General features: G+C 62.0%; 9 protein-coding genes across 20 annotated transcripts; 6 read left to right on the forward strand and 3 right to left on the reverse strand.

Moving 5' to 3' along the window:
- The first annotated feature begins 851 nt into the window (after window positions 1–851).
- S1PR2 (sphingosine-1-phosphate receptor 2) lies at window positions 852–7,485 on the forward strand. 2 transcript variants are annotated; one of them, XM_049811102.1, is made up of 2 exons: window positions 852–947; window positions 6,341–7,485. In XM_049811102.1, the coding sequence occupies exons 1-2, from the start codon at window positions 860–862 to the stop codon at window positions 7,483–7,485; spliced, it is 1,233 nt and encodes a 410-aa protein (XP_049667059.1). In that variant the 5' UTR covers window positions 852–859. The 2 variants fall into 2 exon arrangements, with proteins under 2 accessions (XP_049667059.1, XP_049667060.1); XM_049811103.1 differs by lacking the exon at window positions 852–947 and adding an exon at window positions 5,188–5,296.
- A 2,729-nt stretch (window positions 7,486–10,214) lies between these two features.
- DNMT1 (DNA methyltransferase 1) lies at window positions 10,215–26,746 on the forward strand. 6 transcript variants are annotated; one of them, XM_049811196.1, is made up of 34 exons: window positions 10,215–10,309; window positions 13,411–13,453; window positions 14,048–14,155; window positions 14,260–14,530; window positions 14,823–14,895; window positions 15,158–15,248; window positions 15,390–15,430; window positions 15,574–15,625; window positions 15,969–16,052; window positions 16,145–16,254; window positions 16,347–16,465; window positions 16,639–16,731; window positions 17,756–17,907; window positions 17,987–18,174; window positions 18,666–18,855; window positions 19,047–19,144; window positions 19,256–19,403; window positions 19,527–19,642; window positions 19,841–20,042; window positions 20,131–20,267; window positions 20,407–20,580; window positions 21,198–21,419; window positions 22,075–22,267; window positions 22,742–22,832; window positions 23,404–23,538; window positions 23,722–24,004; window positions 24,108–24,249; window positions 24,465–24,631; window positions 24,706–24,883; window positions 25,162–25,357; window positions 25,431–25,594; window positions 25,690–25,806; window positions 25,910–26,000; window positions 26,171–26,746. In XM_049811196.1, the coding sequence occupies exons 1-34, from the start codon at window positions 10,251–10,253 to the stop codon at window positions 26,215–26,217; spliced, it is 4,575 nt and encodes a 1,524-aa protein (XP_049667153.1). In that variant the 5' UTR covers window positions 10,215–10,250; the 3' UTR covers window positions 26,218–26,746. The 6 variants fall into 6 exon arrangements, with proteins under 6 accessions (XP_049667153.1, XP_049667154.1, XP_049667152.1 ...); XM_049811197.1 differs by having other exon boundaries at window positions 20,134–20,267; XM_049811195.1 differs by lacking the exon at window positions 10,215–10,309 and adding an exon at window positions 12,052–12,592 and having other exon boundaries at window positions 25,938–26,000.
- A 65-nt stretch (window positions 26,747–26,811) lies between these two features.
- Window positions 26,812–29,929, forward strand: EIF3G (eukaryotic translation initiation factor 3 subunit G). The gene is made up of 11 exons (XM_049811203.1): window positions 26,812–26,921; window positions 27,308–27,357; window positions 27,805–27,897; window positions 27,987–28,075; window positions 28,340–28,399; window positions 28,618–28,722; window positions 28,831–29,020; window positions 29,116–29,223; window positions 29,368–29,504; window positions 29,628–29,734; window positions 29,845–29,929. The coding sequence occupies exons 1-11, from the start codon at window positions 26,902–26,904 to the stop codon at window positions 29,858–29,860; spliced, it is 975 nt and encodes a 324-aa protein (XP_049667160.1). The 5' UTR covers window positions 26,812–26,901; the 3' UTR covers window positions 29,861–29,929.
- A 3-nt stretch (window positions 29,930–29,932) lies between these two features.
- On the reverse strand, window positions 29,933–31,296 carry P2RY11 (purinergic receptor P2Y11). The gene has a single exon (XM_049811204.1). The coding sequence runs from the start codon at window positions 31,285–31,287 to the stop codon at window positions 30,316–30,318; it is 972 nt and encodes a 323-aa protein (XP_049667161.1). The 5' UTR covers window positions 31,288–31,296; the 3' UTR covers window positions 29,933–30,315.
- A 771-nt stretch (window positions 31,297–32,067) lies between these two features.
- Window positions 32,068–36,484, reverse strand: PPAN (peter pan homolog). Of its 2 annotated transcripts, XM_049811200.1 has the most exons (12): window positions 36,343–36,484; window positions 35,576–35,746; window positions 35,356–35,457; window positions 35,021–35,071; window positions 34,753–34,923; window positions 33,692–33,768; window positions 33,501–33,608; window positions 33,292–33,415; window positions 33,123–33,201; window positions 32,894–33,023; window positions 32,665–32,822; window positions 32,068–32,469 (listed from the first exon to the last, which is right to left on the reverse strand). In XM_049811200.1, exons 1-12 carry the CDS (start codon window positions 36,358–36,360, stop codon window positions 32,117–32,119), a joined length of 1,542 nt encoding a protein of 513 aa, XP_049667157.1. In that variant the 5' UTR covers window positions 36,361–36,484; the 3' UTR covers window positions 32,068–32,116. The 2 variants fall into 2 exon arrangements, with proteins under 2 accessions (XP_049667157.1, XP_049667156.1); XM_049811199.1 differs by lacking the exons at window positions 34,753–34,923; window positions 35,021–35,071; window positions 35,356–35,457; window positions 35,576–35,746; window positions 36,343–36,484 and adding an exon at window positions 33,962–34,721.
- An 895-nt stretch (window positions 36,485–37,379) lies between these two features.
- On the reverse strand, window positions 37,380–39,569 carry RDH8 (retinol dehydrogenase 8). Its single transcript, XM_049811205.1, has 6 exons — window positions 39,192–39,569; window positions 38,401–38,562; window positions 38,146–38,325; window positions 37,971–38,064; window positions 37,700–37,883; window positions 37,380–37,604 (listed from the first exon to the last, which is right to left on the reverse strand). Exons 1-6 carry the CDS (start codon window positions 39,295–39,297, stop codon window positions 37,380–37,382), a joined length of 951 nt encoding a protein of 316 aa, XP_049667162.1. The 5' UTR covers window positions 39,298–39,569.
- On the forward strand, window positions 38,544–59,820 carry COL5A3 (collagen type V alpha 3 chain). 4 transcript variants are annotated; one of them, XM_049811189.1, is made up of 68 exons: window positions 38,565–38,653; window positions 40,716–40,868; window positions 42,738–42,905; window positions 43,063–43,276; window positions 43,347–43,509; window positions 44,057–44,179; window positions 44,350–44,496; window positions 45,635–45,745; window positions 45,822–45,983; window positions 46,137–46,184; window positions 46,296–46,337; window positions 46,412–46,474; window positions 46,666–46,740; window positions 46,897–46,980; window positions 47,058–47,114; window positions 47,239–47,292; window positions 47,410–47,463; window positions 47,604–47,657; window positions 47,770–47,823; window positions 47,894–47,947; window positions 48,031–48,075; window positions 48,282–48,335; window positions 48,496–48,540; window positions 48,769–48,822; window positions 48,924–48,968; window positions 49,091–49,144; window positions 49,246–49,290; window positions 49,385–49,438; window positions 49,548–49,592; window positions 49,842–49,895; window positions 50,123–50,230; window positions 50,312–50,365; window positions 50,450–50,503; window positions 50,773–50,817; window positions 51,367–51,420; window positions 51,585–51,629; window positions 51,806–51,859; window positions 52,044–52,097; window positions 52,176–52,229; window positions 52,321–52,428; window positions 52,585–52,674; window positions 52,767–52,820; window positions 53,008–53,115; window positions 53,234–53,341; window positions 53,717–53,770; window positions 53,912–53,965; window positions 54,104–54,211; window positions 54,366–54,419; window positions 54,576–54,629; window positions 54,718–54,771; window positions 54,894–54,947; window positions 55,122–55,229; window positions 55,401–55,454; window positions 55,739–55,792; window positions 55,996–56,049; window positions 56,168–56,221; window positions 56,377–56,484; window positions 56,677–56,730; window positions 56,817–56,870; window positions 56,980–57,087; window positions 57,171–57,224; window positions 57,429–57,464; window positions 57,589–57,642; window positions 57,781–58,024; window positions 58,195–58,307; window positions 58,483–58,551; window positions 58,682–58,918; window positions 59,023–59,820. In XM_049811189.1, exons 2-68 carry the CDS (start codon window positions 40,790–40,792, stop codon window positions 59,167–59,169), a joined length of 5,325 nt encoding a protein of 1,774 aa, XP_049667146.1. In that variant the 5' UTR covers window positions 38,565–38,653; window positions 40,716–40,789; the 3' UTR covers window positions 59,170–59,820. The 4 variants fall into 4 exon arrangements, with proteins under 4 accessions (XP_049667147.1, XP_049667146.1, XP_049667148.1 ...); XM_049811190.1 differs by lacking the exon at window positions 40,716–40,868 and having other exon boundaries at window positions 38,544–38,653; XM_049811191.1 differs by lacking the exon at window positions 44,350–44,496.
- Window positions 59,821–60,715: 895 nt separating this feature from the next.
- On the forward strand, window positions 60,716–76,144 carry OLFM2 (olfactomedin 2). Of its 2 annotated transcripts, none has more exons than XM_049811202.1 (6): window positions 60,716–60,825; window positions 69,998–70,147; window positions 71,396–71,551; window positions 73,578–73,797; window positions 74,349–74,455; window positions 75,238–76,144. In XM_049811202.1, the coding sequence occupies exons 1-6, from the start codon at window positions 60,769–60,771 to the stop codon at window positions 75,913–75,915; spliced, it is 1,368 nt and encodes a 455-aa protein (XP_049667159.1). In that variant the 5' UTR covers window positions 60,716–60,768; the 3' UTR covers window positions 75,916–76,144. The 2 variants fall into 2 exon arrangements, with proteins under 2 accessions (XP_049667159.1, XP_049667158.1); XM_049811201.1 differs by lacking the exon at window positions 60,716–60,825 and adding an exon at window positions 64,775–64,936.
- Window positions 76,145–77,776: 1,632 nt separating this feature from the next.
- On the forward strand, window positions 77,777–84,793 carry LOC126043187 (microtubule-associated proteins 1A/1B light chain 3C-like). Its single transcript, XM_049811209.1, has 6 exons — window positions 77,777–77,866; window positions 78,022–78,141; window positions 83,409–83,463; window positions 83,553–83,608; window positions 83,813–83,919; window positions 84,604–84,793. Exons 1-6 carry the CDS (start codon window positions 77,777–77,779, stop codon window positions 84,791–84,793), a joined length of 618 nt encoding a protein of 205 aa, XP_049667166.1.
- Window positions 84,794–101,421: the final 16,628 nt, after the last annotated feature.

Here is a 101,421-nt window from a genome sequence, read left to right on the forward strand (position 1 = left end):
CCCACCGTCTGGTTCTAATTAAATCCCTTCCCCGGCCCCTCGCCGGCGGCCTCTCGATGCTGGGGCAGGGGGGGCTGGTGGGACCCCCCACCCCTCTCCCAGCGCCAGCGGGCTGTTTGGGGGCACAAATTGCTCAATATTTGGGGGGGTGCTCCCCTTCCCAGCCCCCCCTTTCTCCTTGGTCAGTTCCTCTCCCCCCTCCCCAGTTCCTCGCTGGCCCCCGGCCGAGCCGTGGAAAGTCCTGGAAGCTTTTCCAGGCGCGAAAATCCGTTTGCCGAAGCATCAGCATCGGGGTGGGGGGGGACGGGACACGGGATGTGACACCCCCAAAACGCTTCCCAAAAGTGGGGTGAAGGATCTGGCACCATCCTCTGGTCGGGATTTGGGGCCCAATCCTGCACCCCAAGCCCCCTCTCCCTACTCCGGTGTTTTTGGTTCTGGGGCTGGCACTGGTGGGAACCCACAGCACGGGGGGGGGGGGGGGGGTGTCCCTGTTTTCTTTTTTGGGGGGGAAGAAGGAGTGGGTGGCTGGGAATCCCCCCCCGACGTGTCTCCGTCACTGATGTCACACGACTCTGTGACAAAAAGCCACCGACCCACTTCCCCGTGGGGCGGTGTGTGTGGGGAACCAGGAGCCCCCCGCCCTAATTTTGGGGTCTGCCCCCCCCTCAGGACACAGAGGACCCAGACATGCCCCCCCTCCAAAAAAACCGAGGGACACAGGCGTCCGGGTGGGTCGCGGGGGCGGGGGACACGAGTGGCCTCGGCCCTCCAGGGAGGGCGGGGAAACGGTCCGGGACCGCCCCCCGTGCCCCCCCCTCCGTCCCCGTCCCCCCCGCCCGCCCCCGCTCCCCCGCACATGTTGCAGCCGGTCGGCGGGCAGGAGCTCTGCGCTGCCGGTACCGGCAGCCGCACCGGCACCGGCACCGGGACCGGGAAAACAACCGGTAAGAGGCTGATTCCCCCCCCCCGGCACCCTGCCCCGACCCCCCTCCCCCCGCCTCCCCGGGGCTTTCCTTCCACGCGTGTCCCCTTCCCACCGTCCCCTCCCCATCCCAGCCCCAGGGGAAGGGGCGGGGGGCACCCACAGAGGGACCCCACTCGGGGGGGGGGGGGCGACACCCCACTCGGAGAGGGGACACCCCCCCCCCACCCCGGTGTGTCCCCAAGGGTGGCGGTGCTCGCACCCTCACCCGCCCCACGGTGACGAAGCGGGGTGGGTGTCCCACGGATGACACCCTCGGGGGGACTCAGGGGACCGGACCCTCCGTGACCCGGGGTCTTGGGTGACGATCCCACCACGGGTGACGGTGACCGTCCCTCGGCCGCCGGCCATTGTCCCGCTCGCCGGCGGCCAGGCCGCCCCGCTGCGCCGGCAGCGGAAAGCGGGTGCTCGGATCCGGCCCAGCTGTTTCAGCCTCGCCAACATCTGGCCCGCAGCTGGCGGGGCCCCCGGGGGAGCCGCACCGTTGGCACCCCTCGGCTCGCCCCCCCCACACACCTTGTGCAACACCTAACGGCTGCGGTGAGCACCCGCCAGCCCGTGGGTGGCATCGCCGGTGCTGCCCTGGGGACCGTCGCTGGGTGCCGCGGGCTGCTGGAGAGGCTGTGCCCTCGGGTGAGCACCCATGTGCCCTCGCCGGCACGCACACCGGTGTGCAACGGGGTGCCGGCACCCGTGTGCCCTCGCTGGCACCTACACGGGTGTGCAAGGGGGTGCCAACACCCGTGTGCCCTCGCTGGCACACACGTGGGTGTGCAACGGGGTGCCGGCACCCGTGTGCCCTCGCTGGCACACATGTGGGTGTGCAAGGGGGTGCCAACACCCGTGTGCCCTCGCTGGCACACACGTGGGTGTGCAATGGGGTGCCAGCACCCATGTGTCCTCACCAGCGCCCATCCGGGTGTGCAACAGGGTCCTGGCACCCGTGCGCCCTCGCTGGCACCTACACGGGTGTGCAAGGGGGTGCCAACACCCATGTGCACTCGCTGGCATCCACATGGGTGTGCAATGGGGTGCTGGCACTCATGTGTCCTCACCAGCACCCATCTGGGTGTGCAACAGGGTGCTGGCACCCGTGCGCCCTTGCTGGCACCTACACAGGTGTGCAACGGGGTGCCGGCACCCGTGTGCTCTCGCTGGCACACACACCGGTGTGCAATGGGGTGCCAGCACCCGTGTGCCCTCGCTGGCACACACGTGGGTGTGCAAGGGGGTGCTGGCACTCGTGTGCCCTCGCTGGCACACACGTGGGTGTGCAATGGGGTGCCGGCACCCGTGTGTCCTCACCAGCACCCATCTGGGTGTGCAACGGGGTGCTGGCACCCGTGCACCCTTGCTGGCACCTACACGGGTGTGCAAGGGGGTGCCAACACCCGTGTGCCCTCACCGGCACCCACCCGGGAGCACAACCAGGGTGCCAGCAACCAAGTCCCCTTGCCGGCACCGACCCAGGTGTCCCGGTGTGCTGGTGCCCTCGGCCGCGCGCCACGGCACTGCCGTGCCCTCGCTGGTGCCCCACTGAATCCCGGTTCATGCTCGCGGTGCCCTCTTGGTGTTGGGGTGCTGCCGGCTGCACCCCGTCTCCTGCCCCCACCGAGCCGCGACCCCCAGCTACGGAGGAATTTGGAGCATTCGGCGCTGCCAGGGGTCCAGTGGCGGCTGCCGCCGGCCACGGCTCGGTAAACACTCCATGCCCGTCGTGGCGCCGAGCGGCCGCCTCAGCCGGGACGAGGCTGGCACCGCGTGGCTCGGGGGGGTCCCTGAAGTCTCGGGGGTCCTGTGCCGGGGCGGTTCGGTGGCGGTGGTCGGCCAGGAGGCCACGCCGTGCCACGCCACGCCACGCATCTTCTCCCCCGCTCGTGAGCGCCCACCCGCACACGCGTGTCCCCACGTGCGTGTGCCGGAGCGGGGGGGGGCACGGCGGGTCCCGCACCCCGCGAGGCCGGATCCTGCCCGGCACCATCTGGCCGCCGCCTCCGCGGCTATTTAAACCCGGCGCTAAGCACCGGCTGCCCGGGCCTGATCCAATTTGCTCCGCGGTGGCCGAGTGGCCCCCGGGGTCGGAGCCGGGGATATTTTGGGAACAAGGGACCCTGTGTGTCGCTAAGGGACCCTGTGTGTCGCTCCGCGACCCCTCCCCCTGCATCTATGGCCGGGGGGCTCCCAGCCCCCCCAAACGCCCCCTGCCCGGGATGTTGACGCCTGCCTGGTGGGCGAGGGGACGGATCCGGTCTGGGACACCCCCCCCAGACCCTGATCCTGCCCGGGATCCCTCCCAGACACCCTGAGCCTGGGCCCCCCCCCCGGCCCCGGCTACTCTGGGCGTGGGACCCCCCAGACCCTGGTCCTGCCTGGGACCCCCCACCCTGGATCCTGGGGTCGCGAGGGGGGTCCTGGGGGAGGATCCCGGTGCGGGGTCCCAGGGTGGTCCCAGAAGGGTCCAGGGGCAGGATCCCAGTACAGGACCCCAGTGCAGGATCCTAAGGCAGAGTCCTGGGGCAGGATCTTAGTGCAAGATCCCAGGGTGGGATTCTGGAGCAGGGTCCCGGGGCAGGATCCCAGGGCGGTTCCCAGTACAGGATCCTAGCGTGGGGTCCTGGTACAGGATTGCAGTGCAGGATCCCCTGCAGGATCCCGGGGCAGGATCCCAGTTTGGGATCCTGGTGCGGTTCCTGGGGCAGGATCCCCGTGTAGGATCCTGGGGCAGGATCCCGGGGCAGGATGTCCAGGCAGGATCCCAGTGTGGGGTACTGAGGCAGGATCCTGGTTTGGGATCCCAGTGTGGGGTCCTGATATAGGATCCCAGGAGAGGATCCCAGTGCAGGCTCCCAGAGCAGGATCCTGGTTCAGGATCCCTGTGTGGGGTCCCAGTACAGAATCCCAGTTCAGGATCCCGTTGTGGGATCCCAGTGTGGGGTCCTGGTGCAGGATCCCAGTTCAGGGTCTCGGTAGAGGATCCCAGTGCAGGATCCCAGTTTGGGATCCCAGTGTGGGGTCCCAGTACAGAATCCCAGTTCAGGATCCCAGTACAGAATCCCAGTTCAGGATCCCGTTGTGGGATCCCAGTGTGGTGTCCTGGTACAGAATCCTGGTTCAGAATCCCAGTTCAGGATCCTGGTAGAGGATTCCAGTGTGGGGCCGTGGTACAGAATCCCAGTGCAGGATCCTGGTTTGGGATTCCAGTGGGGGGTCCTGGTGAAGGATCCCAGTGCAGGATCCCAGTTCGGGATCCCAGTGTGAGGTCCCAGTACAGAATCCCAGTTCAGGATCCCAGTAGAGGATCCCAGTGTGGCGTCCCAGTATAGAATCCCAGTTCAGGATCCTGGTAGAGGATTCCAGTGCAGAATCCCGGTTCAGGATCCCAGTACAGAATCCCAGTGCAGGATCCCGGTTTGGGATCCCAGTGTGGGGTCCCAGTGCAGAATCCCGGTTCAGGATCCCAGTACAGAATCCCAGTGCAGGATCCCGGTTCGGGATCCCAGTGTGGCGTCCCAGTATAGAATCCCAGTTCAGGATCTTGGCAGAGGATTCCAGGGCAGGATCCCGGTTTGGGATCCCAGTGTGGGGTCCCAGTGCAGAATCCCGGTTCAGGATCCCAGTACAGAATACCGGTTGAGGATCCCGGTTCGGGATCCCGTTTCGGGCTCCCAGCGTGGGCTCCCGGTGCAGAACCCCGGTTCAGGATCCCGGTAGAGGATCCCAGCGTGGGGTCCCGGTTGAGGGTCCCGGTTCGGGATCCCGGTTCGGGCTCCCAGCGTGGGCTCCTGGTGCAGAACCCCGGTTCAGGATCCCGGTAGAGGATCCCAGCGTGGGGTCCCGGTTGAGGGTCCCGGTTCGGGATCCCGGTTCGGGCTCCCAGCGTGGGCTCCCGGTGCAGAACCCCGGTTGAGGACCCCCGCGCGGTTCCCGCCCCAGGATCCCGGGGGTCCCCGGTGCCCCCTTCCCCTCGCCCCCCCCGCCCCCGTCCCCTCCTCTCCCCTCCCCGGTCCCTGGCCCCGCCCGGCGGCGGCAGCGGGGGCCGGGGGCGGCGGGGCGGGCGCCGGGAAGGGGAAGGGGAAGCGGCGGATGCTCCGCGCCGGCTCTGCCGGCTCCTCCCGGGACCGGGGACCGGGGAGAAGAGGAGGGTAGAAGCCGGGGGGGGGGGAGGGGGGGGGGGTCCCGGGACGGCGGGAGCGAGGGGCGGTGCCCCGGCACCGGGCGCGGCTGCGCAAGAGCCCGGGCGGCGGCGGGAGGCAGCGCTCGGCGGCACCGGCACCGGCACCGGCACCGGGACGGAGCGGGCAGCGGCTGGAGGTGCGGGGGGGGGGGGGGGCGCGGGGGTCCCTCCCCATCACCCCTTCTTTCCCTTTCCTACCCCCCCCCAGGACCTCGGTCCCGGACCCACCGGATCCCCACGGGGGTCCCGGCACCGGGAGATTGCGGGGGGGGGGGGGGGGGGGTGTCTAACCGTGACCCCCGTCCCTGACTTTGGAGGGGGACGCGGTACTGGGGGTCCCGTCCCTAACTGGGGAAAGGGCGAACGGTACTGGGAGTCCTGGCTCTAACTTGGGGGGGGGGGCGGACACCGACGTACCGGGTGTCCCTTCCCTAAATGGGGAGGGGGGGACACGGTACCGGGTGCCCCATCCTAACTGGGCAGATGCAGGGACCCCCTCCCTAATCAAGGGGGGACAGTACCAGGCGTCCCCCCACCCTGAGGCGGGGGACAGTACCAGGTCCCCCCCACCAACGAGGGGAAGGGGGACATTACCGTGTCCCCTATCCCTAACTGGGAGGGGGCACGGTCCCCCGCACCCTAACTGGGGGGTGAGGCAGTACCAGCCCCCTCACCCCAACCAAGGGGGGTCAGTACCGGGTCCCCATCCCTCGCCAGGGCGGGCGCGGGGGTGTCCTGCCCCCCTCGTCCGCGGCTCTTCTGTGCCCCTGGGGAAAGACACCTGGGGCTTCACCCCACAGCAGCCCCCATCCCCATCCCCAGGGAGGGTTCCCGTGGCCGTCCCACTCCCACCCCGGCCTCTTTGCACCGGGATTGTGCTCACCCCGGGGTGTCACCTCCGGCCACCCCTGTGTCTCCGTGGCGGCGGCAGGATGGTCCCGCTAGCTGCACTTTGCACCCCGGGTAGCTCAAAGGTGCATCTCTTATCCCCCGTCATCAGGATTTCCTTTTTGAGTCATTTCTGCCGTGCCGGCGCAGACGCTGCGTGGCAGGATCTCACACCTCTCTCCTCGCCAAACCTGATGTGGGCCCAGATGTGCCCCCCCCCCCCCACCCCGCTCCGGCTCGCCGCGGTTGGGGGACCTCGGCGCCATTCCCACCCCGTTTCTTCTGCCCCGCAGGTCTCCGCAGCCCCGGATCGCCGGCACCATGTCCCGGCAGCGCTGAGGTCGGCGGGACGGGCGGCGAGCGGCGCCGCGGCCGGCGAGGAACCATGGGGAGCATCTACAAGGAATACTTCAACACGGAGAAGATCCGGGAGCACTATAACTACACCAAGGAGGGCTCGGAAAGCTCCCCCACCACCTCCCGTTGGGTGGTCTCCATCCTCATCGTCGTGTTGTGCTGCTTCATCGTGCTGGAGAACCTGCTGGTCCTCATCTCCGTTTGCCGCAACAAGAAGTTTCACTCGGCCATGTACATCTTCATCGGGAACTTGGCTTTCTCCGATCTCTTGGCCGGGTTGGCCTTCATGGCCAACATCTTGCTCTCCGGAGCCACCACCTTCAACCTGACGCCGGTGCAGTGGTTTGTACGGGAAGGCACGGCCTTCGCCACGTTGGCCGCCTCTGTCTTCAGCTTGTTGGCCATCGCTATCGAGCGCCACGTGGCCATCACCAAGGTCAAGGTCTACAGCAGCGACAAGAACTGTCGGATGGTGCTGCTCATCGGGGCTTGTTGGGTGATCGCCGCCGCCATCGGCAGCCTCCCCATCATGGGTTGGAACTGCATGAGTGACCTGCGGGATTGCTCCACCGTCCTGCCCCTCTACTCCAAACGTTATGTCCTCTTCGTCATCACCATCTTCACCCTCATCCTCCTCACCATCGTGGGGCTCTACAGCCGCATCTACTGCATCGTGCGCTCCAGCCACGCCGAGATCGCCAGCGCCCAGACCCTGGCCTTGCTCAAGACGGTCACCATCGTCCTGGGGGCCTTCATTGTCTGCTGGCTACCGGCCTTCATCATCCTCCTCATGGACGCCTCCTGCCCCGTCCGGGCGTGCCGGATCCTCTATAAGGCGAACTATTTTTTTGCCTTCGCCACGCTCAACTCGGCCGCCAACCCCATCATCTACACGCTACGGAGCAGGGACATGCGCCGGGAGTTCCTGCGGGTGCTCTGCTGCTGCGGGGCCGGGCGCCGGGACCAGCCCGCCGGCCGTTGCGGGCTCCCGCTCCGCACCTCCAGCTCGCTGGACCGCTGCACCCCAAAATACGAGTTACCCACCTCGCCTATTACCCGTGACTGTACCACCTCCGTCTAGGGGGTCCCGGCCGCCCCACGGCCGGGGCAATGGTACGAAGGGAGGAGCGGGCTCGGGGTGGGCGTTTTTCCAGGTACGGATGGACAACTGCACCTTCATCCCGGGCATCCCCCTCCCACCCTGGGCAACCCGCCGGGCATCCCCCGCCCCGACCCCCCGAGCATCCCTCCCGGCATCCCCGGTTGCCGACGGGCGGCGGCGATGCCCGACTCTCCGGCCGGGATTGCCGGTGACCGGCGTGTGCGCGCGCCGGCCGTGTGCGCGGGCACGGGCACGCGTGTTGCTCTTCCCACGCCCTGCCCGAGCCCCGGGGCCCCCGCGGGACCTGTCGGACGGGTCCCGGGGCCCCTCCCCGGCACCCGGCTCCCTGCGGCACCCCTGGCGCCAGTGGCAAATCCTCTGCCCCCGGCTGCTCCCCGGCACCGTGGGTGGCTCTGACCGCTGCTCCAGCCGGGGGCAGGAGTTGGCGGTGGCGGCGGCGGGGTGGGGTGGGGGGGCTTTGCCAGGAAAGCCGGGTCTGGGGCGCTCGCCGTGGGGGGACGACGACGCGTACGGGGACCCCCGCGTCCTCCCACCCCGCTCCGCGGTCCTGCCGCGTGCTGGCGCGCGGAGAAGGGAGGGGCTCCGTTGCGGCCGGTTCCGCCGGGACCCCACCCCGTCCCTGTGACACCCCCTCCCCCAGGAGCCCCCCCCATCCCCAGTGACACCCCCCCACCCTCCCAGGGGCGACGGTTGTATTAAAACGGCGCTTCTCCACCTGCTTCTGCCTCCTTCCTGGCCTGGGATGGGGACCACCGAGCCCCCCCCCCCCCCCAGCTCTCTGGTGTGCCTTTGGGGAGGGACAGAGGGGACGGGGCTGGGGGGACACACACACACGGGGACGTTCAACGCTCGGCGGCTTTTATCACCGGGAACCTCGGAGACCCCGGCTGAGCATCCCCCTCCCCGCTCCGGGAACGGAGTCGGGTGCTTTGCCCCACGCCCCGGGTTGCCAGCACCCTGGGGGGGTGTTGGGGGCCGCGGATCTTCGCCCTCGCCCCGGCTTTCGCCGCCTCCTTCCACGCTGAGGACGGGCGATGCCGCGGCGTCGGGCCAGGCGGGTGCTTCCTCGTCTCCGTCTCGCTCGGCTCTGGCCTCGACCGCAGCGGCTTCTCCGCCGCGGTGGCGGCGGCATTTTGGGGAAGCCCTGGGCCGTGCAGGGGGAAGTGAGGGGACACGTGTTCCCCCCCCTCCCCGCCACGGCCCTGCAGACCCCCTCCCTGCGTTTGCGGCCACCTCGACCCGGTGCTTTGCGCTCCCCGGTGCCGGCCGGGGCTCGGCACGAAGGCGCCAGCGCCGAAACCTTTGATGCCCCAATTTGGGCTCGTTTCCTCCTTCGGAGGGTGCAGAGGAAATGAGGGGGGGGTTTTTTTGTTTCCTTTCCCCCACCGCCGTCGGGACGGGTCCCCGTCACGGCACCCTGTGGGCGCCCCGGCAGTGACCCGTGGCGTTTTGGCCGCCCCCGCAGCTCCAGGGCCCCGCTCTTGATCCCAGACCGCCTCCGTGGGAGATGGGGAAATTCCACCGTTTCCCCATCGCCCCGGCTTCCTGCCACCGGGCACGGGGACCCCCACCCGGTCGGCGGAGCCCCCCTGCCCGCACCGGGGATGCCGAGGGCAGCTCCCGGCGGCGGGGATGGAGATGGATGGGGGAATCCCGGGGGAACGGGAAGGGCCGCGGCTGCCGTGATTCATTACCAGCAGGCGGGAGATGGGGACGGGGGGGAGGGCCGTTGGCTGTTTTGGGGCCAGAAAAAGGAGTTTGGGGGTCGAGCTGCCCGGCGAGGGGCTGGTCTGGCCCCCGTGGTCTTTGAGGCGCCTCGCCGAGGCGCGGGGGGAACACGGGGCTGTGCGAGGGGCCGTGGGTCCCGCGTGGTCCCCGCTGGGTTCTGCTGCCCCGTGGCCGGGGCCCACCCGGGGGGGGTCACTGGGTGGCGTAGAGCAGCCCTGGGGCTGCGCCTGGCTGGGCAACCCGTCCTCCCCACCATCCCTGCCGTGGTACAGCCTGTGTCGTGTGTGTCCCCCCCCATCCCCACTGTGCTATTGCATGTGTCCCTCCCCCCGTGGTACAGCCCGTTGCCCCCCTTCCCCACAGTGGTACAGCCCATACCGGCTGGGATAGCGCCCCATCCCCGCAGTGCTATGGCCCGTGTCACCCCCCCTCCCCCAGTGGTACCTCCCGTCTCCCTCCCCCCTTCCCCTCAGTGGTACGGTCCCGGAAACCTCCCCATCCCCCCCACCCCCCCGAAACCCCGCAGTGGTACGGTCCCCCCCGAGGCGGCCCCTCCCGCCCGGCCCGGCCCGGCCCGGCCCCTCCGGGCCGCGTCTCCCCGGGCCGCCCCGCTCCGGCCTCCCCCGGACAGGTACCGCCCCGCCGGCCCGGGCCCGCAACCCCCGCCTCGGCCCGGTGCGAGGTGTGCGTGTGTGGGGGGGTGGAGGCGCTGGTGTCCCCCCCCCCCCCCCCCCCACTCCCCGCTCTGCCCGACCCCCTCTCCCCCCACCCCACCCCCCCGTCCCTCCGGAATGGTCTGTCCCCCGCCTTCCTCCTCCTCCTCCTCCTCCCCCCCCTCCTTCAACCACGCGGAATGGTCTCTCCCGCCCTCCCCTTCTCCCCCCCCTCCTCCCCGCCGCCGTCATGGTCTCGCCCGGCGCCGCCCCGCCCCCGCCGTTGGTTTCCGCGCGAATCCGCCGCCCGGTCCCGCCGCTCCCGCCGCCGCCGCCGCCCCGATGCCGGCCCGGGCCGCCCCGCTGCCCCCGGCCCCGCTGCCCGCCGAGCTGCGCCGACGGTGAGTCCCTGGCCCCGGCAGCCATCCACGCACCACCTCTCCGCCCCCCCCCCCCCCGCCATCCCCCCCTTACTCCGCCGGTGCCCAGCCCTGACCCCCGGCACCGCACCGTAAACCCCCCCCGGTGCCCCCCTGACAGCCCCCCGGCATTGCGGGGCCCTGATCTGACACCACCACCACCCCACCCCCCCCGGGTCCGCCGTGACAGCCCCCCCCGGTGCTGCCCTGACCCCCCCCCGGTACTGCCCTGACAGCCCCCCGGCACTGCGGGGCCCTGAGCTGACACCCGCACCCCCCCGGGACACCCCCCCGCCCAGCACAGCCTTGACACCCTCCCGGGACCTCCCTGACCCCCCCGGTATTGCCGTGACAGTTACCCGGCGCTGCAGTGCCCTGATCTGACACCCCCCCCTCCGGGACCACCTTGACAACCCGCCACCACCACCCGGGACCACCCTGACACCCCCCCGGGACTGCCCTGACCCTCCCCGGTGTTGCCCTGTGACAGTTTGGCGGCACTGCAGTGCCCTGATCTGACACCCCCCCTCCGGGACCACCCTGACACCCCCCCGGGACTGCCCTGACCCCCCCCCCCCCCCCCCAGCATTGCCCTGACAGTTGCCTGACACTGCCGTGCCCTGATCTGCCGCCCCCCGGGACCACCTTGACACCCCCCAGCATTGCACTGTATTGCCCTGCATTGACCCCCCCCCACCTCGGCACTGAACTGACAGCCCCCCAACATTGCACTGCATTACACTGCGCTGCCCTGACACCCCCAGGGCTGCGCTGACACCTCCCCCCCCCCCCCCCCCGGCATTGCACTTCATTGCCCTGGACCCCCCCCAGCACTACACTGCACTGACACCCCCCCCCGGGACTGCCCTGATACCCCCCCCCTCAGCGTTACACTGCGCTGGCACTCCCCAATATTGCAATGCTTGACACCCCCCCCCCCAGCATTGCATTGCACTGGCACCCCCCAATATTGCACTGCCCTGACCCCCCCCCTGCAGACTGGGGAGCGCAGTGCTGCCCTGACAGCCCCCAGCACAGCATTGCCCTGACCCCCCCCCCCCCAGTTTTACACCCCCTGCGGTGTGGGGAGCCCAACGTGGCACTGCACCCCCCCCCCCCAACTCTTTGCAATGCCATGCGCAGCCCCCCCGTGCGTTGCGCTGCACGCCCCCCCACCGCGTCGATGCCCAGCTGTGCGCTGTGACCCACCGCACAGCCCTGACACCCCCGTGTGCTGCGCTGACCCTCGGCACCGCGCTGATGCCCCCCCCCCCCCTGCAGTGCACTGACCCCCTCAGCCCTCCGCTGCACAGCCCCCCACTTCCCCATGCCTTGTGCTGACCCCCCAACACTGCACCAACCCCTCTGTGCAGTGTCATGGACCCCCCTGACCCCCCCCCACCAGCGCTGCCCTGACACCCCCAGTACAGTGCACTGGTTCTCCATGCATCGCATGGACCACCCCAGCGCCACCCTGACGCCCCCCCCCATGCTCCCACCCACTCCAGCAGTGTGCTCTGTGGTCCCCCCGACCTCCCCAGCACCCACCAAGCCCCACCACAGCTCAGCCATGCACCACACTGGGGTCGTCCCCCCCCCCGCTGTCCTTTGCCCCACAGGACAGCCCTGACACCCAGCTGTGGGGGGGGTGTTTCGCCAGGGGGGGCCATCAGGGTGCTCCTGCCCCACAAGGCGGGCCCCACGTGGCAGTGGGGACGCCCAGCCTTGCCCCCGCACGGCTTTGTCCCCGCGTTGCCGCTCGGGACAGGGAGCGAAGGTGCACCCGGCCGGGGTGGGGGGACACGCTGGGTGGCCCCCCACCTTTCTCTGGGGTGGGGGGCACAGAAATCCCTTCCTGGGGGAGCGGAAGCGGGGTGCAGCGGGGGGACCTTTCCTTCCCTCAGCGTGGGGGGGTTTCAAGCCAATCCCCGCTCCTTACTCCGGAGGGATCCAGCACCATCCCCGCGTCCCCCCCTGACGGCTCTCGCCCCGCCGCCGGCAGCGGGGAGGGCACATGGAGGGGTTGGCGTTTCCTGCGCCGTATTCCCCGCCGGCTATTGTCCCTTCCGCTCGCCTCCCGGCATCCCCTGGCCGGCGGGAAGGGGGGGGCCCGCGCTCGCCGGCTGCCGCCGAGCCGTTCTCCGGTTCGGCTACCCCTCTTCCGGTGCGGCGGCCGCGCGGCACAGCCTTGGCGCGCCCCGACCTTTCCCCGTCCGCCGTTGGTCTTTGCCGGAGCTCCGGTTGCATGGCCGTCTTCAAACCCAGGTGCCGATGACGGGACGGGATTTATCGCCCTCCTGGTTTTTGGGGGGGGTGGCGGTGGGGACCCCTCGCCCTCCCCGCTGGCCCCGGCTCGAAGGAATTGGCGGCAGTGTGGGGGCAGGAAGCCAAAAAAGCGGGCGGCCGGAGGTGAGATGAGAGCGAACGGAGCTGGTGCCGGACATGCCGGTGGCACCGGAGAGGTCCTGTCCCGTGTCCTGGCAAACGGAAGCTTTCCTGGGGGGCGGCTGCGTGGCCCCAGTTCGGCAGACGGGCTCCCCATTTTTGGCGGGAGAGCCGTGGTGAACCGGGGGGGGGAGTGTTGGGGTCGTGCCGAGCCCCCGGCGGGGACGGGGTTTCCTCCTCGCCATCTCTTCGCTGCGGGGCTGGGGGCTGTCCCCGCCGCGCAGGGGCAGCGCCAGCCGCTTCCCCCCACCCTCTGTCGCCGCTTTGTGCCGCCAGCGCCGTGGGAAGACGACACGTGGCTTCTGCCCCATGTTTTTTTGCCATCTCCATGCCAGGGTAGGGCACGGGTGGGCAACGAGGTCCCGCTGCTACCTCGGGGGGGTCCCTTGGGCACCCGCATCCCTTTGCCGGCCCCCCTTTATTCCCCGCCTGGGAGCCGAGCATCCCTCTTGCTCCAAGGGAGTTTGGCCCTGCTTTGCGGTTGCAGCCGGTGCCGCTCCTTTGCCGGGTGCCGTTTTTAGAGCTGTCGAGATGATTCTGGGGTCTGTCCCGGTTGCCCCTGCCCATCAGTGTCTCCCCCGTAACCTCGTCGCCTGTCGGCAGAGTGTGGTCTGACCCCCAACACTCTTCTCTTGCAGGCTGCAGGACTTGGAGAGGGATGAAGATAGCCTGAGCGAGAAGGTGAGTATCCCTGGATCACCAGGAACCGCACTTCCACCTGCCCTCGGCTCTGATTTGGGTGCCCGCCATCCCGCGCTGTCACCACCGGTCCCGCATCGGGTGCTGCCATCAGGCTCGGGATGCTCCGGCATAACAGCGGTGGGAGTCGGCAGGGCTCCAGAGCTGGCTCCTGGATGCTCAGTGGGGATGTGACTCTGGTGCTGAGCAGGAGACTGCAATTCATCGGTGCTCCTGAGCCTCTTGTTTCTGTGCTGTTGCGGCATTGCCAGGACGGGGGGTTTCCGGAGCCCCACGGGGTAGGGTTGGGGGGGACGGTGTGGCAGGCTGGCCGAGTGAGACCCCCTTGTCTCCCTTGCTGGCCCAGTTCCCTGGACCTGATGAGGTCGTAGTCCTGGTGTTGGCACTGTCTGTTGTCATATGGAAACCGCCGTCACCTCATATCAGGAGGGTCCTGGTGAGCTGGGTGAGCGGCGCCCAGATTCGGAGTGACCAGCGGTTCGGCTCAGCCCAACCGCCTACGGAGATGCCGCTCTGCTGAGCCCCGAGGGGAGCGTCACCGCTGCCCGCCCCATGCCATCCCCTCCGTCCCCACAGGAGTGCGTCAAGGAGAAGCTGAGCCTCATCCACGGCTTCCTCCAAGCCGATGTCCAGAACCAGTTGAGCGAGCTGGAAGCCAAACTCCGCTGCGAGGAGCTGTCGGAGGTGAGACCCTGGGTTTCGGTGAGCCGGCGGGTTGGGTTGTGCCAGCTCCTTAGTGGCACGGCTCACCAGAGCCAGGCAGTTTAACTGACGCTCTTCACTCCCAGGAGAGGTACCTGGCCAAGGTGAAAGCCCTGCTGCACCAAGAGCTCTCGGCGGAGAATGGGGACCTGGCACCGCTGTTGCAGGCATCGAACGGGTGCTCCAAAAACGGTGCCTACGGGAGCGACGAGGACTCGGAGCGAGCAGGACCTGATGGGGAAGAAGACAGCGCGATGGAGATGGAGGAAGCAGCTGCCTCTTCTTCCTCCTCTTCGTTGGTCCCCACACCGCGGGCACGCAAGGCCAGGAGGAGCCGATCCAACGGGGAGAGCAAAAGTAATGGCGACAGCGGGCGCAACTTGGTTTTCTGTCTTCTTTTCCAACGTGCTTAAAGTAAATAATTCATTACCGTTAAATACTAAGCGGGAATATGATGATTCCTGGAGGGATTGTGAGCAGAGATCCCCCCAGGAAAGGTCTTGGGGTCTCCTTGCCTTGCTCCGGGATGATGGGGTGCGGGGAGAGGGGTGCTGTCACCTGCGGTGGTTCCAGCCCCGTGGGCTGTTGCAGGAGGGGAAGGGCAGCGGGTCCCCGTCGTTAACGCAATCCTTCGTCATCTTCCTAACAGAGTCTCCTGCTAGTTCCCGGGTCACTCGGAGCTCCGGCCGGCAGCCGACCATCCTGAGCATGTTCTCCAAAGGGTCAGTACGGTGGCAGGGCTGGGACCTGCACCTCCTTTACCGTGTCCCGCAGGAGCCTTCACCCTCTTCTTCCTCTCACTGCCATCTGGGGCTGATGGGTTCAATCCCAAAACTTGTGGTTCCCAATAAGACTGGCCTTGGGGACCTGCCGGGCACTTCCACGGGGAGCCCTGCTCCTGCCAGTGCTGGGAGAGCCCCTCGTTCCCCTCCAAACCCTGGCGTTGGAGCGCCAGATTGATCCGTTGCATTTAAAAACCGTCAGGTCCAACAAACGGAAATCAGAGGAGGTGAACGGGGAAGTGAAGCAGGAGGCGATGAACGTAGAGAAGGAGGAAGAGGAGCTGGAGGAGAAGGTGTGTGCCGGCACCATTGGCAGCCAAGGTCTTTGCCAGTTGCTTTGCTGGGCAGCCACTGTGCTGGGGTTGAGCATGTGTTGTCCTGGAGGGCGTCGTGCTCTCCAGCCTCCCCTTACACTCCTTCGTTTCTCCCTCAAGGAACAAGACGAGAAAAGGATTAAAATCGAAACCAAAGAAGGGTAAGGAGGAAGGAGAGTGTTCCCTGCTTTGGGCCGGTGCCTGTCAGTGCCCATTTCCCTCTGCCGTGGCCTCGTTAGTGTGGGGCGGATGTCGACATTACACTTCTCTTTGTTTTCATCCCTTTGTATTTTTTTACACCCAGGTTGGAGATAAAAGATGAAATTACTCAGGTTAAAACTACAACACCTGCTAAAGTAAGTTCCTTTTCTTCCATCTCAGCGTTTTGGTTTTGTTTTTTTCTTTATTATTGTTTTAACTCTTCCAAAGAGCGGCTGGACTTCCCTAAGGGAAAGATAAAGCCATTTCCAGCCCATGCAGCTTCCAAAAACCAACCCCCCCAGCAAGGTGGGGAGCAATGCAGCCTTTATGAGCTTGGGCTGCTTTTGAAGCAAGGGCAGCAGCCACTGTTTTGCTGCCTGGATGCTTTAAAAATGAGCTAACGAACGGGACCATTTGGGGAAGGAGCTTTGAGCCTGATCATAGGCTGAAGCTTACGGGGGGCAGAGAAAAGCTGACACCGTCTCCCCTGTTTTGCAGACCACTCCTCCCAAGTGCGTCGACTGCAGACAGTACCTCGATGATCCCGACCTCAAATTCTTCCAAGGAGATCCTGATGATGCCGTAAGGGATTTAATGCTCCTTCTCTGGGTCTGGGGAGAGCTGTCGTGCTAATGGGAATGCTTGTTAAATGTCCTCCTCTCTCCCTCGTTCAGCTGGAGGAGCCAGAAATGCTGACGGATGAGCGTTTGTCCCTCTTTGACGCTAACGAAGATGGCTTTGAGAGCTACGAGGACCTGCCGCAGCACAAAGTCACCTCTTTCAGGTGAGATGTGGGGAAAGCAGGCTATAAAAACCTGCTGAATTTGCAAACCCTGTGGGACAACGCATCAACCTACAACCTCTGTCCCTTGCCAGTGTCTATGACAAGCGAGGTCACTTGTGCCCCTTTGACACCGGCCTGATCGAGAGGAACATCGAGCTGTATTTCAGCGGTGCTGTGAAGCCCATCTACGACGATAACCCTTGTTTGGATGGTGAGTTTGATCTGGAGGAGCCTCGAGGGGTGTGGGGACGTTGGTTTGTCACCTTAAATTTCAGCTCAACACAGCGTGCAAAATGAAGTCGGATCCGGGTGGCAATTTGTCATCCGCAGCTGCTTGGGTTTTTTAGGCACTGAGGACTGAAATTTGTGTTTTCTCGCTTTCAGGTGGGGTGAGAGCCAAGAAGTTGGGACCCATAAACGCTTGGTGGATCACAGGGTTCGATGGAGGGGAGAAGGCTTTGATCGGCTTCACCACAGGTGGGTGAGCGAGGACGGGGGAGTTTGGATTCGGGGAGCATGCCTGGCTTGGGATTTAAGTCTCTGCTGTCTGTCTGGCTGGTGAAGGAGCTTTATCGGGGTTCATGGACTTTGCTGCCGCCGGGAACTTGCACCAACAAGCACGTGGCAAGGTGGAGGACCATGCCGAAGCTTGGGTCTGGGTTTATTTAGCTCAGCAGCACCCAGACTTGCATGTAAAACCTCCTGCTGAGCTTGCAGCTGCCAGCAGCACCCTGCATGAGGCTATCGGCGCTGGGATGAGCAAGGTGGCTGGAGGGGTGTATCTCCCCGGCAGCCCTTCCCAGGCAGGATCTGTCCTCTGGTCCCTCCTCTGTGGGAAGCCACCGATGCAATGCAGGAGTGGCTCAGGGTTGCTCTTGGAGGGAGTTTTCTCTTTGCTCTTGACCTCTTGGCCCCTGTCGCAGGGCTCTGTTCCTTTCTTACTCTACACTCTGGGCTTTTTGGACAGGTTTGTGTTGAGAAAGGTCTTGAAGGAACGCCCAGTCCTGGCCAGCCCTTGGCTCTGTGTCACAGCTGGCTTTTTCACTCTCTAGCCGCATTGGGGGAAGAAGCTGATATTTGGGGGTTTAAAAGCTTTTTCCATTCACCGTTTCTGCAAGGAACCCTTCCAATATCCTGGTGATATCAGAGGAGGACTTAACTCTCCTGTGCATCAGCAAATGGAGTTTGTAGTGACAGAAAAAAACCCTGGATTGTCTTTGCTTTCTATAATTAGGTAACAGCAAAAATAAAAGGCTAGTGCGTGGATAGTGTGCCCCACCTCAAGTCCCCACTCCCCCCTTGCTTTGGTGGCGATAGCTGAGTGACCGTGGGTCCTGGCTCGTGGTAGAGTTTCCCCGCACGCTTAGGTCTTGGTGCTGTAGCAGCGTGGATGGGCTGGTCTTCCCCCTCCCCAGGACCTGCTTGCCGCAGTCCTAGCTCATCCTTAAATACTGCTAAATTCCCTGGTATTTAATCGCCCGCCGTGATCTCTCTACTGCAGCCTTCGCTGATTACATCCTGATGGAGCCCAGCGAGGAGTATGCTCCCATCTTTGCCCTCATGCAAGAGAAGATCTACATGAGTAAAATCGTCGTTGAGTTCCTGCAGAACAACCGTGACGTCAGCTACGAGGATCTGCTCAACAAAATCGAGGTGAAAATCCGAGGGTGGCGGCAGTGGCGGCGTGCGGGGGTGGGTGTTGCTCCTTGCCCTAACCAACCCCTCCTTGCAGACCACTGTACCTCCCGCGGGGCTGAACTTCAACCGCTTCACAGAGGACTCGCTCCTGCGACATGCCCAGTTCGTGGTGGAGCAGGTGGAAAGCTACGATGAAGCCGGGGACAGTGATGAACCCCCCGTCCTCATCACGCCCTGCATGAGGGACTTGATCAAGTTGGCTGGAGTCACCCTGGGGAAGAGGTGAGCCCCGTGTAGACGCTGTCTTTGGGGGGCATTTGGCTTTCCAATATCCCAGGAGGAGCCCGTTGGGTTGGTTCCGCATTGACTTTGCACAGGGGATCCTTCCAGGAAGACCCTTCTGCTTGTTTCCAGCTGGGATGATGCGAGGATTTAGGCTCAGTGGCATGAGCAGCACTGGAAGATTGGAGTAGAAGTCCTCCCAAAACTGGGAAAACACTCTGCCTAGTGCTGCCCCAAGGGAGGAAAGGCTCTGGCTTGGGTCCCCAGAGCCTGGTTTTGCTCTTTGTCCTGCTGTAGCATCCCTTCAGGACCCCATGACAGCCACAGCACATACCTGAGTGCCTGTTAGGGGATCCTGCCATGGTCCTGGGCTGCTGGGAGAGCTGTGTTCCCTGGGGACCCTCCTTGGATGCCGGGCTGTTTGTTGTGGCTGTAGCTGTCAGCGGAACAAAGCACAGAGTTTCCTCTCACCGCTCCCACCTTGGTTGCAGGCGAGCTGTCAGGCGGCAGGCCATCCGGCACCCCACCAAAATAGACAAGGACAAGGGTCCCACCAAAGCCACCACCACCAAGCTGGTGTACCTCATCTTCGACACCTTCTTCTCGGAGCAGATCGAGAAGGATGAGAAGGAAGATGACAAGGAGAATGCCATGAAGCGCCGGCGCTGCGGTGTCTGTGAGGTAACGGGGGTCTGGCGTGGAGCTGAAGTGACCCGATCCCCTCCCATCCCCTCCATCCTGTCTGAATGGCCCCATCTGGGGTTGCTCCCTTGGGGCAGGGGACCTATTTCCAGAGGCCACCGAGCTCCCCTTGGTCCTTGTCCCTCCACTGCTTCTGCCGGTGCTCAGCCTGTCGCCTCTCCCTGCTCTAGGTTTGCCAGCAGCCTGAGTGTGGGAAGTGCAAAGCTTGCCAGAACATGGTAAAGTTTGGGGGCAGCGGACGGAGTAAGCAGGCTTGTTTGCAGAGGAGGTGCGTCTCCCACGGGCAGCCATGCCTCCTCTAAGTCCTCTCCGCCTCTGGAGAGAGGGGATGTGGTCCCTGCACCATGCCCTGCTGCAGTGACGGTCCCTGTGTCCCCAGGTGTCCCAACCTGGCCGTCCGGGAAGCTGATGAGGATGAGGAGGTAGATGACAACATCCCTGAGATGCCATCACCTAAGAAGATGCTGCAGGGCAGGAAGAAGAAGCAGAACAAGAGCCGTATCTCCTGGGTGGGGGAGCCCATCAAGGTGAGGCTGGGCAGGACCCTGCTCCCCTCCCGCTGGAATGGGTGCTCAGGCTGCGAAGGGGTCTGTGTCGCTTGCTGGTGTGGGGATTTAACAGTGCTCTCCATTTCCTCCCTGCTTTTGCAGAGCGATGGGAAGAAGGACTACTACCAGAGGGTCTGCATTGACTCGGAGACCCTGGAGGTGGGAGATTGTGTCTCCGTCAGCCCTGATGATCCCACCAAGCCCCTCTACCTCGCCAGGTTGGTGCCATGGTGCTGAAGGGGACGAGTCTCTGCTCCTGCTGGGGTGGACGTGTGTGGGGACAGCTGATGTTCCCAATTAGAGAACCCTAATTGCTTGGCTATGCTGCTGTTTGAGGACTCTTCAGCTCTGGCAAGGCTTGGAGCAGCTCAGCCCTTTCTTATGGTGCCCCATAACCCTGGCTCCTTCCCCCTCAGGGTGACAGCCATGTGGGAGGACAGCAGTGGCCAGATGTTCCATGCACACTGGTTCTGCCCTGGCTCGGACACTGTCCTGGGGGCCACCTCTGACCCCCTGGAGCTTTTCTTGGTGGATGAGTGTGAGGATATGCAGCTCTCTTACATCCATGGCAAAGTCAAAGTGATCTACAAGGCGCCCTCGGAGAACTGGTCCATGGAGGTGGGTGGCAGCCCTGCAAACCCCGGCTGGCCTGGACCAGGCGCAGTGTGGGCAGCAGCACCGATTCCTGTGAACACCTCTCTCCTAGCAGGGCGGGCTGGACATGGAGATCAAGATGGTGGAAGACGACGGGAGAACTTACTTTTATCAGATGTGGTACGACCAGGAGTATGCTCGATTCGAGTCCCCACCGAAAACTCAGCCCACGGAAGACAACAAATACAAGTGAGCGTGCGCAGGGCAGCGGCTCTCAGGATCTGCTCTGCCCAAAATGGACAGCAGGAGCCTCTCAGCTCCTGGCAGCACTGCAGCCGGCCTTGGCAGGTTCCCCATCACCGCACTCTGCCATCCCGCTTTCCCGCAGGTTCTGCATGAGCTGCACACGCCTGGACGAGGTGAGGCACAAGGAGATACCCAAAGTGGCTGAGCCCCTGGAGGAAGGGGATGGGAAGATGTTCTACGCCATGGCCACCAAGAACGGAGTGCAGTACAGGGTGGGAGATGGCGTCTACCTCCTGCCGGAAGCCTTTTCCTTCAGGTTGGTGCTTGCAGGGGGCTGTAAGCACTTCTCGGGATGCTCTTTGGTCAAACTTTTGGTAGCAGAGGACGTAGTCTCCAGATAGTGAATTCCACCTGTAAACAAAGCACTTAACACTCTAATTTCCAAAAGCTTGGTTTAAAAATAAAGGTGCTTCTAACCCCAATTTCACCTCCTGTGATTAAACAGAGCACCTTTTCTCCGCTCAGACAATCCTGATCGCTGAGCTGCCGTGTTTTGGCAGCTGAATCGGAATCCTTTTGTGCATCGCTTTTTCTTCAAAAGACCGAGCCTGGGTAGATGAAAGATGAAACAAGACCCTGCCTGCTGCCTGTAATTATGGGAGGAGAAATGGCAAACCTCTTTGGGGCAGCAACGTGTAGGCACCTTGGTTTGCAGCTGTGCACGGTTATGTGATGGTCTGGCTGTAAAATGCCTGTGCTGCAGAGCAGGAGGTTCGGTGCCGGTGCTGCCGCAGTGGCTTGGTGCCCACATTGCCACCCTACACCAGAGACCAGGCAGGCTAGGCAGCGATGTGGGAGGAGGATGCTCTGTGTTGCTACACTTTTTTTGGGGGAAAGGCATAGCCTAACCTCCTTCCCTCCCCTTCTCCCCAGCATGAAACCCGCCAGCCCAGCCAAGCGCCCCAAAAAGGAGGCGGTGGATGAGGAGCTGCACCCAGAGCACTACCGCAAGTACTCCGAGTACATCAAGGGCAGCAACCTGGACGCCCCTGACCCTTACCGCGTGGGCCGCATCAAAGAGATCTTCTGCAACATCCGCAGCAACGGCAAACCGAACGAGGCTGACATCAAGCTGCGCATCTGCAAGTTTTACAGGTGAACAGCGCTGCTGGGGTCTGCGTTGCAGGGGTGCAGGCCCCCCACCCCCGAGTGGGCTGCAGGGCTCGCCTGAGATCTTGGGTGCTGGGAAAAGCTCCACACCATCAGCTCAAGGTCACACCGGAGCCAGGTGTCTCGAGCACCGTGGCGTGGTTGGTTGGTGCAGTCGAAGGGGCTTACCGCCACAGCGGTCTGGGCTCAGACCCACTGCTGAGCTGCACCGCCAGTGCCGTCCCAGGGTGTGGGTGTTTACCCAAACATTTGCAGGCTCTTAGTCATCTCCCCCACACCACAGAGGGATGTGTGCGAAGAGCCTTGGCAGTGGGAAAAGAACGTGCTGACGCTCAGACTCTGTGTGTTTCGAGCCTAACAGCTCTCCTTGCACTAGATCTCTTTGCCTTTAATTTCACTTATCAGCTCTTGTGCCAACTCCCCCCTCCCTCCTCTAAGAAACCCCCCCAAAAACTCCCTTTGGTATGACACAAATCATCCCTTTGGTACTGTGCCCAGCCCATGCCAGCAAATATGCGCAGCCGGAGGAAACAAACCCTCCTCTCTCTGGGGAGATGGAGCGGTGTGAGTGCCAGAGGCTGGACCGGGATGAGGATCTTACCGAAAACATTTCCCTGATCCAAGTGTTTTTTCTCCGCAGACCCGAAAACACGCACAAGTCCATGAAAGCCAGCTACCATGCAGACATCAACCTCCTGTACTGGAGTGACGAGGAGACGACGGTCGACTTCCGTGCCGTGCAGGGCCGTTGCACGGTGGTGTATGGGGAAGACCTGACGGAGAGTATCCAGGACTACTCTGCTGGTGGGCTCGACCGCTTCTACTTTTTGGAGGTGAGGGAGCTGGGGTTTGAGGGGTCTGGCCGTGTCCCTGGGTGTGTTAAGTCCCTGGGGACTGAGCAGAGCAGACGCATTGACCTCTGCCTCTCGGTGCAGGCTGTCCTGCCTGTCTGGGTGTGTTTTGCCCAGAGGAGCCATCGTGCAGAGTGAGGATTTGTAGCTTATTGCAACCTCCTGGGGACTAAGTCTCGGATACAAAGGAAGCTTTAATCTGAGTGTCACCAGGAGCTGGCTGGAGCAGTTGCTCCCTGTGGAACTAAGGGGCCAAATTCGGACCCTCTGGTGGCCTCCCCAGCTCCCTGAGGCAATGGAGAGGGAGGTGATGGACCCTTTGCTGGGGCCCAGCGCTGCGCCTGTGTCCTGCCCTTTGGTTTTGCAGCTCCAGTTGGGTGTTGGCAATCCCTCAGCTCTTCCTGAGCTAGAAAAACTCTTTGTGTTCAAGTGTCCTGAACCCTTTCTCTTCCCCAGGCTTACAATGCAAAAACCAAGAGCTTTGAAGATCCTCCCAACCATGCTCGGAGCTCTGGCAATAAAGGGAAGGGGAAGGGGAAAGGGAAAGGTAAGTCTGCTTGAGGGGAGAGGTCTTGGGTGGGTGAACCAGTTCACGTCTGCCGTTATGTGCTGCCGAGCAGAGATAAGACGTGCCGCCGACCAGATGTTTCTGTGCCCTCCTCCTTGCTCCGATGCTCTGGCAGGATGCAGTGATGTGGTTTTAAGGCACCTCGTCTCTTTGAAATAAACCTTGCGGTAACAGGACACGGTCCTTCAGAGATCTCGAAGCCTTTCACTTGCCAACCCTCTGCCAGGGGCTCCTGCTCTGTAGCGTTGGGCTTTTGTACCCTGCTCCCAAGATGGGGAGCTTCCCTGGGAGTTATCGCTGCGCCCGTCTGACCCTCAGAAACTCTCTGCCTGCGCCCAGAGGCTGTTGGATGGAAAGGGAAAAGATGAGAGGCTTGCCTTCCAAAAGCAAGGGCGTATTCTGGCAGTGGCGGTGAAACAATTAAGGGGCAGAAAGGTGCTTGAAGCTGACGTTTTAACTGCTGCGGAGGAGGGGGAGAAGAATTTGCCTTGTAAGCAGTAAGAGGAGGAAATGACTTTGCCTTTTGATGTGAGTGGGGCTCTGTTCACAGGCAAAGGCAAAGGGAAGTCGTCGGTGAGCTGCGAGCAGAGCGAGCAGGAGCCGGCTGAGCTGAAGCTCCCCAAGCTGCGGACGCTAGATGTCTTCTCTGGCTGCGGAGGGCTGTCCGAGGGCTTCCATCAGGCAGGTGAGCGGCAGAGCGGGGACAGCAGTGGGGTGACAAGCAGAGCCCGCGGGGAGACGGGCATTGGCGCTGGCTGCTCAGTTCCTCCAAGCTGGCGGTTGTGTTCAGCATGTGCCGGATCAGGGAGTGCGAGCCAGCGCTCTGCTCCTCCGCACAGGCTCAAGATCCTCCGCTTTGTCTCCCCAGGCGTGTCGGAGACGCTCTGGGCCATCGAGATGTGGGAACCGGCCGCCCAGGCTTTCCGGCTGAACAATCCTGGCACTACCGTCTTCACGGAGGATTGCAACGTCCTGTTGAAGCTGGTCATGTCTGGTGAGAAGACCAACTCACTGGGGCAGAAGCTGCCGCAGAAGGGGGATGTGGAGATGCTGTGCGGTGGTCCTCCGTGCCAGGGCTTCAGCGGCATGAACCGCTTCAACTCCCGCACCTACTCCAAGTTCAAGAACTCCCTGGTGGTCTCCTTCCTCAGGTGAGCAGGGGAGGTGGCGAGGACCTGTGCCAGGATGTGGGTGCGGACCCTCACCTCAAACGTTGCTCTGTCCTTGCTCCCTTGTCCCTCTCCCTCCTCGCAGCTACTGCGACTACTACAGACCGCGGTTCTTCCTTCTGGAGAATGTCAGGAACTTTGTGTCCTTCAAGCGTTCCATGGTGCTCAAGCTCACCTTGCGCTGCCTCGTCCGCATGGGTTACCAGTGCACCTTCGGGGTCCTACAGGTAGGGTGTTGGGTGACCCGGAGAGAGTTAACTGGGGCGAAAGCCCTTCTCCTCTCAGCTGGCTCTGCCACGGACTGTCCCGCTCCGAAGGAGCAGTTGTCTGCGTTGCTCCTTGGCTTCCCTCGGTGGCTTGGGGGGCTGTTCCCAGCTCTTCGAGGGGCACTGACTGGATGGGGATGCTCCAGCCCCTTCAGTAGTTGTCCTTTCCTTGCCAGGCTGGCCAGTATGGCGTGGCCCAGACGCGGCGGAGAGCCATCGTCCTTGCTGCAGCTCCCGGCGAGAAGCTGCCCATGTTCCCCGAGCCCTTGCACGTGTTCGCGCCCCGTGCCTGTCAGCTGAGTGTCGTGGTGGACGACAAGAAGTTCGTTAGCAATATCACCCGGTGAGCCTTCGGCGGCGCGCTGGGGCTGGCGAGGGTAAGGTTTTGTCCGCTCACGGCTCCCTCCTTCCTCCCAGGACGTATTCTGGCCCCTTCCGCACCATCACCGTGCGGGACACCATGTCCGACCTGCCGGAGATCAGGAATGGTGCCTCCGCCTTGGAGATCTCCTACAATGGCGAGCCCCAGTCCTGGTTCCAGCGGCAAATCCGGGGCTCCCAGTATCAGCCCATCCTCAGGGACCATATCTGCAAGGTGTGGATGCCAGGGTCTCAATGAAGGGCCGGGCTGCACTCGGATCCCCCAGACCCAAACCGAAATGGGGGTCAAGGGCAGGTTGGATGCGAGGTGGGGTGAGAGGGACGATCCCCAAGCTCTCCCCAGTTAACTTTCCCAAAGATGAGGCTGGCGGAGCTGCTGGGACCTGTCCTCCCCCAGCCTTCTCTGGAGAGAGGACCAGGCCTCCTGGGGTAGCCGGTGTCCCTTTGCGTCCCCTGCCCCATCGATGGCGACGGCGGGCTTGTCGTTGGCAGGACATGAGTGCCCTGGTCGCAGCCCGGATGAGACACATCCCCTTGGCCCCCGGTTCTGATTGGCGCGACCTGCCCAACATCGAGGTGCGGCTGTCAGATGGCACGACCACGCGCAAGCTGCGGTACACGCACCACGAGAAGAAAAACGGCCGCAGCAGCTCCGGGGCGCTGCGGGGGGTCTGCTCCTGTGCTGAAGGTAGGTGCTGGCTCCCCAAAACTGACCGTGACTGCTCGTCTGCTCCCCCACCTCACCCCCTCCATCTTCCCAGGCAAGCCTTGTGACCCCGCGGACCGGCAATTCAACACCCTCATCCCCTGGTGCCTGCCCCATACCGGCAACCGGCACAACCACTGGGCCGGGCTCTATGGGCGCCTGGAGTGGGATGGCTTCTTCAGCACCACCGTCACCAACCCCGAGCCCATGGGCAAGCAGGTGAGCGCCGCCGGATCCATCCCCTCTGCCGGCAAGGGCAGGTGTTGCCCGATGGCTGCCGCGGTTCCAACCCTTGGTTTTATTTGCTGCTGTAGGGTCGGGTGCTGCACCCGGAGCAGCACCGAGTGGTGAGCGTGAGGGAGTGTGCCCGCTCCCAGGGCTTCCCCGATACTTACCGCCTCTTCGGGAACATCCTCGACAAGCACAGACAGGTGAGTGCCGGCTGCTCATCGCCGGCAAACCCCTCGCCGGCGGCATCCCCTTACCGGTGACGTGGCAGAGCCGGCATCCAGCGTAACCCTCCCTCTGTCGCAGGTCGGTAACGCAGTGCCTCCTCCTCTAGCCAAAGCCATCGGGCTGGAGATCAAGTCGTGTGTGTTGGCGAAGCTGAGAGAAGACACGGCGGGTGAGTGCCGCGCTGGCAGCTGCTGCCGTCCACCCATGTGCTGTGGGCGGAGGGATCCGGAAAGATGGTCCCCGACCTCAGTCCTTCTTTGGGGTTGGGGGGTGTCCCAGTTTAGGGCTGGGTGCCGCAGGTTGAGGTATGGCATCGTCACCCCCTCCTCTCTTCCCCAGAGACCAGCGCTCCGGAGAAGATGGAGACCACAGAAACCGCCGACTGACGCGCGGCCTCTCCTCCGGCACCAGGACACCCAAACATGCACTGATTTATTTTAAACCCCTTTTATTTCTTTGTTTGTTTGTTTGCTTTTTTTGTTGGTTTTTTTTTTTGTTTGTTTTGGTTTGGTTTTTTTGTTTTTGTTTTTTTTTTTAATTCCTGGCCTGTGGGGACCTGCCATGGCCTGTCCCCCTCTGGCCCTGCTCGTGTCTGTCTCCCGGCTGCCCTCCGCCGCTGTCTGTGATGGTTGAACTCCACTACCACCCCGGGACCCCCCTCCTTTCCCCTTACCCGGCCCCGGCAGAGCCCTGTGGGACCCCCGGTCCTGGCCCTACGCTGGGGCCCCGCTCCCTGTTTTTACGCCGCATTGTATTGAAAATAATCGGCCGCTTTGTACAAGTGGGAATTGATACTTTATGTAGTTTTTATATGTTGTAATATTTCTTCAAATAAATCTCTCCTATAAATTATAAACCCCTCGTCCTCTCCCCGTTTCCTTTCTCCGGGCCTAGCCTAGGCCTCGGTCCCGTGGCGCCCACCGACCTGTAGCTTAGCAACCACCTCCCGGCGTGCAGCGCGGCTCGCCCCGCCCCTTCCACCTCTCCTACGCCGGAAGTGGCGCAGCCCCGCCGGAAGCGTAGCGCCGCCTTCCGGTGGTTGGGCGTGAGGACGGACGGGCGGCAGCGCGATGCCGACGGGCGACTACGAGTGAGGAGACGGGGACGGCGACGGGACTGGGGTGGTGGGGGTCCCGGGAACCGGGCGTTGGGCCGGGGCTTGGCCCAGGGAGCGGGGCCGCGGGGGGAGGAGGACCTCGGGGGGGAGCCGGCTATGGGGCCTGGTAGGCCCTGAGGGGGCCTTCGGGCGGGACTGGGCCCTGGCGTGTGAGGGGAAGGGAAGAAGGCCGGGACGGCGGCGGTGCTGGGGCCCGAGTGGGGCGGGAGCGGAGAGGGGGCCTGTCCGGGGTTGAGGAAATAGTAGGGACCCGGGGCTGAGGGGACAGGAGGGTGCCCTAGTGAAGGGACAGGGGTCCTGCCGGGGGAGGCGGGGCGGGGGGGGGGAGCAGCGGGTTTAAGGTTCTCCTCTTTCCACAGCTCGAAGCCCAGCTGGGCCGACCAGGTGGAAGAGGAGGGTGGAGAGGACGGTGAGTGTCTCTTGCCGCAGGCCGGTTCCCTCCCTCTTTTTCTCCGGCTGCTCCACCTGCTGGTAACCGGTGATTTTTTTCTGGAGAAAAAGAGCAGCTGCTGTTCCTAAAACAGCCCAGAGCTGCTCCTGCTCCTTGTCCAGGGCTCAAAACAGGCTCCCGGGCTCTTCTCCGAGGCCAATCCTTGTGAGCAGAGCTGGGCCTGACCTGGGACAAGGAGCAGGACCCCTCTCACCATCCTTGCTCCACCCCTTTCATGGTCTGAGGAAGCTCAGGGGCTTGGAGTGGCTGAGATTTCTTAGTTTTTTGGCCTTTTTCTGTGCTGGGGGGAAAAAACAGTGCACCTCCTCCCTGTGGGGAGAGGCTGTGCCGGGGTGTGGAGCTCCTGCCCCCTCTGCCAGGCTTGCCCCAAGCAAGGGGGTGACACTCCCCCTTATCTTCCCACAGACAAATGCATCACCAGCGAGCTGCTGAAGGACATCCCCCTGCCAGGGGTGCTGGGGGGCAGCCTGAGCGCTGAGGCCGAGCTGCTGAAGGGAGGTGAGAGCTGGGCGAGAGGCTGGGGGGGGTCTGTTTTCTTGTCACCTCCCCCACAACGGACACTGTCCCACTGTCCCCCCTCCCCACAGGCCCGCTTCCTTCACCAAAGGAACTTATCAATGGGAACATCAAAACTATCACAGAGTATCGGGAAGAGGAGGATGGGCGCAAGGTGAAGGTGAGTAGCGTGTCCCAGGCTGCCTTTCTGGCTTCTGCCTGCTGCCGAGCTCCCCTTCTCCCCTCCCAGAGCCGTTGGCTCTGCCCCAGCGCAGAGGCTGATCCCTGCCTGTGTGGTCGAGCAGCCGCACATCAGCGGGGACATCCCGTTGGAGCCCTGTTTTGACTCTGTGGCTTCAGGCAGTCCCAAACTTAGCACGTGTGGGACGGAGGCGTGTCTGCTGTCCCTCCTCCTGCATTGATCGGTTCTTTTGCACCTTTACAGATCATCCGCACCTTCCGCATCGAAACCAGGAAGGCCTCCAAGGCGGTGGCCCGTCGGAAGGTGAGCATCTGTGGGAATGGAGATGGAAGAAGGGAGGGAAGTCTGCGCTCCAGCAGGAATCGCTTCGTTTCCCAGCCCTCCGCTTCTGTCCGTCCTTTCTCAATCTCCCAATAATACCTCAGTGGGGAGCGTTTCCCTTTCCGCTGGCTGCTCCTGTCCTGTGTTCAGTGATTGCTCAGGGATGTGCTGTGCAAGTGGGCCCCCCTTTTCCTCCCTAGAACTGGAAGAAATTTGGCAACTCGGAGTTCGATGCCCCCGGTCCGAATGTGGCCACCACCACCGTGAGCGATGACGTCTTCATGACCTTCATCACCAGCAAGGAGGTGGGTCGAGCACAATGGGAGCTTGCAGGCCAGTGGGGAGCTGCCGGTGGGGCCGTGTCTGGGTGCGTAGTGGGTCCCACAGGACTCAGGAGTCTCCCTGTCCCCCAGGACCTGAACTGCCAGGAGGAGGAGGATCCCATGAACAAGCTGAAGGGGCAGAAGATCGTCTCGTGCCGTATTTGCAAGGGCGACCACTGGACTACCCGTTGTCCCTACAAGGACACCTTGGGGCCGATGCAGAAGGAGTTGGCCGAGCAGTTGGGGCTGTCCACAGGCGAGAAGGAGAAGCTGCCTGGAGGTACAGCACCCCTTTATCCTGAGAAGGGGGGGGCTGCCATCTGGCTGCAGCTGCGGGCAGCCTCATCTCCTGCCTTTCACCTTTCCTGCCCTCAGAGCCAGAGCCGGTGCAGGCTCAGCAGAGCAAGACGGGCAAGTATGTTCCCCCCAGCCTGAGAGACGGAGCCAGCCGCCGTGGGGAGTCCATGCAGCCCAACCGCAGGGGTAAGTCAAGGCTTGTCCTCGTGGTGGGAGCAATCTCCCCGCTCCCTCCATGACACCGGGCCTCTACGGTGCCGTGTATGGCACGTGCTGGCTCTGGCCGTGGTACCACCAGAGACCTTGACCTTCCTTATCCTTCCCCCGCAGCTGACGACAACGCCACTATCCGTGTCACCAACCTGTCCGAGGACACGCGTGAGACTGATCTCCAGGAGCTGTTCCGGCCCTTCGGCTCCATCTCTAGGATCTATTTAGCCAAGGACAAGACCACTGGGCAGTCCAAGGTGGGTATGGAGGGATTTCCCCCTTTAGGGGGGGGTGACAAGGAGACACCCCCCACCCCACCCCCCCCACCCCCCCCCACCCCCCCGGCTTCGTCTCACCCTCTCGCTTTCCTCCCACCCCAGGGTTTTGCCTTCATCAGCTTCCACCGCCGGGAGGATGCAGCCCGAGCTATTGCCGGGGTCTCCGGATTCGGCTATGACCACCTGATCCTCAACGTGGAATGGGCCAAGTAAGTGCCGGGGGGGTGGCTCAGATGATTGGGGGGGTAGCGCATGCTGGGTGCCGGAGGTCTGCATGCAGCCGCCCCTCACCTTACTGCGCTCTCTTTCTCCTCCACAGACCCTCCACCAACTGAATCTGGTGCTGCGCTGGCTCCCGGCGAGAGCGATCGGCGCTTCTAAATAAAGATGCACGGTCTGGTATGCACCAAGGTGTCGACCTGAGCTGCAGGGGGGGTGGTTCACCAGGCAGGGAGCAGCCCCATCCCTGTCCCCGTCACCCACAGAGGTTGTTCCCGACTCGCTCCCGCCCCAGGCACATGGTGGGGCTGGCAGTGCCCTAGCCAGCGATGTGGGGAAGGGCACGGCGCTGCTGTTCCTCATTTTAGGCTCATCCCCAGCTTTTCAGCTGGAAAAAAGGGGGATTTCTGCCAAAGAAAGGTGCGACACAAGGCCACGCGTGTGGTTTCGGCTTTTAATCCCGCTTCTCCCACATTACTGCCGCCCTTTCTGGGAGGGAAACGCGTGCCCAAGGGCCTCGCCGAGCTCTGTACCAGCTGTGCCAGCCTCCTTGGGCCACCCCAGGGGTCTCCTAGGCTGCTGGCCACAGCTCCAAGTGCTCAGCCCGCTCCTTGGCGGTGGTGCCAGTGCTGGTGCTGCAGCTAGCACCGCAGCAGCTCTGCATGCTGTCGGCCAGGGCAGCGTAGAGCAGCGGCTGCAGGCAGATGTTGAGGTTAACAAGGATCTTGCAGACCTGAGCGGTGGCGTGGATGGCTTTGGAGACGGCACAGTCCTCCATGCCTGGTCGCAGCAGGCGACGCCATAGGTTGAGGTTACGGAAAATGTGGTAGGGCAGGTAGGAAAAAGCGTAGAGAGCCACTCCCGCCCCCACCAGCATTCCCACCTTCCTTTTTTCCGGCTGGCTGAGGTGAGGGTTACGGAAAACGGTGCGGATAATGGCGGCGTAGCAGGAGGCGGTGAGGAGGAAGGGCAGCCCACAGCCCAGCCCGGCCAGCAGCAGGCTGTAGGGATAAAACCTCTGCAGCTGCTGCGGGGCCGCACTCCCCAAACACTCGGTCACACTCTCCACTTTTTGTAGCTCCGTAAAAAAAAAGGTGGGTGCCGAGAGCACCCCGGCCAGCACCCAAACAACTGCACTCAGCACCTTGGCGTGGTGTGGCTGCAGCCGCCCGTGGACCCGTAGGGGGTGAACAATGCCAAGGTAGCGGTTAAGGCTGATGCAGGTGACGAAGAAGATGCCGCCATAGAGGTTGTAGTTGAAAAAGAAACGTTCCAGCTTGCACAGCACCGATCCGTAGCGCCAGTCCTTGGGCGGGTAGTAATATGCTGCCAAAAATGGCAGCGAGAGGGAGTAGAGCATCCCGCTGACGGCCAGGTGGAAAGAGTAGACGATGCCGCTGTGCCAGGAGCGCTCACGGGTGGCGAAACGGTAGATGGCTATGCCGTTACCCACCAACGCCGGCGGGAACTGCACCGCCAGCACGGGCCACAGCGACTCCTGGAAGCTGCTGAAGTTACCGCAGTGACTGAGATGGGTGGCCATCTCGGTGTGTGTGTGGGAGTTCCTCCTGTCGTCCTCCTTTTTTTGGTGGCTGCAGGTAGGGGTAAAGGTTTAGGTTACAGGCAGCCAAAAGGTACGAGTGTGGCCGTGAGGTGTAGCTTTCGGCAAATGGCCGCACAAGGAAGTGGTGAAGGTTGGCGAGATGCGGCTACCTCGCGCCGGGACCAAGGAAGCCTTGTGGTCCCACGCTGGGGACAGAATGTGTCCCCCCGCGTCCGCCCCCCCCCCATTGTCTGCCTCCCAGAGTGCAGGCAGGAGTTTGTACATCTGCCTGCAGCCTCACTGCTTGCCCCACTCACCCTCTCCTCCTCAGGGTCCGCGCTCGCCTCCCTCCTCTCCTGTCCCTCCCTTCTTGGCAGTGGTCACGGGGATGCCACAGGGTCACGTCCTGCCCCGTTTTGGGGATGGTGGGGGCAAGAGGCTGGCAGTGGGGGGTTGCAGGCAGGGAAAAATACTTCCTCTTCTGAAGGGCTGTGCCCAGACAGAGCCTGGCAGCTACCCTTGCTTTGGTCAGAAAGGGGGAAGGAGCTGTGCCTGCGTGCCTCCTCCTTACTGGGGCAGGCAGGGGGGCTTCCTGCTCTGCCTGACCACATCGAGGTGGCACAAAAACGGGCACCTAGGGTTGGGGGACGCCGTTAACAGCCCAGGAGACCCCACCTTTGCCCCCACCCAAACCCAGCACAGCCACAGGCAGTCGTTCCAACCAGTGTATTGCACAGGAGCAAGAATGGGGCTGGGTGTGTGTGGGTGTGTGTGTGTTTCCTGTTTTCTCTTCTCCCTCAGTTTTGGCGCGTGGCTGGCGGCTGGTGCCTCAGCGCTTCCCCTTCTTGGCACGTCCAGGCCGCCGGAAAATCATCTTTCCCTTTGTCAGCAGATTCCCTCGCCCCTTTGGCCTTGAGGCAGCATGGCCAGAGCCGGGACCGGCCCCCTCCCTGGCTGGGCGCTCAGTTCTTCGGTGCGGCTTTCGGCCGGCCGCCCCCTGCCTGGCCCTGCCGCGGTGCCGTGAGTCCCTCGGTGCCAGGTTTCCCTGCCGCTGCTTCCCTGGTGCTGTGGGGTGAGCGCTGGGGGTGTCGGGATGCTCTGGCCGGCTGTGCCGTCGTCGTTTCCGTAGCGGGGCAGCACGCAAGGAGCTTCGTTTCCTCTTGGTACGGTCAGGAAATAGATCTTGAGGGGGCGATAGACAAAAAAAAAAGGGGGGGTTAGCGAAAAAGAGGTGATGGGGACGCAGCATTGGGGCTGACGGATGTGTCAGTGCGTTTACTTTGAACTGAGATCACGGAGAGCTCAAGGTTTTTGCGTCATCAGCCACTACCGGCAGGAGAGGACGGAAGGGCTCAGTCCCAGCCTCTCCAGACTCACCTTTGTCTGGCTCCTCGCCCACCTCCTGCCGGTAATACTCGGCATCGCTCTCCTCTGACTGCTCGGCCGCATCCTGGTGCTCCGGCGCACCGGGATCCTCGGCGTCGCTGTCGCCATCCTGCTGCCGTTTCCTCCGGATCCCTGCCAGGCTCCTCTCCCTGTGGTACCAGCATAGTGTCAGCCTCTGTCCGGCCGCTGCCAGACCCCGCCGCTGCCACACTGCCCTCACCTGTGAGCCTCACGCTGTTGCCGCTTGCGCTCCACGTTTGCCTCCTGCTTCTGCCGCCGCTCCGCCTTCAGCTGCAGCTTCACCTCCTTCCGCGCCAGGATTTCCTTCACCTCCGCCTCCATCTTGTGGACTTAAAACACACAGCAAGAGGGTGGTGAGATGTCCCAGCCCCAGCCCCTGTGCCGGTGGCTTACTGAGGATGGCCAGCACGGCGTTTTGCGGCACTCACTGAAGCTGTGGTAGAGCACGTTGCCCTGCGCCAGGCCCTCCTCCACCTTGATGAGCTGCAGAGTCATGCGGGGTCCGATCTACAGGAAGCAGGGGATGCAGAGAGCCCCGGTCAGGCTCGATCGCATCCCTGGGGCGATGGTAACCACGGCATCACCACCGACACGGACCTCGGTGAGGCGCACGGCACTCTGCTGCGCTTTCATGTTGCCTCGGCCGGCATATGCCTGCGGCAGCTCCAAGACATTGTGGGTCCCATCCTGCTCGGCCTCGCTCTCCGACAGGTTTATGTCCCTGCCAAGGGACAGGAATGCGTTTGGGGATGGGATGGAAAGCACCTCTGGGACCCTTGTTCCCCTCGTTCCCCCCCTCCACGCACTTCACCAGCAGCTCGCTGATGTCTTCCAGGCGGCTCATGTTGGGGAACTTCTCCTGCAGCAGCTTCTTCAGGCTTTTGCTCACGCCCACAGGTACGACCTTCACGCTACTGCGAGGATGAGGAGGAAGACGTCAGTGCTGGGACATGGGGTGCAGGGACCCCCCCCCCAAAATCAGGGGAGTGATACTCACTAATGCCTGAAATCGAGGAGCTGTGTCTCCGTGTTGTAGCTAATAAGTAAACACCTCTTGATGCTGTTGAGGTTGACCTGTGGAAGGACGAGAGAAGAGAAAAGGACGAGAGAAGAGAAAAGGACGAGAGAAGAGAAAAGGACGAGAGTTCAGTTGGAAGGAACCTACACTGACCATTTAGTCCAACTGCCTGACCAAAAGTTAAAGCATGGTATTAAGGGCATTGTCCAAATGCCTCTCAAACACTGCCAGGCTTGGGGCATCGCCCACCTCTCCAGGAAGCCTGTTCCAGGGTGTGACCGCCCTCTCGGTAAAGTAACGCTTCCTTATGTCCAGTCTGAACCTCCCCGGGTACAGCTTTGAGCCATTCCCAGGTGTCCTTTCCCTGGATCCCTGGGAGAAGAGCTCAACACCTCCCTCTCCCCGTCCCCTCCTCAGAAAGCTGCAGAGAGCCACGAGGTTGCCTCTCAGTCTCCTTTTCTCCAAACTAGACAAGCCCAGAGTCCTCAGCTGCTCCTCACAGGACATGCCTTCCAGCCCTGTCACCAGTTGTTCTCCTCCTCTGGATGCATACACATCCTTCTGAAATGGTGGGGCCCACCGTACTCGAGGTGTGACCGCACCAACGCTGAACACAGCGGGACAATCCCCTCTCTCAACGGGCTGATCATGCTGGGTTTGATGCCCCCCAGCATGCGGTTTGTCCTCACCACTGGCTCCTGTGGAGCCTGCTGCTGACCAGCACCCCCAGATCCCTTTCTCCAGCAACTCCTCTCCCAATTTAGACTCGTGCCTGGCGTTACTTCGTCCCAGGTGCAGAATCCGGCCTTTGGACTTGTTAAATTTCATCCCATTGGTCCTTGCCTGATGCTCCAATCTATCTAGATCCCCCCGCAAGGCCTCCTGGCCCTCAAGAGAGTCAGCAGCACCTCCCTGTTTGGTATTCAACACCAACATCCAGATAGCTGATAAAAATATTGAAGAGAACAGGTCCTAGAATTGAACCTTGAGGAAGTAGGATGAGTCTCAAGCCCCCCCCCCCCCCCCCCCCTGTTGCTTACCCTGTGGACGTTGATGGAGGGAAACATGTTCTGGAACATGCTGGCCATCAACTTGACCTGGATCTGCTGAAGACCGAAATTGCTGAGGACCAGCAGCGGGTGATGCGTGAACTGCTGCTCGTGCATGCGGTGCCGCTTGAGGGACGAGACCACATCCTTGATCAGTGAGTACTGGAGAGCAGGGGGGAGACACATACGAGGATGAGGAGGGGGTGAGACACTGCCCTTCATGCCGGCGAGGAAGGGGAGGGCTCCCGCCAGCACCCACCTGCATCACCTTGAATGTCAGCGTTGGGCCACCGGGCAGCCGGAAAAGTTTCTGTGTGGGGGGAGAGAAATGGTGCTCAGCACCAGGGGAAGCCACCGGTGGCACCGACCGCGCCCCCCACCCCTCGGTGCAGATGCATCAGTGCGTTTACTTTGGATAGAATCACAGCGTGAGCTCAACAGCATTTTATCATCACCTGCATCTGCGAGGGGGGTGAAACCCCCCTAAAAGGTGCCGGCAACCGGTGTGGGGAGGAGAGGGGGAGCACAGCCGCTGCGGAGGGCCCCCCCCGCCCCGGAGCCTAGAAGGAGGGGAGAGGGGATCACGCTACTCACAAAATTGATGCTGGAGGACGATTTACTGAAGACCAAGAAATGCGTCACACCCAGGGGCCCGGCCACAGCCACGAAATCCTTCAGGGAGTTGTTCTTGCGCACCTGCGGCATGGAATGGCTGAAACCTTCAGATCCCCCTGTGCCAAATTGCCTCCTAGCTTGCGAGGTCTCCGCTTTAACCTGGGGACGGGCAGGATCCTTTCCCCCCCTCCCAGCTCACCTTGAGGGCTCTGGCAGTGTAGGGCTCCATCACCTTCCGCATGTCGGCGATGAGCTGCCGCACGTTCTTGCCGACGCGGCCGCGGTGGAAGACGAAGGAGTGGGGGACGGTGCCGAATTCCTGCTGGGCGTGTTGCACAGCTGCCGCCCGCTCCTTCTTCTGGTTCTTGCTCTGGTGGTGGGGGGGAACAGTCAGGGCTGGGGGCTGCAGGGATGGGGAGAGGGGGGAGCATCCGCTCCCGATCCCCTTCTGCCCCCCCGCCCCGGGAAGGCCTGATCCCCCAGACCGCCGGGCTCCATGTGTCTCCCCCCCGGCACAACCCAACCCCCCCCATTCCCTCCTGCGCTCCCAGGAGGGCTCAATCTCCCGGACAGCCGGGTCTCCCCCTTCCATTCCCCCCCCCCCCCCCCCCCCGGGACAACCGACAACCAACCCCCCTCCCCGTGCTCTCCTCCCTCCGCCCCCCCCCCCCCCCCCCCCCCCCGCAAGGCCCGATCCCCGGGACAGCCGCCGTCCCCTCCTGTCCCCCCCGCGGACAACCAAAGCCCCCCTAACCCCTTCTGATCCCCCCCGGGAAGGCCCGATCCCACGGACAGCCGCCCCCCGCCCCGGGAGGACCAGGCCGCTGCCGCGCTCCAGGGCCGCCCCGAATCCCGCTCCACCCCCCACCCACCCCCCCCCCGACCGATGCCCGGCTCCCGTCCCGTGTCCTCGGCCGTGTCCCGGCCCACCCCGCCATGTCCCGGTCCCCCAACCCCGTCCCGTACTTTGCTCGGCCGCCCCATCTTGCCGCCGCCGCCGCCGCCACGACCACCATGCGGCCACCGGCACTTCCGGCGCGCACCCTCCGGCTACTTCCTGTGCGTCACTTCCGCTCCGCGCCACTGCCTCGCCTTCCGCCCGCTGTTGCCGTGGTTACGCGGCCTCTCCCCCCCCCCCCCCCCCCCCCCCCCCGGTCCCGCCGGCCCTGCCCGGCGAACCCCCGGTCCCGCCGTCCCGTATCGCTGCCGGCGCGAAGGTCAGTGCGAGGGGACGGCTGGGGGGAGGCGAAGTCACACACTTTACTGGAGACCCCCAGAGTTTCCCCCCCCCAGAGCCCCCTCCCGGGCTCCCCAGGTCCTCCAGAGCCCCCCCAGGTCCCCCACACCCTCCTCCCAGCCTCCCCAATCCCCCCAGAGCTCCTCCCCAGGCTTCCCAGTCCCCCAGAGCCCCCCCCCAGGTCTCCCAGAGTCCCCCTCCAACACCCCCAGGTCCCCCAGACCCTCCCCCCAGGCTCCCTAACACCCCCAGAGCCCTCCCCTGGGCTTCCCAGGTTCCCCAGAGCCCCCCCCAGAGACCACCTCAATAGCTCCAGGTCCCCCAGAGCCCTGCTCTGGGCTCCCCTGTTCCTCAGACAACCCCCCCTAGGGGTCCCCAACACTTCCAGGTCCCCTAGAGCCCCCCAGGTTCCCCAAAGCCCCTCAGGCTGCCCAGCCCTTAAGGTTCCCCAAGGCTCTCCCTACCCCAGCTCCTCACCCCACAGATTCCCCCAACTGCCCCCAAGGCTCCCCAGCACCACCCCCCCAGGCTCCCCTAAAGCTCCCCACCCTCCTCTCCATCCAATGGAGGACTCAGCCCCACCGGGACCCCATCCTGCCAGTTGAGCCCCCCCACCCCCGGCTCTGACACCCCAGGGTACGCGTTCAGCCGCCGGTGCTGTCCATCTGTCCTGCTGTGAGCGATGCTGGGGAGGGGTGCGGGACCGTGGCCGTAGCCCCCTCCCCATCATCAAGGGACCGAGCTTCCCCTCCCTGGGGTGCCCCGCTCAGAGCGGGGTGACCCTCCGTCGGAAGCAGCCACAGGTGAGGCACCGCAGGGCGGCCATGCTGAGGTGAAAGAGGGTGCCGTAGTTGAAGAGCAGGCGGTAGTAGGTCCTCACGGACAGGTCCCCCGAGGGATCTGCATACTTGAGGGCCACCAACGGCGTGTAGAGGCTGTTGGTTTGCGTGCGGAAAGCCGGACGCCTGGCTCTGATCACGTTCACGATCGCCTGTGAGTGGAGAGGAGGGGCTCAGGGCTAGCGTAGGGCTGGGAACGGCGCCCAGAGCACACCCCCCCCCCCCCAAAATCCTCTCAGCCCCACACCTCAGCCACGGCGGCAGGGCTCTGCCCCAGCGTGGCAAAGATTTCGTGGGAAGCCGGCAGGTATACATCCTTGAAGTACCGCACGGTAGCCGGGTCGGTGCCGGGAAACTCGGAGCGTGAAACCTCTTCCATCAGCTTCAACTCAAAATCTGTGTTCACGGGGCCCGGTTCCACCATGGAGACGCTGTGGGACCACGGCGGGTGCTCAGGGTGGGGGTCCAGAGCCACCCTTGGGCTCTCTGGGGTGCTCCCCGCGCCCCATCACACTCACAACACATTGAACTGCAGCAGCTGCACGGCCAGGCTCTCGCAGAACCCCTCCACGGCGAACTTGGAGGCAGCGTAGACGTCATTGAAGACGATCCCTGTGAGCAGAGAGGGGCCGAGCTCATCGAGACAACCCCTGGAGCGAGACCCCCGCACAGCGGGACCCCCCCACACCTCACCCTGCAGCCCCATGACGCTACTGATGACCACGATGTGACCGCTCTGTCGCCGCTTCATGTCGGGGAGGACAGCTTTGATCATCCTCACGACCCCAAAGAAGTTGGTCTCGAAGATGCGCTTCATCTCCTCCATGCTGATACTCTCCACCGGACCGACATGCCCCACGCCGGCGTTATTCACTGTGGCACAGTGTGGGGGGCTCAGAGACCCCCTCCGGCCGCCCCTTGTGGCCCACCACCCACCAGCCCGCTCACCCAGCACATCCACCCGTCCCCCGGGGATGTTCTCCATGCACTCTGCCACCGAGCTGTCGCTGCAGACATCCAGGCGTTGGATGCTCAACGTCTTTCCCAGCGCTGGTCCGGCCGCCTCCTCCAATTTCTCCTTCTTCCGTAGGTCCCGCATGGTGGCGATGACTGCGGGGAGCCCCAGCCCCGGTCAGGGGGACCCCAGATGCCAGCCGGGGTTGGAGGGTCAAGCCGGGATGATGTTCCCTAAGCTGCTTTGGTAACACAGCCTTTAATCTCCCCCCGGGACTAATCCCCAGCCCTGGTGCAGGGTTGGTGGTGGGGCAGCGGAGTTGTGGGGACACATATGCGTGTATATGACAATGGGTGGCACAGGAACGAGGATGGAGTGAGGGGACCACACGCGTGTGCGTCCACCGGGGTGGGAGCGTGCCGCCAGACCCGGTTACACGCATGTGCGCTCACAGCTGTGCGCTGCTCGTGCCATCTATGTCCCCATGGGGCTGCCCCACGTCCCCAACTCCCCTCCGCCTGGCAGGGCAGTGGGTGGGGGGCACAGGGACACCTTGGCTCACTGAGGCAGGGGGGGCTGCGAGCTTGGAGCCATGGGACTTCAAGTCCTGGGGGCTGTGGGGAGAAAGGCTCTGGGGCTGGGTGGACGGGGACCCCAAACGCTGCACCCTCCCCAGCCTGCGGCCCCATCCCAAAGGGCTCCCGTCCCCGCCTTGCTGTGGCAGACATGGGACCGTGGGTCCCCTCCCGGGACAACATGGAAGGATCCCTTCCCCGCTCCTTACCATGGAAGCGTTGCTGGGGGTCCTGCGCCAACCTCACGGCGACAGCGAGGCCAATGCCGGAGGAGCAACCGGTGATGAGGACGGTGCGGGGCACGAGGGTGGCCATGGCTGCACTAGCCTGCGGTCCAAAGTCTCTTATGAGATCAGGACCCAGTGTCACGTGGGAGCAGGATCAACCTCCCCAGGGCAGCCCTGGGGAGGGCACGGGGGTCCGCTGGGCCACGGCCCCCTCCCCTGCCCGCCGATACAGCGCGCGGCAGCCCTCGGGCATGTGGATGGGGACAGGCGATGGCACGCATGGCTGCGGCCCCGTAGCCAGGTGCCCACCCTGGGCCCGTCGAGGACCCCACAGCCCCCCAAACTGTCATGGAGGTCCGTGGGGGAGCTGGGACAAGGCGGTTGAGGGTTGAGGAGGGGGCTGTGTTGCCACCAGAGCCCCGTGTGGGAGTGGGCAGAGGCTCGGTTCGGGGGGCTGGGGGCGTCCGCGGGGGCTTGTTACTGCAGAGACGACGGTAAATATTTGCCGGGAAATGGAAAACCGGGGGAGCGGAGCCGAGCGACCGTGACTCAGGCGATGAGGCAATGGGGCGACTCCAGCCAGCCGGGCCCCGGGGACCAGCCCGGCCGAGCGGCAGCTGTGCCGTGGGGTGGGGGGGGTCCCCCGAACCCCCCAGTCTTGCTGTGGGGATGGGTGCTCCAAAATCCCCAGCCTTGGTGTAGGGATGGGAGTGAGGTGGGGGGCTTTGCACCCCAGAATGCGCTGTCCTTGCTGTAGGGCTAGGAGTGGGGTTTGGGGCCATGCACCCCAAAACCTGCCATCTGTGCTGGGGAGCTTGGGGAGGGCCTCTGCACCCCTAAACCTCGCTGTGGGACTGGGAGCAGGGTGGAGGGCTGTGCACCCCAAAACCTGCTGTCCTTGCTGTGGGGCTAGGAGTGGGATATGGGGCTGTGTACCCCCAAACCTGCCATTCTTGCTGTGGGGCTGTGAGTGGGGCGGGGGGGACTCTGCACTATTAAACCTCACTGTGGGGCTGGGAGCAGGGTGGGGAGCTCTGCACCCCAAAACCCCCCGTCCTTGCTGTGGGGCTGGGAGCAGGGTGGGGAGCTCTGCACCCCAAAACCCCCCGTCCTTGCTGTGGGGCTGGGAGCAGGGTGGGGAGCTCTGCACCCCAAAACCCCCCGTCCTTGCTGTGGGGCTGGGAGCAGGGTGGGAGGCTGTGGACCCCTAAACCTCGCAGTGGGGCTAGGAGCAGGGTGTGGGGGTTGTTCTGCACCCCTAAACCTTGCTGTGGGGCTGGGAGCAGTTTGGGGGGCCCTGTCCCCCTAAACCTCGCAGCGGGGCTGAAGTCTCTCTCTCCCGTGGGCCCCGTTTAGGGTGGTGGGATCTCGCAGCCGGGACCACCCGGGGCCGGTGTCGGTCCCGGGACCCGCCCGTGGGCCGGACGGGAGGCGGGGGCTCCCGGTGAGCCGGTCCTCCTCCGGTCCTCCCCTCCTCTCCCCTCCCCTCCCTTCCCCTCCCCGCAGCCCCGACGAGTCTGGAGCGGACAGGGCGGGCTACGAGCTCCGGTACCGGGTACCGGGCACCCACCGGGCCGGGCATGGAGGGTCTCCCGGTCCCCGCCGCGCTCCTCGCCGCTCTCCTCACCCTGCTGCAGGGGCTGCCCCCGGCCAGGGCAGGTAACGCGTACCGGGTGGGGTGGGGGGGACACACCCCACGCCCACGCGTGTCTCTTCTCTCCACCACCCCCCCCCCGCCTCAGTTCCGCGGGGAGGTGGGGGACACCGGCGGGTTGAGCCCCGAGACCCCCGGTGCTGGGACCGGGGGGGGGGGTCGCGGATGTCCCCGTGGGATCCCCGCTGCTGTCACGCGTGGGGGCCCCCGGGGCCCCCGCCGCCGCCTTCAGCACCACGGACAGGGGCGGGGGGGGGGGGGGGCCACGGCGTCCCGGGGGGGGGCTCGGGGCACCCCTTGGGACTCTGGGGGTCCCCCGTGGCTCCAGCCGTGGGGTGGCACAGTTGGCGACAGGGACAGCCCCCCCCCCCACCCCGGGGCGTGGGGTGTTTCCCGTGGGTCCCTTGGGGGTGCTCCCCCCAGGGCAGGGGTGCTCCTCCTGGGGAGAGGGTGCTCCCCCGGGTCCCTTGGTGGGGGTGCTCCCCGTGGGACAGGGGTTCTTCCCCCCCCCCCCCCCCCCCCAGGGCGAAGGTGCTCCCTGTGGGTCCCCTGGTAGGGGTGCACCCCATGGGGCCGTGGGTGGGGGTGCTCTCCCAGCGGCAGGGGTGCTCCCCCCGGGTCCCTCGGTGGGGGTGCTCCCTGTAGCGAGGGGGTGCACCCCCCGGGGCAGGGGTGCAATCCCCCGGGTCACTTGGTGGGGTTGCTGCCCCTGGAACGGGGGAGCAGGCGGGGTGGGGAGCCCTGGATGCTTGGATCCCCTGGCTGGCCTGGGAGGGCAACAGACGGGGGGGGGTCTGGGGAAGCACCTGAAGCGTAAATAATGGGGATAAGCACTGGCACGGGCTCCCGGAGGCCATGGGGGGCTGTGGGGGGGCCCCTCGTCCCGCTCCTGCCAGCTTCGCCGCACCCTACCCTACCCCTTGGCTTTACCAGAAGCAATGCCGAGCCACCGGCACCCCTGTCGTCCCCCCCCCAGCTCCCTGAGCCACCCATGCCGCACACGCCCGGGTCTGGCGTCTGGAGGGGCTTGGCCGGTACAGCCACTCCAGGGCCACCCACCAACCCTGTACCGGGGGTTCCCAGATCGTGGGGGGGGTCCCTATCCACCCCGGCACGCCATGGCCGGGTGATGGCTCTCCCGGGGGAGCGCCGGCAGGAAGCCGGACCCATGTGCTGGGGTCAGAAGGGCCTGAGAGACAGCTTGATCGGAGCGGGGTCAGCCGGTTCCCAGCCTGGTCCTGTCCTACCATGTCCCCGCTTATGCTTGGGGTGCCCCAACCAGGCTGGGGAGCCCCGGGAGGAATTGCTGCCCCCCTGGATCCCCCTGCCTGGCCTGCCCGGACAGGCCTTTCTGGCAGGGAGGGTGGGTGCAGCCCCGGGCTGGGGGGGCCCTGGTGCTCTCTGATGTGGCTGCAGTCATAGCCCCCAGCCCGCACCCCCCCCATACACACCTGGCTGTGCCGGATTAACCCTCCAAGCACCCAGGCGCAGGCGACGATTGGGGTCTGGTTCCCTGCGGAGAGAGGGCAGCACCCCCAACCCTCTCCCCAAGCCCCCAGTTGGGTGCAGCCGAGCTGTGCTTAGGGGTGACGGGGATCTCCCATGGGTGACGGAGCCCTCCCGCCCCATGGGGTGCAGCCATGCTGTGGGGTGCAGAGCAGGGCCGGGGGCGGAGGAATGCGGTGAAGGAATCTGGCGGCTGCGGGACTGGACCTTGGGCCCACACAGCTGCCTGGCACCGGGCCGGCCCGGCTTGGCAGGAGGCAGGCAGGGGGATGGGGATGCGGCCGCTGTCCCCGGCTGGAAGCACAGACAACGGCTGGGGTGTCTCCGGTGGGTCCCCAGCCCCTGAAGGGTCCCTTCTTGCCCCGCAGCGGTGCCCGTGGACGTACTGCAGATGCTGGGCATGCAGGATGGCCAGGATGGTGTCTCCGTCACTGCTGGGATCTGCCCACAGCGCCCGGGGACCGAAGACCCCGATTTCGCTTTCCGTGTGGACAACCGCACCCAGCTTAGCGCACCCACCCGGCAGCTTTTCCCCGGTACGGCACCGGGTGGCCATGGGGCCGCCGAGCCCATTGTGGGGTGCAAACCGAGCCGCTCCAAGGGCGAGCATCCCCTTTCGTGGTGCAGAGCCACCTCTCGGGGTGCATCGGGGGGGCTTAGCTTGATGGTTGCTCCTCTTCCTCCCTGCTGCAGGTGGCTCCTTCCCTGAGGACTTCTCCATCCTGGCCACGGTGCGTGCCCGGCGTGGAGGACAAGCCTTCCTGCTCTCCATCTACGATGAGCGAGGCGTGCAGCAGCTGGGCATGGAGATCGGACTCTCGCCCGTCTTCCTCTATGAGGACCAGGAGGGCCGGCCGGCCCCTGAGCAGTACCCCGTCTTCCGCAGGGTCAACCTGGCTGATGGCAGGTGAGTGCCGGAGGGGGGGACAGGGGGTCTCTCTGGCCCCTCTCACTGTGACCGAGTCCCAACTCCGCAGGTGGCACCGCGTGGCATTGGCCGTGAAGGGCACCAACGTCTCCTTGCTGGTGGATTGTCACCTCCTCGCCACGCTGCCGCTGGAGCGGGGACCTCAGCCCCTTGTTAGCACTGAGGGGGTGACGATTTTTGGGGCCCGCCTCCTGGATGAGGAGGTGTTCGAGGTGGGTCCCTCCACAAATCCATGTGCCAGAGGCCCTGGCTGTCCCACGGCATCCTTGCCCTGGTAGTGAGGGGTCCGGGGAAGGCGGGGGGACCCGGTTGCCATGATTGGTAGAGGCCCCAGTTGCACTGGGGGCTGCTTTCTCTCCCTGTGGGGTGTCCCTGTCCCCATGGGGTGCCCTGGTTTCTCTCCCTACATTCCTGCCTGCTGCAAATGTCAGGGGCCACGGGCAAAGAGGCAGCATTGAGGCAGCGAGGCGAGTGGGGCTGTGTCCCCCCCCCCCCATTTTGTCCCCAGCAGGCAGACAAGGGTGCCTTTGTTCACTCGCCACCCTGTGCACCCTCCATCCAGCCAAGGGGGTGTCCACACTGGCTGCCCCGAGCCGCCCACGGACCGGCTGGCTACTGCAGGAACAGGGCTGGCCACGAGCACCGGCTCTTGCATGCATGTCTGGGGTGTCTGTGGGCACCTGACTGGCTCGGGGTGCAGATATGGGGGGGGAGGGCAAAAAAACCACTTCCTCGTGCTCCCCTCCTTCTTTGCCACAGGGTGATGTCCAGCAGCTGCTGATTGTGGCTGACCCCGAGGCTGCCCACTCCTACTGCCAGCTCTACATGCCAGGCTGTGACCAGCCCCCGCTCTATCCCCTCCTAGCCCCCTTCCCGGAGGAGGTAAGCACCCAAGCTGGGAAGGGGAAAGGCTGGGGGGACCCTTGGGAGCCCCCACCCTGCCAGGCAGCCCACAGGGATACTGCCAGGCTTGGTGTCACCATGGGGGGAGCTGCCAGGGCCCCTGATGCCCGCGTTTCTCTCCTCGCCGGTGTCTGCGCTGCCCCTTGCAGAGCAGCCCGGAGCCCACCGCTGCCCCACGTAGGAAGGGCAAGAAGGGAAAGGGGAAAGGCAAGCGGAAGGGCAAGGGCAAGAAGAGGAGGAACAAGGAGCTGCTGGAGCAGCACGAGACCTCTGTGCCCTCCGTCATGGCCAGCCAGGTAGAGAGCGTGACTAACCCGCCTCTGCGGCTGCTTAACCCACCCTGGTTAACCCAGCTCTGCTAACCTGCTGCTTGCGCTTGGCTGTGGCGTGCCCGCTCCGCAGCTCCCCAGTGCCTGTCAGCCAGCGCCGTGGTGCAGCTTGGCTCCTCGTGCTGAGGTGGGACAGCCGGGACCCAAATCCGGCTTAAATGCAGAGTGGCTCCAGGTGTGCATGGCCCGAGGCAGACCCAGATGCATCTCAGAGCTGGCAGTGCCTGTACACAAAGCTCGTGCCATGCCACACGCGGCCTGTTGCATCCGAAGCAACTCTCAGCCTCATCTTTGCACAGTCCAGGGCTTTGCAGGCCGGCTCCAGCCTCTCTGGCCTCCATGGAGCTGGACCTTTGGGTCTGTTGGATGTGACTGCAGGGCTCTGGCCAGAACGGCTCCCCCTCGGGATTCGAGGGAGCCTGGGCAGCCAGCGCATCCCCACAAGGTTGCTGATCCCACTGGCACTTGGGGCTGAGCCATCCCCATGGCTCCTGGCCTTACGGAGTGTGTCCTGGGAGCCGGTGGGGATCCCCTGGGTGGAGACGCTGGGGCAGGGCAGGAGGCAGCCCCCCGCACCTCTGCCTTCGGCCCCTTTGGCTCTGGAAATGGGTCACGGCTGCAGCTGGGGACGGCGATGCCGGCCAAGGGCGGCCCGGCGACGGTGGCCCCTCCTGCCGATGAGTCAGCCTTGGCTGAGCCGGGCCGTAGAGACCCGGCGAGGGGTGGCCATGCTCCAGGTGCTGCTTGGAGCCAGGGACCGTGCGGCCCTGGTGTGTGGGGGAACGGCCGCCCCCACGCCTGGGAGCAGCAGCTGCCGAATGCTGGCTTGCCTTCCCCTCTGCCCCAGCATCGCTGCGAGCCAGCGGTCCCCGAGGAGCGGGAGTCCCGGTGCCTTGTCCCAAAAGGGGAACGTCTCCCGTGTCCCAAAGCCAGGCAGGGGCTGTGGTGGGGTGGGGACATCGTGAATCCAACCGTGGCCCCCCCCCAAAAGCAGGGCATCCCCTGGCCCTGCCAGCCTGCAGGACCCCACAAGGGTCATGGGCCAGCACCTCCCTCTGCTGCAGCACTCCCTTCCTCACCCTGCGCCCTTTCCGCATCGTCCAAGGCCAGTGCACCCACACCGACGCCGTCCATGGAGGAGAGCTCCCTGCCGCCGGTCCCCTCCAGCCTTGCCACCACTGTGAGCGTCACCCTGAACGGCACCGACCCCTTCAAGGTAGCACCAGGGCTGGGGGCTGGGGCAGGCAGGGGGGGTCCCTCCTTCACAACCCCAGCGTCTCCCCATCTCTTAGGACACTGGCGAGGAGCTTATGCTTGAACTTGAAGATGATGGAGTCGCTGGGGCTGGTAGCACGGAGCTGCCGGGCTACGAGGACTACTACGATGGGGACCCTGCAAGCCGGGAGCGGTTTGGCCCTGCTGAGCGGGAGGAGACGGTGATCCAGGCTTCCCAGGTAATGCTGGGGACAAGAACTGGGACCCCCCCCCCCAGCTACCGGTGGCTGAGCTGGGGCCACAGTACGGGGTCCAGCAGCCATGTAAGTGGTTTGGAGCCCTTCACTCCAGCCCAGCTCTCGGCCGATTCTCCTCACACTGATGTTTTGCAGGAGCCTAACTTGAAGGGGGAGAAGGGTGAGCCAGCCATCGTGGAACCGGTGAGTGGGGCACAGCCCCGCTGGGGACATGTGACCCCAGCCCTCTGTGGCACCCCAGGGCCACCCATCTGAGACGGTTCGCAGGACGTGGCTTGCTCTCTTCTCCTTTAGGGTTGGCGATTCGAGGGGCCGCCGGGACCCCCAGGCCCTGCGGTGAGGAGCGAGGGGCTGCGGTGGGGAGGGATTGGAGGTGCCAAAGCATTAACATGCTTCTGTGTTCTCCACAGGGGGAAACAGGTCCCCTGGGACCACCGGGTCTCCCAGGGCTGCCCGGGGACCCTGGAGATCAGGTACGGAGCAGACGGGGAGGGCTGCGACGGGGCCAGAGCTGCCCTGTGGCAGGGCTGGGGCCGCAGGCATCCCGGCAGTCCTGCCGGTGCATGCCGGCATGCATGCGGGGCGATGGAGCTGCAAGCCCTGACCTGACAGCCTGGCTTCTACCGGCGTGATGACGGCTTATCCCCCACTTCCCCTCTGCTAGGGTCCCGCAGGACGGCCGGGGCTGCCAGGAGCTGATGGAATCCGCGGCCCGGCGGGGACCATGATCATGTTGCCGGTAAGTGCTGGGGCAGGACGGGATCCTTGGGGACCCTGCTGCCTGCTGCCTGTGGAGTCTGGCAGGTGACAGCTCTCTAGGTGACAGAGAGCTGGCTGTCCCCAGGGCTGGGGTCCGGTGGCTCCCCTTGTCCCTCACCCTGCTCCTTCCTCCCAGTTCCAGTTCGGTGGAGACTCCCTCAAGGGTCCCACTGTCTCTTTCCAAGAAGCCCAAGCCCAAGCAATCCTGCAGCAGGCGAAGGTAAGGACGCCTCGCGACCAGTCCCCCTGCCCAGCCTCCCCACTCCCCCTCACCTCTCTCCTCCCTTCTCTCCCCAGCTTGCCATGAAGGGTCCCCCAGGTCCCATGGGGCTGACTGGCCGCCCAGGACCGCTGGTGAGTATGGCTGGTGTGAGGGCCTCTGCAGGGTGCCCACCCCACGAAGATGCACCTTGTCGGGCCAATCTCCACATCGAGCAAACCTTCATGGTGGGGTCTCCATGCTCTCCTGTTTTTGTAGGGTCTACCTGGACACCCAGGACTGAAAGGAGATGCGGGGGACATGGGGCCACGGGTGAGACTCACTCGGCTGGCCTGTGCGAGGAGAGGGTGTGCAGGCTTATGCCCCAGGCAGGGGTCTGGCAGGCTGCAGGCAAGCCCAGCCCTGACACCTTCCCCTCTTCTCCATCAGGGTCCCCGGGGAATGCAGGGACCACCGGGGCCACCAGGGAAGCTGGGCAGACGGGTAAGCACTGGAGATTCAGGTTTTGCCTCCGCCAAATGTCCTGGTCCACTGTCACGTGCCAGAGTGTGCCCCTTTCCCGTCCCTGTCCCGAGGGGCTCTGAGCTTCGGGCCCCTTCCCACTCCCTGGACTTGTCTTGCAGGGTCGTGCTGGAGCGGATGGTGCCAGGGGTCTCCCAGGGGAAACCGGACCCAAGGTCTCGTGCGTGGGGTTGTATCACTGGCAGCAGGGTGGGGGGCCAGGACACCCAGGTCCTTCTGTGGCGGGGGGTGACATGGACTCAGCCTGATGCCTGTCCTACCCCACAGGGTGACAGGGGCTTCGATGGGCTGCCGGGGCTGCCAGGCGAGAAGGGCCACAGGGTAAGTAGGACCGCACGTGTCCCCTCTGCCACCACCGTCCCCACGCCGCCTCACCCTCTTTCTTGCGCAGGGTGATGTGGGGAAACCAGGACCAGCAGGCCCCCCTGGGGAGAAAGGCGCCAAGGTGAGGAGCGTGGAGAGGGATGGGGAAGGATCAGGCCCTGCTGGTGTTGGTGGATGTGCTCAGCTCCACTCTGTTCTCTCTAGGGCTCGGACGGCCTCCCGGGACCTCGGGGGCAGCCTGGGGAACCTGTAAGTACCTGCTGCCGGCACTGGGTACCTGCCCTGGCTTCTCCCCCAGCCCCAGGAGCGGTGGGGGGCAAGCTTGGTCCCTAGCTTTCTCCCTGCACCTTTTTGGAGAGATTTGGGCACTGGATTCCCCCACCCTAAGGAATACGGTGTGCTGGGGTCAGTGCTGCCATCTGAGCCCCCACTGACCCCTCTGTCCTTGGCCCTAGGGTATGCGAGGCCTGATCGGTTCACGTGGCTCCCCCGGGCCCCCTGGACCACCGGTATGAGACACCGCTCCTGCCTGTTTGTCTGTCCATCTGTCCTCACCTTGGACCAAGGGGATTTTTCTCTGTCACCCGTCAGCCTGGGCATGGCATCGTCCTTGGTGCGGCGTCACCTTGGGGCGCAGCATCACCCTGATCCTCCCTCCTTCCTCTGCAGGGTGCCAGCGGCATCGACGGAGCGCCGGGGCCCAAAGGCAATGTGGTGGGTGTCAGTGGGCCCCCCCCTGGGAGCACCCAGCCCAAATTAGCCAGTGAGAGACCGGGATGATCCAGGGAGGGGGAGGCAGGGCTGGGGCAAGAGCTCCCACATGCCCTCGTGGAGTGCATGGGCTGGGAGGGTCCACGGGGGTACAGTGAGGGTCACAGTGGCACATCGTGGGGCCTGAGGGGGCTTTTTGCTGCACTAATGGACTTTCTCTGCCCCACCAAGGGAATCCACGGGGAGCCGGGACCCCCGGGACAGCAAGGGAACCCCGGTCCGCAGGTATGTGAAGGTGATAGGGAGCCAGTGGGGTGTTCCCACGGGGCTGGGGGCTCAGGTGCTCCCTCAGTCCCTTCTCAGCACCCCGGTCTGTTCTCTGGCAGGGTCTGCCTGGCCCCCAGGGCCCCGTCGGGCTGCCAGGGGAGAAGGTGAGTCAGGATCCAGCATGGATGGGGGGGGTCCGGAGCTGCCCCAGCTCTGAGCAGGTGGTAGGGAGCTGCAGGGGTGACCCCAGTCCCTCTGCATCCCCACATGTCCTCCTCTTGCCCAGGGCCTGCCAGGGAAGCTGGGAATACAGGGTGTGGCTGGGGCCGACGGGCCCCCGGTGAGTACCGGCGAGGGGCTGTGCAGTCTCTCCGGTCCCCGGGGACCGAAGGGCAGCATCACTGTCCCGGCTTGGGACTCACATCTTGCGCATCCCTGCAGGGTCACCCTGGCCGAGAAGGGCCAGCCGGAGAGAAGGGCCTTCAGGTAAGGGACTGATTCCCACCTCGTGCCCTGGGCGAGGGGATTGGGTCCTCTTTCCAAGGGGAGGCTCCCGTTTTTGCTGATTCTCTGTCCCCAGGGCCCTGTGGGTGCCCCTGGTCCCGTCGGTTATCCAGGACCCCGTGGGGTGAAGGTAAGCACAGCCTCCCCCTCCACCAGGCTCTGCCAAGGCACGATGTGGGCGGGTCAGGCAGTGTCCCCTGGGCTGGGGTCTCCCCTCCAACCCCTCTGTGTCTCTGCAGGGAGCTTTTGGCTTGCGGGGCCTGAAGGGCAGCAAAGGGGAGAAGGTAAGAGGTGTCGGGGAGAGGGGACAGCAGGGGACAGGGGTCCTTGTCCTGTGGTATCTGTGGGTCCCTGGTGTTGGGGGGCACTCGTCCTTGCCCTCAGGTAGCTCCGGGTGGGGGCATGCCTGGGCTGCAGCTGGGGCTAGCCCCTCCATTTTGGGATTTGTTGCTCAGCCCCACACTATGACCCCATCTGGGGCTTCTGCAAGAGCTAGTGCAGTCTCAGCACCCCAAAATGTGCCTCTTGTTCAGGGAGAAGATGGATTCCCCGGCTTTAAGGGGGACATGGGCCCCAAGGGCGACAGGGTAAGTGGGGTCCCGACGTGGGGGTCTTCCTCATCAGGGCTGTGTGGGGTGGCTGCGGGTGCTGTGAAACCTCGTGAGGTTTTGCTGGCTGGCTGCAGGATGCAGGGTGGTGGTATGGAACCAGGGGGGACACACACAGCTCTGTCTGTGGGGACAGCTGGGACCCGAGGGAGCAGCCCTGTCCCCCCCATCAGCGTGCACCCTGCACCTCTGCATTACCATTCCAGGGTGACCAGGGTCCGCTGGGCCCCCGCGGTGAGGACGGCCCCGAGGGGCTGAAGGGGCAGACGGGTCCCGTGGGGGAACCGGGTGCTCCTGGCCCCGCAGGCGAGAAGGTGAGGGGAGCCCTGTGTCCCTGTGTCCCTGTCCCCGCATCCTTCGTAGCCTGTGGCTCAGCTCTGCTCTCTCCCTTGCAGGGCAAGCTGGGAGTGCCCGGTCTCCCGGGCTATCCTGGGCGCCAGGGCCCCAAGGTGAGCACAGGGGAGACTTTGGGGTGTCCCTGGGACCCCAGGTGCCTCATCGGCCCTGGGTTATCACTTGTCCTCTCTCCTTAGGGCTCCACTGGCTTCCAGGGTCCCATGGGGCTGGCAGGAGAGAAAGGCAAGAGGGTGAGTCAGCCCTGTCCCTCTGTATCATGCTGTCCCATCCCTCCGGGCCGTTCTCTGTCCCCCACATCCTGCTCTGCCACCCCCTCTGGGAGCCAGAGTGGGGCTGGGCTGAGCTGAAAGCCGGGGAAGGGACCCAGCCGCACGGCCCTCTCCGTTCCCGTGTTACGTGTCCTCTCGCAAATGCGCTTGGGCATGCTCTGTCCCCTCGGGGGGCATGTGGGGGTCTGCCCTGTGCTCTGCTCTCCCCACCTCCTCTTCTTTCCCCACAGGGCAAGGCTGGCCAGGCTGGGCAGACGGGACAGCGAGGGCCCCCGGTGAGTAAACGCAGCCCCGGCCCAAAGCTCGGGGTGAGAGGAATCGCCCCGTGTGCTTTGGCTGGTGACTAACAGAGGGCTGGCTGTATCCCACCGTGACCATCCCAGGGTCCGTCTGCATCCCACCACAACCATTCCTGGGTGGATTGTATCCCATGGCAGCAATCCTAGGGCCGGCTGTAACCCACAGCAACCGAGCTTGGGGGTCTGTTGTATCCCACAGCAACAGGCTCCACAGCCTGCCAATATCAGTTAGGCTGGAGCCGGTTGTTTCCCATGACAGCCGGACCATGGGGACCACTGTAACCCGTGGTGACCAGATTCCAAACTTTTGCCTGTATCCCATGGGAACCACCCTGGGGCCAGCCATGTTCCTCCCGCGTCCCTGCCCCACTCCCATCCTGGTCCCCCAGCTTCCCACCCTGCTCCCAGCCCCTCTCCCTGCCCTGTACCCCCACTTCCAGCCCTGTCTCACCTTTCCTTAACCCACTCCCAGCCCTGCTCCCTGCCCCACACCTCACCCCCACTCTTTGCCTCCCGCCTGTGCAGGGCCTCCCAGGGGAGCGAGGTCTGCCTGGTCCCACGGGGAAACCCGGCCCAAAGGTAGGTGGGAGCCTGGCCATGGGGTTCCCGCTGTCCCCCACGACCCCATCTCTCCACCGTGTTCAGGGCCCCTTGGCCGTGGGTGCTGGCAGCGAGTCTGATGTGGGGTGGTGGGAAGGGTGGGGGTCTTTGCTGCTGCCCTCAGCCTGTTTCTGTCTCCCCAGGGAGATCCTGGCCATGATGGGGCCCCTGGTGCAGTGGGAGAGAAGGTAAGTGAGGGGTGGTCGATGCACAGCAGAGGGGTGTCCTCCTGCAAAAGCACCCTGGGAAGGGACCAAGCACTGGGGAAAATAGGATGCTGGGCGTGGGGAGAGGATCTGGGCGCTGTGGGGCTGTGGGGAAAGTCCCTCTGCCACTGACCGTGGGTTTTCTCTCCCACTCACAGGGTCCCCAAGGTCCACAAGGACCCAACGGCTTCCCAGGCACGAAAGGTCCCCCTGTAAGTGGTGATGGCTGCGCATGGTCCTGCCCTGGTCCTGCCTGTGCTTGAGATGGTGCGGGGGACAGAATCGGGCTGGCACGTCCTTGTCCTCCCGCTGTGCCCTGCGGGGTGCAGGCAGCGGAGGGGGGAGCCCAGCTACACAGCCTGTATCCCCCACCCTGTTACCTCTGCTCCTGCTCAGGGTCCCGCCGGGAAGGACGGCTTGCCAGGACACCCGGGACAGCGTGGCGAGCCAGTAGGTCCTCTGCCTCCCTTGCCTCAGGGAGGGGACTCCTGGCAATACCCAGCATTAACCTCTCTCTCAACTCTGCAGGGGTTTCATGGCAAAACTGGCCCCCCCGGCCCCACAGGGGTGGTGGGACCCCAGGTGAGCGCTGGGGATGGAGGCAGGAGGTGTTTGTGTTGAAGTGAGCCTGGCGGAGGGACCCCCAGATGCTCACCCTGCTCTCTCCCTGCAGGGTAAATCGGGTGAGACAGGGCCCATGGGAGAGAGGGGGCACCCAGGCCCCCCCGGCCCCCCTGGAGAACAGGGCCTGCCTGGAGCTGCTGGCCGAGAAGGAGCCAAGGTAGGAGCTGTGCTGGGGGTCCAACCTCTCACCCGGACCACCACAAGCCTGAGCCAAGTGGGGCTGGGTCCCCTCTGAGCTCTGCAGGGAATGAGGGCTCCCCCCGACTTGGTGGGGACAGAGCAAAGCTCTCTGCTACTCCTCTCCACCTTGCAGGGGGACCCTGGCCCTGCTGGCATCCCTGGTAAGAGCGGCCCCCCAGGCATCCACGGCTTTCCTGGCACACGGGGGGCACCTGGAGAGACGGTGAGTGCTGTCCCAGGCTTGGACGTAGCCTTTTATGGTCCTCGGGAGAAGGAATAGGGTCCCTTCTAACCATCTTCCCTGCCCTTCTACAGGGTCCACCTGGCTTGAAGGGTGGGGAAGGTCCCCCTGGTCCCCCTGGACCCACAGTGAGTACAAAGCATCGTGACATTTGAGGGGTTATCTGGAGTTTTGGGGTTTCCGTTGGAATACAAATACTCCTTGGGGAGCAATTTTGCCACTCTGCTTAAAATTCTAGTTGATAAATGTTTCTTTGGAAAGGAGGAAGACTGCCGGGGCCTTCTTCCCTCCACCCCACCTGTCTCTTCTCCCCAGGGTTCCCCCGGAGAGCGAGGCCCCACAGGGGCTGCTGGAGGCATTGGACTGCCGGGCCGGGGGGGTGCACAGGGTCCCCCCGGTCCCATTGGCGAGAAGGGCTCCCCGGTAGGTGCGAGAGGGTGTGTGGGGTGAGGCAGGAGGTATGAGACAGCGCTGGGACAAGCTGTGTCTCCCATGGGTGCCGGCCAGCCCTGCTCTCAGCCCTTCCCCTTCCTGCCTGCAGGGTGAGCGAGGTCCCATGGGTCCGGCCGGGCATGATGGGATCCAGGGTCCCGTGGGGCTGCCGGGCCCAGGCGGACCCCCAGGCCCCGCCGGAGAAGATGGGGACAAGGTAAGTCAGGGGGGCACAAGTCAGCACCTCCAGCAATAGCTCCTTGTTGTTTCACTACTGACAGCACAGGGATGCCTGGGACGGGCTTTGGGGACAAGTCCCCTCACCTGGGGGATGTTCCAGGGCTGAGGAACCTCTGGGATGGGGCAGGTTTCCCCCATGGCTTCCCAGGAGCGGGGATTCCCTGGGCGGCAATGGGCTGTTGGTCCTGGCAGGCTTCCTTGGCACTGCTTCCCAGGTGGTGGCAGGTTTCCCTGGTGCTGGGATTTCCTTGGCTGTGGCTCCCCAGCCATGGCAGCTTTCCCTGGCTGCCAGCACTCCCTTCTTGCCGTCTCTCACCGGCCGCGGACTCTCACCATCTTCCCTTTGCGGCAGGGCGAGATGGGGCTTCCCGGACAGAAGGGCAGCAAAGGCGACAAGGGCGAGGTGGTGAGTGCTGAGGGGCTGCTCTGCCCGGGGATGGTTCTCCGAGGGGCAGAGCAGCTCTGGGAGCAGGGGGGAGACCGCAGCAGTGAGGCGGGAGATGTTTGGGGGCTGCCCTAACCCTATGTGGGTGCTCCTGTCCCACAGGGCCCCCCCGGACCAACAGGAATCCAGGGACCCATTGGGCACCCTGGCCCCGCGGTAAGCACCCTTCCCACCCCATTTATTCCCTTGACTGAACCCCACCTTTCCCTCTTGGCTTCCTTCCCTGCCCTCTCACCCCACACATTGGGGTTTCTGTGGGGTAGGCAGCACTGACCCCTACCTCTCTCTTTGCAGGGAGCGGATGGGGAGCCAGGGCGCCGCGGGCAGCAGGGGATGTTTGGGCAGAAAGGAGATGAGGGATCGCGGGGTCACCTTGGCCTAAGCGGCCCCCCTGGCCTGCAGGTAGGGAGCAGAGAGGGGTGGGATCGGGTCTGCTGGGCTGGAGGGGATGAGGGACATGTGGCTGCGGGTTCTGTGCAGCCCACCTGGGCCAGGGCACCCTCTGCCTTGTCCAAGGGGCTTCTAGATCCCCTGAGCTAACCGGTGATCCCCGCAGGGCATGCCAGGCCCACCGGGCGAGAAGGGCGAGAACGGAGACGTCGGCCCCATGGTAAGGAAACCCCATAGCCGTCCCATTCTGCACACCCACCACTCCCCCTCCACCTCCTTCTGCCTCGTCTCCAGCTTCCCACATCTCCCTCTCCCATGGGAGCTGCACGATTCAGCTGCCCTTTGCAGTCTGACCCCCCATCTGTGCTCCCCACAGGGCCCTCCTGGCGCACCGGGACCCCGTGGGCCGCAGGGACCCAGCGGTGCCGAGGTGAGTACAGCCCTAGGGGGGCTCAGCAGGGACTAATGATGGCAGGGGCTGCCCCCAACGTGGGTACCCCCCATCCTCTTGCCTTTAGGGTCCCCAGGGAATGCCGGGTGGCGTGGGACAGCCGGGTGCCGTGGGAGAAAAGGTAAGCCCACATTTGGGAGGGCAGAGGACAGTGTGGGTCTCAGTCTGGGTGCTGGGGCTGGGCAGAGCTGCCCGCACAACCCAGCACCTGGCAGCATCTGCCCTGTTGCTTTTCTCACCCAGGGTGAGCCAGGCGAAGCGGGAGATCCCGGAGCCGCAGGGGAGCCCGGACCACCCGTGAGTATTGCAGAGGGGAACAGGGTGTCTTTTAGAGGCAAGACAAGGAGAGCGGGGGCCAGATCCTGCTCTAGCTGGCCACAGAAAGCACAGGCAGAGCTCCTGGTGAACATTTTACTGCCCAAACTGCCCTTCCCTGCTCTAATGTGACCCTCCCACCCTGTCCCTCCGCAGGGCGTGAAAGGAGATGTGGGGGAGAAGGGAGACGCAGGGCAGTCGGGAGCAGCTGGACCTCCTGGCAAGAAGGGTCCACCAGGAGAGGATGGAGCCAAAGGCAACCTGGTAAGGAGAAGGAGCAAGCATGGAGAGGCAGGGGGATGCTCTCCTGAGCCCCTGCATCTCCCCTAGTAGCCCTGCAAGGCACTAATCCCTGTCCCTGCCTCTGCTTTCCCAGCATGCAGAAGATCTGGGGCTCCCTCCCAGTCCCACGCTCACGTCCCCTTCTCTATGCAGGGTCCCATCGGCTTCCCTGGTGATCCCGGTCCCCCCGGAGACCCCGGCGTGCCGGTGAGTAGCCCCTGCTCACCCCTTAGAGGGGCTGCAGAGCAGAAGCAGCCCCACTCCTGGGGCTTTCCCAGGGCTGGAGCCAGCCCCCACGTTCCCCCACGGTGCTCGGGTGTCACCCACTGCCTCGCTGCCATCACCCTGGGGTGATGATGGAGTTGGGAGCTGCCAGGACACCGTGGTTCTCTGTCCGTTCCGCCTCGTCGGTGCTGCCCGGTGTCCCAACAGCTCAGGGGTGAGCTGGGGGGGCTTGGCTAGGTGAGTGCTCATGCTCCCCTGTGTTGCAGGGTCTGGATGGAGCTGCTGGAGAGAAAGGTGACAGCGGGGACCCCGGTCTGCCGGTGAGTGGGGCAGCTGCGGATATCGCAGCTGCAAAAGGGGGGTCACATTCCCAGTGGGACCACCCTAGGCTGGGGGGCTCCAGGGGCTCTAGCTGAGCTGTGCTGCTTCCCAGGGCTCTTACACATCCTTCACCCTCCACGCTTCCCCCAGTCCTGGCTGTGAACTCCCCCCTCACCCCAAACTCCCACTGGGTTCATTTCAGGGTCCGCCGGGCGCTTCAGGGGAGCCAGGTCCCCCGGGTCCCCCTGGACGGAGGGTAAGTAGGGGAACGGCAAGGGTGAGATGGGGAGGGACAGTGTGGGATGAAGTGGGATGGCGAGTGGGGCTGGCCAGGGCCAACGTGCAGCTCCTGGTGTCTCTGTCCCCTCGTCCAGGGACCCATGGGACCGATGGGGCGCGAGGGCCGTCAGGGCGAGAAGGGTGCCAAGGTGAGCAGTGCCTGGTACACCCCAGGGGTCCCCAAACCCCCTCCCCTCCAGAAGCCTCTACCAGCCTGGGACAGGGCCAGACCCCCCACCCCAGAGAGGTGAGGCTGGGTCCTGAGGGGTGCTGGCCTCAGCTCTGTCTGTCCTTCTGTCCCCAGGGACAACCCGGCACAGAGGGGCCACCCGGGAAGACGGGGCCCGTGGGGGCACAGGGGCCGCCGGGACAGCCGGGCTCTGAAGGACTGCGCGGGATCCCCGGCCCTGCCGTGAGTTGGGGGCTGCAGGGAGGATTTTGCCGTGCCCATGTGGGGCTGCCTGTGTCCCTGAAGCCCTGGCCAGCTGCAACTGGGGGACGTCCCCTTGGGCACGATGGGTGCAGCTTGCGGGGATCGCAGCTTGGAGGGGTGTTTTGGAGGGAGTCAGCCTCAGGCCTCTCGCCCACACCGAGTCTCTTCCAGGGTGAACAAGGTCTGCTGGGGGCTCCGGGACAAGCGGGACCACCCGGCCCTCTGGTAAGTCAGGATGAGCGAGCCCTGGGTACGGGTGATCTGAGCTGAGCGCAGTCCAGGATGTGTGACACCCTCTTGGCCTCTTGCAGGGTCCTGTGGGTTTGCCTGGCCTCAAGGGAGACCCCGGCCACAAGGGAGATAAGGTGAGACGAGGTGACGGTCGTGCAGGAGCTGGGGTCCCTTACCCGGACTTGTCCCTGAGCCCCCCTGGTCCTGGGGAAGGCGCTGTCTGACGCTGCCCTTTGCCCCCAGGGCCACGCTGGACTGATTGGGCTCATTGGACCACCAGGAGAGATGGGGGAGAAAGGAGACCAGGGGCTGCCGGGCATTCAGGGTCCCCCAGGACCCAAAGGAGACCCTGTGAGTATTTGGGGTCTCCCCTGAGCTCAGGGGCTGGGTGAACGTGGGGGGAGGCAAGGGGCTGATGCTCTCTCTACCCACAGGGTTTGGCTGGACCCACCGGCCCCACTGGGCCCCCTGGCCCCCCTGGGCTCTCAGTGAGTATCTGCCTGCGCTATGTGGGTTCACCAAGGGTCTCCTGCCTGCCCTTAACTCCCCCGCAGACCCCTGGGGGCTTCATCCCCCAGTAGGGTGAGATGGGTAGGGGGGAGCCCAAGCCTCAGGGAGGGGGTCAGGGGCAGCTGCCATGGGATCACTGTGTACCTGGCCAGTGCCCCTCTCCTCTCTTCTCTTCCCCGCAGGGACCCTTGGGCCAGAAGGGCTCCAAAGGCTCGCCGGTGAGTGCTGGCGAGGGATGGGGATGGGGGGGGGGGGGGCAGCTCCTAATGTGCTCCCAGGGCAGAACCCGGGGCCCGTCGCAGGGAGCCAAGTGCCGCGGTGCTGAGTCCACTTCTTTTTCAGGGTGCTCTGGGTCCCCGAGGTGACACAGGCCCCCCTGGTCCCCCGGGACCACCGGTGAGTAAGGAATGCTCTGGACAGGCACCACTTCATGTCCGTCCCCTCCCGGGAGGGCTCTGATGTCCCCAGACCCCCCCTCATCCTACCACCTGGCCCCCCCATCTGCTCTCATCCCTTCATCCCTCTCTGTCCCAGGGCCGCCCAGCCGAGCTGCTCGAGCCGCTGCCCTCGAGCCGGAGCAGGAGGCACCGGCGGGCAACCAAAGGGGTTCCAGGGGAGCAGGGACCCCCCCCAGATTACGAGGGGCTGGAGGAGGTGTACGCATCGCTCAGCTCCTTGCGCACCGAGGTGGAGCAGCTGAGACGGCCCCTGGGCACCCCCGAGAGCCCCGCACGGGTCTGCAGGGAGCTGCAGCTTTGCCACCCGCACCTCCAGGATGGTGAGGTCTTGGGGGGCCAGTTTGAGGGAGAGGGAACACCAAAACCCCCTCCGATGGAGGCGGGGACTTTACATCATGCCAGGCGGTGCCCGCACGGTGTGTCCCTGGCCAAGGCTCGGTCAGAGCCAGCAGGCAACCAGACCATCTATCCGTCTGTCTGTCCTTCCCAGGCGAATACTGGATTGACCCCAACCAGGGCTGCTCCCGTGACGCCTTCCGCGTTTTCTGTAACTTCACAGCCGGCGGTGAGACCTGTCTTTTCCCCGATAAGAAGTTTGAGGCTGTGAGTTTGGGCGAGGGCAGAGAGGATCTGGGTGTCCAAAAACACCACCCACCCCCCCCAGCAGCCCTCCCAGCGGGGACATGATGGGAGCAGTTTGGGGCTCGCTTTTCCCCATGCTCTGGGGGGCTGGGGGTTGGAGAGGCTTCACCCCTGACACTGTCTCTGTCACCCCCAGGTCCGACTGGCCGCCTGGAACAGGGAGAAGCCGGGGACGTGGTACAGCACCTTCAAAAGGGGCAAGAAGGTGGGAGCTCCTCTTGCTATCTGGCCTGGGGGTGGGGGGAAAGGTGGACCCCCTGCGTGGCATCACCCCGTCCGCTGGGCAGGCGGGTGTCTGTGTCTCAGCCCCTGTCCTGTCTTCCCCCCCACTCTAGTTCTCCTACGTGGACACGGACGGGAACGCTGTGCCCGTGACCCAACTCACCTTCCTGCGTCTCCTGAGCGCCAGCGCCCGCCAAAACTTCACACTGAACTGCCAGCACGCTGCCGCCTGGTACGATGCCCATGCCGGCACCTTTGCCCGTGCCCTGCGCTTCCGCGGGGCCAACGAGGAGGAGCTGGGGCACAACCACCCGGCTGCCCCCATCCGTGCCCTCCACGACGGCTGCCAGGTGAGTCCCCGAGCCATGAGGACCCTGAGTCTCCTTCCCATAGCTCGTCCCGCATGCCGTGTCCCTGGCTGACCCGGTACGCCACATTTGCCGCCTTCCCGCAGGGACGTCGCGGCCAGGAGCGGACGGTGCTGGAGGTGACCTCGTCCCACGTCGAGTGGTTGCCCCTGATGGACGTGGCCGTCGTTGACTTCGGAGACGCCAATCAGAAATTCGGCTTCGAGCTGGGACCCGTCTGCTTCATGGGCTGAGCGCGGCCCCGGACAGCGCACGGGGAGGGACGGCTTGGGAGGGGGGGGCTCTCCGCTCCCTCCGCCGCCCCCCGTGCCAGGGACAGTGACCCAGGGCCTGCTCTGGCATACTCAGGACTCGGAGCCGCCACAGTGCCATCCCCTCCTGCCTGCACAGCCCCCCTTTATTTATACTAACGGCTCCCTGCAGTGGTGGGGGGGGGGGGGGAGGAAAGCTGGGGCAGGGTGCCCCAGGCTGTAGGGAGGGGGTTCGAGCCAGCCCCCCTCCCCGTGGTGCTACAACGCTCCCCGAGAGCCCCCTTAGTGAAGCACTGGACGTGCCCTCGGCACGGCGACGCCACGAGCCCCATCCCGATGCCCGCGGGGACCGCCCAGCCGTCGCGGAGCCGGTGTCCCCAGGCCAGGACACGACCCGGGTTGGGGGGGTGTTAAACCTCCTCCTTCACCCCCCCCCCAATTCTCTGCCTCCTCCTTAGGGGGAGTGGGTGGCAGGGGGGGGAGCCCCCCCCCCGGCCCTTGGCCGGGGATTGCCCCAGCTCACGGCAGAGCCCGTCCGGCGCAGCAGAGGGGACGTGGGGAGGTCGGGACAGGGTTGGGGCCGTACGTTGAGGCTCAGCCCCCGGTTCTGGTGCCGTTGCAGTTACTGTACGATAAACCGACTGTATCGAAGCCGTCTCCCATCCCAAATCCTTGCTGATTTCCATGGAAACGGGGGGAAGGGAGGGGCTGCGCGCCCCAAATCGGGGCTCGTGACGCCCTGAGGCTGCCGGCCTCGTGTCTCCACTTGCACGAGGGCGTGCGAGGCCGTCGCACGTGGGGATTTGGCTTGGGCACGTGCCCGCTGCTGGCCCCTCCTGCCACCCACCCCCCCAACCCCCCCCCGAGTCCCAGAGAGTGCCCCCACCCTGGGGACCCATCGCCGTGTCCCCAAGGGATGGCTTCGAGGGGGACACCTGAGGGATGGGGGGCTGCGAGGGCAGGTGGAAGCCAGACCCGAGCCCAGCGGGACCCGGGTACCCCGACTGCTGCCCCCCCCCCCCCCCAAGTCTCCATCCCCGGAGGGGCGATGGAGCCAGAAAAGGGGACCCGGGGCGTCCCCGGTGAGGGGACCGGGGGTCCCTCCGTGCACCCCGAGCATCCCCGCGGCCGGGATGCGGGTACCACGGCGGGCGGGGGGGGGATGCTCGGTCGCCTCCCCCCTCCCTCCCTCCTTTCCCGGCTCGGCTCGGTCCAGCCCGGTTCGGTTCCGCCCAGCCCGACCCGGTTCCCACCGGGCGAACGGCAACCCCCCCCCCCCCCCCCCCCCGCCCCATACACCGGGCCGGTAACAGCCGCTGCTGCATCCCCCGGCGGCGGGTCCCGCTCGGTAGCGACGGGGGCCCCGGTCGGGGCGGGGGCGCGGTGCGGACAAAGACAACGGCAACGGCGGTAACGGGGCCCGCTCGGGGGATGCGGCTGCGGCGAAGCTGAACGGTTGCGGTTCCGGGACCGGCTCCGGTAGCGGTGGAAAGGGGGCTGGGGGGGGGTGGGGGGTGGGGAAGAACCGGCCCGGTGGGTCTCCGGTACCGGTAGTTGTTGGGCGGGGTCCGTGCCTGCAGGATGCGCTTCATCCCCGGCCTCCTCCTCCTCCTCTCCGCCGGTTCCCCCGCGATGCAGGTAAGGGCGGGCGGGGGCGCCGCGGAGCGGGGAGGGGGGGGGGGGGGTCGGGGTTTTTTTTTGGTTTTGTTTTTTTTTTTTTGGGGGGGGGGGGGGTGTCGGCCGTGCCTTCAGCTTCCCCCGGGGCTGCCGGTTCGGGGCCGGTGGGGACGCTGGGACCTGCCCTGGGTGTTTCCCAAGGATGGGACCCCCCCGGCACCCCAAGGTGCCCACCGAGGGATGCGTTCCGGGGTGGGGGGGGGTGTTTGTAGGTAGTACTTTGGGTGCTGGGGTCCTTCCCAAGCTAAGGGTGGGTGCTGGGTTTCGTCCCGCTGTCCCACCACCCTCCCCGGCCTCAGGGGTCTCATGGCCACCTGGGTGCGGGGACGGTGGCGTGCGCCCCTTCCCGGACACCCACCCGGGGGTGTCTGGAATGAGCTGGGGGATGCTGGGGCCCTCGCCCTGTGCCAGCGCGGTGGCGGGGACGCGTGGGTGACAGACGGCTCTGGCGGGACCGGGAGCGCCTTCACACGTGGCAGCCGAGGACGAGGGAAGGCGACGGCCTGGATCCATTCCGCCTCACCCGGGCCGTGCCACGTGCCGTGGTTGTCCCCCGACGCCGGCGTGGATGTGGGGTGCCGGATCTCCCCACCCTGGGGGACACCGTGGCGTTGGGGATGGGTCCGGGCCAGCCTGGGGGGCGAAGCAGGCACCCATGGGTGCACCACGGCGGGGCTCGGGGTCGGCGCCGGCTCGGTGCCGGGATGAGCCGCCCGTGCGGGGACAGACGGGCGACGCGGGTCCTCTCAGAGCAGCCACCACGGTAGCTCCGGGAAGGACCAGAGCCGCCCCAGAGCCAGCTGTGCTCCAGCTGTGCCCGGCACCACCGGCGCGGTGGCAGCCGCACGGGCACCCGCCGAGGCGGGTGTCACGGGGTCGTGCGCCGTGTCCCAGCGGGGCCGTGCGCTGTCCCGGTAGGGTTCCGCCGCCTGCCTCCCTCCCTCCACCTGGTGCCGCCGAGGATGACGCCATCCCGGCACCGGCGTGCCGGCGGCATCCTTGTGCCGGGGCGGAGGTGGCGAGGCGGGAAGGTCCCAAGGGGTGAGACCGTGAGGACGTAGCTCTGTGTCCCCCTCGTACCCCGGGGCTGCCTCTGCCCCCCAAACCGCCTCGGCCCACCCCTGGGTGCCAGGTCTGGGGCGGCGGGAGGTCAACCCATGGGGACAGGGACAGTTTGGTGGCCCCGTCCCTTCCCCACGCACCGGCCTTGGCACCACCCGGGGCCCTAGTGGGGCAGTGGCCAGAGCCCCTTTGCCGGGCCTGGTGTTATTTGCAATTAAGCGGTTTGTTATTAGCAGCTGGCCCTGCTGAATATTCAGTGGTGGTTGTGCAGCCTGTTGAATATGCATGAGCTGGGGTTGCCAGGCTGGGGGCTGCGCCGGCCTGGCTGGGACTTCCCTGCACCTGCTTCCCAGGGGGTGCTTTTTGGGGTGCCGGCGTGATGCTGGGGCTGAACCGGGGCCAATTTTGGGCAGGAATGATGTCCCCGGCCTGTCCAGAGTGTGGCCCTGCCACCGCCCTGCTCGTGTCCCCGAGCTGCAGGTGATGGGGCTGGTGTGGGACCCCAAACCGGCCTCCTCTTGCGGGCGTGCTACCCAGCCAGGGGGGTGACGGGGCAGGAGCGGGATGCGGGGACCCGCCTGCGGATGGCTGGGGTGCAGAGAGATCCGGGGGGGCCTCGGTGTTCACGGCTGCATCCGGATCTCCCCCTTCCCCCCCTAAATGGCTTCTCTGCCCCCACCACCCCGGTGGGGTTGGGTTTTGGGGTGGGGTCGCGGCCCCACTGATGTCCCGCTGCATCCGCACCTCGTTGCTCAGCCCCACCTGACGCGCCGGAGTTAAGGAGCTGTTTGCAGGCAGATTTCTGGGCTGGGCTGGAAGGGAATGCTGCAATGGAGTAATGAAGAGGTGGGGAGGAGGTTTGGGGGTCTCCCCTGTCCCCCTGCACTGCCCTGGCTGTGCGAAGCCCCTCAGGTGAAGCTGCCCACCCGGTGTGCCCCGGTGCGCGGGTGACACGCTCGCCCCGTGAGTGTCCCCACGGGAGCGTGTGGCACACGGGGCTCGTGGCGGGTAGGAGATGGGGGGGGTTTGGGGGTTTGGAAGCCCTGCCCCGTGACTGTGCCGTCAACACCCCCCCCCCCAAAAAATGGGTCCTCAATGTGGCAGCTGCGTCGCCGGGGGTCAGAGCGTGGGGACACCCACGTCACGGGTGACAGTCGCACCCAGCATGGATCCCCCGTGGGGCCAGATCCCCACTTCGGGGATCCCTGGGCACTTGAGGGGGGGGTGTCTCAGAGGTGAGCACCCACCCTTCAGTCCCTGCCGGGGTCTTTCCCACCTGCCAGGGCCTCGTCCCTGGGGACACGGGGACATTTGTCCCTGTGGGTTCTGCCCTGTCCCCTCCGCGGTGGCAGCCAAGCCGGTATCTGCGACGTAGAGCCCAAGAGCACCCCAAAACCCACAGCGTGGGGGGGCGTGTGCGTGTGTTTGGGCGGTGGTGGTGGGTGTGGGTGGGCTTTCCCCGTGGTTGCCGGCGTGGGAGCCTGTGCTGTGCGTGTCCGTCCCCACGCGGTGGCACTGCGTGACTGTGACACGGGAGATGGAGGCAAAACCAGGGCGAGGGGTCCCGCTGCCCCCAGTGGGTCGGGTCCCTTGGCGGGTGGGGCGGGTGTTCAGGGTGGGCACCCACCGGCAGAGCTGCTGAGAGGGTTTGGGGTGTCCAGGGGGACCCCAGGGAGGTCGCTGCTGTGGGATGGGGTGCGCTGGGGGAGGTGGGAGACCGTTGCGGGGGGGGGGGGGGGGGATCGCATCCTTCCCGGTCCCTGCAGCCGTAGGTCACGGTGAGGATGGAGATGAAGATTTGGGGGGGCTGGGGGGACCTTGCGGGGCCTCAAAGGGGGCTGGGGGGGGGTGCGGGCCTGTGGTGATGGGTGCTCGGGGGTGCTGCAGCCTCTAAACCAGGCTGGGGGTGTGGAGGTCCCTGGTACCGGCACCAGAATAAGGGAGACTGGGGTGATGGGGGTCCTGGTCCCCTAAACCGGGGATCTTCGGGGGACCCGGTCCCCTAAACCGGGGGTCTCTGGGGGTCCTGGTCCCCTAAACAGGGGATCTTTGGGGGACCTGGTCCCCTAAACCGGGGGTCTCTGGGGGTCCTGGTCCCCTAAACCAGGGGTCTTCGGGGGACCCGGTCCCCTAAACCGGGGGTCTCTGGGGGTCCTGGTCCCCTAAACCGGGGGTCTTCGGGGGACCCGGTCCCCTAAACCGGGGGTCTCTGGGGGTCCTGGTCCCCTAAACCGGGGGTCTCTGGGGGTCTCCAAGGGTCCTGGTGTCCCAAACCGGGTGTGTCCGGGGATCCTGGTCCCCTAAACTGGGGGTCCCCGGGGGTCCTGCTCCCCCAAACCAGCGGGTCCCCGGGGGTCCTGCTCCCCTAAACCGTGGCTCTCCGGGGGGGTCCTTCTCCCCCAAACCAAACCACGCCGGGCTGCTCCAAAGGGAGCTGGACTGGACCGTGCCGTACCGGATTGGGACCATCCCAAACCGGGACCGTACCGGCCATAAACCCACCCTAAACCGGGACCTCCCCGAACCGTACCGACCAGACCCGCCCCAAAACCGGGGGCCGTACCGGGCTGGCCCGGGGCCAACGGTGCCGACGTCACTCCGGAGCGGCGCCGGCCCCCCCCCCCCCCCCCCTCCCCATCTCCTCCTTTTTCTCTCCCCCCCCCCCCCCCCCCCCGTTATAAGGACGAAGGAGACGCGGGGGCTCCGCAGGCGGCGGGGGCGGCTCAGCCGGTGCGCGGTTCGCCCCGGCGGGCACCGGTACCGGGTGGTGGAGGAAGAAGAAGAAGAAGAGGAGGAGGAGGTGGTGGGGAAGGTTGGGGGGGGGTCGGGGGGGGGGGGGGTTGTGTGATGGGCATGCGGCGGCGACGGCGACATGACGGTGCCGCTGCTGAAGATCGGGGCCGTGCTGAGCACCATGGCCATGGTCACCAACTGGATGTCCCAGACTTTACCCTCCCTGGTGGGGCTCAACGGTACCGCCGTGTCCCGGGCCGGCACCTCCGAGAAGATCGTGAGTCGGCCCGGTACCGGGGAGTTGGGGGGGGGGGGGGGGGGTACAGCGGGAGACAGGGTGTGGGGGGGGTGTATTTTGGGGCGGGGATGCCCGGGCTGCGGCGCGGAGCTGCGCCACCGGTACCCGGGATGCGGTGCACTGGGAGCCCCCCCTCCCCCAGGCATGGGGACCCCCCCTCTGCCTTCCCCTGGGCACCCCCCCCGTTGATGGGTACCCCCCCATCCTCCCGTTCTCCCCGGCGGGGTGCACCGGGACCACCCCCCCCCCCCCCGACACGGTTATCCCCCCCCCCCCCCGCTTTCCCTCTGGGTACAGGACCCCCCCCCCCCCCCCCCCCCCCGTCTCCACCGGGGATTCCCTGAGCATGGGGACCCCCTGCCCGGGCAGGGCACACGGGATGCCCCCCCCCGCCCCTCCCCGGGGGCATGGGGATCCCCCTCCCTGCCTTCCCCCCACCCCAGGCAGGGTGCACCGGGGACCCCCCCATGGGACCCCCCCAAGGAGCCTGGGGCTGGGGGGGTGTCTTTTGGGGGGCTCCTGACCCCCTTCTGGGCAGTTCCTGGGGGCTGGGGCAGGGCTGGGGGAGGGGGGAGTTGGACCCCCATAGGGCCCTGCTGCTCCCCCCGGCCAGGAGGAGTCCTGGGGGGCTCTTGACCAGGGGAGGTGGGTGAACCCCCCCAGTTTGCAGGACCCTGGGGAGCTGGTGACTGTCCCCAGGCTGGGCGCTTCCCCCCAGTGCCCCCCCCCCCCCCAGGCAGGGACACCCCAAATTTCCCCAGGGGTTCTCCGGGCTCTGGCTGGCGTCAGCCTTTCGGTGCAAAGCCCTGTGAGAGCGGGGCTGGGCGTGCGATGAAGTTGGGAGCAGGTGGGGGGGAACATGTTTGGAGTGGGGGGGACACACATGTTTTGGGGGGGCTGCAATGACAGGGCTGGGCTGGGCTCCGGGGGATGCCGCAGGCAGGAGCGAGCCCCCGGAGAGGGCTGGGCTGCGCAGTTGGTGCTGCGGGGCCTGGCTGGTGCCCAGTAATGTCGGGGCGGAGGGGGGGCATAATGGGGGGGACACGTCCTTTGTGATGAGAAAACCCCTCCTGTAGCCTGAGCCTTCTTGCGCAGGACCGGGCTCCCCATTTTTTTTTGGGGGGGCTGTGGTAGGCAATCCCGCCAAGGCGGGTGCTTCGTGTCATTGCCGGCGCCGACCTCGGTTGTGGGGTGGGGGGGGTGATCCGGTTTGGGGGTGTTCAAGGAAGAAGCTGGCAGAGCCCATCTGGAGCCTGCCGTCAGCTGGGCTGCCAGACTTGCCACCCGCCGGCAGTAGCCGACCGGCTTGGTGAGCCCCCCGCTCCCGGCAGCCAGCACCCCGGCCCCACTGGAACCAGCGGCAGAGCTGCTGGGGGTTCACCGGGCTGCTCCCCCACCTTGGCTCTGCCCTGGGCCGACGCCAGTCGCAGCTGCGAGGGTTTTTCCCCGCAGCCCTCGACCCATTCCATAGGGATCCCTAGGGATCTTTTTTGGGGTACCGTTCCTGGCCGGGCTTCTGCAGAGGATGAGCGCGGTGGCCTTCGTCGCTGCAGCCCCACGCGTGGCGGTGGGGTCTCACCGGGCACCGCCAAATAGGCAATCATGTTGCAGGGCAATTAGCGGCGCTCGGGGTAAAGCAGGCGCTGCTCTACAATAATTGGCTAATCATTAGTCACTCTTGGTGTTCGTTGTAAAATCATTAATCATTGGGAAGGAGCGCTGCTAATGCGGCTGTAATGGGCTGGCGCAACCGCCCACGGGAGCCGCCGGGACGGCGTGACGGACCGTGGGGTGCGAGGGGCCGCCGGCACAGCCGTGGCGGAGAGCTGGCGCGCTGGTTGCGGAGCTGATCTCCCACCTGGGTTCAGCGAGGCAGCGCTTTTTCCCTGGATGCTGAAATGAGCCGGGCTCACCCAAAAGCCGGTGCTCGCCTCTCCGGCTTTGGCTCCGGGCACGGTGATGCCCGGCACAGCCTTTCACTGTAGTTTGGGGACTCGCAAAGCCCCTTTCTAGAAAACAGCGGTTCCTTTTCTGCTCTGAGGTCCAGGGCCGGATTCACCCAGTCCAGGCCTGGGTGCTCCCATCAGCTCGGCCCCGTGGGACGCCGGCTCCGGGGGACACCGGCACTGCGGACCCCGGTACCGGAGCAGGCAACAACTCTCAAATTCCCATGGAGTAGCAGCACTGTGTGCCGGCTGGTGATGGGGAGGGACCGGAGCATCCTCTGCAGCAGCTCCATCGCTTGCCCTGGAGCGGTACCCCCCCTAGAAAGAGCGGGCAGAGACACGGAGCGGCTCTCACCCTTACTGCCCGTGCCAATTCGGGGCCTCCTGGCTTCGAAGGGCGCTTGGTTGGACCCCCACGTCCCTGGCCATGGCTGCTCTGCTGAGCCAAGGGGCTGAGCGGGGATTCCTGGATGCTTGGGGACCCTTATGTCCCACACGAGAGGGGTCAGGATGCTCTGTCAGCCCCCCCCCCCCCCCCGCCATGCCAGGCTCCGGTTCTCTGGCAGCTCTCTGCACCGCGGCCGAGGGTGTCAGCAATTTCTCCTCTCCCGAGCTGCGAGCAGGCAGCTTTCCCGGGGAGCTCTAATTAATAACCCAGTGACAGATTGCACAGGCTGCATTTAACCTAATAATACCGCCGGCAGCAGCAGCCGCCGCCGTCGCCAGGCCCCCGAGCCGCAGTGGGCAGGCGCGGGCAGGGCTGCCCTCCACCTCCATCCATCCCTGGGTGTTATCTGCAGGGCGGGAGCTGGATGCGGCCACCGAGCCGCAGCGGGAAAGCATCTTCCCAGGATCTGGCTCTCGCCCACGGATGCTCGCCTGCATCCCGGGGGCCGTTCGGGATGGACCCCAGGGTTTCCGCGCTGCGCGAAACCCAATCTGGCAGGCAGGGGAGCTCTGCCAGCCTCCAAATCGGTGGCTCTGAGCGCTGCCTGCACGCATCCTGCCTGCCACAGGCTGCTGCCTGGCATTAATTATGCATTAGCCCTCTATAAAGTATTTATGCCTGCCTGCTGCTCAGCCATGGCCAGAAGGGTCCCGGGTAAAGGGAAATGGTTCCTCGGTGACTGCGGATGCTCCACCCGGGATGCTCCGGGTTTGCTTTGGGCTCTTTCATTTCAGTAGCTCTTTGCGGGGGGGGGAAGAAATGAAGTTTTTCGGTGCACAGGATCCTCCCAGGGTCCTGAGGGCGGGAGATCGGGTGGTGCCTGCCCCAGGCCTGGGTGCTTGCGCGGTGGGTGCCAGCCCTGTGCAGTGCCCAGAGGAGCTGGGGGGATCCCTCCTGCCATGGGGACCCCAATTTTGGGGGGGGCGGGGGGGGGAGGGCAACTTCACAGCACGGCGCATTAAGTCTTTCCCGACATGTATATCTGACAATCGTGCATCCTATTAATTCACCTGCCGTAGCAGGGATCGACCGTCACGATACCATCCACCGGCACGATGCCGTCTGCCGGCGCCTTCCTAAGGGCTCGTTATCCCGCGATGTGGCTCGTCACCAGCCGGGGCTGCCGAGGACTCCCGGCCCCAGCGCCGGCCAGGATCCATCTCCACTGCGTTGGAGTTGGGCTGAATAAATCCTCTATTTACCTCCCCCTGTGATAACTCAGGAATTTACTCGGTTAAGGACGAGTTTTACACCGCCATCAGTTAATTTATTCTCATTGCGCTGGAGGTTGGAGAACGGTGTTTAGCCACCGCCATGTCCAATAAATCCCTTCCGATGTGAAACATGAAGTTAAAACCGCTGCGTGTAAAGTAAAGTATCGTCCCTGGCTTGTTACAGGGAACGGGTCATTTATCTTTGCCTGGCTCGGTGCAGAAGGCGCTTGGAGAGCGATGAGTTTGCTCTTGATTTTCATAATTAATAATTATGAATTACCCATGAAATGCTAAATGGCCCAGCGCAAAAACACCGGCTTATGGCATGAATAAATCAGGCAAAGGGGAGGAGGGGGTGGGTGTGTGTGGATGTTTCTCTGCTTGGTTTTCGGGGTGGGTGTGGTGGGGGGCAGCCAGAGCCTGCAGTGGTCACCCTCACCCTCAGCTGTGTTGGGAGATGGAAAGCAAAACCCCGAGCCTGGATCCACCTGGAAAAGCCGCAGCTGGATGCAAAAATCAGCTTTCTGAGGGCGGCGGGACTGGTGGGATGCTCGGCCGGCCGGGGATGCCCAGGTACCCACCCTGGTGCCCACCTGGGTCAGGGGGGGATGCGCTCGTATTTCCCCACCGCTCCGTGGTATTTCACTGACCGCTTGGGTCGAAGGGACCCAGAATTCAAGGGGAAGGAATTAGCAATTGCTCTGCTCCCCTCCAGAGGCGAGACGGCCACAGGGGAGGAAATTCCTGCCTCGTTAACTCTATTAATGGGAAATAACACCGGGCTGGGTCTGCAGGAGGACGCGGAGCTGGCTGGTGGGAGATGATGAAGAGCGTTTCCTTGTCGTTCCCTCCCACCCCGCTGTTGTTTCGTGGCCAGCCCGGGAGCGCGGGACCCGCCGGGAAGCTGAAATCGCCGTATTTGGAGCAGATCGCTGCGGCGAAATGAGTCTTGGAGAGGGGAAAAAAAAAAAAAAAAAAAATTAAATGACCTGGATAAAAACCTGAAAGGAGGGAAAAATACAACGTGGCTCAGACCTGATGGCATGCGAATGGGTTTTAGAGGAGCAACGTGGGAGGCGGCAGTGGGCAGGGCAGGACCCTGGGGCCGTGCCACGATGGGATGCGCTCGGCACCGGCCTTTGCCGACGCCGGGTTTTGCCGGCACCACGCGGTGACGGTGGTTCGGGAAGGGTTCGGTGGGCTCATCCTGGTGCTGGGACGTTGCTCCCTTGCTGGCTTCGTCCCCAGCCGTCTGACGGCGGGAGGGAAGGATGCTCCGGCGTCTTGCCAAGGCGATGCCGCGCTGCCAGCCCTGCCCCGGCCCCCCACGGTTTTTGGGGAAGCCCCGGCACGCGTGGGGAGCCTAGTGCGGGCAGGCGAGCGGCTCTGGCATCCTTTGGGGCCCTGACGTCTCTCCTCCTCTCTCCCGCAGACCCTCTTCCAGAGCCCCGACGAGGGCTGGCAGGTTTACACCTCGGCGCAAGCCCCCGACGGCAAATGCCTCTGCACGGCCGTCATCCCCGTCCAGGGCACTTGCTCCCGCGACCTGCGCAGCCACCAGCTCCGTCAGCTCATGGAGAAGGTGAGCGTCGGCCGGCCCGCCGCTAACCGGCGTTACCGGCCGAGCCTGCTAACGAAGTGCTTAATTTGCGGCAGGGGACCCCCCCGTCCAGCGCGGGTGCACCTTACGGTGGGGTGTGACGGGCTCGTCCCTTCCCCGGGCACCCGCAGCTCCCTCCCTGCGTAACGTCGACGCGTTTGCCGGTCCGAGCATCCTCGACGTTCCCGCCGCAAAGGGGGAACGTTCGCGTCCTCCTGCCCGGCCGCTAGGTTTGCCGGAAGGTTGTCACCGCGTCGCCGCGCACCCGCGGTGCCGCTGGCACGTGGCGATGCCCTCGCCGCAAGAACCGAGCCTGCCAGGCGGCCGCGGAGATGAAACCAGCCCGGAGATAAATCCCAAGCGGGCTTTAGCCTGCGGCCCCGTGAGCCAAATGATGTTTAATGGAGCCCGCGTGGTTTCCCCGTGCGGAACGGGGGACGTGTGGCTGCCCACGGTGGGGGGGGGTCCACGCTGCAAGCCCCTTCCCCGTGGGCTCTGCAGCAGTGCTGGCAGAAGGCATTAGCCTTCCCCCCTCCCCCCCGGCACGGAGCCGTGTGCCTGAGCAGAGCTCATTTAATTTCCCCCCGGTTTTTACACGTCCGCACGGGCGGGCACGCTGCAAAACCCGATTAAACTTTTATTATAACGCGCTGCAAAAAACGCCTCTTAAGCAGCTCTCTTCCAAGGCGGCGGCGGCATCGTAAATACCAGCGGGGCTGGTGCTAATAAATAAATAACCGTTTGAGGAACACTGTCACGTTCATGTCATTTGAAAGCATGGAAATAAAATAACTTTGCCGGCTGCGGCAGATGAAATTAAAGAATGAAAGCTCATAGACCGGGCTGGGAAATGTGCGCTCGGGTGGTTTAAAAAAACAAATAACAGCTGAAGCAGGATGAGTAAAACACATTATTTTATACATTAAAGCTGCAGGGGGAAGAGTTTTCTTGCAAGCGTTTACATAAACGCCGGTGCGGTGAAGCGGGGAGCAACTCGTCCTCCGGCTCCCTGGGGATGGGGACACCGGGACGGGGTCTCCTGGGGCCGTGTCCCCACCAGCACCCGGTGACCACGGGCTGGTCCTGGGGGCTGCTCTCCTTTCCCCATCCCCTCGCTGCCTCTGCACCCCAAATTTCCCTGACTCAGGCCTCCTCGTTAGCAGCGGCGGGGGGGTGGGGGGGTGCTGATTAGACCGAGGGCTTCATCACCGCCCCCGTCCCACCACGCAGGTGCAGAACATCTCCCAGTCGATGGAGGTGCTGGACCTCCGGACCTACCGGGACCTCCAGTACGTGCGCAACACCGAGTCCCTGATGAAGGGCTTGGACTCCAGGCTGAAGGTGGCTGCTGAAAGCCAGAAAAGCCTCAACGCCAAGAGCTTCCAGGTGAGCCCATGCCCCCCCCCCCCCCCACCGCCCCGATGCTTCTCGCGCCCTGTGGGACCGGCTGCCGGGTTTGGGAGACCTCCCGAGCACATGGTGCTGTGCGATGCTACGAGGCGGGTGGGTACCCTGGGAAGGGTCCTGATTTTGGTGATCCGGGTGGCCGAACATCCCCACGGTGGTCCCAGAGCTGAGCACCTCTGCGGTGGTCCCAGGGCTGAGCATCCCCACAATGGCCCCAGGGCTGAGCATCCCTCTTGTGGTCCCAGAGCTGAGCATCCCTCTGGTGGTCCCAGAGCTGAGCACCTCTGTGGTGGTCCCAGGACTGAGCATCCCTCTGGTGGTCCCAGAGCTGAGCATCCCCGTGGCACGTGGGTGTGCAGGGTGGGTGTGCGGTGCAGGAGCGGGACAGGGTGCCCAGCCGCAGTGGGTGTGCAGACAAGGCACAGGGCAAACCAACCTGGGGCCACAACCCACTGCCTCCCCGGGTGCCGCGGCGGGGGGGGGGGGGGAGATGTGCTGGTGGCAGGGCAGCAGAGCTGGCCAATTCCCAGCCCATCTGGCTGCAAATCGACACCTTTAATTAAGCAAAACACGGCTCTTCCCTGGCAAAGCCATGATTTCAACCTGACGGGTGGCAGCCGTCAGCACCGTGTGCTGATCGATGCAGCCTGCAAGTCAATGCTGCCCACGCTGCAGCGGCTTTGCACCCCCAAGAAATCCCATTACCGCCCCCCCCCCCCCCCCGCTGGGGCACTGGTTTATTTTGGGAGCCTCAAGGCTTCATCCTGACAGCTGAGGAGTGTTTCTGTCTCCGGAGCGGCTGGTTCTTGGCACTGAAACAGGCCAGAGGATGCTGGGGTGGACGCTGGGCGCTGACAGTTGCAGAGACAAGACATTGATTAAACATCTGAGCTGCAGCAAATGTCTTGGCTGGTTTAATCACAGCAGGAGGTGCTGAGCCCTGCGACCGGGATGCAATCCCACCGAGAGATGGGAACGCTGGCCCATGTAACGCTGTCCTGAAATGAAAGACGAGGAGGGAGGAAAGGTGCTGGCGAGCCGGGCTTGTTCCCGGGAAAACCCACTGAGCCGCGGGATGGCGAGTGGGGCCGTGGGCCGTGGAGCAGGACGAAGGTGCTGGCTGTGGATTTACAGCCTCCTTGAGCGAAGGAGACTCGGTGGAGCGGCTTGCAGCCAGGGCCGGCTTGCTGCCGTTTCCCCCCCCCTCCCCGCACCGCTTCCCTGCTACGCCGGTGCGGCGGCTGGCACAAGCCTGGCAGGATCACGCGCGGCTCCCGAGCATCCCTGCGGTGATCCCAGAGCTGAGCGTCCCTGCGACATGCAGGGTGCTGGGTGCACGGGCACCCTTTGCCTGGAGCTGTCGCCCATCCCTGGCACGTTCTCCCCGCTCCATACTTCCACCCCATTCCCACGCTGGCTGCCGGGGATCTGCTCAGACTTTGCTGGCCGGATAGCTGAAGCCTTTGCCTGGGTCATTCCAGGCCAAGGTCAAAACACCTCTTAACCTTCTCCTTGTGCTGAAATAAGCGGAGATTTTTAAACCCTGGACCTGGCATATAACTCTGCCTGTTGCTGTCATTCCCCCAGCACCATCACTGCGCCTTCCTGCATCCCTCCTGTGCAGAGCATCGCTCCACGTCCAGCCCCCCCGCTGCTCCGGGCTGGCCGGGAAGGGGGGATGTCGCCCCGTGCTCCCACAGTGGGACCGGATCCTGCCTGGTTCCCACTCTGCAGAGCGAGGCGATAGCATCGGCTGCGGGTGATTCATTAGCTATCGCTCCCCGAGCCATTGGAAAGTGCAAAGCCTTGTAATTGTTATTAATTACCCACCCAGGAAACAGGGCTCGTCTCTGGCGTGTTAACGAAAACCTCTGCGATCCCCAGAGGGATGGACAGAGGGACAGCAGGCATGGGGACAAGCGCCGCCAGGCTCCAGGCACAGGCTTAATTTAAGGCGTGTGTGTGTCTGTTGTTTTTTTTTTTTCTCCTTGTATCCCTTAAACAGGAGCTCAAGGACAAGATGACGGAGCTGCTGCCTCTGATGCCCGTCCTGGATCAGTACAAGTCGGACACGAGGCTGATCGTGCACCTGAAGGAGGAGGTGAGGAACCTCTCCGGGAGCTTGCTGGCCATCCAGGAGGAGATGGGTGCCTACGACTACGAGGAACTGCAGCAGCGGGTGCTGATGCTGGAGGCACGGCTGCACGCCTGCATGCAAAAACTGGGTACGCTCCCCTCCTCACCTCCTCGGCTCTGGTTTGGGTGGGCACCCGGGTCCCTCCCGCTCGCAGCAGCCTCCCTGTAGATGCAGGGAAGGCTGGGATCCCTTCCCGGGCAGGCAGGGCCGGCAGCCGATGCTGCCAGCTTCCCATTTCAGAGAAGCCAAGCCGTCGCTGCTGCCTGCAGCTCTGCTCACGTGCTGGGCCCCCTGTTTTGCTGCACTGCTGATATCTTCCGAATAATAATAATAATAATAATACCGGCAACCCAGCATCCTGCACATACGTGCCGATGGGGAGTTTGCTGGTGTGGCCGGGCCCCGGGACTCACGCAGGAGCCGCTTTTCCTTGGTCAGGAATAGCTGCTGGAGCCCAGCAGTGCCTTTTCCTTAAGCTTCCCCCAGCCCACTGCCCTGTCCCCTCCTGGGGGTCCCTGGGGTGAAGAAGAGCTCTGGTTCCTCCCCGCTCGGTGCGTGATGCTCCCTCCCACGAAGGGAGCTGGGCAGCGTCGTGGTCCCGGGTGCCCACCCCTAACTCCCAACTATTTTTCCTCCCAGGTTGTGGGAAGCTGACGGGTGTCAGCAATCCCATCACCATCCGAGCATCGGGATCCCGCTTCGGGTCGTGGATGACCGACACGATGACACCCAGCGCTGACAGCCGGGTGAGTGGCACGGGCACCCATGCCGATGGGGTCGGGGCACAGCTTGGGCTTCCCACGGCTCCTGCGCGGCTCTTTTGTGGGTGTCTTTCCCCAAAACCCTCTCAGGCACAAGCAGAAGGTCTTGGCCGGTCTGGCTCTGAATTTTTTTGCAAAACCTCAGCGCTCCTCAGGCACCGTGTCCCCTGCAACCTGCCTGGCCGGTGCTGCTGCGTCCCTCCTGGCTGCGCCTCCACGGGGGCACGTCCCCGGGATGCACGCTGCCTGGGGTCCGTGCGTCGTGGTGCAAGCCCCCTGGGTTGCACGGTGCCCGTGCGCCCGGGGTACACACCGCCTGGGGTGCCCGTGCCCCGGTGCACGCTCGCCAGCGTGCAAACCCTCTGCTCCGTCGCACGAGGGGCGCGCGGCTGCCTCTGCCGGAGCTCTGCCAAGTGCCGGCGAAGGAAACTGGGATGCCGTGGTGGGAGGCTGGGCAGGAGCTTCCCTGGAGTCTGCAGGCTGGGAACTCAATCAGGCTGGGTGTTCCTAACAAAGCACGCCCTCTTATTAAAAATTAGCCAAGTGTTTGATCTGCGGAAAGAGCAGAAAAAGGCATGTAAAGGGGGGGAAGCCAGAAAAATGCGTGCCAGCGTGTGGCAGCAGCGTAAACGGCTGCATGTGTGGCGGGGGGGGGGGGGGGGGTCGCGCAGGACATGGGTCATGTCCGTCTGTCCTGGGAGCCCATCTTGATGGGGATGGGGGTCCCCCCGTTTTGGCCGGGCATCCCTAACCTGAGCCCGCTGCAGGTGTGGTACATGGACGGTTACTACAAGGGCCGCCGCGTCTTGGAGTTTCGGACCTTGAACGACTTCGTGACGGGACAGAACTTCGTCCAGCATCTCCTGCCGCATCCCTGGGCCGGCACCGGCCACGTGGTCTTCAACGGGTCCCTCTACTACAACAAATACCAGAGTAACATCGCGGTGAAGTACCACTTTCGCTCCCGCAGCGTCCTGGTGCAGCGCAGCCTCGCCGGCGCCGGCTACAACAACACCTTCCCTTATTCTTGGGGTGGTTTCTCCGACATCGACTTCATGGTGGACGAGAGCGGGCTGTGGGCCGTCTACACCACCAACCAAAACGCCGGCAACATCGTGGTGAGCCGGGTGGACCCCCAGACGCTGGAAGTCCTGCATAGCTGGGACACGGGTTACCCCAAACGAAGCGCCGGAGAGTCCTTCATGATCTGCGGCACGCTCTACGTCACCAACTCCCACCTCGCCGGCGCCAAGATCTATTTTGCCTACTACACAAACACTTCCAGCTACGAATACACGGATATTCCCTTCCACAACCAGTATTCCCACATATCCATGCTGGACTACAACCCGCGGGAGAGGGTGCTCTACACCTGGAACAACGGCCACCAGGTCATCTACAACGTCACGCTCTTCCACGTCATAAAGACGTCGGGCGAGCTGTGACCCCGTGCCGGACTCCTCTGCTCTCCCTTCCCCAGCTCTTTATTTTTCTACACTTCAGCCTTGGCCATTCTCTCGAGGGGATGGAGCCTTCCTCCTCCTCCTCTTTGATTACTTTTTAAAATTTCTTTGGTTTCTTCTCGCGGTTCATGGCGCATGGATCTCTTCTGCCTTCATTTGAGCTGACCTCGGTTGTTTTTTGGGTTTTTTTGTTTTTTTTTTTTTCAATTTACATCTTTATTTTGATGGCAAATAAAAAACAGTCTCTTTGACGTTTGATGAGGCTTGTGCTGATTTTTCCACACCCCCCCCAAATTTTTAAAAAATTATTATTTGTCACTCAATGGCTTGGTTTCCCCCCCACCTCTTCCTGCGTCCCCTCTGCCGGCGGATGCCAGGAGCCGGCTGTAATCTCCATCCCTCTCCTCCAGATGTGCGCCGGCAGCCAGCGATGTTGTTTATGGGCATGTTTAATGCATGCGGGTGCGGGCGCTGGGGAAATTACAGCAGAGCTGGGCAAGGCGAGGAGGAAAGGAAGGGAAATTACAGCGCAGCTGCGGCGAGCGAGGGGGGAGCAGACCCTGCAAGGTGGGGAGCGGACCCTGCATGGGTGGCTTGCCCCAAAATGAGCACCCAACGAGGCCGGGGCAGCAGGATCCTGGCCCTGGGGGAGAGTGGGATCCTCTTGCCCAGGGGTGAGGAGGGATGGAGGAGATGTGGGGGGAGATGGAAGGGATGGAGGAGATGCGGTAGGGATGGAGGAGACGGGCTGGAAGGGGACAAAGGGATGGAGGGACACGGGGCTGGAGGAGGCGGATGGGACACAGGGCTCAGCAGGCAGCCTCCCGTGGGCATGATCAGGCGTAATAAAGCTTAAAATGGTCCCGCAAAAATGAAGTTGCAGAGCTGCGCTTCCCAGGGCTACGCGTCAGCTTGCACCTTGCGAGATGCTTTGCAAATTGAGGTTGGGGGGGGGGGGGGGAGTGACACTGTGCAAGCAGAGACCCCCCCACACCCCAAACCTGGGTAGAGAGCTGCGTGGGGATGCTGGCAGGATGGGGATGGAGACAGGGTGCGATAAAGCCCACACATCAGTCCTTCTGATTCCCCATCGCAGCTCCGGGACCTTCGCAGGGTTTGGGCAGGGGAAAGGTGGGGTGGGGGGGTCCGGTCCAGCCCCGGAGCCCACCCCTGCCCCGGAGCCAGCATCACGGAGCCGGTGCCTGGGTCGAGAGCATAAAATCGAAGCTGGAAGCACCTTGTCACGTTTATTCTCCTCTTGAGAGAGGAGTGGGGAACAAGAGGATAATCCCTGCTAATCCCATCAGCTGCTTATGTGCAAGAGGAGCGGGTTCGGAGGGCTGCGGTGATGCTGGATCTTGGCAGCCCCCCCCCCCCCCCCCGCCGTAGCAGCGTGTTTTGGGATGCTGGGAAGCTCGGCTCGCCCCTGACCGTGACGATGGGCTTGTTGGGTTGGGGAGGGCATCCGTAGGTCCCGGGGGAGGGAAAGATCCCTGCGTGCCCCTTCTGCAGAGCATCATCCGGGCGCTCGGGGAAACACCTCGGCCCCGGCGCCGGCTGGGCGATGGAGGAACACCAGGGTGCTGCTGGATTTGGGCGCTGGGCTCCCACCCTGCTCCGGCTGCGCCCGCTGAAGCATATCCCTGGTTTTCCAGCTTCGTTCCTGCATCCCAGCCGGGCTGTGACCATGGGAAGACGATTAACTCCACGCTGCGAGCTCCGGCCGAAGCGGCTCTGCCCCAGCCCCAGTGAGCGGGACGTGAAGGGCTGCTCGGCCAAGACCCCGCCGGCCACTTTTCACGCCGTGGCTTGAGACTCGCTCATGCAGGGAGTTTAATTTGCTATGGGAAGGACGTGCGGGCCGGCGGCCAAGGGCCGGCACTGCTCCGGCGCCCCGCTTGGCACGGCGAGGCCGGTTATTGAGCAAAGCCAGGTGAGGAGGAGGAGGAGGAGGATGGAGGTCTTCGCATCGTGCGAGGGGTGTGCAATGTGCAGCCACACGCCTGACGGTTCCGGGCAGCGGCTGGCAAACCCCCTGCAGCGATTATTTAGCAATTAGTGCCTGAGCAAGGCTCCCCATCTCGGCAGAGGCTGTATCCAAGCGACCTGTGGACTGAGATATTAATCCGGGCTCAGCCCGCAGCACGGCTGCTGCTCGCCTGCGAGGAGCGCTCATTTCTCACGCCGTGGCTTCCAGCGAAGCGAGGGGTGGGTATTTTTTTGTTTTTGTTCCCCTGACAGTAGGTGACTACGGCACGCAGAGGGGTGCAAAGGGAGCAGGGAACAGCAAGGGGTTGGGAGCCAAAGTCCCTGCATCCCATCCCCATCCCATCCCTTCTCCATCCCCATCCCTCCCCCATCCCAATTCCATCCCCATCCCCATCCCTCCCCCATCCCAATTCTATCCCCATCCCATCCCTATCCCGATCCCAATCCCTTCCCCATCCCATCCCAATCCCTTCCCCATCCCATCCCCATCCCAGACAAGTGTCCCACCCACGCAGTGAACCCTCGGCACGGAGCTGTGCCGGGACACAGGAACGGGCACCACAGAGGGTCTCTGGACCTCGGCCTCCTCATGCCACGGTTAATCATTCCCGGTGCCAGAGATGCTGCGTCCCTCACCGCAGGGACAGCCCCACGGCCGGCGCGGAACCTCGGAGGTGGCCACCCGCAGCCAACCCCACCTCCTCGAGCCCTGCCCCGCAGCATCTCTCCAAGATTCTTCCCACTTCTTCCCCTCTCCCGGTGCTGGCGCTTGACCCCCCACCTTCAAACCCAGGCTGGATTCAGCTCCCAAAAATGCCACCGCAGCGCTCGAGCCGGCGGGCTCGGTAACGAAGATTGGTGGGGATGAGATAAAGCTTTGGGGAAAGGCTCACCAGGACGAGGGCAATGCCACTGACTGCCACGCAGGGACATTGGTCACCTTCCCTGCACCCCTCAACCTCGGGTGACCTTAGAGGGGGACCCTGCGTGGGGACGGGGACGGGGACGGGACCGGACCCCGTCGCCGCCGAGGCGATGCAGCGAGTGCTGCAGTGCAGCTGCTGTTCGAGGCACGTTAGGTTGGTGTCTACAGCTGGGGAAAAAAAAAAAACCAACACCCTAACCGACGTGTTTTTCCTTTGTGCTGCTATTTATTAGGCTACAGAAGGAAGGGGGGAGGTGGGGAAAAAAAAAAATAACCCAGGGCACTTAATAACCTTACACATGTAGAAACTCTTCTGGAAAACAGCCCGTCTCCCTGCCCAAAATCACTCATCCTGCAGGCTGGGTTTTTCCAGCTTATTGTAATTCTTGCGAAGGCTCAGCCCTAACAGGAGGTGAATTGGTTATTCAGCGCTGATCCTGGCTGGGGATGGAGCTGGGGGGGGGGCGGAGGGGGGGAACGCAGCACCCAAGCCGGAGGGTGCTGGCGGCTGCGGTTCCTTTGGATGGTGTTAAAAAAAAGGGTTTCCAAAACGTTTTGGATGTTCCCAACGCCCGGGGTGCCCAGGTTCCTGAGAAACCCCCCGAAGGGGCTACGACGGACCCCGGTGCCACGTCCCCAGCGGCGTGGGCTCGGTGGGACCCCAGCGGGACCCCTCGGCCGAGCTTGGGTAACCGTCTGCCGGCTCGCCAAGCACCAGCCCTCCCGTTAATAACTCGCTTCGTCATTAAAGCATCAGCAAATCCACCCCCGCGCCCGCCCGAGCCGGGGATACGGCACTAATCATGTTTACTGCAGAGCCGTAGTGTTGTGTTTGCAGCCGCTGCGCCCGTCACGGCCCGCCGGGGACTTTCCCCCTAACGAAAAACCAGCGGGCGCTCAATAATTGAGGCTTATTTATGGAAGGGAAGCGGTTAGCAGCGGGAGCGTAGAGCTGTCGTTGCTAAAATAGGCCGCGGAAAAGCAAAAAGCTGGGCTTCGATCCCTCGCCCCGCTGCCCTCGGGACCCTCTGCCGGCTCCCCAGGCTTTATTATCCACCGGCAACCGGCGACGCTGGGCTGGATGCGTCTGTCGGCCCCTCGCCGGGGATAATTGATGGGTTGGGGGTCTTCCCCGGGGCCAAATTGCTGCTGTTGGAAGAACCTGTCTATTAGCGTGCTCGTAGCATCCTCTGTTCCGCGCCGGGTGAGCACCCGCAGCAGGGAGCAGGGCACGACCCTCCTTCGAGAGATCTGCTCTATAGTATATTTTGATATCTATGATGTGTAGAGAAATCTTAGCCATAAGATATACATGTTAGCTATAACTTATGGAAATCTTAGCTATAACATATACATATTAGCTGTAAGATAGACAAATCCTAGCTGTAATATATACATACTGGCTATAAAATAGAGAAATCCTAGCTATAATATATACGTATTAGCCAAAAAATGTAGAAATCTTAGCTATGATACATGCATATTAGCTATAAGATAGAGAAATCTTAGCCATAATATATACATATTAGCTATAATATAGATAAATCTTAGCTATAATATACACATATTAGCTATAATATAGAGAAATCTTAGCCATAATATATACATATTAGCTATAATGTATACAGATTCCTGTAATATAGAGAGATACATTATATATCTTACAGCTATACATATACAGTGAAATGCTGAAACCCCAGGGCAGGTTTGAGGGGTGTTTTGTTTTGAGGGGAGGTTTTTTTGAGGGGATGTTCAGCCATACCCCCAGCTGCGTAGCAAAGATAACAGGGACCTCTGAGAATCTGAGGGTGGGGTGGGAGACCCCCCAAAAAATCTCCTGTCGGCCCCCCCCCCCCCCCAGCTGGGGCTCCGCTACCCCCAGCCCTGGGGCAGCCTGGCCGCAGGCTGGGGCTGAGATTCCCACTTTAATATTTAATGTGAGATTAAAGATAAATCTAGGGGGACTTTTTTTTTTTTTTTAATTTTATTTTATTCCAGTGTATCACAAAATGAGCTATGAATAAAACTTAACTTGTGCAGAAGAGGATTTATTTATGAGTTTCAGCTGAAATTTGCTCCGCGAGGGCCCGGAGCAGGCAGGCAGGAATACAGATGAGATCCCGCTTCCCGCAGGCGAAGCCGGCAGCTGGGGAAGCTGGAGGTATAAATTTTACCTCCCATATCCCAGGTCTGTGCCTGCATTATTTTATTTTTTTTAAATTTATTTTATCTTATTTGGATTATTCTGGCGATATTTACTCTCCAAGGAAATTAATCTTCGGGGGCTCCTCGCAGACGCTCATGCTCCATGTGAGGCTCCCGGCTCCGATTTGGCAAATACAAACCCCGTTTCAGCAGAGGGGATGATGCCAGGGACAAAGCATGGATGTAAAAAACTCCCGCCCTCCCCAAATCAGGAAAACCAATTTCCCTTCATCTTTAATTAATTAGTTCATGCTAATGAAAGCATCACATTTCCATGACGACCTGGGATTCCAGAGCCCAGCCCAGTACCACAGCAATAGTTGGAAATTAAACCGATAAATAATAGATGCTCACCATTAATGAACCAATTTAAAATGGGGATTTTAATTTTTTTTTTTTTTTAAATTCACAACTTCTGCTCACAGCAAAGCTATTAGCACTTGGCTGGAAGCAGAATTAAGTCAGTGAACAGTAATCGATTCCTTTTATTAGCAAATTGAGAGGCACTTTAATATTTATCAGTTTATTGTTAAGAAATCACCTGGGAGGAAAGTGCGCACGCACACCCCTCCCCCCCCCCCCCCAAAACTCCACTTCAAATCCCACGCAAACTTTCCAGAATTAAATTTATTAGGGCTATAAATTTATAATGGCTTAACTCGCTACACAGATGGAATATATATTGCTAATGTAATTTTCCAAACCAGTGATGAGTGCGTCTGAGAGATTTATTTATTTTTTTTTTTATGGCAAAGTAATACAGACTAGTACATTGCACAATGGCAAAATATATTAAATATGTATATGAAACATCAGAAAAAAAAAATAGGGCGATGATCGGCCTGTGCTGTTACACCCCGGGGCAGCGGCTGAGGTGCTCGGTGCAAGGTGGGGACAAACCCAGCCGGGATTTCACCTTGTTCCAAGATAACGCCGGCGGGAGACCAGGATGTGCCTGGGATGCTCAGCAAGGTGCATCTGCTCCCAAAGGCAGCATCTCCTTCCTAAGCCGTCTCCTTCCTCCAGCAGCTGCAGCCCAAAAGGCCCCGTTATGCCAAAAAGCTTATTTAAACGAGGGTAATTTAAGGCTCTGGTGTGTCTAAATGAGCTGGGCTGCTTTTGCCTCCTCCCTTTCCAGAGGTGGCGGGGGGGGGGTGGGAGCCTGTGGAGCACGCATGAGCAGCTCTGGAAGAAAAATGAAGAGGGGAAAAAAAAAAAAAAAAAAAAAAGAAAGAAAAAGACAAATGGGGTCTAATTGGCATAATGGGGTCTAATTTGTTTTCAAAAGCCGCCTCTCTCCTGACCCAGGGAATTGGCATTGCATGAAAAATACCTGCAGCATGCGAATGAGCCGGCTTCTCGGCAGCTTTATGGATCCCACCTGACACAAGCCCCTCGTTAAATCAAAACAGAGATAGCGCAAGAATTAAACTGTCAGGATAACGCATGCCGATGTTTGCCGGGTAGTGGCGGTGCCCGCAACCGGGTCCTGCTCCGGGTGGGATTGATGTGCCGGGGCAGGGTGTTATCCCTCACCTCCCACCTCCCGGGGCAGAGAGGGACGGGGCAGGGGGGTAAATGCCCCCAGACTCCCTCCTCCATCAGCGACTCCATCGGCAGCCACTTGCTGAGCGGAGAATTACTGCCGGCTGCGATAACCGCCTCGGACCATCAATTATTATCTGATCCACGTTATCTAATCCTTCATTCGCCCGGCTTCTGCCCCTGGGGCATGCGGGGGACGTAGGGGTTCTTGGGGGGCGCGTGGGGGTCCCACGGGGGTGTAGGGAGGGCGCCCAGGGTCCAGGGCCCTTCGGACAGAGCAGGGGAAGCGATAATTCCCAGCAGACCGGCTCACGGAGAAAATAAAAGCGCCTTCGCGGGCTGCCGGGGGGCGCGGAGGGGATGCTGGGCTGGCACCGGTTCTGCCGTGCTTCACGCCGAGTCCTCTCCCAGGGAAGACGAATCCCCTTCGTTAATCAAAGCACGGGTCCTGGGGGAAAATTAAGGACTTTAAATGACTCGTCCCTTCTGATGGGACCAGGCTTCAGCATCACGGCCCTGCGGTGCTGGTCACCCGACGGCACCCGCAGGCGTGAGGTTGGGTGCTAGGGCATGGCCAGCTGCTCCCTAAAATACCCGTGAGGAGCAAATCCCCAGCTCCGCTCGCTCCATCCATCCATCCATCCATCCATGCATGCATCCATGCCAGCAGAGCCCAGCACCCTGCTGAGCCCCCCAGCCCAGGTGGGGCAGGATGAGCCTATATTAGGAGCTCTGCCAGCAGCAGCTGCCCATGGCAGGGCTCAGGGGCAAACAAATCCTGCCCGTGCCTCGATCCATCTCCTCCTTCCAGAAGATGCAGCCAGGCGACAGCAGCTCTCGCCCGTTCAAGCAGAGGAAAAGCCTCGGTACGTTACTGGGGATAAGGGGAGCAGCAGAGCAGGGACACGGTGACGGGCTGTGCGGCGCTTATTGCTCTTCCCTTTCTCTTCCACAGCTACCAGGATGCACGAAGTGACGGAGATACGGATAAAATACCCCAACAAGATCCCGGTAAGGGCTGCACCCCGCTTTCTTTGTGGCCGCTGATGCTGAAAGGCGAGCTGTGAGAGTCTTTGCTAAAGACTTTATGGCTCCGTTTTCTGCTTTGCTGGGTATACCCCTGCCAGAGTGGTCCCAAAGCCTCCCGGTCCCTGTGTCCCCAGCATCCCAGAAGATGTCCCCAGAAGATGCTCCAGCATCTTCTCCCCACTGCAGGTGGTTGTGGAACGCTACCAGAAGGAGAAAACCTTGCCCCCCTTGAACAGGACCAAATTTCTGGTGTCCCAGGACCTGCCCCTGTCCCAGTTTGCTGTCACCCTGCGGTAAGTGGTTAATGATACAGAGGGTCCCCAGGCTTGCTTGGGGCAAGTGGTGGTGGTGGTGGTGGGGGGTCCACAGCCCCAGACCAGTGCAAAAGCCCAGTCTAGATGCAGCCGGTCCTGGGAAACAGCGTTTTGGCTGCTCAACTGGACAACTGTTTAGATTTAGCCTAACACAATTAGCCTTTGTAATTAGCAAAGAGGATTTGATTGCCAATGCATGGGGTGCCTCACAGCAGGCTTCCTCTACCCTTGCTGGGATAAAAGGTGACAATTAGCTCTTTTCCTGGGGACTTGCAGCACAGGTGAGCCACTAATTGGAGGTAGGTGATTAGCAGCCCTGCAAACAAGCAGCACTGTTGCAGCCGATTGAAACCTTTGTGCTCTGCTTAAAATCCCTCCCGAGGACCGACGTCTCCTGGCAGCGCAGTTCAGGATGGATGGAGGTGAGAGCTTGTGGCTGGGGTTCGGCCCTTACAGATGTTTTGGGGAGCAGCCGGCCGTGCCCTCGCACCCACCTTCGTACCTGCGGGTGCTGGTGGGTGGCCGGCACCCGGGGGAGGCGATGGCGAAGCTTGGTCCCTTTGAGAGGAACCACTAAATATCTGAGCCAGCACCGTGTTCCCACAAGCGAGCCTCCCCGAATGCCACGTGGCTTGCACGCTGCCTTCGTCTTCCTCTCGGCAGGACGCGGCTCTGCCTGACCTCCTCCCAGACCTTCTACCTGCTGGTGAACAACAAAGGGTTGCCGAACATGGCCGTCACCATGCAGGAGCTGTACCGGGACAACAAGGATGAGGATGGCTTTCTCTACCTGACCTACGCCTCCCAGGAGATGTTCGGCAGCTCTTCCTCCGGCGAGCCAGCGGCTGCTTGACCGCAAACCGCCTGCCGCCACCGCGTCCTCGTGGCTGCTCCCCTCGGGACTCCCGGCGCTGGTGAGATCGGGGACGTATCTCTGCAAACTTGGCTTAAAATCGGTGGGGAGCCCCGAACTGTGGCTGGGCCAAACCTTGGCTTCTCTCTGGCTGCAGTTTGACAGGCTCAGCCTTGTAATGGTCTTAAAAACTCCGCTCGACGCCGCCTTAATCTTGTGGCTTTAAATACAAATTATTCTCCTGCCACAGCAGAAGACGGTGCTGGTTTACTCCGATCCACAGGAAGGTTATTTTTCTAACTGGCTCTTCTGAAGGGCTTTACAACCTGTCATCCGTGTTCAGAAAACTTAGGCTCCTTCTAAACGCCTCTCCTAATAGGATCGGGTATGGGGAGTTTCACGGTTTGTGCAGGTTTTTGTTAAGCTGCGTGTCCATTCGAGCTGCCGCTCGAGCGTCTGTGCTCTTGAGATGTGGAATAAGGAAAATTGGACTGGTGCTTCTGGTCATCTAAACCGCAGCTCGTCCCCCGGCTGTGAAGCCAGCCTTAAACTCGGGGCTTTGTCCCTGGCTTTGCTGGGCTGCCGGTAGCTGAGCTGGGGGAGCGAGAGCAAAGAGGGGAAAGGACTTTGCTCCCCCCGTTGCAAAAGCAGCCTGGGAGAGACCCTCCTGCAGAAAAGCAGCTCCCCATCTCACTCCCCTCTGCAGAATAGGGGGGGCTTGACCCCCTCCACCTCAAACCAGCACCCTAAGGACGGGGCACGTAGCTAAAACCCGCAGCAGGGATTAGCTGAGCTCAAATCGTAGTGCTGTGCTGTGAGTCAGACATAAATGCTTCCTGCCACTGATACTGCAAAACACCTCTTAAATATTTAAGGCTTCCCTTGCCATAAAATGCATTGTCACACTGGGTGAATATTTCATGCACGTTTCATGTTAAAATGTTAATAAATAAGCTCTAAAATTAGCTGCCGTGACAGCAGGAGCTGGGTCCCTGATGAGCTGCAGGGTGGGGGGAAGTTGAGTCCCTCTCCTGTACTGGGATGAAACTGGGGAGCGGGGGGCTATACTGTGCCCCCCCCGCCTCCACTGGCCGCACCCCCAAACTATGCAGCAGCAGGTTTCTTCCTGAGGCTTCAGGCTGGCTCAAGGCTGAGCTGGGGTGCCAGAGGTTTGGTTTTTTTTTTTGGGGGGGGGGGGGGGGGGCACGAAGCTGCAACCCTCAAAGCAAAGAGCAGAGCAGGGCTGGGACAGAGCGTATAAGATCCGCAGGCCTGATTTCCCCAAGGAAAAAGGTATTTACTGTGCTGCAGGGGATGTCTGTGCCCATGGGGAGGGGAGAGTGCTGCTGCTTGCCCCATCCCCTTCACCCGGGCTCCATCACCTCCAGCCTTTTTTTCCCCGTCTTATCCCAACCACAGCGTTTACCTCTGCAACTGCTGGAGCTTCCCAGGCAGATGTTTGGAGGCAGGGCTCATTTCCCCGAACAGACACCTTCCTGCTTGGGGTTGTGGGTTTTTTTTTTAACAAACGTATATTTAACTTGTCAGTTTGCAGCTGATCCACTTATACCTAAACTCATCTCTCTCCCTGTTGAATAGGGAAGGGGCTGGCATGCCTCGCAGTGTTTGCACACACACGCAGCCTCCACGCTCGTATTAACTCTAGGCATCCTGTAATTAAAACCGTGAGCTCTTTGGGGCAAGGACTCTCTGTTTTATGCGTGTATATTATTTATTAGGGTCCCTGCAGTCCATAGAGCTGGCTCTGAGCAGCCTGGATGTTCAAACCCCTTCCACCCTGAATTGCCTTTATGCATGCATGTGTGCATACATTATTTTTCCATGAGCATCCCTCGGATACCTGAAAACTGCCTGGAAGCCCTCGGGCTACAAGCAAAACAGAGAAGCAACATGCGTTGTACGGAGGGGGCTGGGGGAGACCTCCCTCAATCCCTCCTCTCCTGGCCAAAGCTCGTGTCAGAGCAGGATGGATGGGGCTGGTATTTGTTAGATGAAAGAGTATTTTTCACTAGCACTGGAGAATTGCTTCCCAGAAAGCTTCTGCATTCAAAAGGAGGGGGTTGAAAGCAAGGAGAGCCTGACTAGGCTTGCAGCCATGCTCCCCCTGAAAGCTTTCACCGCTCAGAGCATCACCTCCGCAGCAGACGTGTGCAACCTGGAGGAGGATGGAGCGGCTTGTCCTGCCGGCAAACAAAAAATCTCAATTACAGGTTGAATTAATGCTGAAGGCTCTCAGAGGTGTAAGATGTGGCACCTTATGGGTTCAGAGTCGGTTCAGCTCCTTCGTTAGCTGGCAGTGAGAAATAACCCGTGAAACAAAGGGGTCTGGAGCAGAGAGGGGTTAAAAAGGGGGAAGTGCAGCTCAGGAAAGCCCTGATCTCTGGTGGTAAAGAGCTTTTCTCACCTTTTTTTTTTTTTTTTTTTTCTCCCCCTCACCTTTTCTCCCAATCTGCTTTCCTGCCCTTTTCCCACTTCCCCTTGTCACGGGGAAGGAGGGGAAGCCCAAAACGCTGTTTCCTTGCAGGCATCGGGGTTTACTCCATGAAGGTGAAGCCTATGGGGAAGGCTGCACTCGAGCACGAAGCTGGAGGGTTTCCCATCACCCGGCCCAGAACAGAGGGGCCAAGGACCCATGCGGGCATCGGCAAAGCCCAGGGAAAGCCCTGAGGTGCTCTGGAAGGCAGCTGGGCTTTTGCTGAGCTTTGCCGAAGCCCGCAAAGGGTCCTGCTGCCTTCCAGCGTCATTGCTGAACCAATCCTGAAGATTTGCAATCTTCAGCAAAGCTGGGCAAAAGTAAAAATGCACCAGGCTCCTGGGAGGGATGAAGCGAGCTTAGGGAATGTGAGACTTGGTTTTTTCCCACCCCAAATCCCCCTGCGGAAGCGGCTGGGGGAAGGTGCCCTCAAAGCCCTTCTCCCCTGGGCAGGTTTTCCCAGGAAAAATGTATTTTTAGGGACAGTGAGAGACCGTAGCCGAGCTGCCCCATGGGTTGGGGGTGTGTGGGGATGCTGGCAGGAGCCTTTGCTGCTGCAGCCAGGCAGGGCACATCAGTGCAGATTGCTGGAGAACTTGGGGCTGTCATCCTCAGGATCCCACGTTTGCAACGCAAGAACAGTCCTGCCTTGTCCCCTGCATCACAAACTCCTTGCAGCTTGGTCCAGGTACCAGCACGGTGCTCGGTGACACCAGTAACCAGGGCTCTGCTGCTGCCCAGCCAACATGAGGATCGTGCCCAGGTGCTGAATTACTGCTCGATGGACAGAACGTGCCGCAGAACCACTCATTCCCTGGGCTTGACAGACCGGGAGCGTCTCTCTCTCTCTCCCCATCCAGATGCGGGGATGCCGAAGGATGGTCTTCACGTGTTTCATTTCTTCCTCTAAATCAGTTAAAAATAAAATAAATGCCAGCCGGCATTTTACGGGATGCCGATGGACTTTTTGCTGGTTCATTTATTTTGCTAAATGCCATTTGTAATCGCAAGCAGCCTATACTAGTACAAATATAATTACATATTTATTGCCAATATAATTCTGAGTTAATTATACGGCAACTAATTTTCTCAGCAGGGGCTTGCAATATTTGGGTGTAAAGGAGACAGCTGTAATTCTGAGCGCTTTCCTCCCCCCGTTTCTTTAACGCACTGTGCAATGTTGCTCCATTACTCTCTAGAGGCACCAAAGGGGACCAGCCAACGTGCGGAAGCAGGCGCAGAAGTCGTCTTCTTTCCAGATGCTGCAGAGCACCGAGATTTCCTGACGTGCACTGCCGGACAGGATTTCACCTCCTCGCTCCTCATTAAGATTCCCTTCACAGCCGTTTTGTGTGTTCATTAGTGGGTAAATAGCTATTGTTGGACTCTTTATCAGTTGGAAGAATTGCCATGCCTTTGTTTTTTAAATTGTTCTTTCATTTCTGAAGATGCTGTTTGTGTGGGAAACACTGCTCAACACACTGGCTCCTGATTATACTCAGTTCCTTTTGTCTAGCCCTTGAATAGATGTTTTCCATGAGAGCCATAATAATGAAGTCATCTCCAGATTGAGGTGATTAAGCCCTCACTTCCTCTGGCTGCTTTTTGTCCCCAGCCGAAATTTTGTGGCTTGTCACATGAAGTGTCCAGCTTTTATTTTGTTCTGGTTTTGCTTCTCCTGCACCTGGAGGCTTCACAACTATCGCTTGGCTCCTATGTGGTGATGAAGAAGGTACCTAAACGGTTTCAACTGTTTCCTTCCTGGTGTCAGGTCCTTCGTGAGATGCTCCTATGCTATCCATCTCCCTCAAAACCTTCCCCTGCCATTGCAATGGTTTTTCTGCACCTTGTTGCTAGAGTTGGGGTTTGGGCAGTCCCGGTCGGTGCATTGAAATAGCCCCAAATGGCAAACAAGATTTTGGCGTGCTCAGGGTGCTTCCTGAGCTTGCGAGTTCAGGAGTTCTTGGACGTCAATGGAGCCCAAGCCCAGGCGACGCAGGCAGCAGGACTTTACCCCCAGCATCCCCCGGCAGGAGACAGCCCACGCTTTGCCTTCACTGAGCCCAGCCGGGTGCTACGAGCATCAGCCCGCTGGCCAGCGATGCCGAGGAAGGCACGCAGGTCAAGCCCACGTGCCACCTTGCAGCATGACACAGCTAATAAAGGCGTATTTTTAAGCTGTTTAGGGGCAGGTACCCAGCTGCTGCCCTTCAAAGGGTCCAACTGTTTCCATAAACGGCAGCCAGACCAGCAGAGCCCCTTTGCCTCGGTCTGTGAGCCCAGCCTTGATGTTTTCTCCTCTTCAGAGCCATTTGTTCACCCGTTATTTATCCTGGGATCCCCCAAGGCTGTTTAATTTCAGAGCTAAATCCAGGTTGACCCAGCAGCAGTGCCTGCATTCCTCCTCTTCTCATTACTTGATATTAAAAGCGATTTCACTTGCAGTCACATCTCGCACTATTTATAACCCACAAGAGGGAATATTTTTATAGCAGAACAGGTACTCGGAGGCTCTGACTCCAGCCGGGCTGCTCTGCCTCAGCCTGCACCAGGACCAGGTGGGTCTGGGATCACCGTGCCCCAGAGCATCCCCCCCCCCCCCAGGAGAGTCCAGCCAGGTGAGCATCATTGCTGGAAAGGGACTTGCCTTTAAACCCTGAGGGTCTTGGTGCAAGCACAGGCACTTGGGTGCACCCACATATCCCCAGGACCCCCCCACCCAGGCTCGCCCACCCTGCAACCGCATCCCGGCAGCACTGAAAAGGCAGGATTTTGTTTTGGCTGGTGCTGGGTTCCCTGGTCGAATGAGTAAGGAACAGCTTGGGAATGACTCACCTTCCCTATCAGGCAATTAGCACCAGATTTGCAGCTAATGAGCTCTCCTGTCTCTCACCGGGCAGAGGTAAGATACATTTTTAAAGAGATCATGGAAATAAAGCACTAATGCCAGCCACATCATAGGTTATTTTTAAAACAGAGCTTAATTATCCGGATGGACAGTGCCGGGATGAACGGAGCTGGGTGCCCAGGAGCCAGCAGGACCCACACGCGCTCCCAGCATCATCCGTCGGCTCCAGGGAGGAGCGGGACTAACAGTGGCCGGAGTGGACGAGAGACCCAGCTGAAGATATCAGCTCCTCCAAAAACTCCTCGGTGCCTACGCCGAGCTCCACTGATCGGCAGAGAGATGGTGTCCAAGAGCTGTCGGTGCAATCCGTTCATCGGATGAAGTTTTCTAATCGACGCTCGTTATGAATAGAAGCCTTCTAGGAATCCAGCATCATCTCTGGCTGGTTTATTAATGATTAACAGCAGGCTGCCTTTCAAAATAAAGGCTTTAGATGTGATTTGAGGGTGGGGGGGGTGCACCCTCTCAACTCACTGGGTTATTTTGCTGCTAAAAGTGAGAAATGAGAGAGAGGTGAGAAAGTAAGCTACAGCACAGGAGGGTGTAGCAGAGGGGGACCAGCTCCATATTGCTCCGTTAACGCTGCTGCTAATTGCGTTCCTGCTGTTCGGCGCAACAGCAGCCAAAAAAAAAAAAAAAAATTAAAGAATTGCACTTTCAATCTGCAATCCCAGGCAGCGAACCGCAGCCGATTAAGGCGGATTCAGAGAGTGCCAAAGCCATCGCGATATCATTGAGCCTGGGATGGGGCCACGGAGCAAACCCAGCGGCAAAGAGTGGAAACGAGCAGTGGGAAGTGGGTTGGAAGCAAGGACAGTGAGAACGATGACTGCGGAGAAGGGTAGATGGGGACAGCACGGGAAGGAGTCAGGGAGAAGGAAGGAGAAGAGGCCAGGCTTGCGTTGAGCTGCCCTGAGATCTGGCTTTGTCCGTCCATCCCTCCGCTCTGCACCCACCCGTAGCACCGTGGAGGAGGACCTGGAGGACAGCTCGAGCTGTCCTGCTGCCCGGCCGGGCAATACGAGGAGGACAAAGCTGGGAGCAGAGGGGAAGGATGTTTCTCTGGCTGCAAACCTCCATCGGGTTTATCCCTCTCTTTGCCTGAACCCCTCAGCCCTGCAGACGCCATCGGTCTCGCCCTCAGCCTCCTTCACACCCGTGGGGACCCGCTTCACCGCACACCAAACCTTGGCGTCTTGATTAAAAAGTCTGAAGCGAGCACCACACAAGACCTCTGCGGAGGCCGGATAGGATCATTGACAGCGAGGACTGTAAATCATCTGCTAGCTTCTACATCAAGTCCTGTCAAACCAGGACTGCGCAAGGACCTGCTCGAGGCATAGCCTGTCCAAAAGGAGACCACAGGCTTCTTTAAGGAAGGAGTAAGGTCCCAGGTCCTCTTGAGGACACTCACATAAGCTCGGCAGATCATCTGGAAGTGCCGGTTTCTCTTCACCGATGCGCAGGCAGCTCCGACGCGGCACAGTGAGACAAACCCCGGCTGGAAGAGCGTCTCCGTCTGCTCCTCAGATGGTCTACGGTGTCTCTGGATAACGCTCATCTGGAGAGCAGCCCCCAAACAACCAACATGCAAAGCCGCATCTTTGAGCAGGACCCGATCGGTGGCAGATGTTTCTGCCTGGCCTGAAGGCGTTCTCCTTCGCCGCAAGCTCCTGGCAAAGAGGAGCAGAAGCTCCCGTGAAGATAAAAGGGAGCAAGAGCAGACAGACACGGTCCTAGGAAAGACGTCCCAGCAGCTAGGATGCTCCAGAAGAGAGGAAGTTGGAGAGGAAGAGGAGGGAACTAGTTCATCCCAACGGTCATGACACTGCCTGACCCCCCCCCCCCCACCTTTCTGCACTGCACGTTCAGTTTTTAGCCTTGTGTGTCACAGAAGATGTAAACCCCACCTGCTCCTGAAGCTTTCAAGTAATTCCCAGGTTTCCCTGTCCATCCCCAGAAATCATCAGAGCTGCTTTGTTCAAATTAAGATTTCCCCAAGGGCCACAACCTGGCTTCTGCTTTGCAAATTTACAACTGCTGGAGAAGGATAAAAAAAGATTTTTTTTTTTGCCAGCAAGTGCTCTTGGTGGGAAGCCTTGATGTCTGGGTAATTTTGTTATCCATGCACGAGGGGCCCCTTCCTTCTGCTCTGGCTCTTTCAGCACTCTGCATAATAAATGAGCAGAAAGAAGCAAAGAATTTTTACCCCCTTCATTGAGTCGAAAACTACTGAGACTCAGATGCCTCCACTGAACAGCACAAAGCAAGGAGGGAAGGGGGTTCCCTACCAAATAACCCACTAGAGACGCTGGGTAGGGAGGAATGAGACCATTACTCCCAAAACAGCCTGGGGATTACAAAACCTACCGGCGTCTTCTCTGAAAGCAACATGGTTCTCCACCCCTGCCTCGAACATCAGGATCTACAAGCAAACCACCAAAAGCAACCCCACCTAGCTGAAGACGTCCCTGCTTATTGCAGGGGGATTGGACTAGATGACCTTTAAAGGTCCCTTCCAACCCAAACTCTTCTGTGATTCTAAGACAAATCATCCCCTTGCACAACAGCTCTCCCTCCTGAGAGATAAGAGGAAGCAGAAGCCTCATAAGCAACGTTACTCCTGTCCAGACCCAGCCAACGGGTAAATCCATCTACCAACTCAACTGAGGGAGCTGCTGGATTAACGGAGAAGGAAGATCGTGCCTTTTTTTACCCCATCTACGCATTTGCTGTTGTCAATGTCATCAGGTCGTGACCCAGACCAATGGCCCAAGTTGAAAACACGCCTCTGGCATTCCTGAAAAGTCATTAAATTCACACAACAGCAGGGGACAGGCAAAGACACCAAGACACCTGCCTAAATTCAAAGCCACGCTGCTTTTGCCCAGCCAGGGCCTCATCCTGACGGAGCGAGCGCACTCATTCTGCATTAGCAGCACATTCCCTGGAAGTAATAAAAGCCCCTCAGGTCATTAATATGGAAATGTATTCCCGCTCCACGGCAGCGAGATGTTTGCGCAGATTGGAAGCAGCTTGCCGAGATTTGCTTCTGAATGTGTGGACATTAAAGCCTCCCATTACAATGTTGATGATTTCTTCCCTTTTGATGAATAGCCTGCCATAAATAGACTCTGATTAATTGCGGCTGCACTTGGAGGGCTGGAAATGCATCATTTGCTGCTATGGATTGGGATAATGGTCATCATCTGCCTTTGAGTGCCATTCAGCAGGAGAGGCCCTCGGCTCTGCCTGCGAAGCCAGGTGGCTGGTTTCAAGTTTTTGCGCCAAACGGAGTCCTGTTCGCACACGCAGCTCCAAATAAAGGGCCCGGGTGCCTCGCCGTAGGCTCGCTGCGAGCTCTTTCTTATTTATCATCGCCAACAAGGGGCAGAAGAGCCGGTAGGAAGCAGAGATGGGCCGAGCATCCTAACGGCACCGGTGGGTTTAGAGATCCGAGTCGCAGAGAGGAACGAGACGTGCGCAAAATCGCCCCACACGCGGTTCGCCGGAGCCACGTGCCCACCCTCGCACGCCTGAACATGCAGAAGTACCCGGGCCAACTCATGCGAAAGGCACGGCACCCCGCCACGTCGAAGCCCTGGTCCCTGGATCCTCCTCCGGCTGTGGACCTTCGGATATCCTTGAGCATCGCATCCTCGTGATACCCAAGCGTTGCAACCAAAATTCCCCTGTCACCTTCCTGTATTGCACAGAATAGATAAATAATATATATAAAATATGTATAATACATACAAATCTATATTTATATATGCAAATATAGATAAATATACATAATAAATAAAAAATAGAGAAACAATGCCCAAACGTTTGGGTATGTTGGCAAGCTGCCGAGCCCTCCCTGAGCACAGGCAGGGCAGGCAGAGGAGGCAACGGCAGCGCAGGGCCCACAGCTCTCCGCAGCAGCAGCAGCAGCAGCAGCAGCAGCAGCAGCAGCAGCATGGATGCTCGGGGAGTTGCCATGGAAACCTCAGAGTCTTGGGATGCAGCTGAGCATCAGCGAGGGTTACAACCGGGGCGGGATGGTTGCAGGCAGGTGTAGGCAGCTCCCTGCCAGGCTGGGCTGGGTGGTAAAGGGGGTTCGGAGGGCTGCGTCCCTCTGCTCAAGAGGGACCCCGGCACCTTTGCTCCCAGCCAGCTGGGGGAAAACCGTTCCCCTCCTCGCCCACCCTCAACCCCTCCCGGGTTTATCTACTCCTCGCTTGTTAAGGGGGCTGAAACGCCCTGCGCTGATTTTGTGGGATTTGCGTCTTAATAACATCTCCGCATCCCTGGGAAGCTGTGCCAGGAGACGCTGTAAAAAAAAATGCTGACGGTACCAGACCGGGTTATGAGCCCCGAGGGTGGGGGGCACCCATAGGGCAGAAACCCACAGCAAGGCATTGGGGGGGGGGGGGGCACGGGGACACACGCACGCAGAAAGAAGTAATAGGATTTTCAAGCTCTACTGGCTGAGTGGAGGCAAACAAGGTCTCGGTGACTAAAGCACATAAGTAAATTATGGCAAGGCAGCTCTGCTGTCAGGACAGAAGGGAAGGAGAGCAGAAGAGAGCAACGGGAGGGCTGAACACCCACGGAGCCGTGGGGTGGCGTGGGGCTGGGACCGGCAACACGACCCAAAGATCTCGAGCAGCTGAGCATCTCCCCCGTGTCAGATACAGCTAGTGTACCAACCCAACCCAACAGCACTGGTGCAAGCCTGAGCTAGCTAAAGCATCACTTGCGATCCGTTCTGGGGACGAAAACAGAGAAGTGGATTGCCAACCAGAGAAGCAGCAGTGGATGCGAACGACCCCGGATGATGCCTGCATCCGAGAGCCACGAAGCGCACCTAGGCAGAAAGCCCCGCTCCAGCAGCCCCGTTCATCACCCAGGCGCTATTAATCCAAGCAAGGAAAAAGCCAGCCCCACCACACCGGGTTTGCTGGAGCAAAAGCAGCTGAGGGAAAGTTCCCGCTGCTCATCTCTAAGGGATGAGAAGCAGAGGGTTTAAACGGCTCCTTATTTATCTCCCCAAAGGCCAGCAAGGTGCAAACCTCCAGGCGGTTTCACGGACTTCAAAGCCAGAGGATGCCGCCACATCTCCCTGCTCCAGCACAGATCCAGCGCAATTACCCAGCCAGTCTCATCAACAGCCACCGGCTGAGCTAGGATGGATATTTGAGAAGGAAACACGCAGCTGCTAAGGCATGGAAGACCCGCCTTGCCCTTTGGTCAGCTATTTCTATGTTTCGTTACTCCTACGATCTAAAAAAATAATTAAAAATTTAAAAATATTCACCCCTTACTTCTGGTCTCAGTTTGTCTAACACCAGACTGGGGGGGCACAGCCCTTATTAACTGGTCCAGCACCCCATGCGAACCATCCCTACATGGCGTTTCTCTTGCTTAAGCTTCCAGTCCTTCCATCTCACCCTGGCTTTTCTCTACTGGACTCAAGAGACGTGGGGACCCCTCACAGAAGGATTTCACACCAGGCAGAGAGGCAGGAGGAGTCTCCAACCCCCCCCCCCCCCCCCCCCAAAAGAGAAAAATCCTTCTCAGTGTGTTTTTCATTGCTGTAGATTTTGAAATATTTGTTTGAAGGTAGCAGGTTTAATGGGCCAACTGAAAACCATAAAACCAGGCACTAATTGGCTCCGTGAAAAGCGAAACGGGCTGAGCTCCGACTCTGGACGTTCTGCAGCTCCCATCACTCTTGTCAAGTCGCTGGGGCTGATGAGGAAGTGTAATGTGCAGAGCAAGCGGTGATTAATCATTACAGCCGGTGCTTTAAGAGTAAGGAAAAATAAGCAAACAACCCACCAGGAAAAATCTGCTGGAAGCTGGAAAAATTTATAACTTGTCCGTCACGAAGAGGACCGTGTTGTTCCGCGCTGCAGAGGGGAAGAGCAGCAGGCAGCTCCTTTCCTGGACACCTCCAAGCTGGTCCCGCATCCGAGAGCTGTTTCCCTGCTGACGCTTCGCCTGCCGCAGCTGGCTCGCTTCCAGGAGGGAACTCGGAGCAGCTCCCACCAGGGATAGGACACGGGGACAGGGACCAGCAGAGCCCAGCTGGTGCCTGTGCCCGAACAGTATGGAAGCCAAACCTTCAGGGCAGCATCCCCCTTTTGTAAGAAGAAGGTTTAATTCAGGTGGCCGAGCCCTTCCTTCGCTCTGGCACGCGCAGCCTGGCGCGCCGGCTCTGCTCCGCAAGAACCCAGCACGGGAGCCAGGCACCACTTGCCCTTCTTCCCTGGCCTCCCCTCCATCCCAGCACCTTCCACCTCCATCCCAGTGCTTTCCTCCCCATCCCAGCGCCTTCCTTCTCCATTCCAGTGCCTTCCCTCTCCATTCCAGCACCTTTCTCCTCCATCCCAGCACCTTCCCCCTCCATCCTAGCGCCTTCCTCTCCATTCCAGTGCCTTCCCACTCCATCCCAGCGCCTTCCTCCTCCATCCCAGTGCTTTCCTCCCTATCCCAGTGCCTTCCCTCTCCATTCCAGCGCCTTTCTCCTCCATCCCAGCACCTTCCCCCTCCATCCTAGCGCCTTCCTCTCCATTCCAGTGCCTTCCCACTCCATCCCAGTGCCTTCCCCCTCCATCCCAGCACCTTCCCCCTCCATCCCAGCACCTTTCTCCTCCATCCCAGTGCCTTCCTCCTCCATCCCAGTGCCTTCCCCCTACATCCAAGCACAAGCACTGGGTCCTGCCATACCTGGGAGCCAAGTTTCCAACACCAGGAAAGGAAATTCCCTCGGATGGGCAGCCAGAGCTGCCTGGCAGCAGCAGGCTTTACCTCGGCACTGCCACGGGATTTAGCAGCACCGTAGCCAGACAGGACTGTCCCAGCACCTCTCCCCTTCGGTAACAGCCTCCACCGGTGTGGAGTTGGGGCTTCATGGCAGGAAAAGGGCTGGAGATGGAAGCCATCCCCAGCAGGTGAGATTCAAGCCTGGCTGAGAGCAGCACAGAGCCCGTGAGGGGTGTACGCCTGCTCCCCTTCCTTTTTCCACCATTAAAGCAACCAGGGGTTGGGTCAGAAGAATTGGGGTAATGATCGCTCATCAGTATTTCCCCACTCATGTCCCATTGGAAGCAGAACTACATACAGAAAGGCAGCTGCTTTAAAAAAAAAAAAAAACACAACAAAAAAACCCAAACAACAACTCTCCCCCCCCCCCCCCCCCCCAACATTTAAAAGCAAAGTTGGCAAGTTTTGTGACCTGGCAAGAACAAAAGACACTTTATAATCACCCATGGGGGCTGTTGTCAGGACAAGGACTGCCAACCCATGAGCCAGACATGCCCGAGTTTCCAGATGAAGAGGAAAAGGCAGGAGCAGCGACGGGGGGACGAGGAGACCTCGCTCAGCTGAAGCGAAGGCCATCGGAGTCTTTGTCACATTTAAATGTTCTTTGAGACCTTTCATGGAAATAATGACCTAAATACTAGCCAGTGCTGGTGAACATGAATAAATCATGCTCCCCCATCTATTATAGAGCAGCTGGGAGGCACACAGCACCCCAGGGTCCCTGCTCAGGTGCCATCCCCGCTGCTCCCGTGGGCAAAGATCAGAGGTGGCAGATGCCCGGAGGAATTCAGCCTCAGCTGCATTGCCAAGCCAAAATTTCTCTTCCCTGCTTTGGTCTCCAAGCACAGGGGAGCTCCTACAACTGGCTTGCTCTCTAATAATTCACCATCGCAGAAGAACGGAAAGCACCCGGCACAGCCCAGCCTCACCGTGGATATTTTCTTATGGGGGTAAAGCTGCAGCATCGAGACAAACATCCTGAAGAAAAACATCCCCGACACACGGGGCAGCTCCCTAAGGTAGAGGTATCCTGCTGAAAGCAGCGGAGAACTGGGGAAAAAAAGAGAAGCAAAGTCACAAGCCCAGCTGGGAAGGGACCCTCCGTGTCCTGGGACCCCCCATGTCCTGGGACCCCGACCACGAGGTCCATCTGCATTTCGGAGCTATCTCAGGAAAGTAAACTGGCCCAATTCCTCCTGCGCTTGCCCTGTGGCTGGAAAGCCTCCCGAGCTTGCCCTGCTGCTGGGTGCTGCAGTGGAGGGGAACTGCAAAGCGCTGCTGGGCTCGTGTCCTCATGGGTGCAGCACCCACAAAGAGCCTGGGTAGGTTCAAGGCAAACCCAGCACCCTAATGCCTCTTGGCTGTGCACGGGGTTTTCCAGCAGGACCCTTCCCTTGCAAGCACGGCTCCTGACCCTGCAGCAGGAGTTTGCAAACGCGTTAGCACCGGCCAAGCCCATTCAGGCTCAGTAAAAGGACTTTGTGCTAAAATACAGGGGAAAAAAAAAGAAAGAAAGAAAGAATCCATCCCTGTTCTCTCCTGAGGAAGAACCTCACACAAACCATCGTTTCCTTCCCCAAACCCTCCCGGCTGCACCGAGGCAAGCTCCGTCCTGCGCCGCAGAGACGCAGCAGCCCAGCCCCTTCCAGCCAGGCCACGGCAGGGAACGATGGCTCTCATTTAAGCTGGGAGTGCCTAAAAATAATTAGCAGGAAAGTTCATTACAGCAGAGCTAAATGCTCCAGCGTCGTCCTTGGAAGCTGCCAGCAGCTCTCCCGCAGCTGGCAGTGCCGTGCACGCCGCTCGCTTGCCCAGACCCGTAATGAAGCAGGGGGTGGGGAGAGGGGAAAACTCGGCAAATTAGATCCAGTTGATGATCCAATTAAGGTTATGTTTGCAGAACTATTGGACGCAAAAGACAGTCCCTGGGCAGATGCCACGCTGAGAGGCAGCTCGCACAAAATGGCCCTGCAGGGAGCGTGGGGGGGCGGGTTGGGGAGATGCGTCGAGTTCCATCTTTGTACAACAGCTCAAGAGCTACATCTAGAGGTCCAGGCACCCTCCGAGCCCACAACAGCAGACGTCTTCACCAGGGATATTGCTCCTTCCTGGAATATTTGCAATCTGAGCAACACGTTCCCTCATCTGTGACAGCTACGGCTCGCCTAATAGCCTAGATACACCTTTTTACGCGGGAGTCTGTCCCACCAGCCATCGTCCCAGCCCAAGTTCGAGCAGGTCCCGGAGACGCAGGCTCCAGCCTTGGCTGGGCTCTCCGAGCCAACCTTTGCCTCCCCCAAAAGTCCTTCTGTGCCATCACCTCTGTCAGGGTAAGCGATAAAAGCGTTTGGTGCCAGGAGAGAGTAAGCAGCAATCTTAAAATAAGGGATTAGTTAGGAAACTTAGCTTGAATGTTAATTGAATGCAAAGTGACATCGGGGTGGCGTGACAGAGGGGCGGAGCGGGCTTCCACCGATGCAAAGATAGGGCTGCGCAAATGGGATTTTGCTGCAGTTGTGAGTTCCCTGCAGAGAAGGATCTGAAGGATCAAGAAATTTAGTAACAGGGATTAGATGGAGCCCCCAAAAATAATTGCATTCCCCAGCAGAGCCACCAAGCGCTCCTTTGCTTTTTGACAGGTAGAAATGGGACCGTTAAACAAACCCACTCCGCTGTGTCCATGTGCCCTTCTGGATCCCAGTTCCTAGTGCCTGGAGGAGAACTCTCACGTATCCCATGGAAGGCAGAGAGGCTACACCTGCAAGCAAACAGCAGCGTAGCCTGGCTGTGGAAAAGAAAACTCACAGATGCTGCCAGGATGGTGCTGGCTGGCTGCTGTTTGGCGTGGAGCCACCAAAGCAATCCCCAGAGCACATCCACGGGCAAGGGACTGGCAGCGATTCATCCGGACCGAAGGGGAAGAGACCACCGCAAAGCCCCCAAGGCATGGATGGGACCCAAGGGTCCTGACTTGGGTGCTGCTGCTTTAGTCCATGGAGACCCCACTCTTCCCAGGAGCAGGGACGGACCCTCAGCCATGCAACTGCTGCTTCTCCATCTACTCTACCCTGGGTCTCCTAAAGATACTTCCCTGGGCAGACCGTGCATAACTTGTGTTGTATTTTCCAGAAAACACAATTTCTGCAAAGCCTTTGTAAAAACTAACATGCTGGGACCGAACCACTCGGGAACACTCCCAACAAACACCACTTGAACCTCCTCTGCCTTCGCACGAACACCACCAGAACCTCATCCCAACTCCACCGTTCAATTTAGCCACATCAGGACTTTGGTCTATTAACCAAAATATCCCTCCCTGCTCCACAGTGCACACAGGAAGCTTCCCCACCCCCCCCACCCCCCAGAAAAATATCTTGTGATTTCTTTTGGGGCAGAAATGCCAAGCGTGAGCATTCTGTGCGTCCTTCTGAGCACAAGAACTGCTCATTTTTCCACATGGGGCCCCAGCACCTTCGCCGCAGCCCCTAAAGAGCAGGCTGTGCATACGAGCTTCCCTGTCTCCCCTACATCCACACACACCAGCATATATATACCTCCCCATAGGTGAGAGAGATGCATTTTTAAACGGGACTCTGACATGGCTCCAATTCCCTCCCCAGGCTCCTTTCCAGGGCTGGAAGTGGGAAGCTGCTGCGTCACCAGCCTCAGGACCGGAGTCCGGAGTCTCGCAGCCCTGCCTTAATAACGGCGCTTGACGGAGATGGATGCAATCTCCTGCAGCACGACGATAGCCAGCCTGCACAGGCTGCCCTCTCCGCGGGGCGTGCATAATGTACCGCAGATTTGGCAGGCAGAAAAATAAGTCTTGAGCCTGGTCTTGGGGTAGGAGCACGGGCAGGGGGGCTACCCCTTCCCTGCCTGTCTCTTGCCTTCAGCTTCCTCGATACCGCACAACTCCGGGCCGAGAGAGCTGGAGAAAAGCATCCCTCTCCTGCGACAGCCCCAGACCTGCCTCCAACCCGGCTCCTCATCTCCTGGGATGTGACAGCCTCTTCCTCAGGCCCTGGAGAGAAACCAGAAGAAATCCCTTAAATGATCCTTCTGGAGAAGTGAAGGCTTCAAACACGATACAGTCAGAAGCGGTTACTGTTAGTGTCACCGCTCCAGCGACGGAGTCCAAAGACTGACACTCGCTCGGAGTGCCGAGCCAAGGTTCCCTGCAGGAATGGGGCTGGATGGAGCCGTGCTGCTCCGTATCTCACCCAGGAACGGTACCAGGAAGGGACCTGAATCCAGGCCGTAACGGCATGCCAAATCACGTTACTATATCACAGATGCTCGCCGAGCGCAGCAACAAGCGCCTCTTCCCCGGGGAAATGGCAGGAGACCAAAGCAGCTCGTAGTTTACGACCTCTGCAGAGAGAGAAACAGGACCCAGGACCCCCGCGCGCT

This window comes from Accipiter gentilis, chromosome 9 (genome assembly GCF_929443795.1).
Source record: "Accipiter gentilis chromosome 9, bAccGen1.1, whole genome shotgun sequence".
Taxonomy (NCBI): Eukaryota; Metazoa; Chordata; class Aves; order Accipitriformes; family Accipitridae; genus Astur; species Astur gentilis.

Excerpts from the sequence above, each read along its gene's own strand:
- S1PR2 (XM_049811102.1), top strand. The coding sequence starts at position 860 with ATGTTGCAGCCGGTCGGCGGGCAGGAGCTCTGCGCTGCCGGTACCGGC. Across the intron at positions 948-6,340 it reads CGGGACCGGGAAAACAACCG|GTCTCCGCAGCCCCGGATCG; the intron begins GTAAGAGGCTGA and ends TCTGCCCCGCAG.
- DNMT1 (XM_049811193.1), top strand. The coding sequence starts at position 12,342 with ATGGAGGGGTTGGCGTTTCCTGCGCCGTATTCCCCGCCGGCTATTGTC. Across the intron at positions 15,249-15,389 it reads AAGAGGAGCTGGAGGAGAAG|GAACAAGACGAGAAAAGGAT; the intron begins GTGTGTGCCGGC and ends TTCTCCCTCAAG. Across the intron at positions 16,732-17,755 it reads TTTGATCGGCTTCACCACAG|CCTTCGCTGATTACATCCTG; the intron begins GTGGGTGAGCGA and ends TCTCTACTGCAG.
- EIF3G (XM_049811203.1), top strand. The coding sequence starts at position 26,902 with ATGCCGACGGGCGACTACGA. Across the intron at positions 28,076-28,339 it reads AGGATGGGCGCAAGGTGAAG|ATCATCCGCACCTTCCGCAT; the intron begins GTGAGTAGCGTG and ends GCACCTTTACAG. Across the intron at positions 29,505-29,627 it reads AGACCACTGGGCAGTCCAAG|GGTTTTGCCTTCATCAGCTT; the intron begins GTGGGTATGGAG and ends CTCCCACCCCAG.
- P2RY11 (XM_049811204.1), bottom strand. The coding sequence starts at position 31,287 with ATGGCCACCCATCTCAGTCACTGCGGTAACTTCAGCAGCTTCCAGGAG.
- PPAN (XM_049811199.1), bottom strand. The coding sequence starts at position 34,648 with ATGTTGGTGTTGAATACCAAACAGGGAGGTGCTGCTGACTCTCTTGAG. Across the intron at positions 33,202-33,291 it reads GTGCCGTGCGCCTCACCGAG|ATCGGACCCCGCATGACTCT; the intron begins GTCCGTGTCGGT and ends TGCTTCCTGTAG. Across the intron at positions 32,823-32,893 it reads CAACAGCGTGAGGCTCACAG|GGAGAGGAGCCTGGCAGGGA; the intron begins GTGAGGGCAGTG and ends CTGGTACCACAG.
- RDH8 (XM_049811205.1), bottom strand. The coding sequence starts at position 39,297 with ATGGCCACCCTCGTGCCCCGCACCGTCCTCATCACCGGTTGCTCCTCC. Across the intron at positions 38,563-39,191 it reads CCCCCAGCAACGCTTCCATG|TCATCGCCACCATGCGGGAC; the intron begins GTAAGGAGCGGG and ends GGCTCCCCGCAG. Across the intron at positions 37,884-37,970 it reads CTGCTGCAGTTCAATGTGTT|CGTCTCCATGGTGGAACCGG; the intron begins GTGAGTGTGATG and ends GTGGTCCCACAG.
- COL5A3 (XM_049811189.1), top strand. The coding sequence starts at position 40,790 with ATGGAGGGTCTCCCGGTCCCCGCCGCGCTCCTCGCCGCTCTCCTCACC. Across the intron at positions 47,464-47,603 it reads CAGGGAAGCTGGGCAGACGG|GGTCGTGCTGGAGCGGATGG; the intron begins GTAAGCACTGGA and ends CTTGTCTTGCAG. Across the intron at positions 51,860-52,043 it reads CAGGCACGAAAGGTCCCCCT|GGTCCCGCCGGGAAGGACGG; the intron begins GTAAGTGGTGAT and ends GCTCCTGCTCAG.
- OLFM2 (XM_049811201.1), top strand. The coding sequence starts at position 64,799 with ATGACGGTGCCGCTGCTGAAGATCGGGGCCGTGCTGAGCACCATGGCC. Across the intron at positions 73,798-74,348 it reads CGCCTGCATGCAAAAACTGG|GTTGTGGGAAGCTGACGGGT; the intron begins GTACGCTCCCCT and ends TTTTCCTCCCAG. Across the intron at positions 74,456-75,237 it reads CACCCAGCGCTGACAGCCGG|GTGTGGTACATGGACGGTTA; the intron begins GTGAGTGGCACG and ends AGCCCGCTGCAG.
- LOC126043187 (XM_049811209.1), top strand. The coding sequence starts at position 77,777 with ATGGGAAGGACGTGCGGGCCGGCGGCCAAGGGCCGGCACTGCTCCGGC. Across the intron at positions 78,142-83,408 it reads GGCTTCCAGCGAAGCGAGGG|AAGATGCAGCCAGGCGACAG; the intron begins GTGGGTATTTTT and ends TCCTCCTTCCAG. Across the intron at positions 83,920-84,603 it reads CAGTTTGCTGTCACCCTGCG|GACGCGGCTCTGCCTGACCT; the intron begins GTAAGTGGTTAA and ends TCCTCTCGGCAG.